Below are 142,704 nucleotides of genomic sequence, written 5' to 3'. Positions count from 1 at the left end.
CCAGAATGCAGTGGATGTCCTTGGCATCTTCAATTTGTGACCAGATTCTAAGCACTCTACAGCACCTACTACAGCTGCCTTCATGGCCATTGGAACAAATCGCTCTCATCCTCCCATTCTGCCAGGGGAAAGTCTTCACACGCTCAGAGTAGACATCTCCCTAACTACTCACTCAGGTTTGAGGCCTGTTGATTACCCTCAACCTGGTTTAGCCTGTCCGCTGAGACAATTTACCATGGTATAGCCACTGCACATGCTTCAGCTGAATTACGATTTTTCTGGCCACCCTCTAAGACTGTATGTCACAGAGGAGCTGCCAATCTGCAGAGAAGGAGTTTTCCACAACAAGAATTCTGCTCCCCCAGAGCGGGGTGCCCCAAAAATATTGTTGTTTGGGAAATTAGAAGGAAAAGGTTAGTGAAGGTTGTTTGCAGAAAGATTTGAAGACCTGCCAGTTACAGAGAGGAAAACAGCTGACTAACAAAACTCCAGAGGAGTAGCTCTAGGCTATTCTGAGCGAGAAGCAAAGTGGATGGGAAAAGGATCATGCTATACAAAGAACACTGTAGCTAGAGTCACAGGACTGGGGTTTGAATCTTGACTCTTACCTAACTATCTGTGAGGTAAGCCAAATCATTTAACCTCTCTCAACTCTGATATCCTCATCTGTAAAATTGGAAGTGGGGGTGGAGCTGACTAAGTGCCCTCCCAGATCCATGCCACTCTAAACTTATGCTGTTGGTCTGTAACCAATGCCTTCTAGGCTGGCCATAATACTAAGTATCTGGTTAAAGATAAAGTTGACTTTGTTGTTGTTCACTCATTTCAGTTGTGCCTGACTCTTTGTGGCGCTATTTGGGATTTTCTTGGCAAAAATAGCGGAGTGATTTGCCATTTCCTTCTCCAGCTCATTTTGCAGATGAGGAAACTGAGGCAAACAGGGTTAAATGACTTGCCCAGAGTCACTCAACTAGTAAGTGGCTGAGGTCAGATTTGAACTCAGGAAGCCTCAACTTCCTGACTGCAGGCCTGACACTCTATCCACTGTGCTACCTAGCTGCCTCAAAGTGAATATAACCAGGTAATTTTGATATCTTGTCACATTTGTTCATTCTATTTGTTCTAAATGTGCTTTATACCATTAGGCTACTTTAAGGAATCACACTATCTGTTTATAATCTGCCCAAGGCTGGTTTTCTCTGCTGATATATTTTTCCCCTGACAACAGTGGCTTGATTAGTATGTTTTGCAGGGCTCTGTCCTTCCCAGCCATTCACAGCGGTTTAACTAAAATGACAATATAACTAAAATGAATTGCACAGGATACAGGAAATAGGTCTGATGCTACAAATCAGTGCAACATATTCAGTGGAAAATTCATGCAATGACAGAGTCTTAAGAATATGAGTTTAATAATTTCCAAAGAGATTAGCATATTATCAGTATCATCACTAAATCTTCAATTATCCTAATTATCTGTTGCCTTCTTTGACAAGTACCCCTGAATAATGCTGTTGGACAAGTTACGTAGATGATATCTTCTAGTTATTTACAGATCCATTTCTCCTTTGATCTTCTTGAGGGCTGTCTTAACTTTCCTTCTGATCTGTTCCAGTCTCTCTTTGTGGTTGAATTGATGGCAGGTTTATGCATTCTTAGTTTTCTCCTCAAACTTTAAGCAATTCAATCCAATTCAACACACTTTTCATAAGCTCCAGTTGTGACACTGTGCTAGGCACTAGTAATAATACAAAGATGAAAAGCGACACAAAATTATGCCCATAAAATGCCTGCCATCTAATGGGGGTAGTGGTGTCAATTTGGGGTTGGGGCAAGAGACATGCACACCCATAAGTGTGATACGAGATAAAATATGATAAGGGCCAAAAATAAAAAAGACTTAGACAAAATTCTATACTAAGTATGAGAGAAATAACATTTCATTGTTGGAAATTCTGAGATACTACTCCTCAATTCTGAAAGTCCCAAATATTCAGTATAAGTTTTATATCTATTACCAAGAGTAGAAGCCATTATAGTAATCCAGCATCACAGGGGTTTAGAAGTAGGGAGACCTTGTGATCTGGAAAAATCTGTATAAAATTTTTTGGCCCTTCCTTCATAACGGAAAAGTCTCAATTGTTTTTCTTTTGTGGTATATTTACAGTACTTTATTGTAAAATTTGGGTTAAGTATTTGGTCAGAGGCTCTGCTAGCCTTTGCATATAGTCTGCAGATTCCACAAATCTCCCCAAAAATTTCCATTTAATTTCTTATGCCAACCCACAATATAGTGAAACCACGGTGGGGAAAGCTGTGATTTGGAAGGGATAACTGTATGGCGTAGTAGAAAGTAGAGTGAGCTTGGAGCCAAGGAATCTGGATTCTAGTATCGACTCTACTACTAAGTTTGGAGAGGGGAGAGACTGAAGCAGGGTAGTCAGTTAGAAGATTATTATACTAGTGTAGGCAAGAAGTGATGAGATCCTGAACTAGGGTAGAGAAAAAGAGAGATTCAAGAAATATTATGAAAATAAAATCAACAGGATTTTATTGGATATGGGAGGTGAGAAAAAGCCAAAAGTCAAGGATTACCCTGAGGTTGTGAATCTGGATGACTGGGAGGATGGTGGTGCCCTAAATAGGAAGAAGGAAGTTGGGAGGAGAATGCTTTGGGGTGGAGGCAGGGAATTATGAGTTCAATTTTTTAAATGTTGAATTTGAGGTACTGGTAGGACATGCAGTTTGGAATGTCCAGCAGGCATTGGAGATGTGTGACTGGAGTTGAGGAGAAAGGATAGATACACAATATTAGAAAACATTTGTGGAGAGACGATGGTCAAACCTATCTAATGAGAGTATAGAAAGAGAGAAGAAGGCCCTGTGCAGAAGCTTAGGGGATACACATGCATTTACGGGGCAAGGGATAAATGATGATTAGGGAGAAAGAGACTAAGAAGAAATTATCAAGCAGGTAAGAGGAGAAATAGTAGTGCAATGTCAGGAAAGCCAAGGGATAAGAGTATCCAGGAGGAATAGTGGTTAACTGTATCTAACGCCACAGAAAAGTCCAGACAGATGAAGACTTGGAAAAAGCCATTGGATTTGGCAGGTAAGAGATCACTGGCTCTACACAGGGCCAGACAGAGAAGTGTTAGTGGTGGAATGGAGGAGGAAGAGCCAAAATGGCAAAGAAAAGGCAGGAACTCGCCTAAACCCTCCCAAATTCCCATCCAAACTTTAAAATAATGCCTCAAAATGAATTCTGGAGTGGCAGAACCCACAAAAGGATGGAGTGAAACAATTTTCCAAACCAACACAGCTTAGGTCATTAGGAAAGGTCTGTCACACCAGGGCGAGAGTGGAATGCAGTCCAGTGCAGGTATGATAAGGTAAGACAGCAGCAGGCCTCGAGGGCAACTTAATCAGTAATAGCAGCTTCGAGAGCCCTCAGCCCACAGATAGTAAGGGGGTCAGACAACTGTGCTGAAGGAGATCACAGGGGTCCTTTTGCTGGTACTGGGTGAAGAATTCTGGTGCATTGCTCACGTATAGATCCAGGTCACAGCCTCAGGGAGAGGAGGAACACTAACACATCAGAGCTCATGTCGTAGGAGAGCAGGGACCCTGGTCACAGTTCCAGGGTAGAAAAGAGCAGTAACCACACCTTTCCTTAGATCGTACCACCTTGAAGGAACTGAAAACTTATAGACCTCCAGAACTACCTCTGAAAATAACGGTGTGCATATGCACACACGCACACACATTGCCTCTTGGGATAATCTCCCCTCTACCCCAGGAGCAAAGCCCAACTTTAACATAAAGTTAAAGGTCAAGAAATAGGCTGAAGAACTTGACCATAGAAAGTTACTATTATATCAGGGAAGATCAAAATACAAACTCAGAAGAATACAACAAAGTTAAAACGGCTACATCCGAAGCCTCAAAGAAAAATGTGAATTGGTCTCAGGCCCAAAAAGAATTCCTGGAAGAGTTCAGAAAGGATTTTTAAAATCAAATAAGAGATGTAGGGGAAAAGTTGAAAAAAAGAAATGAGAGCGACATATTGGTAAAGGAAACAAAAAATGAATAAAATAACGCCTTAAAAAAACAGAATAGGTCAAATGGGGAAAGAGGCACAAAAATCCACTAAAAAGAAGAACTCCTTAAAAAGCAGAATTGGCCAAATAGAAAAAGAAGTACAAAAGCTTGCTGATAAAAATAATTCCTTAAAAATTAGAATGGGACAAGTGGAAGCTACTGATTCCATGAAATATCAAGAAACAATAAAACAAAATCAAAAGAATGGAACAAATAGAAGAAAAAGTGAAATATCTCATTGGAAAAAACAACTGACCTAGAAAATAGATCCAGGAGAGATAATTTAAGAATTATTGGACTACCCGAAAGCCATGATCAAAAAAAGAGCCTAGACATTATCTTTTAAGAAATTATCAATAAAAACTTCCCTGATATACTAGAACCAGAGGGTAAATTAGAAGTAGGAAGAATCCACCAATCACCTCCTGGAAGGGATCCCAAAAAGAAAACTCCCAGGAATGTTACAGCCACATTCCAGAGCAACCAAGTCAAGGAGAAGATATTTCAAACAGAAAGAAACAATTCAAATGTCATGGAGCCAAAGTCAGAATAACACAAGATTTGGCAGCTTCCACATTAAGGAATTGGAGGGCTTGAAATATTATATTCCAGAGTGCAAAGAACTAGGATTAAAACCAAGAATCAACTACCCAGAAAAACTTAATATAATCCTTCAAGAAGATGTTTCCAGGGACCAGACAACTACATGAGACATCTGGGACTCAGGATAAAATGAACATTGGGAGTGAGTTGCCAGGTTATAAGGAGAATTGATATTTTTTAATATTGATAATCATTCTTGTATTACTTTAGTCTTTTGTATCGTGGTATTTATGTTTACCGAGTTTTCTTGGTGACCTTATTGATATGTAAATCTCCCCTGTAAAATTAGTATGTGGTGAGCCCTCTAAAAGGCTTGATCTGTAACCTGCCTTGGTTTACATATAAAGCCTATTTAAAAAGGTTTGCCTTTGCAGGGGTACATGAGATTGTGACTCTGTATATCTAAGTTTATTCAACTTCATGACATTGATGGAAACATGGGATTGTGGTCTGTGGAATTAATGGCATAGTACACATTTCCGGTTGTAAGTTTTAAGTCCCCCAGCTTATAGCCACCAGCACTTCCTCAAATTGATTTGGCACAAGCAGCAGAAATTAGGATGATGCAGTTGACGATAGAAGAGCAATATAGGATTGAATGTGGTGCTGAACCATATACCTTTTGTTTTGGTGTTTGTGTAGTCATTTCCACATGTAAGTTAGCACCGGATGGGGGAATTATTGAAAGTTATGCTGACTCAGGGACCCAATGTTCCTAGACTTGTTTGTCAATCAGTGTTTCAGAAGGCGTTATCCAGTCTGCAGCTTTTGTATTACCCAATAACAATCACGTACCAAGTTACTCCCCTACCTATTTGTGCCTGTTAAAAATCACATACAGGCAACTGGGGAGGACCTAAGATGCAATGTGCCCATCCCCTTTTGCTGACCTGGACCTTTCTGACTTGTCTTTATCTTATTATGAAAGTTATAAAAAAAGCCAGATCCATCTTTAATCCCTTGCTGATTTTCAGTGATCAGTCCATTAATGTGTGGCTACCAGACATATTTTTCACAAACTATTTTTAAATCTCTTTGTCTTGAGTTTTGCCTTGGTAATCAGGGTGACAGCCTGAACAAAGAATTTTCTTTTAATAGTTTCTTAACTGTCTAGGAGATCTGGGCATATTTGTAGGCAGTAGGGCAGGAGTCAGCAGATAGGAAGAGGCTAAGGCTGAGATAGAGAAATAAGTGATCAATGGAGCAACCTGACAGAAGAAACAGGAGGAGATGGGCTCAAGGGAATAACTGAAGTGTTGGTATTGACAAGAATAAGGGTGACCCATTCCCCAAAGACCAGAAGAAAAGAAAAGAGCATAGAACAGGGGTCAACCAATACCATGGACCTTGCTTAGTCACAGTCTTCATAGACTCCTATTCAATTCAATTAAACAAACTTTTATCAAAGGCAGATATGTCAAACTGCAGGAAAAACTCCACGTGCTGCAGCAAACAGATTAAAATGTAATTGAAAAATGTCTAACAAAAAATAAAATGCAACGTAATGTTAATTTGTGGGGTTTTAAAAAGTCAATATACTGCCCTATCCCTTTTTATTTTAGTTTGATACCACTGATTAAAGACATGTAAAGCTAGGTTCTGGGGTTTCAGAAACAAAAATGAAATGGTCTCTACCCTCAAGGAACATACATTCTGTACATAGATAGAATCAGTTGGAACAGAGATAATTTTAAACCCATAAAAAAGTGGAATAATGGTAGAAGGGCAAAATAAGTATAAAATAATGATAGCTCACATATCCAACAATTTTAGATTTTCAAATAACTTCTCCTTACAACATTCTTACAATATTAGCAACCCCATTTTATAGTTGAGAAAAATGAGATTCAGGGAGATTAAGTAATTAACATAGCTGACATTTATATACTACTTTAAGGTTTGAAAAGTACTTCACATACATTATCTCATCCGATCCTCACAACAACTCACAACTACCTCACAATATATAGGTTCTCTTATTAGTCTCATTTTACAGACAAAGAAAGTGAGTCTGAGAGCAGTCAAATGATTCACCCAAGATCATACCAGCTAGTAAATGTCTGAGGCAGGATTCAAATCCAAGCCTTCTTGACTAGCCAGCATAAAAACACTACATCCATGTTAATATTAATTTCTTTCTCATCATTTTGAAAATGAGGTTCAGATAGAAATAATTCTAGGATAAGTGACTATTCTGCAATTATTCTTTCACATTTAATGTTCTCTAGACTATTGCACAGATGGACAAAATGATTGCTTTTTGTGTTTGGATCAAAGCATTGGGCTATAAATTCATTTTGCATAGCCCCACTGAAAACTCCAGTATAACTCAGAATAACTCCAATAGCAGACAGGATTCTGGGGCAATCTGTATTTCATCTTGGTCCAGTGAGGTTTTGACTTCTTCCCCTAACTCTCTAGATTTTGGAAGCTTCCCATTCCATGTATCTGGGAGATTATGAGTGTCTGGCATGGCGAACTCTATATAAAATGCTGCTCTTAAACTTTTGTGGCTAATTGTTCTGTCAGGTTTGGGGTAATAGTTTTTTTGTTAACAGTCTGTGAATGCCATATTGTTTTCCATTACATTGCCCTGTCCTTATATGCAAGCAATAGCACACGATAGATGATAAATCACCAAATGAATGGTATTTGAATAAGATTTATGAGAAGGAAAGGTATGGGCTGGAGCAGCCTAGAGAAGAAAGAAGAAAAAGAGACCTGCAGTGGATCTTTAAAAATCCGTATCCTTGGTGGATACGTATTTAGTTAAGTAGAGAAAGGGGGATGATATTCCATGTAGAGGGAATATTCTGGGAACAAAGACACAGAAAGAAGTAGAAAAGAGCACAGCTTATGTGGATGACAATGAGCAAAATGGTCTGACTGGAGCACAGGATTCATTGTGATGAGCTAGGCTCGTTTTAAAGCAATCTGCTATTAAATGGACTCTATGGCTGTGTACTATGTTGGTAGATTACAATTATGATAAGAATCAAAGTAATAGATTTGGATTTCACTTCCTAAGTCACTGGCAATAATGTAGATATTGTCTTAATTAACCAAATAACTACAAATTCACCCCAGTTGCCTGAGCAAGTTAATGAACCTCTTTAAGCAAGATTTCTTATTCCAACAAATCAGTAACCACTGATAGCTTTCCCCTTACAAAATTCCTGCATTGTAATTTGATCCATTAGGATACAGATGAGCATTTGGTCAAAATCCAGGTAGACTGTAATATATTCTGACACACTTTCCTTTAGATTCTCTCTATCATTGGAATTTAATAAATTTCCCTTTTGTGTTTCCCAGACAGCAGCTTCTAAGTAAATGTTCAGTGTGTCCTTTCTATTTCCCAACTTGATGGTTTTTGATGGGGAGTAGAGATGCAGAAGGCACACAGTTAAATACAGCTGTGTTAAAGACTTTCTCCTCGGTAGCTGAAAGGGCAAAGAACTAATGCGGTTTCTGGTTGACACACACAGTTTGAAATCACTGGGGGGGGTCATTCCAAACACTGACATTTGTAAACAAAACTGGAAGAGAAATGTGGCACAATCTAAACCAGAATACATCTGCCAGAAGGCAAAGATTTTCTTGGTTTGCTTTTGCCTCATTCATTTGAATACTCACTCCACACAGGGTATTGTGTTATCCTCCGCGGGGGGCACAAAAATGAAAAGATTCCATCCCTATTCCCAAGGATTTTTGGAACCTATTAACAGAGATAAGTAGAGAAATAATTAGAATGCAAGGCAGCATGTGATATGTGCCATGAAAGGGTACAAGATGTTATTGGGGGATCAGAGGAGGAAAAGCATATGCGCCTTGCTTTGCTACAGGGTGATCAGGTCAATCTACTGAAAGTTAGGTTTGAGTCCAGCAACAAGTAGAGGCTTATTAAGGGACTTTAGTTAATCTGAGCCACATGAGAAGATTCATGGGTCTCTGGTGAATTAAAACAACCGATTGCAAGGGGCACCCTGGATGCTTCTGTGGTTTTCTACTGACAATGAGAAATGCAAGCAGAACATTTCAAAAAATCAAATAAAAATACATGCATGTACACAAAGGCAACACACCAACCCTGTGAAATCAATAAAGTAAAAAGGGAGATTGGCAAATACTGTTCTGTTGCTAGTTATGCAAGGCTTTATTATTTTAGAGTTAGAATAGAAACTTAGAATATTAGAGACAAAAGGGGTCTTCAGTGTTAACTAATCCAACTCCCTCAGTCTACAGACAAAGAAAAACATTTTGGCTAAGAGTCCTGAAAGCTGGACCCAGACTCTGGTATCCTACACTATGGACTATACTGCTTTCCAAACAGCGAAGCATTTTTGTCACTACATCATATTATTACTACAGCTTACAGTTCCCTTATAGTTGAAAAATTATGCTATATAGAACCACCAAAGACACAGAAATTCTCTCTCTGATTCCTCTTCCCCTTAAAAAAGGAGAAGGAGAAAAAGGAGGAAGAGAAAAAGGAGGAAGAGAAGAAGGAGGAGGAGGAGGAAGAGAAGGAGAAGGAGAAGAAGAAGAAGAAGAAGAAGAAGAAGAAGAAGAAGGAGAAGAAGAAGAAGAAGAAGAAGAAGAAGAAGAAGAAGAAGAAGAAGAAGAAGAGAGGACCATGGAATCAGAAGTGAAGCAAAATTAGAGGAGGAGGAGAAGGAGGAGGGGAAGAAGCAGGAGGAGGAGAAGGAGGAGAAGGAGAAGGAGGAGGAGAAGGAGAAGAAGGAGGAGGAGGAGGAGGAGGAGGAGGAGGAGAGGAGGAGAGAAGAAGAAGAAGAAGAAGAAGAAGAAGAAGAAGAAGAAGAAGAAGAAGAAGAAGAAGAAGAAGAAGAAGAAGAAGAAGAAGAAGAGAGGACCATGGAATCAGAAGTGAAGCAAAATTATAGAGCTGGAAGGGTCTTCCATATCCCCAGAGGCCAACTGTCTTGTTTTATAGGATCGGAGAGGAGGAAAGAAGGAGAAGGAGAAGAGAGGGAGGAGGAGAAGGAGAAGAAAAAAGAGAGAAGAGAGAAGAAGAAGAGGAGGAGGAGGAGGAGAGGAGAAGAAGAAGAAGAAGAAAGAAGAAGAAGAAGAAGAAAGAAGAAGAAGAAGAAGAAGAAGAAGAAGAAGAAGAAGAAGAAGAAGAAGAAGAAGAAGAAGAAGAGAGGACCATGGAATCAGAAGTGAAGCAAAATTATAGAGCTGGAAGGGTCTTCCATATCCCCAGAGGCCAACTGTCTTGTTTTATAGGATTGTAGATTTCGAGTTGGAAAACACCTCCAGCATCCCACCCCCTTATTTGGAAATTAAGGAAATGGAGCCTCAGAAAAGGGAGTTAGGTATAATGGTGGATAGAGTGCTAGGCATGTAGTTAGGAAGACTCATCTTCTTGAGTTCAAATCTGGCCTCAGACACTTACTGTGTGATATGGGCAGTCACTTAAGCCTGTTTGCCTCAGTTTCCTCATCTGTAAAATGATCAAGAGAAGGAAGTGGCAAACCACTCTAGTATTTTTGTCAAGAAGACCCCAAATGGAGTCATGAAGAGTCAGCCCCAACCAAAGACTGAAACAAGCCTCAGAAAGGTTTGAGTGACTCATCCAGAATCACATAGCTAGTCAAGTGCAAAAGGAAAGATCTGAACTTTTGGGGGGACTTTCTAAGTCCCAATTCATCTTAGACTCATCAACTACATTTGGGGGTTTATTTTTAGTCATGTACAACTCTTCAGTGACCCCATTTGGAGTTTTCTTGACAAAGATACTTGAGTGCTTTGCCATTTCCTTCTCCAGCTCCTTTTACAGATGATGAAACTGAGATAAACAGGGTTAAGTGACTTGCCCCAGTTAATTAATGTCTAAGGTCAGATTTTAACTCAGGAAGATGAGTCATCCCTACTCTAGGCCCAGCACAATATCCAGGGTGCCACCCAGCTGCTCTTCAACTACAACCCCGAGTAGATAAAGAAAACTAAGGATTCTTTCGTTTGATTTATTTTCATGGTCTTAAACTAGTTAAAACATTTTTAGGTATTGAAAATAATATGAAACATCATTAATAAAATAAATCATTGAAACCTTCAATTATAATGTAAAATAAAGAGATTCATCAATCATGCCATAAACAATACATGCTGAACAAAGTAATTGCTTTCTGCAGAGCACCCTAGTAAATGCCCTGGAGGTGATGCATAAGAAGCAGGAGAAAGTGGGAGAAGAAAATGGGGGTGAAGAAGCTGGTTAGGCAGAAAAGCCCTCCTCAAAGACCATAAAATTTGGAGTCACAGGACCATGGGTTACAACTAGAAGCCACCTTAGAGATCCTTCTAGCCCATTTTACAGATAAAGACACTGAGTCCCAGAGAAGTGAAAAGACTTTCGCCCGAAGGTCAAGCAGGGAGCACTGCATCATGCTGTCGCTGACCCTGGGCCCTCGCCTCTTATTGACCTGGGTGACCATGGCAGGGTCAGTTCACCTCCTTGGAGGCAGTTGAATAGACAATATCGAGCTCTAAGCATCCTGCCTAAAAGAGGAAGAACAGGCGGAGTAATGGGATGAAGAGTAAGCAATGATAGGAGTGGGGAAGGACAGGAGGGCGGAACCAAGTGACGACGGAACCTGTCTTTGGGAGGTCGGGGATCTGGGGAGGGGGATCTCAGAGCTAGGACGGACCCGGAACCGGGGCGCCCCGGGCGGTCTGAGAGGAGGGAGGGGAGCAGGTGAGAGTGTCCCCCAGCTGCTCAATAACTGACCACGACTGGCTGGGGCGGGGGTGGGGGCACCCGGGCTGGAGAGGGGCCCCTAAAAGGACTGCGGAAGTTTACTAAGAAGCAGGGAAGACCCCAGGGGCCCCCGCCCAAGGGTCGGAGCCCAAGGCACAACTGGAAGCTGTGGGTGTGACGTGTGGTGACGTCATCATGGGCCCCATGTTGGAGGACCCCTCGCCCACCCCAGCAGTAATCCCTTTAAAATAGTGATGATGGGTTTATTTATGTAGCACCTCAGGTCTGCGGAGCAATTTGTCTGTTTTCTCTCGTTTGATTAGCATGTTGACCGCTGCTAATAGTAATAATGATAATAATTAGGATTTATATAGTGCCCATTGCTCTCCAGGTACTTTGCTAAGCGTTTTACAACTGTTATTAAATTTAATTCTCTCTGCAACCCTGCTAATAGTAATTAATAATAATAATTAGCATTTATACTAATTTATACTAGTGCTTGCCAGGCACTTTGCAGAGCATTTTACAAATATTTGATCCTCACAACTCTGCAAAGTGTGTGCTGTGATTATCCCCATTTTACAGATGAGGAAATGGGGCAAATAGAGGTTAAGCAACTCGTCTAGGGTCGCTTAACACATGGCTTGTATGTGTCTGAGGCAGGCTTTGAACTAAGGTCTTCCTGATTCCAGGCCCCACAGCTCACCCTACAGCTCTCCATAGTTTCCCCCAATACTGCTGCTATCTCTATTTTGCAAGTGAAAAAACAGATGCTGAAGTGATTTACCCAGAGTCACAGAGCTAGTAAGAATCTAAGGCTTAGGTTCAGACTCAGGTCTTCCTGATTCCAAGTCTTGTCAGTCAATAAACATTTATCAAGCTCCTACTATATGCCAGTTGCTGTCCTAAGTACTGGGGATACATACAGAGAAAGGCAAAAGATAGTCCCTGATCTCAAAGAGCTCACAATCTTATAAGGTAAAGTCCCGCTCTCTATCTACTGAGCCACCTAACTGCCTTAAAAAACATTATTAATGTTATTTGTTTTTTTTACACTGCCCACTCTGATCACTTTCCATGCCAAAAATACTATCCCTTCCAGAACACTCTCTCATGTATCCTGTTCTCTCCTCTGAAACTGCCACCACCCTAGTATAGGCCATGTAGTGTAAGGTATAAGAAGACTGAAAAAGTAGGGAGGCCAGTTTATGGAAGGCTTTGAATAGGAAACTTAATTTTAATAATTGGGGGGGGTGCTAGGCAATGGGGTTAAGTGACTTGCCCTGGTCACACAGCTAGTGTCAAGTATCTGAGGCCACATTTGACCTCAGATCCTCCTGACTCCAGTGCTCTCTAACCACTGTACCACCTAGCCACCTGAAACAATTTTATATTTGATCTCTGAGGCATAGAAAGGCACTGGAGTTTACTGAGTATGTATCTGTGCACAGCGGGAGGAATTTGGAGGGGGTGACTTGGTCAGACCTATACTTTAGGAATCTCACTTTGGTGGCCAAGTGGAGGATGGTTTGGAGTGGGAAAAGATTTCTAACAGGCAGACCTACCAGCAGGCTATTGCAATGGTCTAGGTATCAGATGACTAGGGCCTTCACAGGGTGGTGGCAGTGTCAGAGGACAAAAGGAGGCCTATTTGGGAGATGGCACAAGGAGGGGTGAAACTGACAGGCCTTGGCAACAGATTGGATATGAGGGGTGAGAGAGAATGAGGAGTCTAGGATGACACCTAGTTTTCATGCGTGGTTGATTGAGAGGATAGTAGTATCCTTGACAGTAGTAGAGAACTTAGGAAGAAGGGAGGATTTGTTTGGGGGGGAAAGATAATGAATTCAGTTTGGGTTATGTTGAGTTTAAATGTGAATAGGACATCTAGTTTAAGGTGTCTAATGGGCATTTAGATATGTAAAACTGCAGATCAGTAGAGAGGTGAGAGCTGGCTAAGTGGATTGGAATAAAAACAAAATGATTGTAGTAAAGTAGGTCCTTCATAGTGGAGTACAGATAGTGCCACTCACTAAATTTTTTTTAAGCTGAAGAGAAATGAATGATTTGGGATAAATTTGGGCGAAAAAAAAGAACATGCCATCCTTTAAGAGAAATTGAAACATTTTATAACACAAAGCCAAATTAGAACGTCTTAATTATTTTTTAACACTCATTTACTGGTTTATCTCAACCATTTTTATTAAGGAAACTGTCAAAAGCTAATATCTCCCACAAGGTAACGTAACACTAGGTAGTGTCACCTGTCAATTTTCCAAAGAGTCTTGCTTTGCAGAGGATTTGAAATACATTTCTCTGGGTGTTCTGTCACACTTGTTGAATTAATCATGGAATATTTTCACCCACTAGTGCTTTTCTACATATTTTTTTACAAACTCTTCAGAGCTCTTATAGAATTTTTTATGGTCCTTAGAGTTTTCTTCAGCTTGGTCAAACCAAAGTGGGTGGTCATGCTAAGGGACAGGAGGAGTTCATTCATCGGTGCTTTGAGGGGATGACTAGTTAGTTTGAAGTGATGACTAGTTTTCAGCGCTAATTACTGGCAGATACAACTGCCCTTTTTCATCAGTGTTGGAGTGTTAGATTTTTGTTTTAAATGTGATGCTAAATGGTTTGAATGAATTCTCTCCTGGGAAAATGGCTTCTATTCTGAAGGCTTCCTTATGTAGAGGGTTGTCAGGAACAATAAGCCTTTGCTAATAAATTAGCATCATCAACTTAGATGTTAAGGAAGTTTTTCATTACATATTGTTGGATATCTTAACATCAGCCTCCTACTCTCTTCAGTCTTGGTTTTGGTGGTGTTGCTGTCCCCAGGATGAAATAGTTTTGATGATAACAGTCTTATAGGTTGAAATTTATACCTTTCTCCTGCAGTTCTACTTTTATTTTTTTTGAAAAAAATTTTTTTAATTCTTGAATTTTTATTTCCTTAAATTTCGGTGTTATTTTTCCTAGTTCTATGAAGTAACTCCTTAGTTACTTAGAGCACTTTTAATTAATTTAGATTATACCATGAGACCTTTGCTGATTCATTTCATATTGTTTTTTGTTAATGATATACTTAAATGCTAATAATTTTGGTGGATTTATATTGTACCCTACCACTTGCTGAGGCTATTAATCATCTATACTGATGACGTCACCGATTCTTTAGACATTTTTATTGGGGAGGGGTAGAGTGGGGGGGGTCATCTCAGGCAGTAAGTGCAATAGTAGCTGCCCACTCTACCTGATCCCTGGTGCTGATCAAGTCAACAAGGGCTTGTTAATTAACTCCTATGTGCCAGTCACTGTGCTAAGTGCTGGGGATACAAAGAAAGGCAACAGCAGCCTCTATCCTCATAGAGCTTACAGTTGAATGGGGAGATAACATGCAAAGAGCTCTGTGCAAACAAGATAGATGCAGAATAAATTGGAGATGATCTCCAGAGAAGGCGCTAGCATTAAGGGAGACTTGGAAAGGTTGGATTTTAGCTGAGACTTGAAAGAAGCAAAGCAGCAAAGACCAGGAAGAAGATCATGTTTATGGTCTTCAGTTTGCTCAGGGGTGAAGGTGGCATCTGGCTGGCATGCTGCCAAATGGAGATTCGGAAGTAACTGCCTGTGTAGCAATAGCCCCTGGGAGATCAGGCTAATGTATAGACCACCCCTGCAGGCAGCAGTGATCACTTTGTTGTAATTTTTCCCCCTTTCTTATTGTCATTCTTTATATGGCTCATTTTTTACTGTTTTGAAGTGGTGGTAAGGGGCTGTAGTTAGACAAAACATCTCACTGTCATCTGGCCAAGTCTCTCCACTAGAAGTCTTCAAGCAAAGTGTGTTTTCTATTCGTCAGGCGTGTTATAGTAGGGGAATCTTGATCAGATACTGGTATAAGTAGACGTTTATCTAGTCTAAGGTCCCTTCAACACAGACTTCTTACAAAGACAGAAGAAAAGAATTTATGAAAGGAAATTAAAATTATCTTGTTTAAACATATATAATTACCATTTCTTCCATGTCTTGAACTTTTCTTCTGTTCTGTGAGTTCATAAAGTAAAAAGAAATATTGACACTAAGTGCTTCTCTCATCTCCTGTGTCCCCCATCCCTACACAATCCCACACAATTTTATAGCCTTAACCTGTTGGAGATATTGGGAAACTGGGTGTATGTTTCCTAGCATGAGGCTCTCTGAGTTAGCAGAGGAAAGGTAGATAAAAAGAGGTAAACTTCCACAAAAGGTGAATAGTTTCTTTCTTCCATCCTCCTTTCCTTCTTTTCTTCCTTCTTTCTTTCCTGCCTTTTTCTCCTTTCTTTCTTTCTTGCTTATTTCACAGTAAAGTTCTTAAAATCTAGTTCATTAATGGCATTAATAAAATGAGTCAAACACGAAAAGGGACCGTTTTAATAAAGAACTAGAAACAAAATCATGACCAGTGATTGGGGAATGGTTGAACAAGTTGTAGAACTGTGGTATGTTAATATTATAAAATGTTACTGCCCAGTAAGAAATGTCAAATACTAAAATTCAGAGAAACTTAGGAAGACAGTAGGTACTGGTTCAGAATTAATTAAGCAGATCAGGAGAACAATTTACATTATGTCCACAATAAAGTAAAAGAATGCAATATTGAAAGACTTCAGAACTCTTATCAGAACAATGATCAATCATGGAGGACTTTCAATGAAGTGCCTCCCTCTTCTCAGTAAGAAGATCTTGAACTGTAGTTGTTGAATGAGGCACAATCCTTGTTTTGATTTTCTTTTTTTTTTTTTGGCTTAACTGTACATCTTTGTCACCAGGGAGGGTTCTGTGTGTGTGTGTGTGTGTGTGTGTGTGTGTGTGTGTCTGTGTGTGTGTGTGTGGAGGGGTTGGGAGATGGGACAGCAAAGTTTTATTTTGTTTTGTTTAAGAGCATCGATAAAATATTTATTTTAAAAAAGAAAAAAGGTAATATTAAAGTATCGAGTTTCTTTTCTTGTATAGTTTTTTTAAACAAGGATGGTAGCAAAATGTTCCAAATATTTCTTTTTAGTCATTTTCCTGTAAATTAAAATATAACTGGGATATTGCTGTCTTTCATATTTCAAGAATAATCCCACTTGATTAATAATTTCTGTTTCGCTCTCTAAATTGAATAAGAAGGATCTTCCATATCAAATAAAAACTAATCTGTGAAGGCTCTTCTCTGATTACTCATCAGGACATGGAATTGACCCTAGGTTCTGCAAGGCTGTGTTAATGGATTGCAGGCTGTAGTCCTGGAAGCAGACTATGCCTGATTTCTGAGGACCAGTCTAAGTGTAGAGATTCTTGTCATCTGTGTGTTTCCCACTTGGAGATGAGTTCTCTGGCTATGACAACCTGTGAATTCAGAGAAAACCATGTATTATTCCCTTGTACTGTGCATCCCCTTTCCACTTGTGGAGTAATGGTGGCAAAGGAGTAGAAAAGGGGGTATAGTATACAAAGAATTTTGTGGTCTTTAAACCCTCTGTAAAAGCTGACCTCATTACTGCTGCTCTATGTGTGAGGTCATTATCTAGGCGACAAGTAGGTACTGGAGGACAATTCTGGAGATGTTCCACTGGAGGTTTGACTCAGATCAATCCTGCTATTTACACTATGAATGAAACCAGGAAACAATAGGAAATTGCAGCTAAATAGCAGGATGGCTCATAAATTCTCCTTGGAGAAAAAAAATAGTTTTTGACAAAGTTTATTTTATTGTGCTCCCACCATTGTGGCTCTAGGGCTGGGAGGCATGGTCGGTCATTAAACACTGATTAAGTGCCTACTATGGGCCAGGTAGCTAGGTGGCACAGTAGATAGTGCCACGCCTGGAGTCAGGAAGGCTTATTTTCCTGAGTTAAGATCTGGCCTCAGACACTTACCAGCTATGTGATTCTGGGCAAGTCACTTAACCCTGTCTGCCACATGAGTAAACATGAGTATCCTCATCTATAAACTGAACTGGAGAAGGAAATGGCAAACCACTCTAGTGTCTTTGCCAAGAAAACCCCAAATGGGATCACAAAGGGTCAGACACAGCTGAAAATGACTGACCAACAACATGTGCCAGACAGTGCTAAGTGTTGGGGAAACAAAAAGAGGCAAAAGACAGTTCCTGTCCTGAAGGAGCTTACAGTCTAAAAGAGTGGACAACAGGCAAACAAATGTGTACAAATATGTATAGGATAAATACGAAATAATGTTAGAAGGGAAGATACTACAATTAAGGGTTGTAGTAGATAGGATTTTGACTGAGACTTATGGAAGTCAGGGAGGTCAGTAATCAGAGTGGAGAAGGGAGAGTATTCCAGGCATGGGGGAAATGCTGGGAGCCAAGAGATGAGGTGTCTTATGAAAGCCAGGAGGCCAGTGTCTCTAGAAGAGTATGAAAGATAGGAGGTGGCTACATCATGAAGAGCATTGAACACTAGTCAGAATTTTGTATTTGTTCCTGGAAATTATAGGGAGTCACAAGATTTTTTTGAATAGACTGGCATGGTCTAGCCAGAGGGAGAACAAGGTGACCCACAGGAGGTGGGGACTCATTAGTGGCTGGGACTTTTGTATGATCATGCTGATTTACCATTTGATAATGGCAAACCAAAGTACAAGCCACCAGTTCCTCACATCTGTTTCAACACTAGAGCTCTTAGCACTGGAGGTTAAAGACCTTTTGTTGGCCATTCATGGTTTGATACCTTTGCCCTCTGTTCAGAGAAAAGAAAGCCTTAGCATAAAATCCTCTATGTTCTCAGGCATAGGAAATAAGAAAAAATTAAAGGAATGACTAAAAATTTCTCTCAATGTCTGATTTTTAAGACAGTAACCATATTGGCTTCAATACTTTACTGAAGAATTCACTGGGATTCTGGAACAGGGGACTCCATTGCTCTAGTATCACTCCAGTATCACTAAGGTAGGACAAAAATTGAACTGCTAGACTGTGCTGGATACTCCCAAGTTCTTTGACTCCAACACACACAAACAAGTATTTAAGCTTTGCTTTTCCTGAGAAAGACATCTTTCCCTCATAAATTCCAGCCCTGAATGCAAAAGGCTTAGAAATTTGAGCAACACTAACAGAAAACAGTGATGAAGGGATTAATCTTGTTCCTGAACCAGCTGGTGAGTCTAACATTGATAATGCTTCCAGGTCTTCAGACAAAAAGAAAAAGACCACCAAGATGACAAATGAAGAAATGATGGAGAAATTAAGAACTATGGCCAGCGTAGGTGACTCCAGGAAAAAATAGATAAAGTGATATAAATAACCATCTAACGTAGATTGCCTGACCTGCACATGACATGGATAGATAGATGCCTGACCTAGAATCTGACACTGTCTCCAGGGTAATTGTGATTTCTGCCTTTGTGGGGAGCAACAGGACAGCCATGGCCGAATGCTCCCTGGTGGTGAACCATTTTTGACAGTGCCAGTGAGTTGACAGGAAGGACTTTCTTTTCTGGTTCTTAGCTGTGGTTGCAGCACCCACAGAAGCAGTTGCCAGGCTGTATTTTCACAGAGGTTGCTTCCCAGGATAATGATTGTAAGATCTGCAGGATGAGTGGTCTGTGGGATGCTGCCATTTCCAGGATCCTTGGGCTTATCCAAGCCTGTTCAGGTGGCAGTCGATCAGCATTTGGTGGTAGTGGTAAGGAAGAATGGGCTATTTCTCCACTGTGATTTCTCTCCTTATTGATGGCTGTAGGGGTTGGGCAGAAAACAGCACCAGTGGTCTAGAGGACACTGCAATTCTCAAAGGACCCCAAGAGAAAGTCAGGAGACAGCTTGTGCCAGGGGAATCAAACCACCATCACCTTCCCTAAGACCTGGATAGAGACCCCAAGGATCCTGAACCTAAGAGCCTTGAAAACTGCCATCCCCATTGGTCCTGCTTGTAATTCAGTCACCATCCTGGGAAACAACTCCTTTAGAGAAGGGCCAACTGTCTCCATCAACTGTACACCAATTGCCACCTATAAGGCAAGGAAGCCATAGTAGCTGAAGCAGCAAGGCTATTTTTGGTGGTTGTTATAGAGATGCTGAAAGAATGAATGAACAAATAAATAAATAAATTACTAAGTAAATGAGTGAATGAATGGAAAGTGAAGAGCAATTTAAATCATAAAGAAAATCTATAGCCGTATGGAAAAATGCTCTCACTGTTGATTGGAGAAATGCAAATTAAAACAATTCTGAGGTACTACCTCATACCTATTAGATTGGCTAATAGCACAGAAAAGGTAAATGACAAATGTTGGAGAGGATGTGGGGAAAATGAGACTTAAATGCACTGTTGGTGGACTTGTGAACTGATTCAACCATTCTGTAGAGCAATTTGGAACTATGCCCAAAGGACTATAAAACCATGCATACCCTTTGACCTAGCAATACCCATACTGGGTCTGTATCCCAAAGGTGATAAAAAAAAACAAAAATGAAAAGGAGATATATATATGCAAAAAAATTTTGTTATTTATAATTATAAATATTTATTAATAATTTATAATTATAAATATTTTTAACATTTTTAAAAAGGAAAAGAACCTGTGTATATGTGTGTGTGTGTGTGTGTGTGTATGTGTGTACATATATATAGATATATATACATACAGCTCCTTTTCCTTTTGGGTTTTTTTTGTGAGATAGATATATAGATATAGATATACACACACACACACACACACACACATATATATATATATATTCATAGCACTTCTTTTCTGAGGGTAAAGAATTAGAAGTTGAGGTGAAGCCCATCAGTTGGGGAATGACTGAACAAGTCATGGTATGATGGAATTATGATGGAATACCATCATACTATAAGAAATGATGAGCAAGATACTCTCAGAAAAACCTGGAAAGACTTGCAAAGTGAAAGACTGATGCAAAGTGAAATGTACTATGTACAAAGTAACAACAATATTATAAGATGATCAGTTGTGAATGACTTAGCTGTTCTCAGCAATACAATCATCCAAGACAGTTCTGAAGGACTTATGATGAAAAATGCTATCCATCCCCAGAGAAAGAACTGATGGTGTCTAAATGTAGATTGAAGCATACTTTTTTTTAATTTATTTTTCTTGAGGGTTTTTTTTTTGGTCTATATTTTCTTTCACAACATGACTATTATGGATATATTTTGCATGACTACATATGTATAACCTATAACAAATTGCTTGCCTTCTCAATGAAGGGGGGTAGGGAGGGAGGAAGGAGAGAATTTGGAACTCAAAGTTTTAAAAATGAATGTTAAAAATTGTTGTTACATGTAACTGGGTAAAAATAAAATGCTAAATAAAAGCTAAAAAATAAAATCACAAAGAAGAAAACAGTTCAGGGGAGGACACAAAGTAATTTTGTTACTTGTTAAATATAACAATTTTTTAATGTTATGTACAAGAACATTTTCATGTGCAGAAATATTTGTGTTGATTATTAAGTTAATAATAAAAAAGGGAAAAAGTCTTTTAAAATCTAAAGAATAAAAGCAAACCTAATAATGCAGTATAATTGTAAGCTATCATGATCAGGTCTTCCTTCATCACCTCTTTTTCTTTCTCCTCCACCCCAAGGGCCTTCTGAGGCTCCTAACGTAACAGCTAATTTCATTAACTACTGTGTTCTAGTGATGTGCTAATAGGAGAGTGGGATTTCTTTTCTGTAGTTTTTTACTCTTTTACATTAAATATTATTCTCTTTTCTAGAAATATGAGTGAAACTGGTGAAGCAGCTGTGAAAAAAACAAGCATGGTGAATCTTGACAAACTTATAAATGACTTCTCACAAATAGAAAAGGTATGTAGAAGTACCAAGCAGTGGTGTTTAGATTAAAGGATAAAAAGGGAACTGTGGAATGGATGGAGAAGGGAATGTGAAAAGGAAAAGGAGAAATACAAGCCTGAAATGTGCTTGAACTTGGGCATTGGTCGAGTAAGAAATGCTTTAAGATCAACCATTTGGCCTTCTATCTGACTCTTACACTTTCTTATTTTTTCCATTTTTTTAAATTTACTTGGAAGTCTAGGTAATATAATAGAAAGAACACAGACTAAGAGAATAGAGATATGAATACCTGCCCAAGCTCTGGCACATGTGACCTAGGAAATGTCTTTTAATTTCGCCAAGCCTCATTTTTCTCTTCTATTAGAATGAAGGATTAGAGTGAGGGAGCAAGTTAGACTAGGTAACCTCTCAAGATCCTTCTAGGTCATAACCTTGTGGTCCTTTTCATTTGCCACTCTCTTTTTCCTTTTCATCTTCCCTTTCTCTTTCCCAGTTATCACACTTTCTTCTCATTCCCTGATCTTCTCTTTTCCTTCTATTATTGTTGAAATTCAAGACTGCTCATTTTTATATAGATTTTTCTAGAAATTTGTGTCTTGAGTGTGTTTTGCTGAAGATAGCTTGTATTATCTTAAGTGTTACGGATAAAAGTTTTAAGAATGTAGCTTTGGTAAAAATGGGTTGTATAAATATTGACAATCTAGTCAGCTGTAGAACATATAGCCTTTACATAGTCCTTTCACTATTTAGTGTTTAGTATCAAGTCCTCATTTCTGAAAACCCCAAGAAGCATCTTGCTTAAGGTAAAAGAATTAAAATATAATTTTGACTTGTCATTAAACTAAATATATTATGTTTTCCACAGAGAATGTCAGAAATCAGTTCAAAGAATAATAAATTAGATATTCAGTTGGAAAAGACTAACTCTTTGCTAAAATTGATGCAAACCAAAGAAAACTTCATTAAAGAAGGTAAGAAGTTGTTTCCATAAGCAAATTCTTTCTGACATACTTATTAAATTTGCTGATAATCAAATAAAAGTTGAGTGGAGAATAAGCATGACTAGTTGTAGAGGTCAAGTGTGAGATAAGTCATTTAGGAAGATAAGAGAATTATGATGGACCACAAGCTAAATAGGAGCCAGTAGCAGGGCACTGCAAGATTTATAAATAGAAGGATGTAACACATAGGATATGTGAAATGGAGTTTCTTTGAAATCACTCATATATACAGTTTATGGCAAGGAGTGAATGTCAAATAACAGTACTGATGTTTTGCAAACATGCTGGTACTTGTACATCTCTATGAGTGTGGTCCCCTTTAGGTTATTCATTTTTGGAAAGTTAATACATTACTCCAATGATGCCATCATTGCTCAAAATATTTTTGGAATTGTCTTTAGAGCCCATAATACATTCTCTTGAATATCCTAATCGGTAGTCAATATTCATACTTTGAAAATAGACACAATTTTTGGAAACAGCCTAAAGTAATGCATAATTAGATCGACAAGGAAATTCTGTGATGAAACTATTTGGGACAAAAAAAAATATGATGTGAGATGCATTAATCTGGTTCTACATCTCAGGGAACAGAAAGTCATACCCAACTCTAGTTAAACTAGAGGATTTATTAATGGCGTATAAAGCACTGATAAACCACTCAGTTCCATAAAAAGTTGCAAAAAGACATATATTTTTACCTCACCACCACCTTTGGGCTCCAGTCTTGGTCTGGTTCTGGAAAACAAAGTCATACATCTAATTGCAACCCAGGAAATTGATTCTGTGCAGACTAAACTGATTTGGAATGTCCTGAAGAGTGTGGGGGTTGTGTGGTTTTGTACAGAGGTAGCCAAAAGAAGCTACAACCTTTTAAAATCCATCTATCTAGGGTAAGGTGACTCCCAGGTTCCTTTGATCCGCCAATCATGAGTATATCAAATAAGGATAAACATTGGAATCAGTGGATTTCCTTTTGTGTCAGGGGCTGCACTTTAAGACTTATCTACTCTTCTAGCTATTTTGGTCCACCTGTTGGCCCTTCTTTTTCTAAGGGAAGGGATGCATTCTAACCAGTCTGCATCAAGATCAGTTTTCCACTTATTCTGTTTCTTTTTTCCTTTCATTGGCCCCTTCCAAAAGAGAATGCAGCATACAATCCTTTTGATATTTCTAAAAAGATATTTACTGTTAATAAGGAGGAAACTAACAGGAAGTCAAACAAACAAAACCCACTTCCTACATGTTCTACTTCCTTTTTTCCCTTAAATTTTATAGAGAAAGACAAAGTTAATAATAATAGTCAGTAAACTTTATTTAGTACCTACTATGTGCCAGACACTGTGCTAAGCACTGGGGATACAAATATGAAAAAAGAAAGACAGTTCTTGGGGGAGTGAGGTGGTACAGTGGGTAGAGCTTCAACCTTGGAGTCAGGAGGACCTGAGTTCAAATCTGGCCTCAGACACATAACACTTACTAGCTGTATGACCCTGGCCAAGTCACTTAACCCCGATTGCCTCACCAAAAAGCAAAAACAAAAAAAAAGAAAAGAAAGACAGCTCTTACCCTCAAAGAAGTCAGTATCTAACAGGGGAGACAATAAGCAAGCAAATATGTACAAAGAAGCTATATTCAAGATAAATAGGAAGTAGTTAAAAGACGCAAGGCTCTAGAATTCAAAGATGTTGAGAAGGGCTTCCTTTAGAAGATGAGATTTTATTTAGAACTGAAAGGAAGCCAGTAAGTAGAGCTGGTGAGGGACAGCATTCCAACCATGAAATTCCAGAGAAAATGCTGAGCCAGAATAATAGAGTGTCACGTTCACAGAGCTGCCAGGAGGCTGATGTTCCTGCATTGAAGAGTGCATGGTGGAGAGTGAGGTATAAGAAGACTAAAAAGGTGGAGAGGAGCTAGGTTATGAAGGGTTTTCAACACGATGCAGGATTTTGTAGCTGATCTTGGAAGCAATCAAGGAGCCACTTAAATTTACTGAGGGCAGAGTGGGGTAGGGTTTGGGTGGTGAGGGTGGGGAAGAATGTGGTTGGACCTGTGATTTAAGAAAAATGCTGTAAGTATTGAAGTTATGGGTTTCATAAATGTATTTTTCAATGTTTGTTAATGTCTACATTAAACTCCCAATACTAATGTATATTAAATTAGGCACAAAAATATTTTGGAATTTTGCCACACTAGTCAAATCCATTCATTATCAGCTCACTTATTTCTGCTCAGTAACCCCAGGTAAAAGTTTCCTTTCCATTTGTTTTTTGGAACCAAGATACCTGTAGGAGTTTCTAATTTACTGCTGTAAAACTTGAGTTAAAATATTGGGAAAATAACTTTTTGGGATTTCCGAACATTGTGGTAATATAAATAAGATTGGGAAAAGCAAACACTGCTTTTTAATTTCTTATTAGTATGAATTTGACCAACATCAACAGCCATAAACATTTCATTATATAAAGAAGAATGGAAAAAGAAGATTGTATATGACATTATGAAACTCCATGACTTAGAAATTGTTTTTTCAAATGTATGTTAAATTTAACATAGTAGTTCCAATACTATTTGTCTCTGTCACCTTCTACACTTCCCTCTGCTCTGTTCTGTGTATTTTAAATGTTTCATTGATACTCTTTTCTCTCTTCCTTCCTTTTTATAGTATCACTTTTGAAATCTTCCTAAACCCATCCCTAAATTTTCAACCACCCCCCATTTTAAAAAAGCTCTCCCTTAAAATAAATAAACAGAGTTAAACAAAACAAATCTGTGCATTGGCTGAGTCTGCAAATCTTTTACTGCCTTACATCCCTGCCAAGGAGTAGGAAACATGTTTCACTGTCAGTCTTCCAAAGTTGTGATTGAGCAATCAATCACACAAGTGTTCATTAAGTACTTACTATGTGCTAGAGATACAAGGTCAAGGAGTAAAATTAGCTCTGTTCACAAGGAGCTTACATTTTAATAGGGAAGACCTGTCATATATGTTACATGCATATGACATGACCTTTTATATTTAGGTCATTTATCTATTTGGAGTTTATTGTAGAATATATAATGAGACTCTGATGTAACCCAGATTTTTGCCAGACTGCTTTCCATTTTTCCTAAAAGTTTTTGTCAAGTAATGAGATAGAGTCCTTATCCCAAGAGCTACAGTCCTTGGTTTTATTGAACATTCTCCTATTCTGATCAATTATTTTTGGGCCTTGAGGACCTCCCTAATTTGTTCCACTGATCAACTTTTCTATTTTTGAACCAGTACTGAATAGTTTTGATGATTACTACTTTCTAGTATTGTTTGAGATCTGCCAGGCTCTCTTCTTTCCCAGTTTTAAAAATTATTGAGATTCTTGACATTTTGTTCAGATGAATTTTGTCCTTTTTTTCTAGTTTTATAAAATATGCCTTTGGTAGTTTGATCAATATGGCCCTGAATATGTCAGTGAATTTAGGTGGTACTATCATTTTTATTATATTAGCACAACATACCCATGACAATTAACATCTCTTTAATTATTTAATTATATCTTTATTTTTGTAAAGACTCATTTGTAGTTGTACCTGTATAACTACTATGTGTTTTGATAATTTAATTCCCAGATATTTTATACATTCTGCCGTTATTTTGAAAAGAATTGCTTTTTAAAAATCTCTTCCTCCTGGGTTTTGTTGGCAATATACAAAAAGACTGATGATTTATTTCATATGTAGATGTTTGTTAGATTCTCAGATCTATTTATCCAGCCTTACCCTCTCTCCTGATCTCCAGGCTCACATCTGCTGATGCCTGTTGACATCTCAAACTGGATGTCTTGTAGATATCTCAAACTTAATAACAATAGCAATAATAGCTAATGTTTGTATAATGCTCAGTATGTGCCAGGCACCGTGTCAACACTTTACAATCGTTATCTCACTTGATCCTGAAAAGAGCCCTGGGAAGTAGATGCTATTATTATTGCCATTCTACAGATGAGGAAACTGAGGCAAACAGATTAAGTGACTTGCCCAGGATCACCCAGCTAGTATCTAATGCCAGATTTGAACTCAGGTCTTCCTGACTCTGGCCCAGTACTCTATCTACTGTGCTACCTAATTCCCCTAAAACTGAACTCATCATCTTTTCCCCAAACTGTCCCCTCTTCCTAACTTCCTCATTATTGTTGTAGGCAGCATCATACACCTATTTACCAGGCTTCCAACCTGGTGTCATCCTTGATTCCTCACTCACACTTACTCCCTATATCCAATCAGTAGCCAAGTCCTGTCATTTCTACCTTTGTAACATCCATAATATATGGCTCCTTCTTTCATCTGACATTGCCACCACCATGATAGTGACCCTCATTACCTCACTTCTGGACTGTTATGGTGACCTGCTGGTTGGTCTTCTTGCTTCATTTCTTTTCCCACTCCAGTTCTTTTTCTTGTATTATTGCTGTAGCTAGGATTGTCAGAACTATATAAAATAATAGTGGTAACAGAAGATGTCTTTAATTCACTCCCAAGCTTATTAAAAAGGCCTCTAGCTTTTCTCCATGACAAAAAAATTACTGGCTTTTGGTTTTAAATACTTATCATTTTGACATTAAGGGTCCTTTTGTTGGTATACTTTTTAAAAACTCTTTTACATAAAAGGATGTGTTTTCTCAAAACCCTTTTCAGCATTTGTTTACACAATTGTGATTTTTCTTGTTTTTATTAGTAATAATATGGTCTTTTCTATTTATAGTACTCCTAATTTTGAATTAACCCTGAATTCCTAGTATGATTTCAGCTTGATCATAGTATATATTTAGTATGTTGTTGTATCCTCTGTTAATATTTTATTCAGCATTTTGTATCAATATTCATTGGAGATATTGGTTTATAGTTTTCTTTACTTTTTCTTTATTCTCTGCTTTATCTTTCATTGGTTTAAATATCACGACCATATTCGCTTCATTTAAAGGAGATTGGGTTTTTTTTTGTTCAGCCATGATTTTCAGGGAGTCGAGTGATTCTTAAATTGTCTCTTCTTGGTGTATTTTCCAGGTCAGTTGTTTTTGATGGTAGATACTGTGCATTTTCAATCTTTTGATTTTGTTCTAATATTTCTTATTATTTCATGAAGGCATTGAGTTCTGAATTCTTCATTTTAGCTTTCAGGGTGTACATAAGTTGGGTTTTTCTAGTTTTTTGTTCTAAGGTATTTAGTCTTATCCATTTTTTCCCACTAAAATTACTTAAATTCTAATTTTTTTATCATTTGCTTCACTTCTTCTCATCGTCATTCTTATAATCCTTGTGACCAAGCAATTTTTTCCTCTACATGCTTACACACGTGTTGTCTTTTTCACCTCAGATTACCTTTTGCATTTCTCTGAATCTACAGCATGTCTTTATCATTTTTGATGTCTTCTGTTTATTAATATTTTCCTTCTTTATGTTTGCTGTCTTCTGTTTACTCATACTTTTCTTGGCATGGCTCCTTATTCAGCATTTACAAGCATCTTATAATTTCTTAGGTTTAGACTGGTTTTCCTTGTGCCAACTATCTCTCATTCTGCTGGATTCCTATCTTTTAAAGTAGTTCTTAACTGAAAGAGGAAATTTAATTCTGTTATCTTTTGATACTCTTTTGTTGAGATACATATAGGAAACCTGGCCTACTCTACAACCTTTAGGTCATGATCTCAACAAATAGCAAATATGAGATAAGGGAGTAGGAAGCTGGTCAGAAAGTCCCTCGTTGCCTGGAGAGGTGGGAGGGAGATAAAAAAGGAAAGAGGGAGAAAGGGAAACCTGGTTAATCCAACCATGTCACTTCCAGTACCAGAGGCAGATAGTACTTGTTTAAGCAATACTGCTTTTATATCTTTCATAAGCATAAAGGTAAAATTTCCAATGGATAGAGTCATACCATGGGAGTGAGGGGTGTGTGTGAATGCTTCAGAAAGATTCTCACTGGTAATCTAAGTGCCTGGCACATTGTAGGTAGTTAACAAAAGCTTGTTGCATTAAATTGAATTGAATTTGTTTTATACTCACACTGAAAGGAATCAGAAGGAGGAAACTGATATGACCCTTGAACCCCAAAGCTGGAGCAAGAAGAATCTCAATTTTATATTCATACTCATAGAAGTCTAGGTGCAGAAAAGAAGCTCCATCAGATGCTAAGGGTCACTGAGTTAGATGTAATTATGTTGGGATATGGATACACTGACCAAATCCATTAGTTACCAAGTAATTTATTCTGCCCACTGACACCTGATGAGGAATTCTCTTGACAACCATCATCTGGAGCTGAGGCCTTTACAGAAATGTTTCTCCTAGGAAAAGCATAATCCCAGTCAACAAAGTAACAGTCCATTTATTTCTGCTGTTAGGACTGCTGTGATTTGTTGAATTCATGTATGATACAAAAGAGAAGAAATCTGTCTTTTCATTATGCTTGGAAACTTTTAATCAAAAGTTTTTGCACTTCCAAAGGTAATTTTGTTTCAGTAGATTTTATTTTTAGTTTGAAATTAAATACCTAATTCTATTCTATGTATTATTAAAATATTCATTTTGACATTACTGTGACTGACCCTTTCCCCTCCAATTAATCAAGAAAAAGAAAGGGGAAAAAATACTTTTATAATAAATAAACATATTCAGGCAAAATAAATCTACATAGTAATTATGTCCAAAAGTCAAAAAACGTATGTCTTTGCACTTTGCATCTCTCACATCTGTCGGGAGGTGGGTAACGTGCTTTATCGTAAGTCCTCTAGCAATATGATTAGTCATTACTTTGGTCAGAATTCTTCAGTTTTTCCAAGTTGCTTTTCTTTACCACATGATTATCTTTATATAAATTGTTCTCCTGGTTTTGTTCATTTTAATCTACACCAATTCATACTACCTAGGATTCTGTGAATTCATCTCTTTTGTCATTTCTAATGGCATAATATATTCATGTTATCACATTTTATGAATGTATTGCATTCATATACCAGTTTGTTCGGACATTCCTCAATTGTCTGAAAGGCAATCCTTAGATTCTAGTTCATTTATTTCCTTTCTATCCCTATAATTCCCTCTTCGGCATCAGAAAATTTGTTTTACTTGTTACTGTTCCTTCCTCAGTGTTGTCCTCCATCTTAATCTTCAGTTCCTAATCCTGTTTTCCTATTTCTAGACCAGTCTCTCTCTCTCTCTCTCTCTCTCTCTCTCTCTCTCTCTCTCTCTCTCTCTCTCTCTCTCTCTCTCTCTTTCTCTCTCTCTCTCTGACCGTCTGTGTGTGTGTGTGTGTGTGTGTGTGTGTGTGTGTGTGTGTGTAATCCTCCTTTGTACATTGGGGATAAGAATAAGGTTCATCAGTTGCCTACTCCTCCAATCTCTTTCTCTATGTTTGTGTATTCTCATGTACCCCACTTATGAGAAATATCAAGTGCTTTCCCCCCTTTTTCCTTTGTCTTCTGGTGTACTCTGTCTTTTACTTTCCCTTTTCCCTTCTACAAACCCTCAGAATAGAACCTCAATTCATACAGTGATCTCCACTGCCTCCCAGGGTTAGGCTCCCCTAGATTTTCCAGGTTTAGGGCACTATATCTTCAGGACCCTCTCTAGCATCTCAAGACAGACTGTTAGAACACCGTGAAAGGATTTTATACTCTTTGAATTATACCCTGGCTAGGGCAATGAGGTGGCACAGTGGATAGAGTTCTGGGCTTGTAGTTAGGAAGATTCATCTTCCTGAGTTTAAATCTGGCCCCAGACACTTACTAGCTATGTGACCCTGGACAAGTCACTTAAACTTGTTTGTCTCAGTTCCTCATTTGCAAAATGAGTTGGAGAAGGAAATGGCAAACCATTCCAGTATCTCTGCCAAGAAGACCCCAAATGGGGTCACAAAGAGTCAGATAGGACTGAAAAACTACTGAAAACATAAAGTCCCAATATTTAAAATGCAAGACACTGGTTAGGAACTTAGTATAACAATCTCTTAGTTTGGAATTTGTTTGTTTTCTTATTCCATAATAATTACTGGGTTGCTAACCCATTCAATCAGGGCAACACATATCTTTCTAGTTTTATATTCATAGTTTAGTTTGGTAGGGTGTTGGCCCAAGAATAGTACTTTGACCCTAAATACTATAGAGACTAAGATTTACAAGGAAAAAAATCAAAGCTATAATTCTTATATCCTGAATTATGTTGTACTTTAATTTGTGTTCTTTTTGTAGTGTATCTTTTTTAAGAAACCTGTAGAAATGTATGAGTTTACATTATAGCGTAGTGTATTACAGGAGGTCCATCTTGTGTTCATGTACTAAAATTACACATTTTGAAACACTAAAATACTATGCTTTTCTAGTGTTTTGCCTCTACATTTAATTATTCTTGAGTCCAGAACTGACTCATTCTCCCCATAACCCCAGCAGTTTCCATATGTGCTAGAACCTCACCTTGAAAAAGTATATAAGCCATTGAATTAGGGGAATAAATTGACAAAGAAGGAAGGAAAGGAGGGAGGGAGGGAGAAAGAAAAGACTTTTTAAAGTCTTAAAAATACCAAAAGTTATTTTCTGTTTTGAAGTTTTAGTATTATAAACTGAGGCAGTGTCATTATAAACTAAACTTGTGTTAGGTTATGCCTCAGAAATCTTATGATTTTATATATTAAAATATTTTAGCGGCTTTTTTTTGTTGTAGCAAAGAACTTAAACTGAGGAGATGCTCATCAGTTGACGAATGGCTGAGCAAGTTATGGTATATATTGTGATAGAATGCTATTGTGCTATGAAATGAAGAAGGGAATGGTTTCAGAAAAACCTATTTAGATGAATAGATGCAAAGTGAATTGAGCAAAACCAGAATAATTTCTACAGTAACAACAATATTTTAAAGATAATGAACTTTGAAATGTTTAGTAACTTATCAACACAATGACAACCACAATTCCAAAGGACTCATGATCAAATATGCTATCCACCTCCAAGAAGAGAACTGATAGATTCAGAGTGTGGATTAAAGCAAATTTTCTTCTTTCTTTCTCTTGCTTTTGTGTGTGTGCACATGTGGGGAGGGGGGACAGGGAATATGGCTAATATGGAAAATTTTTTGCGTGTCTATACATATTTGTAATGGTTTTTATTTTTCTTGCCTTCTCAATGGGTGGGGTGGAGGAGGGAAGAAAGAGCAAATTTGGAACTGAAAATAAAATAAAATTGAATTTTTTTTCAAAAAGAAATCCTCTGACTTAATACTAGAACATACATGGCTAAAAGCCATGTCTTTTATTCATTTATATGTAATTTTCTTTGCGATATTTAGATTATTAAGTAGCAAATATTTTCACTTAAGATATTCTTTCTTAAACATTTCAACAAAATACTTGCAAAAAATAAGTTTAAAAGTTTATAAATGAATTTTCTCACTTTTATTTTTTAGAATGTACCACTTTTCAGAAAGTGATAAATGGACTCCAGGAAACCATTGAAAATCAATATGATTTGAAAGGTAAATTTTTAAAAGTTAGACTTTAGTTCATTTTATCCAAGACATAGATCTGATTTACTTTAGAACCTCTTAAAAATGTAAGTCTTAACCCCGTTAATAGTAAGGCCCCTTAATTTGACTTTATTTAGCTCTATTCTTCAAAACTACAAATATTTGATATTTATAAACCTTTTTAAATTATTAATAAAATATTTAAGAGGCTCAATGTTGTTTTAAGAGGCTCCATGTTGGGTTAGAGCAATAGTCCATCCTTCCTAGAATTCTCTCTTTTGAAAGTGGCATCAGGGAGCACTTTCAGGTTAATCATAGCAGCTACTTTAATCAGTTTCAAAAAGTTAAAGGTATTTCTATTCTGAACATTCTTAGCTCCCTTTAATAAGTCTGTGTGTTCCTAAAGTAAAATGTTGGTACTTAGAGATTATGTATCAGTAGTGATTGATATTTTCTCTATACTATGGGTGTGGAGGGGTTTTGGTTATGGGCTAAGATCATATCTTATAAATGTAATTTAAAAAACATATGGGCCATACAGTTGTTCATGGCACAACTGCATGCACCTTGTCCTAGAAACTCTAAAATTTGTCCTTCTCCTGTCATATTTTTGTGATTGTTCCAATCAAATGGACAGACCAGTGACACTTTCCCTTTTCTGAGTCAGCTACAAATATATGTCTGACACCATGTCACTTGTCCATTTCAACTTAAATCAAACAATTTTTCATACTTAAACCGTTATTCTTACAGGCACCTCATGCACTTGTGTCATTGAAAATTTCTTTTCTTTTTTTTTTGGGGGGGGGCTAGGCAGTGGGGTTAAGTGACTTGCCCAGGGTCACACAGCTAGTAAGTGTTATGTGTCTGAGGCCAGATTTGAACTCAGGTTCTCCTGAATCCAGGGCCGGTGCTCTATCCACTGCACCACCAACCTGCCCCCTCATTGAAAATTTCTTAAGGAAACATTTGAACAAGAAATTTATATGACCACAAGATTTATCCTCCTTAATTAGAAATATTTTTAATTATCTTCTCTTGCCCTTTTCTTTTCCCTAAAGTTCCCTTATTAAACATGGATGGAGCCCAAAAAACACATAACAATTTGAGAGTTCCTTGTCCAGAATTTAAAGACTTTTATTCAATTGGGGTAAAATATATTCTCCCATGAATTAATGGAATTTTGAACGCCACATTCCATGACTGGATTAAGTCTTTCTTTCTTTGGCCTATTATTTTAGAGTTTGAGTGAATCTAAATGTTAAAGCTATCTCAAGGTTTCTTTAAAAGCAGCAAAGTGGTACAGGTTCAAAGTAAAACTCTTTAATGCTGTGAAGGTAAAGTTCTGAATCTATGTTAAGCATCGTTTTTGTTTAAAGGAATATTTAAAAGGATCATCACCTTTGCTTAAAAGAATGTGAGATCATGTAATTGGGAAAAAAATAAAATATTATTTTAAAAAAGAAAAAAAAAGAATGTGAGCCATCTCACAGATCTGTAAATAAGTTCATGTATAACCATTAATTCAAAATGTGTAATAGTACCTGTCAATAAAATATATTAATTGGTAATATAATTTTTACTACACTTCTGCAGTGTGCTAAGGAAGGGATCTGGCCACATGGTATGGTAGAAAGTCTCAATTACAGTCAGTAGAGAACTGGTTTCGAATCCCACTTCCACTACTTACAAGCTGACTGACATTGGACAAGTAAATCACTTACCTTTCTGAGCTTTAGTTTTTTCATCTGTAAAATGGGAATAGTAATAACTCAAGCACCTTCCTGACAAGCTTATTATAAGGATCAAATGCAATAATATATATAAAACACTTATAAACTTTAATATGAGATCTCAAGGATTGATTCACCTAACTTTTAGGTATGCCTTTCCATGCTAACTGCTCTATATGAATGCTTTATCAGTGAGGACAGTTGTACCAGTATAGGAGTACCTTTTTCCAAGTCAAAAAAAAGTCCGTGCTGGACTTTGAAAATTCTTTAGAAAATAGCCCTACTCTTGCCATTTTAATTTCTCATCCTCTCAGCAGAGGTTGATGGATTCTCTGGAGGACCACATCTGTGACTGCTTCACAAGCTTTGGGGTCTTCTTTATTTATACTGGATATTCTCTTCCCCTACATTCTGGCAGTGACATACAGAAAAGTGGTTGGGGTCCCTTGCCAAGGTACAGAATTGTATTTTGGCAGTGCCTCTGCAGTTTCACAGTATGAATGAAAAATCCTGAATGATTCCATGATGAAATTAATCAGATTTTCAAAAGAAAAAAAAAGTATCACTGCCAGAAACAATGAAAGGTCATGCTTTTGTTACTACTTGTCTAATCTTAGGATCGTGTAGAACAATATGTATGAACTATGTCTTAATATGTTGGCTCTGTATTATTACTGGAGCAAGAGAGCTTCAAAAAAGTTGATCAAAAAATTGAGAACCTTTTCTAATTTAGCAATAGTCACTTGTCTGCTTCCTGCTGCCTTTTCATATCATCCTTCCTTCTTTGGGCTTCTTTGGGCTTCAGACACTAAAGACTCCCAAGATTGTAAGGGTCCTGATGCCTGAGGTCATACATTTTCCACAAAACAACCAAATTCACATGATGTTCCTACGAAGCATCCCACAGATATACGCGCTTATCTTTTCACCTTCTCTCATCTCCTCACCTACTCTAGTTGTAGATTCAGAGATATGTAGGTAGGTAAATAAACTAGATAGATGGATAGATAGATAGATAGATAGATAGATAGATAGATAGATAGATAGATAGATAGATAGATAGATAGATAGATAGATAATCAGGCATAGTGGCACACCCTTGTAATCCCAGAAAGGCCAAGGCTGGTGGATCATTAACTAGCCAGTCAGGTGTTCACACTGTGACGAGCCCTTGGGAGTGGAGGGTCACTAAGCTGCCTAAGGAGGGGTGAACTAGCCTCAATCAGAAAAGTAAAGTAGGTTAAAACTTCTAGGGGCAGCTAGGTGGCGCAGTGGGATAGAGTACCGGCACTGAAGTCAGGAGGACCTGAGTTCAAATCCAGCCTCAGACCAACCACTTGACACTTACTAGCTGTGTGACCCTGGGCAAGTCATTTCACCCCAATTGCCTAAAATAAATAAATAAACAAACAAATAAATAAATGAAGTTCTACATAGAACAGCATTGGGATCAGCCTCTGGGTGACCATGGCACTACCAGTTCAGGTGAGATAGGGAGATCCAATCTTCTTCCTCCCTAGATAGATAGAACATTTGAGGGCTTATTATGTGCCAGGCACTGTGTTAAGTGTTGAGGATACAAATACAAGCAAGATAATCCCTGCCCTAAAGGAGTTTACATTCTAATGGGGGAAGACACCACATAATGGGGAGCAGAAAAGGGGTAGGACATGCATGTAGCAGTAGCATTTGGAAATGGTGGGTGAGAAATGACACAGAAACCTGGTTCCAGGTAAGTTAAGGCAAAAAAATATCACTGTCAGAACCTAGGAAATAGCATAAGAAAGAGTATTAGGGCCACACTAGTATATAACTGAGACTTTCCATGTGATCTAAAGAGCTGATCTCACACTGCATTTAGTTGCCTTCTTGTTCAGGGGTCTCCAAATTTAATTAATACCCTTCTAGTCAACATTAAATCTAAATAACTTGTCTTGTTTTTATCAGTTGGAAGTTAACTGGTCCTTTGGCAGTTGCCATTTTACTAACCTGTTGCCATTCCCTATTCTGTGTAACCCTGTGGAGTGTTTCCAGAGCATCAAAAGTTATTATGGGGGCAGCCAGATGGCGCAGTAAATAGAGCATTGGCCCTGGATTCAGGAAGACCTGAATTCAAATCTAGCATCAGACACTTGACACTTATTAGCTGTGTGACCCTGAACAAGTTACTTTACTCCATTGCCTCACCAAAAAACAGAACAAAACATAAGTTATTATGTCCAAAGACCCAAAACCCAGCCCTACCACTTGCTGTTAATGTGATCTTCGGTAAGTTGTTTAACCTGTCTTTGTCTCGGGTCTCTCATCTGTAATATGAGGGGGGTTGGATTCATTGACTTCTAAGATTCCTTCTTGATCCTATGATCTATGGCCTTAGAAGGTCATTTACTCTAACCCCCTCATTTTACAGAGGAGAAAACTGAGAAAACCCAAAGGGTTAAGTGAGTTGTCCAGGGTCCCAGAGATAATAAAGTGACAGAGCCAGGATTCAACCCTAGATCTATTTATTCCAAATCTTTTCCAATGAATAAATGCTCTTAAAAAAGAGATCCTCATGGATGAAAATGATATGGGCCCTTTTAATAAAAGGAACTTAAATTCAGCTGAAAACAAAAAGGCACTTACTGTAACATGCAGTATCAATATATTGTAACTTACTATATGTAACCACTGCCCAATTAGGAACCATATTGGATGTAAAGATGCTCTGGTAAGATACTTTACAATAATTTTTATTTATTTATAAGTCAGTATTTGAAGGATTATCTCAATTCATCATATTTTCTTTAAGAAAATCAAGAATTTTAATTCTAAATTCATTGGATTGTGTTTGTGAACGCCTTTGTAATTTTACCTTAACTGTGGAACTATTTTTCCCTCACTGACCTGGAAAATAGATCCAGGAGAGATAATTTAAAAATTATTGGACTATCTGAAAACTATGATCAAAAAAAGAGCCTCAACATCATCTTTCAAGAAATTATCAAGGAAAACTGCCCTGATCTTCTTGAACCAAAGGGTAAAAGAGAAATGGAAAGAATCTACCAATCACCTCCGGAAAGAGATCCCCAAAGGAAAACTCCTTAGAATATTGTAGCCAAATTCCAGAGTTACCAGGTCAAGGAGAAAATACTGCAAGCAACCAGAAAGAAACAATTCAAGTGCTGTGGAAACACAATCGGGATAACACAAGATTTAGCAGCTTCTACATTAAGGGACCAGAGGGCTTGGAATTTAATATTCCAGAGGGCAAAGGAGATAGGATTACAATCAAGAATCATCTACCCAGCAAAACTGAATGTAATCCTTCAGGGGGAAAAATGGTCATTCAGGGAAATAGAGGACTTTCAAGCATTCCTGATGAAAAGACCACAGCTGAATAGAAATTTTGACTTTCAAATACAGGACTCAAGAGAAGCATGAAGAGGTAAACAGAATAGAGAAATCATTAGGGACTTAGTAAGGTTGAACTGTTTACATTCCTACGTGGAAAGATGATATTTGTAACTCATGAGACCTTTGTCAGTATTAGAGAAAGTTGGAGGGGGAAAAATTACATGGATATTTAGATAGATAGATAGATAGATAGATAGATAGATAGATAGATAGATAGATAGATAGATAGAGGGTGAGTTGAAGATGAAGGGGTGATATCTGGAGAATAAAATTAAGGGGTAAGAGGATTATATTGGGAGAAAGGGAAAGGGAGTGGTAGAATGGGGTAAATTATCTCACATATAACAGACAAGAAAAGGCTTTTACAGTGGAGGGGAAGTAGGGAAAGGTGAGAGGTAATGAGTAAATCTTATTCTTATTAGATTTGGCTTACAGAGGGAATATCATACACACTCAATTGGGTATGGAAATCTATCTTACCCTACAAGAAAATAGGGGGGAAGAGGATAAGAGAGCAGAGGGATGATAAAGGGGAGAGCAGATTGGGGGAGGGGGTAATCAGAAGCAAACACTTCTGAGGAAAGATAGGGTCAAAAGAGATAATAGAATAAACGGGAAGTGGGATAGGATGAAGGCAAATATAGTTAGTTTTCCACAACATGACTACTGTGGAAGTCTTTTGCATGACTACACATGTTGCTTGCCTTCTCAGTGAGGGTGGGTGGGGAGGGAGGAAGGGAGAAAATTTGGAACCCAAATTAAAAACAGATATTAAAAATTGTTTTCACATGCAACTGGGAAATAAGATATACAGGCAATGGTGTATAAAAATCTATCCTGCCCTACAGAAAAATAGAAGGAGAAGGGGATAAGAGAAGGGGAAGAATAGAAAGGAGGGCAGATTAGGGGAAGGGGTATTCAGAATGCATGCCATTTTAGGATGGGGGGAGGGACAAGATGGGGAGAAAATTTGGAATTCAAAATCTTGTGGAAGTGAACGTTGAAAACTAAAAATAAATTTTTAAAAAAGAAAGAAAAGAAAACAGAAAAAAGAAAAGTAAATAAAAGAACAACAGAACAACCATCAAGATCAATAGAAATAAGTTTAATTTGGAGAAAAGTATGATCACATTCTTCCCTATATGGGATTCATTCTTGATTTAAGAACCTGTTTGCTTCTTTGCCATTCTCTGATGATTAATATTTTTACTCAGTCATTTCTTTAAACTTCCCAGTTTTACTCAAGTATCTGTTATGAGCAATGAAAAAAACAGTAAAAAAATTGTGTGTCATACATCATTGTTTGCATTCAGTGATTAGTTCTAGATCAACAAGAGGTTAATTTTTCGGTCCCGTGATCAGGGAATTTCCTTTAGTCATCTACATTAGCTGAGTTTGCACTTCATTTGCAACTGACACATTAAAAAAGAAAAGAAAAGAAAAATGGGTAATTTTTTTTCCCATAAAAGAGGCACACAAGGAAGAGCTTTTAAAGTGGATGGGAAATGGGGAGTGGGAGTGGTAGACAGTGCTTGGACCTCACTCTCATTAGAAGTGATTCAAAGAGGGAAGGATATATATATGCACACTCAATTTGTATAGAAATGTAACTTACTCACTGGGGAAATAGGAAGGGAAAGGGATAAGACAAAGTAGGGGAGGGGGGCTGATAAAAGAGAGGACAGATTAAGGGAGGCTGTAGTTAGAAGCAAAATAGACTTTTGAGGAAAGACAGGATAAAAAAAAGGGAGAAAATGGGGTGGAGAGAAATACACAGTGATCATAACTGTGAATGTGAATGGGATGACCTCACTCATAAAACAGAAGCAGATAGCAGAATAGATTAGAAACAAGAATCTAACAATATATTGTTTGCAAGAGACTCCTTTGAAGCAGAAAGACATAGATACAGTTAAAATAAAGGGCAGGAGCAGAATCTAATTAATGTGCTTCGGCTGTACTGAAAAAAGGCAGTAGCAGGGGCATCTAGGTGGTGCAGTAGATAGAGCACTGGCCCTGAAGTCAGGAGAACCTGAGTTCAAATCTGGCCTCAGAGCAAACACTTGACCCTTACTAGTTGTGTGACCCTGGACTAGTCACTTAACCCCAATTGCCTTGAAAAAAAAAAAGGCAGTAGCAAACATGATCTCAGACAAAACAAAAGTAAAAATAGACATTTTGCTAAAAGATGCCATAGGAAATAAAGCAACAAAAAAAAATTTTACAGCAAGTTTCCCTGATAAAAGCCTCATTTCTGGGGCAGCTAGATGGCACAGTGGATAGAGCACTGGCCCTGGAGTCAGGAGGACCTAAGTTCAAATCTGGCCTCAGGCACTTAGCTGTGTGACCCTGGGCAAGTCACTTAACCCTGATTGCCTTTAAAAAAAAACTGAGTATAGAACTGAATCAAATTTATAAAAATAAGAGCCATTCCCCAATTGAAAAATGGTCAAAAGATATAAACAGTCAATTGACATCAAAGCTATCTATAGTTATTTGAAAAAATGGTCTAAATCACCATTGATTAGAGAAAGATAAATTTAAACAACTCTGAGGTACCACCTCATACCTTTGTCAGAAATGTCACACATTGGTCAGAAATGACAAATGCTGGAGGGGATGAGGGAAAAATAAGTACACTGGTGAACTGTTGGTGGAATAATAAACTGATCTGACCACTCTGGAGAAAAATTTGGAACTAGACCCAAAGGGCTATAAAACTGCATAGCATTTGACCCAGCAATACCACTACTAGACATTTATCAAAGAGATTAAAAAAAAAAAAAGGAAAAGGGCCTATATATACAAAAATATGTATAGTAGCTCTTTTTTTGTGGTGGCAAAGAATTGTAAAGTGAGGGGATGCTCATCAGTTGGAGAATGGATGAAGAAGTTGTGGCATGTGGTGGTAATGAAGTACTATTGTGTTATAGGAAATGATGAAGTGGGTGGTTTCAGAAAAAAATGGCGAGACATATATGAACTGATGCAAAATGGAATGAGAAGAACTAGGAGATCATTATGTGCAGTAATAAGAGCAATGTTATCATGATGATTAACTGTGAAATATTTGGCTACTCTGATTAATACAGTGACCCAAGACAATTCCAAAGGACTCCTGATGAAAAAATGCTACCCACCTTTAGTGAGAGTGATGAACTCGAAGTGCAAATTGAAGTATAGTTTGCTCACTTTCATTATTTTTCTTGCTTTTTTTGGCAACATGGCTAATATGGAAATATGTTTTGCATGAATTCATATACAAATTTTTTTAATGTTAAAAATAGATAAATAATAAATTTGAGAAGCCTTTTATTTTTTAAAGGGTAGTAGAAGGGCCTGCAGGGAAGAATAGAAACCACAATTATTTAGCAACATCTTACAGCAAAAGAATCTCAAAGGAAATAATAAAGGAAAAAACTATAGTCATCACACACACACACAAAAAGACTAAGTTCTTGAAGCCCAAAATTCTTAATATGGCTTTTGGCAAGATGAACAGAGAAAGAGGTTACTTGTCTAGTCAGACAGAATCAGTGACTAAAAATGCCATTTGAATTTTAAGTCCTCTCACCATTCAGAACAGCAAGAGCCTGAGGTCTTGAAAGAATCACCAGAGTGAAAGTAAATGTGTTTAACATTCCAGCAAAGTACTCTGGCTAGATGATGAAAGAAGCTCGTGCCAACTGGGGTCATAAGCTGATTGCCCTACAGGAGAGAAAACTTTCTCAAATTTAAACTATTTTGGATTTTCTTCCAGTGTTAGGCTTTTGTTCCCAGATAAGGTTATGAGCCTCAGTTCAGATCAATTATGGGGGGGAGGGGGATTGAGCCAGATGATGTATAAGCAGTATCCATTTTAATGGGTTATTCAATTTTCTGGCAGAATCTTTCTACTGATAGTTTCCTGTCATTCCAAAATTTGTCCGGTGTGTTGCACAGAAATAGAAATGACAGTATTGTGAACACTTCCTAGCATAGTGCTTTGCATATAGCAGGAGCTTAATTAATGTTTGTTTTATTGAATTGAAGCCATTGAATAGATAAAAGTCACTTTGTGGACAGCCCCCTACATCTAAGTATTGTGATAAAGTAACTTGGCCTTGATAATACTGCAAATCGGAATGATAAAAGAAAGGCAGACTCATTTGTTATCATTTAATACCCTCTAAGAGCATTCCATTCTAAAGTTCTTGTTTTCATATTTCTAGGAGATATATGTAGATATCTAAAGATAAATAGATAATTACCAAAAAGATGCATTTTAGATAATGACTTACTACCTTAATTTTTAATAGTGATAAATATTATAACACCTTTAGGTCACATGTTCATAATTGCCACTCCTCCCTCCCAAAATCACTCTGACCAAAGCTCTAGGTGAAAAAGGAGAAGCAGACATCATATTCAAAGCCTCTCCTTTTCAAATGGAATTTTAAATATGTGTGGCAAAAGAATATCCCACTGAATACCTATTTAAAGTGCTTTAGACCTTTCAGAGCACTTTGCATACATTGTCTCATTTGGTCCTTCAGAATACCTCTGTAAAGTAAATACTGTAGGTATTGGTATCCCCATTTTGCAGTACAGGAAATTGAGGCTTAATGAAACCAAAGGCTTGTTTGTATTCATTGTCCCAGGTTGTCCATATTGGAGGCTGGACCTGAACCCAAGTCTTTCTGGCTAAGGCTTGCACATGATCTTCTGCACCACACTGCTGCTTACATCCATTGCCATTCTTTTTTTTTTTTTAGGCAATTGGGGTTAAGTGACTTGCCCAGGGTCACACAGCTATTAAGTGTCAAGTGTTTGGTCTGAGGCCAGATGTGAACTCAGGTCCTCCTGACTTCAGGGCCAGTGCTCTATCCACTGCGCCACCTAGCTGCCCCAAATATTGCCATTCTTGAAGGAGGAATCTAACAGATAATAAATAAACCTTGTCCCATGAGGTTTATGAAAAAAAGTACATCTATGGTGAAAAGCACCATAAAAACTAAGTACTGTGTTTTAAAATGTGACACTAAAGTGCTTTAGCACTTTCCTAGGTAGATATAAGCTTAGTTTTAGAAGGGACACTATAGCAGCCAACAGATTCTATATTTTGACTATAATTTTATTACCTAATATAATAGGTATTTATTTTGGTCAGAAAAAAATATCATTTGACATGCAGAGTTAAGCATCAGAATACTTCAGACTGTTGAGTACAGGATTCTTTGTAGCCCACTTTTTGTAAAACTGACAAAATTTATATTTTACGAAGTTTACGGGATGTTCAAGAAAATTCTTGGAATGATAAAATTTGGCAAATAATTTTTAAATAAAATCTATGGCTTCACACTTTAAAATTTTAAATGGTTTAAGATGCAGAGGATATATGTGTATACAAATGAATAGACAGATATTCATATGTTTTGAATTTAATCCATTTGGTTTTGATTTTTCATAACCTTGCAATTCCACAAATGCACATTTTTTAACATGTTTTATTATCAGCAGCCACACTACCAGCATTTACAGGCAACATGAATTAACAGAGTGCTTCAAAGGAAGCCATTTTGATTCACCAAAACTTGGATTCAAGGCCAAAGTTGCAGTAAACATAAGTCATAAAACTAAACATAAACACTTGTAGCTCTCATGCTGCATACATGATTGATTACAGTATCATATAAAAAGCAGAAACTTAAAAGTGTTGTCTCCCCTTAGTAGAGTGTGAACTTCTTGAAAGACCGAACTGTCTTGATTTTTTATTTGTAAACTCAGCACAGTGTTTTGCACAAAGTAAGAGTTTAATGAATGCTTTTTCATTCATTCATCTTCATAGAAGTTATTTTACAGTCCTTCTCGAAAAGCCTGGAGCTGTGGTTCAGCACAGAGTTCTTTTCTTTTAACACATTTTGTTGTAAATGATACCAATATTCTCCATGTGATGCCATGTGACTAAATCATAGAACAGCATCACAGGTGAACTAAAGAGCAATGAAGAGCTATATGGATATGTAACCTGCCACAGAATGTATGCAATAAGATTGCATGTAAGAAGCAGTGTAAAAGACATAATTGAAGACGAGAATGATTGGAAAATGTGAATCATTCATATGGCAAAAACAGCAGACATTCTGTATGATATATTCTTACCCCTAATGTACTAAAAGAATAAGATCAAGGTTTCATGTGTATTGGATAAATCTTTAATGAGGAATTAAGGGAAAACTTGGATACAGAATGAGAAATCATGGAGAGGTTTCTGTCTGTATTCGTGGAGGAAGTAACCACATAGATGAAACCATACAATCTATCAAAATATCTCTGGTACCAATTCCCATTTTGAATAATGGTTAAAACTGGACATTTGAAGAGACAAGAAAACCAAGCTACTGGGCATAACCCACCAAAGGTACTTACTATTCATTGGAAAAAAACCTTCATCAAAACTCTAAGTTGATTTTGTGGGACAATTTCAGAAGAATAACAATTTAGAGTTAGAAGAGCTTGTAGACTTGATCTAGTCCAACCCCTTCATTTTGCAGATGGGAAAACCAAGGCCCATAAATGTTAGATGACAAGGTCATGTGGGTAATAAGTAAGCATAGCCAAGATTTCAACCCAAATTTTTTTGTTTGTTATAGATTCCTTAAAATGGCTCAAAGTGCTTGCTTGTTCTTCCATATCAATCCTTGCCTATAGTAATCAGCTCTTTCTCTACCTCAGGGCTTTTTTGTGTCATGGACCCGTTTAACAGTATAATGAAGCCTATACACCAGATAATGTTTTTAAATGCATAAAATAAGATTCATAGGATTTCAAAGGAAATCAACGATTAGAAAAAATAAAGATATAATTTTTTTCTCAGGAAAGCTCACAGATTAAGTTCACAGGTTAAGAACTCTTGCTGTACTTACTTGCTATACATGGATTGCTTAATACCATAATTTATAAAATTGAATTTTTATTTACTCCACTTGAGTTTAGGAATTGATGGAAGCCTTATCCAAGCTGCCATTACCACTTTATCACTCTCAGGTATCCAGACTGAAAGGAAAGAACACATTATTAAGAATTGCATGAAGTGAACTGTTGGAAGATGTTGGCCCACAATTGGCCCATCCAGATATATTGGAGGACCTGAAAGCCAAATAAGAACATGTCCTGGAGGCCACTCTGGTCACACTAACTTTAATCATTATTTACTAGGAAATATGGAACTGAGCCAAAGTGGTTTCCTGGTACCATATTTATAGGTCAAGAGGCTAATAAAGTTCTTGGTGCATAGGGGTTCAGTGTATTATCACTTTTTTATGAACTGCAAAAGCAGGACTCAAAGGATAACAGGATAGCAGAATCATTAGAACCCTCTCAAGCTAACTGGCCTTGACCTTTGGGCTAAAATTCCTGAGAACCACAGGCATGAAATGAAGAAAGCAAAAATTATATGGACAGGATAGCTACTGAAACGGATTCATTTAGTATGTCTATATTCATTAGTATACCACAGAGATAACCTTGCGAAAGGAGACCTCCTTACTGGTTAAAAAATTTTGTCAGGTGAAAGGTATCTGATAGACACACATACATGCACACACGTACACATAAAGACGTATATATGTGTATGTGCCAGAAGAAGCTTTTATGCAATATTTTTCATTTTTAGAGTTGTATTTGAAAGTTGCACTAGGGGCAGCTAGGTGGCGCAGTGGATAGAGCACCGGCCCTGGATTCAGGAGGACCTGCGTTCAAATCCAGCCTCAGACACATAACACTTGCTAGCTGTGTGACTCTGGGCAAGTCACTTAACCCCATTGCCTATCCTAAAAAAAAAAAAAGGAAAAGAAAAGAAAGTTGCAGTATAACTCTGAAACAAGATTTTTTCAGAATAACTTCTACAGTAATTACGTTGTCATATTGAAATATTGTTTATTATTTGCCTCTTGCTGATACCAATACAACACTCAAATGCACAAAGTGTTAAACAATATGTGGCTCTTTTCTTTCACTATTTCACTACTTTCTCTTTTCTCTATGTCTTGGGCTACTGGTTCCCCTTTCTGGTTTCTAACTTTCCTCAGTTCTTTTCAATGATCCTGGGCTCCCTGCTACCTCAGCTTTACCTACCAAAGAGGAGGAAGGACTTTCTCTTTCCACAGGAAAGATCCAATCTCAAATAATCAGGAATCTCTTCTGCAACATACCTGAAACTTCTTCTGCCTCCATGTGAGGACCTTCAGTCATGGGGATCCCAAGGTAGCCCATTCCATTTTTGGATAGCTTTGATCATGCCTGGAAGCACATTCCAACTGGCAGGACAAGTCTGCCATGGAATGGCTTTCCCAACTTCAAGTCTCTACCCCTAAAATTATAGATCAGGAGCCTCCATTGATGTGTACATCTTTAACAGGGAAGACATTAAAGCAAATATATTTAATAAAATGGCATAAGAAAAGTAGCAGCAAAACTTGTCCGTAAACTGGAGACATTCCCATACAGTATTATTAAGATGAATGTATATGTATGTGTGTGTGTATGTATGTATATATACATCTATATATACATACATACACACACACACACATATATATATATATATATGGAATGCACTTGATGAGGTATGCATGTAGAAAACAGATATGACCAGTGAATTAACATATGAAACGTTGGCCAGCCCACAGTCATGAAGGGGCACATACGTAGTTAATCCATGTCACCACTGCACGTATGGGGAGTGTCAGTTCATGCATCAGGTACTGCAGGGCTGCTGCTATCTTTTGGCAGTGTCATTGCAGCACCCCCACCTGCCTCTGGTCTCATAGCTGGACTTCAGTCTCCAGTGCTAAACGCTTCTCTCCTGGACTTGTCATCTCCATTGTCAGAGTCTGTTCTTCTGGACTCATAGTTATTTCTTGGCTGGAGCCTCTGCCAGATGACGGTGCTTAAGTGTAAGCATAGCCTCTGCTATATGTTCCACTGCCTTATTTCTGGTCCAGCTGAAATCTTTGGCTGAGAGCAGGCATTCTTATTTTCTGTCAGCTTAAAGCCCATACATTATATCTAATTTTTTAATGGAAGAGGCAGAAAACCCTGCCTGGGAACGAGCAAAAAACTTCCTGTCTTGTTCCTTCAGAATCTAGGCTCCTGAAGCCTCTCATGTCCCTCAATAGGAGATCCTCAGCTGCAAGATGCTAAGCTATTTTTTAAATATCATTTTATTGGTATCTTTTGTTTCTGTATCACTTCCAGTTCCCATTGCATCCCCTCTCTTTTAGCTAGAGAGTCATCCTTTATAACAAAGAAAATTTTAAAAGCAGTTCAGCAAAAATAATAAACATCAGTCCAATCCATGTATGTAATGTTCAGCATCCATAGTCCCCCACTTTGGTAAAGAGAGAAAGGGGGTGCATTTTCATCTTTTCAGAACCCAGCTTGGTTATTATAGGTAACATAGTATTCACTCCATTTTGACTTTGTGGTTCTTTCCATTTGCATTGTTGTAATCATCGTATATATTGTTTTCCTGGTCCTGCTTATTTTACTTTGTATCAATCCATATGTCTTTCCATTCCTTCCTATATTCTTTATATCCATCATGTCTTTTGGTACAGTAGTATTTCCATTCCCTTTTATCTTCTGTGATCATCAGTGTTCCTTAGTTGGTTAAGAAATCACACCATAGCCATAACTGTGAAAGATATCTGATCTGATTATCTTCTGACTTTTTTATGATATAACTTTTAAAGTCTTTAGAACAAGAAGCAGAATGTTCCCAGCTAGCTAATGCCTTTAGGCTTAATCTTTTCTTTGGACCACTCTTACTTATCCAGGGCCTCTAGTCTCTCAGAAACCTCACACTAGATTTGGTGATTGTTTAACATGCTTCCCCACTTTCAGTGTGGGAAGACTAGGCTGTAAACCATTATCCATTTATTTCCCTAATAACTACCAAACTGCTTCGAGGTTGGCATTCCCCAGTTCTTTGTTTTTTTTAACTCCATGCTTCTTCTGTTATCCTCATTAGATGACTAGGTGGGGAAAAGCATAAAGAGGCAATTCCAAACCCAGGAAGCAAGGTAGAGATGTGAGGGACTGATAAGTGAAGGCACAGTCCTGAGAGTATGCACAGTGGGCTCTGCCTGCACTCAACCCACGTGGAGGCCTAGTGAGCCTGCTTTCAGGCATTTTTCGCAAAAGGGCCTTTCCCCAATGTAGAGAAGTTGTAGGTATTCTCTATTTCCTATTGGCTTGCTTACATGGTGACAAGAAGTCTTGTAAACTGGCTACTGTTTCAGAACTGAATGGGCATACAAAAGGCCTGGACAGACAAAAGCTCTTTCTCCCCAGGCAGCTTTTGAATGAGGATGAAGAATTGCTGTAAAAGTCTCTGAGTAGCAATTGCTGTGGCTACCCCTCCTCCTCACTTGGGTCATCATGTGCCCATGAATGTGTCCCTACCTCTCTTTCTTCTGTCCTTGCTGTGTTCATTCTTTCCGGATCATTGTTGGGTGAGTATGGAGAACAGAACAGACCAGATTACAAATGTGAGCTTCAGAAAGTAAGAAGAGTCTCCAGAGGTCTGACAAACGGAGTCTATAGCAGTCTGCTGTAGCTGTGATGGCTGGGCCAGGTGAGGATCCAGCCCAGTAGTGAATTAATTCAGCAGCAATATACCCTGCAAGCAAGGGAGCAACTTCCATTGGCCTGACCACCCCAGAAGTGAATTTGGTGAGAGGAACATTTGTAACCTTGCGATTTAGTTTGTGCCCACTCTCTCCAGAAACCAAGGTAATAGAAGAGAGTGTGCTCCAAATTTTGTCCTTTGGCATCAAGAATAAATAAGTCTTATCTCTTTTCTACATTGGGATCATAGAATCATAGATTTAGTGCTGGAAGACACCTTAAAGACCATCAAGTACAAAGCTCCCTGCCCTCCCCATTTTGCAAATGAGGAGTAACAGCCCTTGAAGTACTCAGAGACAGCTACCATGAGTTCCCATGTCTTTTCTTCCTCAGGCTAAACACCCCTAATTCCCTCCATCTGTATTTGCATGACATGGTCTTCAATTTTCTTGATATCTTGGTTCCCCTTTTCTAGATTCACTCGAGTTTATCAGTGGCCTTCCTAAAATGTCAAGGATTCTATATCCTTATTAAATTTAATCAAACACAAACATGGAAAGATATGGAGAAAGATAACTTTGAGCTTTTCTCTTCTGCCATGTAAGATCTCATCTGACTCTCTTGTTCTCCCTCCTGTCAGCACTGTCGGGTCTGTAAAATAAGAGCCAAGTTCTGCTGTTATAAGATGACTGCAGTCAGCCTCAGAGGGCAGCGAGGTGATACAGTGGTTAGAGCGCTGGCCTGAGTTCAATCGTGGCCTCTGACACTTACTAGCCATGTGACGTTAGGCAAGTCACTTAGCCCTGTTGCCTCAGTTTCCTCCTCTGTAAAATGAGGTAGAGAAGGAAGTGGCAAATTCAGTATCTTTGCCAAGAAAACTCTATATGGGGTTACAAAGAGTTAGACCTGACTGAAACAACTCAACAGGCAGCCTCAGAAGGAGGCCCTCATCAGAATTATTGGCAATAAGTAGAATGCTTTCCAAAAAATTATTAACTATTAATTTTTATTTGGCCAACTAAAGCCTGACCTAATCCCCTAATGATTTGTTTACTAACACTTTATCTTGTGAAGTCAGACCCCACAAATGTATTTCTCTGCCTTTCTGGATGTGCTCTCTACCTAGATCATGCTGCTTTGCTGTTTCTCATCAGTATCACTTACTCCTACCTTTCTAAGCAATTAAGTGTGATGACATATCAGTTAATCTGGTTCTGTATTCTTCATGTTCTTTTGTGAATTAACAGTATGCACTCAAAACATATTTTCTATATTAAGAGGCAGCTTGGTGCAATAGAAAGAGCACTGGAGTCTGGAGACACCTGGGTTTGGATTCCAGCTCTGATACTTACAAGCTGGGTCAAGCTCAACAAGCCACTTATCCTCTCCGAGTCTTGTTTGTCCCCTTAAAATTCCCATAGGGCTTTTGTTTTGTTTTGTTCTGTCTTGTAGGCAATCAGAGTTAAGTGACTTGCCCAGGGTCAGACAGCTAGTAAGTGTCTAAGGCTGAATTTGAACTCTGGTCCACCTGACTTTAGGGCCAGTGCTTTATCCACCGTGCCACATAACTGCACCCCCGTAGGGTTTTAAACCTGACCTGGTAAATCTAAAAGTGCATATAAATGTGAGTTATTATCAATCCCATTTATCATTTTTGGAGTAAGATATCCCATGTAAATTAATCTTCCAGACAGTTGAAGCATAACTTTTTTAAGGAGCAAAAAAAATTTTTGAACCATTTTTGATGCAATTTTTCCCAAAATATGTTATGCTTTTTTCCTTAAACAAAAGATGATTAATATAATTTAACTTTTTCTTGATTTTTCTATTACTATTATTATGAACATCAGTTATTATACTTTATAGTAAATACGGAAGTGATCCTGTGGACTTTTGAAGCACAAAATATTTCTGCATTAAATGGCCCTATACTATTCTGCTTTTTTAGTTATTTTTTTTAAGTTTTCCTTACTCTTCATTTATTGTCATGTGGTGAGAAGCTGTTCCCCCTATGTGTAATGTGAAGGTACTATTGTGTGACTCATAGGCAAGCATCTCTTCCCCAGCCCTTCTCCAAGGGAGACTTTATTTCCTGCAAGGAAGGGAAACCAAAGGTAAAAATAAAAAACAAAACAAAACTCATGTTCACCAACTTAGTATTCTTTTACCATATGTTATGAAATATATTAGAAATGTGTTTTATATTATTTCTTGTCTCACAAGATAAGAAAACCAGAATGAAACTTTGCTATGTTTTGATTTTGGAAGATTTTTTTTTAATCTATCTGAAATTTAAAGGGTACGCAACACTTTTCTATTGAATTTTTGTGCAACTTGATATATACTCAGGTGAATATATTTCCAGCACTGTTAAAAAGTGAAACACACAGAAAAAAAGTGAAACACATCAAAAGAGCAGAAAAAAAAAATCAGATGACCCATTTCTAGTCTTTTACTCCTCCTGAACCCTGATCCCTTTTATGTTTTGAGCTCTAGCTTTGATCCCTTTCTTGACTCCATTCCCTACCTCCTACCTGCCTCCATACCTACTCTCAGACCCAGTCAAAAGCCCAGACACCTGCTCTGGCCCAACTCTTAACTTGGTTCAAGTCTTGGTCCTAGAACCATTTTATATAGCTGGACATGTTCCCTTTCCACCCTAGCACTCGTGCCCAAGTTTAAAAATATGGAGGCCAAATGAACAGCAATTTGAAAAGATTATGCAACAAAGACCAAACACTAGCCACTCCCATTTTAGTCTTCACATCTTTGAAAGTATTTTCTTTGACTAGATAGGCCTTATTATATTTTAGTTATGATGGTAGTTTACATGTTTAAACTTTGATTTCAACTGTCATAAGTAATGGTGATACTTGATGGTTTACAAAGCACTGAATGCATATTTATTTACATATATGTATCTATACATATATGTGTACATATACATATATGCTCATTTGATACAATTCTGTGGGTTAGATTGTGTAACTATTATTACACACATTGGATGGATAAGGGAAGGGGAGGTTAGAGAGGTTATGACTTGTCATTAGTGGCTAAGTAGCAGAGTCAGAAAATTCAGTATTTTGATTGTTTTTTTGCATATTATTTAGGAAAAACATGAAGTAATTGTGACTTAAGGCTCAATGACACCATGAGAAAACATTTAGTTAGGGAATTAGGGCAATGTATAAATATGTATTTTGATGTTTTTATACAGATGAAAATGAGCAGCTAAAGAAAAACAATGATATCCTGAAGGAGAAGTTAAAATCTCATGAGCAGGTGAGGCTTAATGTAACATATAAAGTCAATCCTGTCAATTTAAGTCAATCCTTAAACTGAAAAAAAAAATAAGAAAGAAAGAAAGAAAAAAAGATTGGTTATATATACAAAATACTTTTTCTTTTTTGCTTCAGTACTTCAATATATCCATTATTTCATCAGTGGGAGCACTCCATTGATGCAGATGGCAACCCCATGCCTTAGATGACCTTTATTGCTATGGCTAAAAAATATATCACCTAGTGACCAACCTTTAAATGATATGCCTTTTCAAACTTAGCTGGGCTGGTCTCCAAGCCCACATTCAAAACCTTCCCAATTTGTATTCTACTAGACATAGCCTTTAAAAACCCATTATGGCATGTTGAGTAATTGAAGTGATGCTTTAATGAAGGCTCTACTTGTAAAATACAATGAAAAGAAGTTATTGAAATCCTTTTTTCTAAAGAGAATTTAACTTAAAAATAATCAGTTGTGGAGCCCAAACAGAATATAGAGAGTACCAATCAGTATTATGCCAGTGAATTTCTTTTGCTCTGTTATTAAGCAGTAAAGGCACAGGTTGTATTTTCTCTAATACCTTCTTCTTTAATCTTTTTATTGGTGTTCTTGGTTGTCCATAACTCTACTAAATGAGTCTTAATGTTTTCAAAGCAAAAAGATATCTCTCTCTCTCTCTCTCTCTCTCTCTCTCTCTCTCTCTCTCTCTCTCTCTCTCTCTCTCTCATTTTCTCTCAGATCTGTGATTTTACTGGTAGAGGTAACTTTCAATGAGAAAACTCCTGAGTGATAAAGTGTCTTGACTAGGGCCACATAACCAGTGTGTGTCTGTGATAGGCAAGATTTCAATCCATGTCTTCCTGATTGTGAGGGTAGCTTTCTCTCTACTACATCATGCTGCCTCTCCAAATGTGTTTATTGCATGTATGTGGCAATTCGTTTCTCATCTTGGGTTAACCATTGCACTTTCAGTTTATGTCATTTACATAAATGAAGAAGATGCTTTAAGTGGAATACAAGAGAACTGTTTCCAAAAGGCCTCTTAAGTCTTCTGCCATGTTTTCCTTCTGCTAAAAGGTCAAAGCCTCAGATCCAAATCCAGGCATGACCCATGCCTGCAGGGCCTATGCCTGAACAACAGTAGAAAATAATGCTAACCTAGCACTCAGGCAGTTGATATTAGAGGTACAGCAGAAGAAATGGCCAACACAAGCCCCGGGAAGCAAAGTGGCTAGGAACCGTGCTCCCAACACAATCAGTCCCACCTGGTAGAGGCCTTTCAGGCTCACAGCAACTGACAGATCAGCCCTGGGTTCAGAGCTCTGAAAGCAGAGGTCAGAGAAGCAGCCAAACCAAAATCTAAGTCAGTGTCACCAAGAGTTAAACTAAGCCCAAACCCAGGAATTCCTGCAGAAAGCAATGACTAATCTCAACCCCCACAGTTTGCCCACACCATCCAAGAGTAAGAGAAAGATCAGAGTCTCACCCAAGCACAAAACCCTAATCCACAAACTGAGGCTGGAGATAAGAGTAAACAGAAGAAAAGTCCAATCACAGTGAAGAAATATTGTGGACTAAAAGAAGCCCAAGAAGTAAACCCAGAAAAGAAGAATAACTCCATCTGCCCAAGTAGAACCTCAGAGAATGTCCTATCCACAAGGACTGCCAGAATACCTAAAAGAAATTTTAAAAGAAATACAAAACATAATGTTAGAAGAAATGATGGCTGGTGAGGAAAGATTGGCAAAGAACATTAATAGCTTTACAAAGAGGATAATAAGCTTTACCCCAAAATTGAATTTCCCCAAAATTTTAAATTGGCCAATAAGAAAGCAATGACTCCAAAACACAACAGGCAATGTTCAAACAAAACCAAAAGATTGGAGAAGGAAGGAACAGAAGAAAATGTTAGTTTTACACTATCAGAAACAACTGACCTAAAAAAGAGGAATGGATAGATCATCTCAGAATAATTGTCAGAATATTAGGACACACACCCCCACCCAAAAAAAATGTTTAGATACCATATTTCAAAAAATTATAAATGAAAACTACTCAGAACTCTTAGGATCAGAGGGCAATGTGAAAATATAAAACTGTAAAATGAAATTTCCTCATAACACTGTAGGCAAGCTTCAGAGCTTCCAGATCAAAGAAAAATACTATAAGCAAAAAGAAAGATTTAAAGTGCCAAAAATCCACCATCGCTATCACACATGACTTGGCAGTTGCCACTATGAAAAAGAGCTCAGCTTGGAATATAGTAATTTAAAAGGCAAAAGACAAAGTCTTGCAACCAAGAATGACCTATCTGGCAAAACTAAGTATAATTCTAGAATGGAAAATGGACCTTTAATTAAATAAGGGATTTACCTAGCGTTTCTGATAAAAAGACCAAAGCAGATTAGATATTTTGGAATGCAGCTACAGGATTTAAGGGAAACTTAGAAAGGTTTGATTAGCTGGAAGAGACTATTCAGTGATGATTTTGTTGTTTTACATTCAATAGGGGAAGAAAAAAGAAGTTTCTTCTCAGAACCCCAATATCTTCAAGAGTCATACAGAAAGTTAAATAAGACAGGCACAGAACCAGGACATAGTTTTGTTCTTTTTTGATGGGTTTTTTGATGGAAGGGAAAGGGAATGTTCTGGGGAAGAAAAGAGAGAGGGAAGGGAACTTACTAACCGATAATAGGGATATAAGAGATGAAGAGTAAACAAACATGGAGGAACAAAGTTAAGGGAATGGGTATCTCCTGAACCTCAATTTCACCTGAACTAGGGAAAAGAAAGTTGAGCACACACAGTTTTGTGGAGAGATACATTAAACTCAACAGGGAAAGAGGAGGGGACAAAGAAAGTAGAGGACTATTTCAGAGAGAGGGCAAAGGGCAAGATAGATGGGGAGCAAAGAGAAACAAAACAAACTCCAGTCAGAGAGAAGGGGGAAGTGAAAGAAAGAGTGAAAGCTTATGATTAGGGACAGGAGAAAAAGAACAGAAGATGGAGCAATGAAGCAAAAACAGATTGGTTCAATTATAGATCATTAGAGTTAAGCAAACTTCTCTTTTACCACCTTCCTTTTTGGTAAATAAGGAGACAGTGGCAAAGAGAAGAAAAAGGAAGGAAGGAGACACTCAATCAACAATTATAACTATGAATGTGAATGGAAGAAATTCTCCAATAGAATAGAAGCAGGTAGCAGATATAATTAAAAAGCAGAATCCAACAGTATGTTGTTTACAAAAAAAAAAACACATTTGAAACATAAATAATCACATAGAGTTAAAATGAAGGTCTGGAACAAATCTATTGTGATTCAGGTGAACTCAAGGGAGCAGTCATGATTTCAAGAAAAGATGACAATAAAATTAGGTGTAATAAAAAAGATAAGCATGGAAACTACATGATTAAAGACACCATCTATAATTAGCCAGTAGCAGTAATTAATAAATATATATGCAGTAATGGCATAGCATCTAAACACAATTAAAAAGTTCTTTGAATTGTAGGAAGAAATAAGCAGTAAAACCAAAGTAATAGAGAACCTCAGTGTATACCTTTCAAATCTAGACAAATCTGACAAAAAGATAAACAATACAGAAGTTAAGAACCTCAATAGAACATTTTAAAAAACTAGATATGATAAATTTCTGGTGACTACTACATAGGAATAGAAAGAACTTTATATATTTCTCATTGAAGCATGGCACCTTTACAAAAATGTACAGTTTGGGGGCATAAAAACTTCACAAATAGACGCAGGAAAAGAAGAAATATTAAGTGCATACTTTATTGACCATAATGAAATAAAATTTATATTGAATAATGAGCCTTTGAAGAAAGCATTATAAATTAAAATTAATTAACAAAAAAGATTGTTAATTGAAAAAAATTCAAGTAATTTTAAAAAAATAATTTAAGACTAAACGATTTAATCCTAGAGAATTGATGGATAAAAAGACGCATAATAGAAGCAAAAGAAAGCTTCATCAAACAAAATAGCAATGAAACAACATACTAAACTTTTGTAATGCAGCTAAAGCAATCCTTAGTGGATATTCATATCTCTAAATGTATTAATCAGAAGAAGGGAGAAAGTACAAATCAACAAATCGGGCATGCAAATTTAAAAAAAAAAACTACAAAAGCAACCAGTTAAAAAATTCCAACTAAATATCAAAATAGAAAGTCTGGAAATCAGAGATTTTGAAAATTAAAAGCAAAAAATAAATTGACAAATAATACTGAGGTTTAAGAAAAAATTAGTGCAATAGATAAACAAATCTCTAGTCTGATTTTAAAGAGAGGAAATCAAATGTTTGTATCCAGAATTAAAAAGGAGAATTTACAAAAAATGAAATAAATGAAACTATCGGGAACTATTTTGCCCAGTTAGGTACCAACAAAACTGGTAATTGGGGTGGATGAAGATATTTGATAATATAAAATATTGAATTAACAGAACAAGAATTACAATAAATAACTCAATATCAGAAAAAAATAAATTGAACAGGCTACTAATGAACCCCCAAAGAGACTTGAGAACCAGATGGATTTACAAATGAATTCTATCAAACTTTCAAAGAATAATTAATTCCAATATTATATAAACCATTTGGAAAAATAGAAAAAGAAAGGATTCTTCCAAACTCTGATACAAATATGTTCTTGATGCCTACATCAGAGGGAGACAAAGCCAAGAAAAAAAAAAAACTTTAGACCAATGTGCCTAATGAACATCACGTAAATACAAAAAGTATTTTTTGAAAATTTAAATAGCAAAAAAGCTTCAGCATATAAAAATATTAGATACTATGATCAGGTTGGGTTTATATGAGAAATATAGAGTCAGTTCAACAAATATTACAGGAAGAATGGGCCTTGGCACATGCTCCAACAAGGGCCTTCATTGGATGTTCCCCCTCCCCTGCTCATTGTATAAGAAAAACTATCATGATAGACCACATTAGTAACAAAAATAAAACAACCAACTTGGTTATTTCAGTAGGTGCTAGGAAAGCTTTGGATAAAATCCATCACCTATTCCTGTTGAAAACATTAGAAAACATAACAATAAATGGTCCCCTCCTTGATATGCTAAGTACTATCTATCTAAAACCAAGAGTCAATATTATATGTAATGGAGAAAGGAGATCCATTATCATCAGTATTATTTAATGTAGTGGTGGTGGTGGTGGTGGTGTTAATAGGAGGAGAAGGAGGAGGAGGAGGAGGAAAAAGCCAATATTTATATAGTGCTTTAACATTTGCAAAGCACTTTACATATATTATATCATTTGATTTAGTCTCTAGTGATACAACAAAAAGAAATTGAGGAAATAAGCATAAGGAAAAAAAGAGGAAACAAAACTGTTATTTGTTGTAGATGATATGATGATCTATCTAGAGAACTCGAAAAGAATCGACCAAAAAGTAATTGAAACATTTATTAACTTTAACAAAATTGCAGAATATAAATCTATATAAATCATCAGCATTTCTGTACATTATCAACAGATACCAGAAGGAAGAGATAGAAAGGGACAACCTATTCCAAATGGCTAAAGAACATTTAAAATATTTGGGAGCCCACCTACCAAGATACACTCAAGGACTATATGAGTATTAAAAAAACATGCATTATACAAATAAAGACAGACCTAAATAATTTCATGATTTGCTGGTTGGCATTGGCAATATAATAAAAATGACAATGTTATCTAAATTAATTTACTTTTAATTAATTTTATTTTTTAATTTTCAATATCATGACAACCAAACTAACAAATAATTACTTTATAGAGTCAGAAAAAATAGTAATAATGAAATTAATCTAGAGGAATAAATGGTTTAATACTTTCAAAAGAAATAGTGGGAAAAAATTGGAAGGAAGAGAACCTAGCAGCACCAGATCTCAAACTGTGCTACAAGCAGTAATCATCAAAATGATTTGATACTGGTTAAGAAATAAAGTTTTATCAGTGGAACAAATTAGATGTACAAAATACATAAGCAAATGAGCACATTAGATTTGTGTTTGATATATTCAAATACCCCAGATTTTGGAATAAGAACTAATTCTCTGACTAAAAAAAAATCAATGGGAAAATTGCAAAGCAGTCTGGCAGGAAATAGATACAGACCAACATCTTCTACTGCATAATAAAATAAGCTCTAAATGAATATATGATTTAGACATAAGGGGTGACATCATAAACAAATTAGAGGAGGAAGGAATTATCTTTCAGATTTATGCATAAGGGAAAGAGTTCATCACCAAACAAGGAATAGAGAGGAACACAGAAGATAAAAGGTACAATTTTGATTACATAAAATAAAAAAATTTTGCACAAGCAAAACCAGTGCAGCTAAAATTAGAAGGGAAACAGATAACTGGGGGGGGGGAGAACTTTGCTGTAAGTTTATCTGATAAGATTCGCATTTCCAAGATATCTAAGGAGTTGATTCAAAGAACAAGAGCCATTCCCAAGTTGGCAAAGGAACAAGGAAGAAATCTAAATTAACAATAGCCATATGAAAATAAAATGTTCCAAATCCACTACAAATCAGAAAAATGCAAATTAAAATTATCATTTCTTGCAGATATAAAATTCTAGCAGAGAACCCAAAAGACTCAACTAAAAAAATAATAATAATAATTTCAGCAAAGTTGTAGTATGTAAAATAAGTCCACATTAAGTCATTAGATTTATGTATATTACCAGTAAAACACAGCAGGACAGGATGGAAAGAGAGATTCCATACAGAATGAATAAAACATTTGGGAATCTACCTACAAAAACATGTACGGGAACCATATGAATATAATGACAAAACAGTCTTTACAGAAATAGAGACCTCGATAAATCTAGAAATATTATTTGTTATAGGTAGGATGTGGCCATGTAGTAAAAATGACAATATTACCTAAATTAATTTACTTATTCAGAGTCATGCCAATCAGTCTCCCAAAGGATTATTTTGTAGATCTAGAAAAAATAATGAAATTTGAATGGAGGGAAAAAAGGTCAAGAATCTCAAAAGAAATAATGGGGGAGAGGGGAGGGAAATGGGAATAAGGGAAACCTAGCAGTACTGGTTCTCAAACTACACTACAAAGTTGTAACCATCAAAGCTATTTGCTACTGGTTAAAAAATAAGTTGTTCAGTGAAACAGATTAGGTACTCAGCATAAAGAAGCAAATGAGCACAGCGGCTAATGTTTGATGACTCCAAAGACCCCAACTCCTAGAGTAAAGACTCACTATTTGACAAAAACTGCTGAGGAAATCAGCAAGCAGTCTGGAAAAGGCTAGGTATAGACAAACATTCACACCATATGCCTAAAATTAAGCTTCAAATTGATACATTACTTAGGTAATTAAAGGTCACATTTGGTAATGGCTAAAAATAGAAAAGTAAACGATTGGTACAGACTAGATAATGTAGAATTTGGAGCAACTGAACTCGATTCAGTATTTAATAAACCTGAGAACATGAGTTACCTGGGAAAGAGCTCTCTGTTTGACAAGAATTACTAAGAAAACCAGAAAGCAGTTTGGTAGAAATTAGGTTTAGGCCAACATCTTAAACCACATAACACAATAAACACAACACAGATATAAGATCTTAAACGTTATCCAGTAAGAAAAATTGGAAGAGAATCAATCAGGTACTTTTCACAATTTGGATTTTAGTGGACAATAAACTCTGTATGAGCCAGTTGTATGGCATGTCCACCTGAGCTATGTTATCAGTGGGAGTGCAGTGTCTAGAATCAGGAATATCATCATACTCTGCTCTGGTCAAACTTCAACTAGAGTATGGTTTTCAGTGTCAGAGGCTGCAATTTAAATGGGACGTTAGCAGTATGGGATCCGTCCGAGGAGGATAACTAGGATGGTGCAGAGGTCAGCATGGAAACCCTTCCAGATGAGGAGTAATTAAACAAACTGGGAGTATTACCCTGAAGAAGAAACTAAGGGACAAGTGGTAAGAAGGGTTGTCTTCAAAGAGGACCTCCAGGAAAGGAGAATTAGTCTTTTTTCGAGTCACTACAGAGAGCATGGCTAGGATTAATGAAGAGAAGTTGAAGGGAGGCACATTTTTAACACAATATATAAGGAAGACCTTTCTACTAATTAAAGCTGACCATGCCTTATTGAGAATAAGTTCCCTGTTACTGAAAGTATGCTCACAGAGGCTGATTAACCACCAATAAGCAATGTTGTTGAAGGGATTCTGAATGTGGTAAGAGGTTACTTTTAAGTACCGTAGAACTCAAGTTTCTGTGGTTCTGAATAAGAACCTCTGCTCTTAGCCAGATTTCGGCACTTGCTAACATTAGAAAGAGCCTGATGATAGTGTGTTGGTGCTCTCTGGTGGCCAGAAGACATGACTACAACTCTTAATGTTTAGATTTAAATTTAAATTTTTGCATTGCAAGAGCTGTTCTCAATCGAACGATATTTACATCGTGACAATCAATATTTGATAACTAGCTCTTCCTAGAAAAACAATTCCAACTTTTGAAACTTTATATTTTTAGTGTAAGGAAGGAGGAATTGGGTTTTATTCCCTCAGCTGATATAGTCAACAGAATTGATATAATCAGAGCAGATAAGAGAGGTAAGAAATGTTGATTAACAAGGTGCTAATATTTGGTGATCCCTTTTTGAAATGTAAACATATTTTTCTGCAAATGAGGGAAAGCCTTTTCAGGGCTTTAAATAACTAAACTCTGGACAAGTTTGGGCAGTTCAAGGGAGCAATTTGTGGAAGAGACCCTTGCAGGAGGTCATCATGCATCTAGCAATGACTTGCCCAGAGAGAAACACTCCATCTAGCTGTTCAAGAGACTGTTCATTGGAGTAGACACATAATCCAGCAAACTCTGGAAACCCACCTGAGTAACTTACCCAGCAGAGTTGCAGCAACCAAGAGAAAATGCATGAAGAGCCTGGGAAGAGAGAAAACTTCAAGGCCGTGAAGTATTAGGAGTTATGAGTTGCCTGTGCTGTATCCTACACATGTTCCCCACAACCGTTTTACTCTAAATCTGAGCTCATTCTTCACATGAATGCTTTGTGCATTTGAGGAAGAGTGTGCCCCGAGTTTTGGGGAGGAACGTCCTGTAACTACTTTTCTTACTATGCCATCTCAGTAATCAGTTGCTTTGAGCTAATTTTATCTACTGGCTGGTTTTTAATAGGAAGCACATTGATGGGAGCTCATAAACATAGCTTTAGGATTAGCCACCCACTTCATGCCCACATGTGTTAGTGCAGGTTAGAAGGAGCGCTCCAGGGGAGCGTTACATCAGCAAGTATGAAGCACATTCAGTGTATGCATACAAAACCAAGTTTTCTTTTACAGGAATATAAGCGTCAGATTGACAAACTTGTGAAGGAAATTCAAACTAAAGAGGAAGAACACAAGATGGAAATAAGAAAAGTTAATCTGGATATGCAAAAAAAATGTAGGTGCCTTAAAATTTTCTGTTTGTATGATTTTTAAATATTCATTATACCACATTAAATAAGTTTCCCACTCCCCAAAATCTAATTTTTGTAACTTTACTGCCTTAGTAATTTCACCTTTATATCTAGATGAAACAATACCACGTTTTAAAATGCTATACATTTCAATTTTTTTAAAAACCAATCTTAGGAATTTGTGTTTGATATTTCACCCCAAAACCAATTAATTTGTAGTATGAAACAATATATCTTTTAAAAGTTTGTTCTTTAAATTGAAATAGAAATAACATATTTGGGTATTTTATATGTTTGCCATTTATGATTTAATAAATCATATTCTCTTTCCAGTAAAGAATCCCTTTTGAGTCATGTTCTATCCAATTTGAAGATTGATAGTGTTGTTATTCAGTGGTTTCAGTCATGTGCAACTCTTCATGCCCTAAGGACCTCTTTCCATAGGATTTTTCTTGGCAGAGATGCTGGAGTGGTTTGCCATTTCCTTCCCCAGTGGCAAACAGATGTTAAATGACTTACACAACGTCCTAGTGGATGTTTCTGAGGCTGGATTTGAACTCAGGTCTTCCTGACTCGAAGCCCATTGCTCTATCCACTGCATCATCTAGCTATCTCTAGGTTCATGTAAAATATTTATTAAATGTAAGCCGAATGCATCAAATTAGTGCATCAAAGGACATAAGAGATATAGCACGTACTCCTTGAGACCTTAAACTATAAAGGTAAAGCTATTCCTATATGTATGTATGTATATATATGTATGTATACATACTTTAGTTGTAATTTATATGCAATTTAAAGAAAATCCTTTCTAGATATTTTTAGAAAGTTTATAGTTGCTTATATGCCAACTGGAAATAATAGCCTACATTTTTATAGTGCTTTATCATTACAAAGGATTTATACACATTATCTTATTTTATCTTCACAACAACCTTATGAGGGAAATGTGTTATTAAACAATTACCTGTTATTAAAATCCAAAGACTTATTTGCACAAGATCACACAGATAATGAATGAACCAAAAGCATTCATAAGTGCGAACTCTGCACAAAGCCCTGTGCTAAGTGCTGATAATACAAGCAGTAAAACAAGATCATAAATATTGCTCCCAAGCAGCTCACATTCTAATAAGGAAGACGAGGCATGGCCTATAATAAGCCACAGGACTGGTGTTTAAACCTGGATTTCCTATTCCAAATTTAGTGCACTTTGTGTTATGCCATTTTCTGCAAGAAGAGTCACCGTAAGTGAAAAATGTTTAGAATTAAATCAGCATGAGATTGCAATGATTGCACCCTTGAGGTTCAGCCATATTGTCAGTGAACTTCAAGGCATTTTACTAAATGTCATGAGTTTTAACATTTAGAGAAGATAGTCTTAACGATTTGCTTAAGATGGATGGACCCAAATAGACTTGCAATCCATTTTATGAAATGCTACATAAGAGAATCAACTGCCTAAGAGATTGAAAATGTGAAAAACAAAAATTTATACATCCGTTGTTTTTATCTCCTTCATCTGGAGGAAATATGTTTTGGGTCTTTGGGAATCATATTTCAAGAATTTATAACTAACGTTCCTTAAGTTTTAGATGATGGCACCTGAGATCCCAGCTCGGAAGCCCATTGAGAGACAGAGAAAGGGACGAGCCGGCAGGGGGCGCGCTGGGCAGGCAGTCCTCCCGGAGCGGCTCCCCCGCCCTCCGTCCAGCCTCCAGCTGATGAATGAGCCTCTGCCGCCCCCCCCCCTTCCCGATCGCCTTCTCTGGGGAGGCAGAGTCTTTAAAAACGCGCGCCCCAAATGGGGCTGAACTAACCCCGAGAAACGCACTGCCCCCCTTTAAAGAGAGAGCTTCCTTTGTATTCAATCAGTGGATTAATAGAATCCCGGCTCTTCTGCACAATCCAGGGTCATTGGTTTTGATTTAGGGAGAGGGATTCCTTGTGTTTAATCTTTCAAATCAATATTGTAATTGTGTCCCTGTCCCCCTGCAGCTCCTGCGGCCCCGAGAGGGGACCGGGGCGTCCTCCAGCCAGGGCGGCAGCTGTCGGCTCCTCTCGTCCTTCCAAGACACGGGGGGGGGGGGGGGGGGGGGGACACTTCTCCAAAGAGCTAGCCTTGGTGTCATTTCATCACTAAGTCGTTGTCACTCCTTCTCTGCACCAAGCAGCCAGGTGGTGCAGTAGCTACTGTACGGACCTGGAGTCAGGAAGACCTGAGTTCAAGTCCAGCCTCAAACGTTTCTTAGCTGTGTGACCCCAAGTAAGTCGCTTAACTGTTGCATGCCTCAGTTTCTTCATCTGTAAACTTGGAATAATAGTAGCACCTTTTGGGGGGGGGCACTAGGCAATGGGGTTAAGTGACTTACCCAAGGTAACACAGCTAGTAAGTGTTATGTGTCTAAGGTCGGGTTTGAACCCTGACTCCAGGGTGCCACCTAGCTGCCCTCAATAGTAGCACCCTTCTTGCAGGGCTGTTGTGAGGATCAAATGAGTTAATATTTGTAAAGTATTTTGCAAACTTTAAAGCTAAAGAGTTGTGGAAATAAATGAGTTAATATTTATAAAGTGTTTTGCAAACTATATAAATGACAGCTATTGTTATTACTGTTGATATTTTAGAGCAAGAGTAAGAGAATTGCTTGAGAAACCTGGGTTTAACATCTATTGCTTTTTGGAAGTAGATTTATTTTCTTTCAATTGTGTTTTGATCTCTTGTGTTTCCTAGGCTATAGGTTCTAGTATTTTTAAATTGTATTATTAAAATATTTTTTGATATTTGTGTTTTTATTAGTTGAACTAAATGAAGAAAAACACAAAGAACTGATGGAGAAAAAGGAAATGGAGATTTCAGAGTTGACCACAAAGTTAAGAACTCAAGATATGGAAAAGCAGAATGAGATAATCAAACTACAGATAGAGGTAGTTCTCAGGAAGTCAGATTGAGTTAAAAGCTCTAATATTATGTGTATACCAGCCTTACAGATTACCAGAAGTAAACAAGTCCAGAGCCTAAAAGGAATTTAGCCATTGTAAATGAGATTGAAAACACTGCTCAGAACACTGTGTTTCAGGTATCAGACACTTCCTGTCGACAATTACAGTTATCCCTTTGACATGAAAATTGTGAAAGGGATTAACAAAAATGTTGAATGAAAAAGATCTCTGCCGGGCTGCTGAAACAATAGGACAAGTTCATCTAGGCCTTCTCCTCATTTCTTAACACTGTATAACTCTCTAGAACTGGAAACAACCTTAGAGCTCACCAAATACAACCCCCTTTTATAGATGAGGAAACTGAGGCCAGGAGAGGTTAAATGTCCTGCCCCAAGTTACCTAACTAATCAATATCTGAGGTGGCATTTGAACCCAGTCCCTTCTGACTCCACCACCAGGGTTCTATCCACTATAGCACAAAGTCTCTTGGCCATGTGTCTCTGAAGCGTCCTACAGTAAAACACCATTGGGAACGGCAGATGGGTTAGCCTGTGGTGTGTTGGCCCTGAGTTGGGATCCAGAACAGGCAGGAGCTGGTAATGTGGTGGTGACTAGGCCAGGCCAGGCCGGGCCAGTGGGAGGAAGGCTGATCACATGATATACAGGCAGGATGACAATTGGTACAAACATAAGGGAGCAAGCAGGTAACAGAAACCCTCTTATTCCAAATCCCCTGCTTTTTCCAATGCACCACACTGCCCGTTAATCAATAATCTCTACACTTATTTTTCTGAGCTTGACCTTTTAATCCAGGGCTCTCCAACCTTTTGTGAGCAGTTATTTTTCTCTCCCTGCCCTCCCACCCCGTAGTTTTCACATCATGGAGAGATAGGGGTGGGGATGGAGAGGAGGGTGCTGTTGCTCAAAGTGAACACATCCAGGGCTGCAGGAGCAATAGCACCACTGCTCTCCTTACTGCTGAGAATCCTGACAAAACAAGGAGAAACAAGAATGGAAGAAATAACTAAGAAATCTACTAGCTAAGGCCGTGTGATCTGGAGGCAGGTTCTTTGTAAAAGTGAACTTTTTCTCTAGAGAGTGGCCATGTTCCTAGCACCAGTGTGGCCTGAAGCCTGCCCCTTACTTTTATTTGTCCTGCATCTCTTCCCCTGCTAGGCTGGGCTTTCTGGTGTAATCCTAGATAAAGGGGAAAAGGCAGAGGAAAGAAAGCAAGATCCTTCAGGTCCAAAAGAGATAATTAAACTGAGGGAAAATGTACACTTTACACTAATTTTTTTTTTGAATGAAGCAACCACCTTAAGAATTTTTTTCTTTATGTAATACACTTACCAAAACATAAGACATTTGTCTTATTTGAAAGTGTTTGTAACATCCCTTAACAAGCAATAAATGGTGTTTGGTCTTGTTTGAAAAATCTTCCTTTCTTAAGAATAAGAATCATTCTTAAAGAAAACCAAACTCTGAGTAATTATCATGATTACTCTTGGTCCCAGAACACAACAGACAGGTCTCCTCTCTGCTGAGTGCTGGAGAGGAATATTAGGCTTATATTGTCAGGTCCAGTCACTGTGACAATGGTTGGAATTTAACTGTTTTGCTTTGTTACAAGGAAGATAAAAACAAAAGGCATTAATAAAACATAAAATGTTTTTAAAGGAACTGTTCCTTAAAAAGAAGAGCTTATATTACAAAGAGTAGCTTAATATTATAAAAGCATGGAAGGGATTATACCTGTGGCATAGATATAAAAACACCATAATGAACCATATAATTGTAAAATTCTCAATTTTTTTGTATTTGATTCAGCTTAATGCTCAGCTGGCAAGAGCTCAGACGAAATCAGCAAAATCATATTCTGATTCCACTGTTTTGCCTCAGAATATCTACAGAAGGGTATGTGATTTTGTTTTTTCTTTCATTATGACTCCCATATTGGAGGTCGTGGCTAAGCAATGATTAACTAATAAGTGGTAAATCTGGCCCCATTTACAGTCTAGCCCCCTGCTAGGTAGATCTGAATGATATTGAGCTAGGGTTGAGTTTCACAGCACATATGGCCAAATATTTTCCAAAATACAGAGTTACAGATCTTCCACTCAATACTGAGACTTCGCCACAAACCCCTAAAAATAACTTTGTAACCAATCCACGTTAGTCAGAAGCTAGAGTATAAATCAAAAGATGAAATGAATCACTATAATTATGATATGCCAAAATGCATTTTCCACCTCACATTCCATGCGGAGTTGGTGCTTAACACATATTTGTTGAAGTATAACTATTTGCAAATCATTTTCATTTCTTCCTCCACTCCCAGGACCCCCCCAAATCACCTCAAGGGTAAAGTAACTTATATAACGATATAGGCACATGACCAGAGGCTAATCTCACCTGAGAAAGAGCAAGGGGGTCAGGAGGCAAACTCAAATACATCCCACTCCCAGTGCAAAGAGAAGCAATCACCAAACCCCAACCCATTCCCCTATTTGAGTTCTCAGTGGAAGGGGTGAAATAGAAATACTACTGGAACAGACACTGGAATTGCTAAGCAGGAGTTTTGGTTTAAGGCAGGTAAGGAAGCTCCATAAGCTTTGTGTTTCCCTTCTATTTGCCCCATTCTGTTCTCAGTAGTAATTCCGTGCTCCTTGCTCAGCAGACTTCTTAAGCCAATGATTCCTCAGGTAGCAGGCTTGGTTTTGTAAAGGGGGCCTGATCAGGGTAGTTATTCCCCTTCCTCCTCAAAACCCCTTCCTTACGGTACCTAACCCTCATCTGTTCTTTGGGGTAGTAAAAATTCAGGCATCTGAGAAACATCTGGGATATGGCGTTTAAATATGTCACCAAAATGAGAAAACTGAAGCTATTCCTTACCAATGATAATTCATAGAGCTATTGTAAAGATGTAAAAGATACTCTCGAGGGCAGCTAGGTGGTACAGTAGATAGAGCACTGGCCCTGGAGTCAGGAGGACCTGAGTTCAAGTCCGGCCTCAGACACATAACACTTACTAGCTGTGTGACCTTGGGCAAGTCACTTAACCCCATTGCCTACCCAAAAAAAAATACTCTCTACAACACCAGAAAAATAAAGATTTCTGCCAGCTTGAAAACATAATGTTCATAATTGTATAACAACCTACAACTCCTAGGGGAAAAGTGATGGTCAAATAAGTTAGTATTTGTATCTTCATTCTCTGAGACTATTTTATTATAAAGGGTGCCATTTGTAAGATCTTATGAAGTTGTACATTAAAAAATATTGCACGTGAGAATTTAAGGTGACATCACTGAAATGTGAATATATTCCTCCTGAGATCATACCATTCATACGCCATACGCTGTTACCATGTTGTGCTATGTGGTATCACAACAGCTATGTGATTGTCTTTAAAGAGTTCTAAGTTAAGAAGAAAATTGCTAAAATTTCACAATCATGACAGAGTAGAGCCAGTTTCTACTGGGTTTGGAAGATCTGAGTGCAAATCCTACTGCTTGCACCAGCTAGCTTTGTGACCCTAGCCAAGTCACTAAAGCTCTTAGTGTCCCAGGTAGCTCTGTAAAGCAGTTATCCTTCTGCATCAGTAAAGGGAGTTTCACCACAGAAGTTCTCTACAGTAATGAAATCATAACTTCCCCCCTCCCCTAAACCAAACCAACCCCTTGTACCTCATAGGCTTGCTATGGATACTGAGGAAAGTGCAAATGCAAACTGTCATTCCTGTATTGGACTAACAAAAGACTTGCTGCTTCCTTTAGAAGCTCCAGCATCTCCAAGAAGAAAAAAACAAGGAAATTGCCATTCTTCGTGATACCATTCGAGATTTAGAGCAGCGCCTCACCATTAGCAAAGACTCTCACCTCAAGCGAAAACGGCCTTGATCCCAGCTGTGAGCTCTCCTTGTCAATCAGCCTCTTTACACACAGTGGGAATAGGTCAGCATCACACAAACAGCTACCCAACAAACAGGCACATACACAAAGCTGAAACTTTGTTTTATTGAGAGTTTGTTCATCTTTTTTACAATCCCACACAGTTATCAGATTTTCAAGTTCTAGTTGACATTCTTGCTTATTAGTATTAACCATAAAAGAGTTCAGGTCCATAGAAGTAAATTTACCTACTGAACCATCATTGACTATGGGAATACTTCCTAAGCAACCTGCTAGTAAGATGTCAGTCTTTTATTCTTTCATTTCCAGACCTTTCTAAAGAAAAACTCTCAAATGTTTAATAGTATGATGCAGGGCTAAATAAAGAAAACAAGACATTGCAAAAGTTTTATTCCTATCTCTAACTCTCCAAAATCAAGTAGATGAGTTAAACGACAAAAATGCACAATAAAAAGCTGTCACGTTAAAGTAATGTGGTTTCATATACACTTTTTTAAGCAAAGTTAACATGCACCTTGAACTATGAGGTGTGATTCTTTAATTTCTCAGCTTAGAAAAAGTAGCATTAAAAAGACCTCTAAAGAGAAAAGTAATATAAAATAAGGCAAATATGTTTTTTTTGGTTTTCTTCCATTCTGAATTGCAAATGGTCCAACAGAAGCCCCTAGGTCATAGTTTCGGCTTCTGTCTTCATTGATGCAAACAGAACACAGGGAGAGAAACAAGAAAGACATATTAACCAGAGGCTGCAGTCACCTTTTGGTTGGCACTGAAATAATGTGGTTTGGTTCCAATTCCTCTGGCAGGAAGTTCTCATTTTGGAAGCCAATATAGTAGTCACTTGAATGCTTAAAGTTCTGATCTCCAAATCTTTTCACAAATTCAATTCTAATTTAGGATCACTTTTTATTAATTGGGTACTTTGTGAAATGGACAAAAATTAAAATTTTTAATAAGCAAATTTATTTCCACTACCAACTAGCTGGCAGTGGAATCATGTCCAAACTTAGAGGGTTTCTTTTTTTCATGTTTAAGCAGTTTAATTTGTAGATCATTTTCAACTTCCTGCCTTAGTTTTTCATTTTCAAGCAGCACTAGCTTCTGTGGGCTCAAGCTGCTGACCGGGATATCAGGCAGCTGGAGGTGAACGGCACTGACAGGATTCAGTGATGTTTTCCTCCGCCCGTTGCCCCTGTCAGCTGCATGAGGCAGGAAGCGTAGTGCCTTTACATTGTCAGGTGACTGACTTGCCTAACCGTTCAAATATCAAATGTCGACAATGGCAGCAACAGCTCTTAGGAGCTGACTCTGCACCTTGGGACAAATTTCAGAGTAGCTGGTTTGCACAACCAGCTACTCTCTTTCCTCAGAGTTTCTTTCTTGGAACAGAAAGCTCCAAAACCCTGATTTCTGGATTTTCTTGGCTCCCTGGGTGATCTATGTGCTTGTGCTGGTGGTGTGTAGACTCCTGGTGACGATGAAGACCTTGCATAGAGTGAGCATCGATAGCTGTCTCAGAATCTTCTGATTTCTTATTCTCTGAAGGCTTGTGCCCGTGCCTGTGATGACGCTGGTGGTGGTGGTCATGGTGATGGCGGTGATGCTGGGGGTGGGGGGGAGGCTGAGGGTCAGGGGTTGTAGTTGTTTCTTCCTCAGTTACCAAAGATGCATTCTTGCAAAAGCTTTCATCATCTAGGGTCTGAAATAGAGTAATACCACTACATAAGCCACTCATCAATAGCCCTATTAAAACGTTTCCACTTGACTTAAGAGGAAAAGAAGGAGTAAGCTGGTGATTATTCAGAGAAATGACGCATCTCTGACATACTGGTTATTATTTAGTTACCGTTTCCTTATTCTGCTCAGCACACTATAAACAACATGTTGTCATACTGCCAGATCAGTCGCACACACCGTTTAGGCAGTACCACTACTAAAGTCATTGCTAGCACTGGCAGAAAAAAAAAAACCACTGTGTTAATAAAATTTCAAAATATTTTTCACCTGCATTAATGCCACTACTTTGCATTTCCATACACAGAAGTTGAATATGACAAGTTTGGGGTAAAGGCCTCCAGACAGTTAGGTACTGCCATTAGTTGACCTACATGGCTAGGTCAGCAATATGCATGTTGTCCAGCATTGTTTCCAGGGCAAATTAACCTCTCTCTGACACTCAAAATGCTAGCCATACACTCTGCAAAACAGGTAGTTCTTCATACAATAGGACTATTTTGAAAGTTGGTTGGTTTCTTTTAACTGTCCCTAACACAATAGCTTTATTGGTAAGTCCTATGCCAACTAGAGCATTACTAAGCAAAGTTAATGATTTACTGACCTATTTCTTCAGGACTCCAAGTTTTGTCAAGGTACCCATGGGTAAGGAAGGGGAGATTAATGAGCATGGGGAATCTCAAACCCTGTTGGTACAGCAGCTCAAAATTAAGCCTAAAACACACTAAAATCAGTTTGAGAAATAAGAGCATTTCAGGGATGCATGTTCCAGTGCTAGGCCTCACATTTTAGGAGACTTGGGAAGTCACAGAAGTTCCACTGAGTGATTTGTATATAACGGTTAGGTAGCAACTTTTTAAAATCATGTCTTCATTACCACCTGTGTTAATAAAGACCCCAGAAGCATTTAACCTTTATTTATGAACAGTTTAAGCTAAGTGTTTGAAAGAGTAGAGATCTCTAACAAAAGGAACAGAATGATAAAACAAAATAATCTCTTAAGTAATTTTTCAGAAATTACCTCATTAGAAGTTGTTGCATGTCAGAGAGGTACTCTACACTCACTCATACTCCAATATATATATAGAGACATGTACATATCTATATCTATGCATAGATAGATAGATAGATAGATAGATAGATAGATAGGTAGATAGATAGATAGATATTCTCTTTAAGGAATTCCTTAGGTTTCTCCAGTACCAAAATTAGGCTTTCATTACTTTTGTAAGATATTTTGTAATCGAGATATTTCTAGAAGGCCAGATTGTAAATTTAGAGCTGGAAGGGATCTTATATTCTCTCTCATGCTCAGGTACCTAGGCACAGGTGAATCCAAAGCACTGAAGGAGGAAATCAGAAAGATGTGAAGTTAGATGATTAAGTTGGGAACCTTTTTGTGCCTTGACAGGAATCACATAAAATAGCATGGTTCCTCTCAATTCCATAAATACATTTTGAGTACCTCCTATGTGCAAGGCACCAGAGATATAGTCCCAAATCTCTAATTAGGCACTTGAAGTTGCATTTGCTCTTTAGGCCCAGTGGGCACCATAGGCCAAGTATCATGATAATCAATTCTATTATTAGGAGAAAGACTCCATGTAGGTCAACTAATAGTACGGTTTTTAGCTATCTGGTGACCCTCACACTCAATTTATATCTTAAAAAATTTTTATGGAAATACAAAACTCTTAAATGGAAAATGCTTTGAGGTCCTCCCATTAAATGTAAATTATAAACAAAACATTTTCTATCCATAATAGCAACGACAACCAGTGTCAATGGAAACACAACCTTGATATTAACATAGTCTAGATCACATCATGCATGGCTGATATTTTAGGTTAAAACTGTTTTTCAAAAATGGACCTAGCATACTGAAAAATGGGTTGAATTTTAAATAATATTGTTGTAAAGTAGTTTGATGTTGATTAGTCACAAAATGCCAACTTTCTTAAACATCTCCTAGAATTATTTTCTTTTCCCCCTAGACTTAATTAAATGAAAATACCATGTATGAGCAGTTTCCGCAGCTTTTTTCACAGTAAGCAATTTTAATGGCTTCTTCCACATATGAGAAAGTCAGAAAGGAGTAAGGCAAACCAAGATGATACACAAGACGGCCACATCTAAACAAAGACAAAATACAAAGATCATATCATAACATCATTTAAAGAAAGTTTAACCATACTGAATTCTTAAAACATTATCTTCTATTCTAGAACCTCACTCTAATACTGTGGCTCATACTGTGAAAGCACAATATGGGTGAAATCCTGTTACATTTTGAACTTTGAACAACAAATTCCCTCGGATGGAATACAAAAGGAAGACCAGCCTCAACTGAATGACATGTTATCGTGTGTTTATAATAAACAGGAATATAGCATTTTTTTAAAAGTTTACTGACATTTTTAACTGAAAATTAAGTCACCAAAGTCAAGCACAGTAGTTGCAAATAGGTCAAATAAAGCTTTGTAACATAGTTAGAATTTGCCAGAACCTGAGCTACTTTCTTCAGTACTATAATTATTCACTATAAGTGGCATTTGCCCCTTAGGCCAAATATTACAACAGATAGTAGAATGAGAAATTTCAGGATAACACAGAGATTTCCAAATTCTAGCCAACAGTTGGCTTGTTTCAAATACAGTGGATATGTTTAAAAAAATTGGAATGGTCAAATCACTGGGATTCTAAGCCTTGAAATTGGCTTTAGTAAGCCCACTAAAGCTTCCTCCTAAGCAGGTGGAATATCAGAATTACATCCTGATATTGTCATTTTGTTTCCACCCTCTAAGCAAAATTCAGAAATACCAGACCAGACCAAATCAAGACGAGCCTTGAGAGAAATCTCTTTTGGCCTTGAATAGTTCTATCTAGAGGTATCCTAAGTAGGTAGGTAACATTCAGGACAGCTGGAGAGGGGAGACTGGTTTTTTTAGGAATCCCCTATACCAGCTGGGTCAAACTCAAATGGAAATGGAAGCCACTAAACCTTACCTAAGGATCCCTGTGGGCCACACATCGACTTAAAAAAAATCACATAAGTAACGTTATCTACGTTCCATTGTATTGTTATTTATTTTGTTAAATATTTGCCAATTACAGTTAATGTAGTTCAGAAGCATGGTGGCCACTGCTGCTTGTCTGACACCTCGGCCCTATACCATTTGTCCACAAGAAGCAAAAATTCTAAGAGGATAAGCCTGGAACTAATTGCCTAGACCTGATTCCAGAAGAGTCCTCTCAACCTAGAACCACATCCATCCAATATTTAGGGGGTATTAAAATATGATATTCCCCCAGCTTGGCAGATCTGAAAAGGCCCATGGAATGTCACTCCAGCCCATCCATGCCTTCCCCAGGGAATAGTGGCTGGTCTAGAAACAAGAAGACCAAAGACTGGGAACTTCAGTGTGTCATCCCAAAATGCCTAACTTAGGATAGCTCAGGCCCTCACAGAATTTTGTTCAGTAGGCTTGACCATATTTCCTTTGAGGTTCCCAAAAAATATAACTGCCTTATTCTTTCATGAAGTATAGTTATGATCCAAAAGAGTAGATTAATGCAGATTAAATGGGGGTACTATGAATAAAGCATGCTCCAAATTCAGAAATCTAGATAATTCTTACTATAAATAAGACCGGACCTTTAGGATCCTAAAGGCCATAGGACCACAGAGTTAGAGCTGAAAAGGACCATAGAGTTCAACCTCCTGATTTTACAGAAGAGAAAACTGAGGTGCAGTGAGGTTAAGCGACTTGTCCAGGCTCACAGGGGTGCAGTACGCATCAGAGATGGACATGAACCTAGGGCTACCTGACTCCAAGTCCGGTGCCCTATCTGCTATGTCATGTTGCCTCCAGTTTTGACTTCCCTGGATGAAAGTAACTTTGATTAGAACTACATATGATATAGAAGTTGATCCTTCTTTGTAATATTCTAATATGCAAATATGAAATGGAAGTTTTTTTCACTGTTTATTAATGTCAATTATACTTATTTCCATGCATGCTAGAAAGGTGAAATATTCCAATATTAAGTGCTTTGCTTATTCAGAAGGGAAAAAATGTAAACATAAAACCAAAACACAATGATATACTTCTTTTGATATAAACATGGTTTTGTGATAAAGCAAAAACAATTTTTTATAAATGGCTAACAGTACAAATATGAAAATACAAGTCAGGTTTCTTTCATTTAACTCTGCAATTCTATATATAGGAACACACCTGTCATATATGAGAAAGTCATCCTTGTTGCCATTTAATGTAGTCCAGACATCTTTTTGATTTTCTTCTTGTTGATAAACAGTAATATTCTCTGAAACCTTATCTTTTAGATGTTTGAAATGTAATTGAGATGGGTTTCCCTGATGGTTGACAACAATGTATGAGATATTGGAAAATCCTTCACTCTCCAATTTCATTCGCAGGTCTTCCAATCTAAAATATTTGGAAAGAAAAAATTTCTCATTTTATTTAAGTAATAGATATATTCTTTTTTGTTATGAATCAGCAGCCTCCGTGTAGCCCCCTTTCTCCTCTTATCTTTCACTTCCTCTTTTTTCCCTATCCTCGTGTCTCCCTTCCTTTTTCTTCCTCTTTCTGTTTCCCCATACCACGACTCCTGGCCTAAAGTAACCCAATCTGAATTAAGGACAAGAAAGAGCATGAGAGCTAGTGTCAGGGAGCACTCAAGCCAGCTGTGGGGATGGTAAGGAATGGACCACCTGGCTTTTGGGGAACAGAAAGTGCCAGTCCAAACTCATGCTCACATTGCAGGTTTGGAGATTGCTGAGAGAGTTGTTGTAGAGAGGATAAAGAAACAGAGCTAGAGGAACCCAAAAGCTATAATGGAATGACATCAGCTATGATGGAATAGGAATGCTAAGGTTACAATTAGATCTGGGAGACACACTGAGCCCTACTGGCCTTAAGCTGCCAGCCCTGAATTGTGTGAACATGGAATCTGGGAAGGAAGGCATGGGTCAAAAATACCAATAATTTACATGTATTTAGACAATGGAGTTTGACATAACCTCACCTAGCCTCACAACATCCCTGTTAGAGTAGGCAATGCAAGTAATATTGTGCCCATTTTACAGAAGATGAAACTAGGGCTCAGAAGGGTTAAGTGATTCATTCAAGGTCACACAATTATTGAGTGACAGACCTGGTGCTCAAACACTGGTATCTCGGGGCAGCTAGGTGGGGCAGTGGATGGAGCACCAGCCTTAGAGTCAGGAGGACCCGAGTTCAAAATCCGGCCTCAGACACATAATACTTCCTAGCTATATGACTCTGGGCAAGTCACTTAACCCCAATTGCCTCACTAAAAAAAAAAAATCTATTGGTATCTGTTCCCAATCCAATGTTCTCACTGCAAGGGTTAGAGAGGGGAAACAGGTCCTCTTTAGTGATAGTTGGAAATCTGTGATTGTGAAAAGATCAGTTTTGCTTCACAGTCAGTAAGTCCAGTGGCATGTGATTGTTCACTGATAAACTGATCATTGATAAAATATAGGTATGGGGGAGTGAAGGTTATGGCAAATACTACTGATGCATAACACATTTAAACATAATTCACTTTCAGCTGAGCTAAATGTAGAATCCAAGTTGCTAGAAGTTTTTAAAGTTTAACTATTCTGCATGTTTTTAGGAAAGATGCATTTTCATCATATTCATGTCATGCCCATCTTCCCCAAAGTGCTCTATACATAGTGGATACCCAATAAATGCTTGTGGGATAAATTACAATTTCTCCTTAGCCATATTTTCTAGTTGCCTTGTGAATTCAATCACGCTAAGGAAACCAGAATCACCTTTTTTCCCTGAATTTCTCAAAACTTCATGTCTATATTTGATGAAGTTATTACTTAGTGGCAGAAATAGTTACCAGTCTTTCAAGGCTAAATGCTATCTCGTTCACCTCTTCTAGGAACTGAAGCTCGTTTTGACATTCAGTTAGTTAGGATATTCTTTGTGAAAATGCATAGAATTTAGAATTGGAAAGCACCTTAGAGATCATATCTAGTTCAACTCCCGCATTTTCCAGAAGAGGGAACTGAGGCCCAGAGAAGTTAAGAAACTTGCACAAAGTCACATGGGTCAGCTATAGCAGAGCTAGATTTGAACTCATGTTCTTTGATTCCAAATCCAATATTCTTTCCATTATACCTCAAGAATATTCCAAAACAATTATAATTTGACCAACAATCTGTGAAAAAGATACAAATTCGGGGCAGCTAGGTGGCGCAGTGGATAGAGCACCAGCCCTGGATTCAGGAGAACCTGAGTTCATATCCGGCCTCAGACACATAACACTTACTAGCTGTGTGACCCTGGGCAAGTCACTTAACCCCACTGCCTAGCCAAAAAAGAAAAAGAAAAAGATACATATTCCCTAAACTACCAAACATATAATAACCTGATTTATATTTAAAGTAGCTTTTTTATGGTGGTTTGGAGTTTGTTTTTAAATCAATGAATTTTGAGATAAAGATATCTAAATGATTGGCATCAATTCTACACAAGTGGTGTCTAGTTAAGTTTTAGCTATAATGAATACATTTTTTAAAACATAGCTTTCCCCTTTTTAGAAACAGTCAATGAATATTTATTGGACATCTACTATGTGAGAAAATCACAGATACTATTGTTATCAGTTAGAATGTAAGCTCATTAAGACAGGGTCAGTTTAAATTTTGTCTTTCTATCTCCAACACATTTAAGAAAGATGATCGAGAAGACATCAATAACTACCAATCCATATAACTATTTTCCCATCTTTACAACAATATAAGAATAATCGACTGTAAAACGTAGTAAATAAAGAAATAAGACAGATAAAAAAGGTGTTAGATGACAAAAAAAAATGATGATCTCCATTTATATCAAGAATACCCTGTATAAAAATATGAGAAGGGATGAGGTAAGCTTCTGCAAACACTTTCCTCCAGCATACAGTTGTATCAGCATGAAATTAGAACAGTACCTGGCACATAGCAGGCACTCAAATTAAATCAATACTCATTAAATAAAAGGTGCTGAGAATATGTGATCCTGCTTTAATGACTGTTGAATAAGAAATTGAAGTTGAATTCACTTCATAGATATTAAAGGAGAGATTCCACACAAGGAATTTTTCATGCATATGTTAAGATCATAAGTACTTCTCAAATGCTACTACTGGGATAACTATGTTCAATAATTAGTAGCATCAAGTGAGTGATAAAACAGGGAGACATATTCTTCCTAATGGCAATGCCCACAGCCATGGATGACATCCTATTCAAAGACTTAGTGGAAGAGCAGTCCCCTACAAATATTGAGGCCCTTCAAAGATTCTTATTTTCAGATGATATTGGGGTAATTGGATCAAGCTCTACAACACTACAGGACTAAATCAATTTGAGTTATGATTAATCAAAAGAGATGACGGCAATCCATAGAAAGAGAAAAAAAACTAAATAGATGAAAAATTACTTATCCAAACTATGAGATCCATTTGGATGGGAGCATGTATGTGTATACACATATGTATATGTGTATGTAAATACATAAATGCTAATGACTGATAACAACTGACAGATAGTGAATTGGGCCCAGAATTTTCAGAAGGAATAGAGCAAGCTGAATCAATCTGAGAAATTGCACAGTGATTTTTAAGGATCCTAAGTCATCCCTGGCACAAAAACCCAAGGTGTTAACACACATGATCTCTGGGTGATACTTTATAATTGTGAATCTCAGCATAGCATGATCTCCAAAGAACCAAAATTGACCCCAGGGTCAAGGAAAAAACTTAACGATGGGCACAAGTAAGCTGCCACATATTTCCAATGATACCCCATGCACAAAAAGTGGCATAAAGAAATATTCAAGAAATGAATTTTTAGAAAAGCAGGTAGGCTATCTTCCATGAATGTAGATCAACGGATAAAATATGGGTAGACCAGGAGCTGCACTGGTACCAACAAAATAGAAGAAGACCTAGAAGAAGGTCTCCAACTCCATAAGTAATCCTTTGTAGAGGACCATAGAAAACCCAGACAAGAGAGGCACAAGGTGAGAGGGCAGCACAAAAATAACCTTAATCAAATTGCTTACCATTTTAGTTGTGTTTTTTTTTTGGGGGGGGGTGAGGCAATTGGGGTTAAGTGACTTGCCCAGAGTCACACAGCTAGTTAAGTGTTATGTGTCTGAGGCTGGATTTGAACACAGGTCCTCCTGACTCCAGAGCCAGTGCCCTTGCTTACCATTTTAGGGAGAGAGGAGGGGAGGGAGGAAGGGAGAAAAATTTGGAACTCAAAATCTTATAAAAATGCTAAAAAATAGTCTTTACATATAATTGGAAAAAATACTTTAATAAAAGATGAGAAGGTATGCATGTGATATGATCTATAGTGCTAGGGTTAAAATACCCACCTTGATGCCATCAGAGTTCCAGTGATAAAGAAAAAGTTGCAAAGCTTTCAATATAAATTTAAAATTATATTTTATATTTACTATATATTAGTTTATATTTGATATATTGTATTTATTTTATACATTCAATAAATATAAATTCAATATAAAGCCACTCAAATAAAAGACACAGTCCCTGCCCTTATGAAACTTACAATCAAGAAGCCTAAATTCGGAAACACAGGGAACTACAATACATAATCATTTTATGACATGCATCAGAGAGGTGAAAAATACAATGTTTTGTGGAAGTGTGGGGCATAAATGAAGATGTTTAAAAGTCCTTTAAAACCTTAAAACCCTCTTACCTGGAGGCCTGCAGAATGCACAAGTATCAGCTGGCTTGGAGGAGGGCAACCACAGTCACTCTACCCAGAGAGTTCAGCATTGGCTCTTGATCTCGTATGTGCCATTTTGGAGCTTCTCTGCACCGGACGCTTTGCACCTGGCTCTCTGTTCCTCCAAAGGGGAGGAGACAGAGAGCCAGGGCAAGCGCCAGGCCTCTCCACATTGTGGAGGTTTTCCTGGAAATAAGGAAACTGCTATATAGTATCCATGATGAGAATCACTGACATTTCTATAGTATCCTAAAGTTTTCAAAGTGAAGGAATGAATGAGTTTATTAGCATTTAATAAGTGGTACTATATTTCAAGCATGGCTAAGATCTGGAGAGATATAATCTTGTTTGATCTTCAAAATGACAAGGTAAAGCAAATGTTAACAGGTATTAGTATCCCATTTTACATGTGAGGAAACTGGCCCAGAAAGATTGGAAGTCAAGGTCATACTGCTACGTGTCAGGGGTAGAGTTCAAAACCAAGATTCTTTCAATTCCAGTCCAGCACTGGAGAGAGACACTACATCAGGCTACAAATGTGTGTTCTCCCTGTAGGCCTCTAAAATACCAAATACAACTGATGAAGTCAAAGTTAGCACAAAGCTCCACTTCCAAGGATTATATTCCTGGCAAGTAACTAAAACTTAACCCTTGGAACTCAGATCCTATCTACTACAACGTCTTTGAGATTATATTTGGCTGTACCTTACACTGTAAGTCAGCTCAGCCAGATCCACTTTAACAGTTAAATTACTGTGGCCCAGAAAAAAGGAAAAACAAAAAAACAAAACACTCTGCCCAGTATAGAGCCATAACTAGAACATTTTTGGCACCCAAAGCAAGGAGCACAAAATGGGAGTGGAAGAGGCAAGGCAGGCAGAAGAGCAGACAAACCTCAGGACACCTCAATACCGAGACTCCCAAGGCCATGGGAGACTGGAAAGGGTGGGACGTTGGAGAGTTCACCTGGGATCCCACCTCCTGGGGAGGAAGCAACTAAGCTTCCTATTTTAATTAATTATCCTAACTAACTAACTGTCCTAATTATCCTAACTAGGCTCAGTTGTTTAGGATTACAAGTACTTCTAAATTTGCCCTGTAAATTTCAGGACTGTTAGGCAAATTTCAGCTGGCTCTATCCTAGTTTTAACTTTCACCTAATACCTCTATAAACTCAGATGTTTGTTTAGCATAAAGTTGATATTCTAGCCACTAAATCATGTTATTTGACAAGTTGTTTTTTTAATAAATAAAATCTTATTTGAGTCTGCATGCTCAACATAAATTGTCACTTTCACTCCTCTATAACAGGCATTTTTAACTTGGATCCCTTTGGCAGTCTGGTGAAGCCAATGTACCCCTTCACAGAATAATGTTTTAAAATTCTTACAATAAAGCAAACAAAATTATGAAGGATACTAATTATTTTGAAGACATAATTTCCCCCCATCCAAGTTCAAGGAATCACTGAAATCTATCCATGGACCCCAGATTAAGACTACCTTCTCTATGGGGACTGAAAAAGGACACAAAGGTTTAGGGGATTAATCAAAATGACTGACCTTAAAACAACCAAGACAGCCATGGAAAGTATCACCAAATGAACCAGGCTAGCTTTAGAATCATATGAGTTTCTCTATCTCCTAAAGCCTCCCCATTTTTCTTCCCCTTCCTGAAAGTCTATCCTTTGTTTGTTGAACTGTCAGGGAGCTATACTTGCTAATTGAAAGGCAGGTCTACCCCGAGATAAACACGGCCCCCTGAAAGCCCAAGTTCATTTGGTAAACCCATGGGTAATAATTATTATCATACAGCCCACTCACTCATGGTGCTTTAAGGTAATTCAAATGCTTTCATCACACCAGCATTATGAAGTAGGTAAGTGCAGGTATTATTCCCTCAACATTTTGGAAGAGGAAACAGGCTCAGAGAGAAAATGACTTATCCAAGAGCATCCAGCTATTGTCAGAGTAAACTCTCAAGCCATGGGAACATATATTTTATCTGGGATATTCTCCTTGGGGTTCAGAAGTTTAAAGTTTTAGGGGACCAACTACCTCTACTGTAACCAAGGGGTACATAAGATCAGGACTAGGATATGTGCCCTCTGAGTGGAGGGGCAACTGAAAAATGACCATAAACGTTTGAAATGCCATTTTACAGACAAATATGTAGCCAAACTACTAAAAGAGAAGTGAAGCTGGCTCAGACACAGGAGTATGTAGGTAGAGGATGAAGTCAGAATCCCAAAAGCTCTTGTGTTTTATGGCAATCCCAGGACCAATCAAAAGAACATTTTTTGGAATTGTAAAAACAATCAAAGCTTAGTTTATTCACAATGGAAATGGACATTGGAGGGAGACTAGGGGAGGCATAGTGTCATGATAATGTATTATCCAATAAATTAGTAAACAAACAAGCTTCTGATCCTGGAAAACAAGGGGATACTGCTTTAAGCTAGCCTGCATTACCGCATGTAGCTGAAGAGTTTATTTTATGGTAGCTCCTGCAAGGAATTTCTGCCAAGATTTATCTGGATCCTTGCATGTTCTTCTGTTGAGGAGAACCAAAGTGTCTGAGTATGACCCACACATTATTTAACACTTCAAAAACAGGATAAAATTATATCTATGTAGGAATTCCTAACATGATATGACCTCATATCATTGCCAGATGCATAATTCTGTAATGTAATGCTGAAGCTCCCTCTGGTGTTCAGTGTGTGAAAGACAAAAGATTTCAGGACTACTGAAAGGTTTCAGGACCTATTTCAGTCTTTCTAGGATACTCCTAATAATACTGTAACTCATAATAATATTAATAGACAAATTACTTGTAATAACTTTGGCAACTTTAATCTGACACCTTTGTTGGATTTCATTTTTAAAAGACCTTTTATTTGTAACTAGAAAGGCTTAAATATTCCTGCTTTACTGACTATTTCTCTCGGGTTTTAGCTATTTGAAAGTGACCTCAGCACTGTATACTTTTGCCACTTTAATTAATAATGAATTCCCAGCAAAAACAAATGGATAGATAAATAGAGCCAATACTATGGACTCTCTCAAAAGGAAAAGTCATAGAGCCTTATGCTCCACAGTTATGAAATAATTCTGTCTCCTGACTACTTGCCTTAAGGGCATTTTGTATGTAACATATGATGGCACAGCAGGTAGAATTCTGGGCTTGGAATCAGAAAACCTTGAAGCACTGTGTCATTAAGTTATTAAGTTATGGGCATAGCCTTTTGATACTCCCTATTATGGACAATAAATATTCTCTAAAATGATTTGTATTTGCAACCTTAAGTGACCCAAACAAATTTACAGTATAGATGATTGGGTTGATCATCTATATGTTAAATATTATTATTACAGCACATCCACTCCACACCTCCTAAGTTAACCCTCCCAAAGTGCTTTTCAGTGCTTTCCTATAACGCTTGTGTAAGAAACGCCTCCTCAGACAAGGAGAAAGATACGTAAAAGTTTCCTTCTCCTCCACTTGGCATTCTCAACTTTTCTACCCCACAACATTTCCAGAAAGTTCCCTCCTGGCGAAAACAGCACCCGGGCCGCCCACCACCACCACCACTCCCCAATCCGTGCAGCAATCGTAACCCCTGGTGGCTTAAGCTCCGGGGCTCGGCTGAGGCACCACTTGCCAGCTCCAGCCAGAGTCTCCTAGGGGCTAGTGTTCGTGCAGCGCCCGAGATGGGGAAAGCGCCTTGAGCTTGCTGATCCTGCTGCTGGCAGATGTAGCTGCTGTTGAACTTGCCATGGCTAAGTAGCCACCTGTGGACTCTCCACTCCCTCCTTGGCCCTTTCATGCCTTGCAGAGCAAACAGTAACTTTGCAGGCATGGATATTTAAACTGCATCCTGCTTTTTTTCTTGGGAACCGGTCCCTGTTGCCATCTCAAAGCTCCTTCATCTCTAGCCTTGAGATTACTTGAAAATTCTGGGAATAGGATTTTCAGAATAACCAGAAACCGTCACCTTGAGGGCTGCCCGTTATCTAAGCCCCGACCCCACCCCAAGACCAGACAGAAGCTTTATTTCCCCCGCTTCATTGCTTTATTAATGGTGTTTCTTTCCACAAACCACGTTTATGTGGTGCGTGCCTAATATATGTATGCTGAAGTGTGAAAATGCACGCACTGTGTGTATAATATATATATATGTAACTATGCATGCATTGTGTATGTGTGTGTCAAAGTTAGGCAGAAAGAAACGAAAACACGTTTGCCCAACTCAAAAGTGCTGCGGGTGTAGGAAGAGCTGGGTGCCCACTTACGCTCCCTGCTGCGCGCTCTGCCCGGCTCGGCTCGGCTCTGCCCAGGTGTGCAGCTGCTACTGACTCCTTCCCGAAACGGGACGCGTCCCCACCCGTCAGCTCTGGCCGCTATTTATACTCCGCTTGTTTATTTCCCTAGCTCAACTGTGGTCCAGAGTTCAGGGCTCCCAGACCTAAATGACCTTGCAACCAAAGCAAATCACTTGGGATCTTTTGTGACTAACGTGACTGGTGGCAGCAAGTGTTCCACGCATAGCAATGAAGATAGTGAGGGGACACGGGGGAAATAATAATATAACTTATTTTTTAAAATTTCCCCCTCCCCAGTGGATTGGATTAAATGGTACAGTCGGGGGCGGGAAGAAGGGTAAGGCGGTCCTTCAAGTCACATTCTTTCTAAAGCTATAAAGAGGAAAAATATGTGCTGAGCCAGCAAGCTGTGGTTTAGAGGGGGAATTTTTTTTTTGCTTTGTGTTTTGAGTGTTGAGCTCTGTGTGTGTGTGTGTGTGTGTGTGTGTGTGTGTGTGTGTGTGTGTGTGTGTGTGTGTGTCCCTCAGTCGGTGTGTTGGTATCCTTCACCTGTTGGTCTTTCGAGGATATGGAACTGGGACCTGACCATGTGTTTGTGTATTTGCTGTAAAAGGAGTCTGTTATTTTTTCTCTTGCATTATTTTGGTGCATTCAGGGCCCAAATCAGGAGCAACCTCCCAGGATCCCTCCTTCTATACTTTAGAATTTTGGTTCTGTTAAGATGGACAGACATTTATTCAGCACCTTCACTGTTCAGAGCCCTGGAAACAAGACAGCCCAGTGAGACAGTCTAGGGCCTACATCCTCAAGTTTGTGCTTTGACTGAATCCAAACTTCACAGGATAAATCCCCTTAATAAAAGGATTTGTTCTGTAAAACTTGGACTTAGTCAAAAGTCCAAATCCAAGCATGTAGAAGGCTACATGTGGCCTCTTGGCCACAGGTTCCAGCCCCCCCCCCCATCTAGGCCCTCATGAAGAGCACATCGAAACATACTTTATACTTTAATACTTGCATATATCCTGGATCTCATCAATGTGAGTACTTCCCCCAGAAGTGCAGATGGTAAGCCATCTATCCTCTAATTCTGGGTGATTCTTGCCCATATCCTTCCATAAATTTTCTTAAAGGAGTGCTCCAAAGTGCTATCAACCTTTCTCAGGGTCTTCTAAGATGTGGGGAGAGGAAGGAAACTGGACCAGTGCAGCATTCAAGCTATCCCTGTTGTTATTCTTAGCCTTCCACAAATAACCAGCCAATCTTCTCATCAATAATTGGTCCCCAGGATGAAAATATATGATTACTGAAGAGAAGCACAATAGTGCTGCATGAAATCTAAGGGAAGGAAGGTTGGCACTGATTTGCTTGGAAGGGGGTGAGGGATTGGTCTGGTGGAGATGCCCTATGAATTGGGCTTTGCAGGAAGGGTAAAGCCTGAAAAAGTGAAGGAGCCTTACAGGTATAGAGAACAGTCTGAGAAAAACCATGATGCCAGAATTGTGTGAGGAGACAATTCATTTTGACTGAATCATAAATTATGTGGAAGGTAAATAAAATTGGAAAGGTAGGAGTGCCAGATTGGGGCTTGGGGCCCTTGAATGCCATACCTAGGAATTTAAAATTTGCTTAATCATCACTGACATAGGGAACCATTTGAAGATTATCATGCAGGAAAGTAACATAGACAGATCTGTGCATGAGGAAGGTAAGTCTGACAGTGGTGTGACAGATGAGAAGGAAAGACAACAGAAGTGGGAAGACCTACTAGGATACTCATATAGGTGGTAATGTGGGCCCTGCTAGAGTATGAATAGAAAAAGAAGGAGCAGAGGTAAAAGATGTAGAATTGACAAGACTTGGTAACTTCAGGAATGTGAGGGGTGAAAAGGAAATTCCTGTGCCCTTCCCTATTAAATAAGGTAGAGGTGGGAGATTTTCTTCATTGGTGAAACATGGTACAATAACTTGTTTAAGCTTTTCACACTAAGGGAATAGAATTAGTCTAATTAATGCCTCCATCCTCTGCTCGATTTTCTGTGCTCCCCACTCCCATACTTTTCTAACATTCTGCCTTATATAGCCTACGTTGTAACTCATCTAAAAGAATGGAGATAATAATTCTGACCTGACCTGCCTTGTAGTTGTTTTAAAGATTAAATTAGATTGTGGATATGAAATCATTTTGCCTCCTGATCTCATCCAAAGCTTTGATGCAAATAATGCCCTGTGTGTTAGCTCCAGGCCCACATTCCCAATCAACCTGGTGGACCTCTCCACCTGGCATTCCAAAGATGTGTATCTGTTTTCTCTTTCTCCTTCACCATCTCCACTCCTCACTTATATCTGTTAATGGCACCACTATTCCCCTAGTACCCAGGCTTAAAACTTTTGAGTCCTCCCATTCCAAAAGACTCATGATGGAAAACGCTATCCACGTCCAGAGAAAGAACTGAAGTCTGAATGCAGATCAAAGCATACTGTTTTCACTTTTTTTTCTTTCTTGTGGTTTTCCCCTTTTATTCTGATTCTTCTTTCACAACATGACTAATGCGGAAATATGTTAAACATGATTATACATGTATAGCCTATATCAGATTGCTTGCCATGTTGGAGAGGCAGGGAGAGGAAAGAGGGAGAAAGAATTTGGAACTCAAAATCTTGTAAAAGTGAATGTTGAAAACTAAAAAAAAATAAATATTTAAAAAGGAATCCTCTTTGACTTAGTCTCCCTCAACCATCATCCCCTCCATATACGTGTCAGATCTTATCTGTCTGTTCTCTCTCCAATATTTGCTGTATCTATCCTGTTCTTTTCCTTTCACCCTGGCAACCCCAGTTATGATGAGTTAAGCCTCATCATCTCCCCCCTGGCCTCTTGTATAGCCTTCTGCTTAGTCTCTCTGCCTTCAGGCTCCCCACTATCCACTTCATCCTGCACCCAGCTGCCACAGTAATCTTCCTAAGGTTCACGATTCTAAGGACCAGGTTACTCACATGTTACAAAGCCATTGCCTACTAAGTGAAGTCCTAATTCTGTTGTCACTGCAGACCTTCCAGCAGAGCTGGGCTACTGTAGAGGATGCTGTAGAGATAATTCATGTTTCAGGCAGGGTTGAACTAGATGGGTTCTACTCCAAAGTCTTCCTGGTCTAAGATTAAGAATGATAATATCATATTTATATAATGTGTTAGGTTTACAAAAGATTTCCCTCACAACAACCCTATGAGATAGGCCATTAAGGACTGTTGGTATCCCTGCTGTACATACGAGAAAACTAAGGGGAAATGATATGCCTGAGCGCAAGTAACCTGTAAGTTGCAGAACTTCTCTTCCTTCAACCTGGAATTCAAGACCTTCTGCAATGTGACCTCAGCCTACCTTTCCAGTCTTAGCTTATACTTCTTGCCACTATATTCCACGCTCTAGTCAAATAGGATCCTTCCCTTGGCTGTCTTGGTGTCTCTGTTCACATCATTCTCCATGTCTGAAATGAACCTCACCTTACCTATCTGCATCTTGGCATCCCTGGTTGCTTTTGAGATTCAACTCAAAGGCTACTTTCTACATGAGGCATTCCCTATTCTGCATCCCCGCCCAAAGCTGTTAACACTTTCACTTTCTCCCTAGGTTAGTTATCCTGTGTGTGTGTGTGTGTGGTGTGTGTGTGTGTGAGAGAGAGAGAGAGAGAGAGACAGAGAGAGAGAGAGAGAGAGACAGAGAGAGAGAGAGAGAGAGAGTCCCAAAAGTCTTAGTGCAGTTGGGATTTTGGGGGGGTTTTTTTGGTTTTTTGATTTTTTTTTTTGCTGGGTGTAGGGGGAGGGAGAGGCAGTGGGGTTAAGGGGACTTGAATTCAGATCCTCCTGACTCCAAGGCAGGTGCTCTATCCACTGTGCCACCTAGCTGCCTCAATTTTAAGCTTTAAACAAGCATTATCTGTATTGGGGATAAGCTAGAAGCTTTCCAAATAAGGTCCAGGGTGAAACAAAGATGACTATTATCAACACTATTATTCAATATAGTACTAGAAATGTTAGCAATAAGAATAATAAGAGAAGAAAAAGTTTTAAGTTTTAATAGCTTTTTGATTTTTTTTTATCCCTAGTATCTAGTATAATATCTGGTACATGGTAGTGCTTAAGAAATGCTTGCTCTATATTAGATTGCTCTGTCTTGGGAAGAGAGGCAGAGAGGGAAAGGGAGAAAAATTTAAAACTAAAAAGCTTATGGATGTGAATGTTGATAAATCAAAATAAATTAATTTTAAAAAATGCTTGCTGATTGACTAATAGATTGATGGATTGACCAATAACACGATGCCTTGCAAATGGTACACTGAACTGGATTGAAATGAATCTGAAAAGTTTAAAACTGCTTTACAAACTCAAGGCAGTTTCACTATTAAAAGGAAAACATGAACGAAGAATGTTATAAAAGGGGCAAACAAGGTAGAAGTCTCTGCCTTCAAGAGAGAAAGACTTTCTCCTCCACTGCCCTTCCCCATACCTGCACAGCTTAGAGGTTAAGGGAAGAGATGACTGGCCCAGGATGGTTTCCCAGTGATCCTTAGTTTATATAATTGATACATAAGCTCCTCCTCATCAACAGATATTTATTGAATGCCCCATATGTTTGGAGTACTCCACCAATTCTGGAGAAACACAAAAGGTTAAGGCATGGCCCCTGTCCAGAAAGGGTTGACAGTTTAGTAAGGAACTTAGAAATATATTTTTTTTAAATCCAATAGAGCTTTGGGCTGGGAGTTAGGTACAAGTGGCCAGTTCCTACCTCTACAGCTGACTAGCTGTGTCATCTTGGACACATCCCATCACTTCCCTGGAGCTAATTTTCCTCATTTGTAAAATGAAGAGGGTAGAGTTTTTTTAAGGCCATTGTTGCCTCTGGCACTGTGACTCAACATCATTATTTTAACTGGGTTAAAGTTCATGACTTATACTAACCCTGCATTTAATGCTATTGTAAAGAGAACACTTTTGCAGTCTTTTGCTTAATTCTTTGATTCATAAATCTGAATTTTCCTGTATGTGGTTTCTTTAAAGTACCTCTTTCCCCCTCACAGATGGCATAACAGCTGCCACTTGCCCCAAGGGAATCCTCCTCAAGTAGGTGCAGGGCTTACTCTGAGTGAGAATGGAAGCCAAAACCCACCTGTGACATTACACTGAGCATGGTAGCCAATGGAATTGTTGATAATTCCCTATATTATAGAATAAATAGGGGCAGCTAGGTGGTGCAGTGTATAGAGCACAGGCCCTGGATTCAGGAGGACCTGAGTTCAAATCTGGCCTCAGACACACAACACTTAATTAGTTGTGTGACCCTGGGCAAGTCAGTTAACCTCATTGCCTAGACCAAAAAAAAAAAATCATAGAATAAATAGTTGCAATCCTACTTGTTATCTGATTAGTAATAATTATTTCCTTATTAAGCAATCAGGGAGAAATTAGAAGCTCTTAGGAACTAGAATTGACTGCTCAAAGAATCTGGCTTCTTGCAATATCACATCCCTGACATCTCCACAGCTAAAGTTCTGGAGTCAGTCAACAGCCACATGAAAAAACATGGCTCAGTGCTCCTTGAGGAAAATTAGTCAGACACTCCCAGCTTACAATAAGGCCACATGCGTAAAATGGAGATCCTAATACCTCTACCAGAAAGAATCATAGACAAGCAAGACAGCTTTAAAAGTTACATATTGAATTTATTTTTATAAATTTATTCTTAAAAAGAAAAGCAAGCTGTCCATAATGGAAAGTTTCATCCTTTTCATCAGTCCTATTATATTTGTAAATGCTCATTTTGTTGGTATTTGTTAATATCAAAATGAAAAAAATCTTAATTGTTAAAAATTTTGAAAAGATAATCATATCTATCTATAACACTTACCTCACAGGATTGTTGTGGGAATCCAAAGAAATAGCATGTGATTCCTGATGAGACAAAATTAAATGTCTGCCTGGGCATTGGCCAATTATTAAACTCATCAAAGGAATGGAGAACTTGGAGGGTGTTATAAAATAAGATCAAACCAAAAGGATTAGGACCCTTCATTACAGTATGAAGAATGTTTCACAAGTGACTGAGATCAAAGTTTATGAAATCATGAAGCTTACACATAGAGAAAACATACACTTAGTAAATCTACCAACGTTTAGAAACTGGTGGGGCCCTTGTACTCAGAAAGAGGTTAATTGCATATAAATAAAAGCTACTCTTGTTTTACCAGACAGTAATAAGCACAAGGCTACTGTTCCCACAAGAGGAAACAACAGTCAGAAATATAGGAAGCTTCCCAAAAGGTTGAGGTAAATTATGGAGGCTAGATTTATAAAGGGCCATTGAGGGATATAGAAAGTCTTGAGGCTGCATTCCTTATCTGCTTTGAAGCTGGCACCAGGGACAATAATATCTCTCACACAATGTGTCTCTTGGGGTCACTTTCAGAGATAGAATATGAGACAGATGGCCCATGTTCTGATCCACTGCAGCAGTTTTCATATTCTTCTATTCATTTCAATTCAATGACCATTTATTAAGGAATCAGGTATTTGAGGCATTTTAAATTCATTTTTATTTTATTTTTAATTCCAGATCCTCTCCCTTCCTCCTCACCCTCCCTACTCATTGAGAAGGAAAGGAAAAAAAAACATCACAAATATATATAGTCATGTTGTTTTCCTCAATACACTATAAACTCCCTGAGAGCAAAGACACATCCAAAATATATGCATAGTAAGTACAAAATAATTTGGGAAAATCAAGAAAATCCTCTCACTTGATAGAAGCCTCGAAAGGAGCCAAGCATGCCACAAGATGAACATCAAGAAAAAGGCCTGGGTCAGCTAGGTGGCACAGTGGATACAGCACTGGCCCTGGAGTCAGGAGGACCTGAGTTCAAATCCAGCCTCAGACATATAACACTTACTAGCTGTGTGACCCTGGGCAAGTCACTTAACCTCATTGCCTAGCCAAAAAAAAGAAAAGAAAAGAAAAAGAAATTATCATCAATCTGAAGTAAGGAAGAACTGAGTTCAAGTCTGTCCTCAGACCAAAGCACTTGACACTTACTAGCTGTGTGACCCTGGGCAAGTCACTTAACCCCAAATGCCTAAAACTTTTTCTAAAAAAATTTTTTTAAAAAGAGAAAGCCCTAGTGGAAACAACCTGATACGCACAGGGATGGGAATCAGAAAACTGGAAAGCAAGGAAGCCAGCATAACTCGAAACAGGAAACTGTAAGGGAGGGAGATGTAAAATCCCCAGTCAGGAAATCTAAGTTGGACTCAAATTGGGAAGGACTTTAAATGCCAAACAGAGGTGACCAACAGCAAAATATACCAGTGAGTGGCCCTGGGATTTCACCACATGATCACTCTTCATAGATTTAGACCTGGAAAGGATCTGATAGGCCATCTAATCCACCCCTGCGTTTTACCGATGGGAGAAATGGGGCTAGAGCAGGTAAGAGGTTTGCCCAGGTGGTAAGCAGCACAGCTAGAATTGGAAGGTGTCTCCCTACCTCCAAGTCCCAGGCCCCGTCCATTACCCCAAAGACATGGCTGATATTTTCTCATTATTTATAGCCTCCATCTTTTCAACTTACCGATTTTCACCTTGAAACTAGACCTATCAATTCCTAACCCTGGCGCAGCCTTCCTAATTATGGGGCAGCTAGGTGATACGGCAGATAGAGTGTTGGACCTGGAGTGGGGAAGACCTGAATTCAAATTAGGCCTTAGATATTTACTAGCTGTGTGACTCTGGGAGAGTCACTTAACCTCTGTCTGTCTTAGTATCTGCATCTGTAAAATGGGGATAATAGTAGTACCTACCTCTCAGGGTTATTGTGAAGATGATAAAATCACAAATGCTGTCCAAAAAGCATTTTGCCAAAAGGCAACTTCCAGCTCTACAAATGTAAACATGTACATGCTTTATACTTCATACTGTCTTAGAATCTCAGACACTGACTAGCTGTGTGACCCTGGCCAAGTCACTTAATCCTGTTTGCCTCAGTTTCCTCAACTGTAAAATAAGCTAGAGAAAAAAATGGCAAATCTTCACCAAGACAACCCCAAATGGGGTCACAAAGAGTCAGACATGACTGAATATATATATATACACATATGTGTATATATACATATACATACATACATATACATACATACATACATACATATATACCAAGTGATATACCCATATATCACAGAATTGAGAGTTGGAAAGGAGAGCTGGGAGTATAATCCAACCCAAACACCAAGGGAATCCCCTTAATAACATCTGAGAGATAGAGAGGTGATAGATTAAAAACTTTGTTGGTCTATTCTGGCGATTCCATTTTCTTATCCAACATGTGGCCTCAGTTTCTTCATCTATAAAATGAGGAGATTGAACTGGATAACTCCTGAGGTGTTCTCCTTCTCCAGATACCTGATCCTATAAAGATTTGAGATTAAGGCTATTGTCCAGATAAAGATAAATATGTGTGCCCTTGTTCTGAATCTTTGAGGTACAATGCTTTCTAGTATGAATAACCTTGATAATGGACACAGTGCTCTACCTCTCTTTGTGTGCATAAGCCAGGAATACATTATTTCCTATGGATATTGAAGTACATGCAGTTGAATGGTTATCATGTTGGAGCATCACTGTTTGCAGTCAACCAGATTGGTTTTCTAGGAGGTTGGAAGGTTGTAGCTTTGTCCAAAAATAAGGAATGCAAATGGGGGGGGGGAACCATTTTCTTTTTTTTTTCTTAGCACCTTGGTTGCCTAATTCTTTTTTATACTATTTTATTTTTTTCCCCAGTTACATATCAAGAAAATTTTTAGCATTCATTTTTATAAGACTTTGAGTTTTAGTTTTTTCTCCCTCTCTCCCTCCCCTCCCTTCTTCTGAAAATGGCAGGCAGCTTGGTATAGTTTATGCATGTGCTATCATGTAAAAATATTTCCATATTAGTCACAGTTGTGAAAGAAGAAACAGATAAAAACAAAACCACGAGAAATAATAAGGTAAGTGAAAAAAATACACAGCATTTTCCTCTGTGAGTCCTTTATACTTGTCTTGGATCATCACCAAGACATTTTCAAAGTGAATGAGATAAATGGGAACAGCAAGCGAAGGAAGACATGGGAACAGCAACTTGGATTAGATAAGAACAGTTTGAAAGGAATTTTTCTTAAAGATCTTTACAGAACTGAGAATTGTTTGATTTAGCAAACTAAAATAGCTACCCCTCACCCCTGGGTGGCAATGTGCTGGGGGCGCTGGATTTCCTGTGGTGTAGAGAACACCACAGAAGAAAATAACAAATAAGGGAAAGGAGTCAGGTCAGAACAGGAAGTTTTGGCAGATTCTGGCCAAACCCAACTATCTCTGATGGTGCAGAGTAAGCAGCAGCATGGGATAGACACTCCTTTTCCTTCTGTCAGCAGAGAAAGCTGTTTCAGGGATGGAGAACGTGCTGCCTAGAGACCACAGGTGACCTTTTAGGTGCTTGGGTTCAACCTTTTGACTGAGTCCAAGTTTTACACAACAAATCCTTTTATTAAGAGGATTTAGTCTGTGAGGTTTGGATTCAGTCAAAGGACTGCACTTGAGGATCTAAAGGGCCACAAGTGGCCTCGAGGCCACAGGTTCTCCACCCCTGGTAGACAGTGAGTGGCTTCTGCAGCAGCAGCAGCAGCAGCACCACCATCAAATAAGATATGATCCAGTCACTGTATTATTACCACATGTAGGCCTAACCACAAACAAGTCAGGCCATCTGCAAAATTTTAGACAGTAGTTGTCCAAAGAAAAGGAAAAGTTTGATTTGGGCATTATCAACAATTTAATTAATATTTTAATACCATTAGAAAAATTGATACATTCAAATTAGGTTTTTAAAAACTTTTTTTTTTATCAAAAATAATGAAATAATTGTAAATTTTCTTTTAAAAGTTAGTTTTTATTAACTTTTAAAAAATTAATCGTCTTAAAAACTCAAAAATGTTTTCCACTGTTATTTCTGAGTTTGAATGAGGATTTTGTTCCCATTTAGGCAAATCTCATTTTTGTATTTGTATTTTCTTCCTTTCTTTTTTCTTTCCTTCCTTTCTCCCTTCCTTCTATTTCTCCTTACAACAACTTTATAAGATAGGTACTGTTATCATCCCATTTTTACACAAGAGGAAACTGAGTTCAGAAGGACTAAGTGATTTGCCTACATAGTGGAAAGATGTGAACTCAGGTATTCCTGATTCTGACTGTGATGTCTTTAGAGCTGGAGAGAGTATCAGAAGAGATTCATAGTCCCTTCCCGGTTTAGTCATAACAGTGAGAATCTAGGAGCTGGCTGCTAGAGATCTATTGGATTAGTTCAAAATCCTTCCCCACAGTTAAAGACACCATTTGATTTTTTTTCTTCTTCTTGGAGTGTGCAAGTGGAGCTTTCCAAGATTTCTGGGGTTATGAAATTCGTTTGAATATTTATTCCACTCTATAAGTCTTCAAATCTCTTAGAGTAAATAAACTGCCAGCCTCTGGCCTAAAAGTATGGACATTTGCTCAGTGTATTGCTGCTTTCTGTCTCCTCCCCACACACTCAATCAATGATTGATCTGGTGCTTACTTTCTTTTCTTTTGGGGGGCAATTGAGGTTAAATGATTTGCCCAGGGTCACTGGTGCTTACTTTCTCAATGCCAATAGTGTCTTATACCGATTGTGTGTTGATTTCATAATTCTTGAAAGTTCACTCCTGCATTCATGATATTACCCCAATACGAAACCCTGTCCAGGCTCTGTCTGAGTAAGTCAATGGAAATTTCTTCTAAGCACAAGCTTTTGGTGCTGATAGTGCTACTTATAGCTTTGGCTGGAGTCACAGGGCAAGACTGGATTAATGGCACAGTTCTCAATCCCAATCACACTTTTTTGTCCTATTTAACTCTTCCCCATATTTTCAGATGAACTTCCCAAAAAGAATCTGCCCAACATGTTGAAGGCCTTCCTCTTACTCTTTAACATACCGGGGCAACTTTAGGAGTGAAAGACATGTGTGTGCTCTTGAATGTCCACAGAAGGTGTCTAATTGTGGCTCACAGGTGGAAGGTATAGGGATGATCTGAGGTCTAGATTATATCTGAGGAGGCAGAGATTGACTTCTACCTTGAGGAGAATAGGAGAAGAGCGTACTCTTTCTCCTCCCTTATTTCTAAAAAGGACATCAGCCTTAAATTCTGTCTGCTCCTTTAATTATTACCAGTCTACAGGTACAGGTCTGATTAAAAACAAAAGCCACTCCCTTCATTTCTAGCTTAACTCATTGCCAGCAAATACTTACACACACACACACACACACACACAAAATTACGAAATGCAAATACTTAGTAAACTCATTTACTCAAACAGAACTGGAGAAATTTTACAAATTAGATATACCAGAAAACAGACAAGAGGGAATAGGCTCTTTAGATGGCAGCCAGATAAAAATCTTAGCTCAACAAAAAGAAAAGTCCTGATCTAAACAAAAGGGAAAATAACAGGGAAGCAAGTTGGAAATCAGGGAATATTGAGGAGCCAGCTTCCCCTATGTCTACAGCCTTCAAAGTCTTTTTCTCTCTCCCCAGTGAAGCTTTGATACCAGTTCCAACCCTTACACAGCTTGTGCCTTATTCAGCATTCTTTTCACCAGTTAGAACCCTTCTTCCACATACACAGCATCATGAAAAATGTCCTAGGCTTGAGTGAAAACATGGCTACAGGAACTTTTTTTTTTAGTTAAACAAAGGTCTCATACCCATAAGCACTTAGCTTCAGGCTGTGTAGGTAGATAAGTTAAAATCAAGAATAATTCAGATTCATGTCCCAAAGCCACCTCCAACTATACTCATTAAGTCATCCAAAACACCAAGTCCACAAACAATAACTTCAGTTATTTGGTTATTTCATGAAATATGTTTGGGGATTCATATTAATTTTTTTTCAGAAAAATTCTTTAGTTTCCTGACAAAACTAGACAGCAATCAAAATGGGTTTTGACCAGCATTTATACTGTACGACATAATAAAGTCCAAATAAATATTACTTTTCTATGAGAAATGATGACTATGATAAATACAGAAAAGCATGGAAAGACCATATATGAACTCTTGCCACATGAAGTAAGCAAAACCAGAAAAATATACACAGTGACTACAACAATATGAATGCAAAGAACAACAAAATAATCAAACCCAAATGATATAAAATGACCAAGCTTGGGCCCTTTGCAGAGGTCAGGAATGATGAGTATAGAATAATACATATATGATCAAAATTTTTTTTTTTTGCTGTGTTAGTGTTGATGAATTGGGGTTTTCTCCCTTTTTATTTTTTGTTATAAGGAACAGCTCTCTGGAAGGAGTAGGGAAATAGTGGGAAGTATAGGTGATATAAAAAAATCAAATTAAATATATAAGTCACAATATGAAAAAGTTAAAGGATAGAAGGTTATAGCTCTTAAAAATGTGGGTAGGGGGTGCAGCTAGGTGGTACAGTGGATAGAGCACCAGCCTTGGAGTCAGGAGGACCTGGGTTCACATCTGGGCTCAGACACTTGATACTTCCTGGCTGTGTGACCTTGGGCAAGTCACTTAACCCCATTGCCTAGCCAAAAAAAAAGCAAAAACAAACAAGGAAAAAAAATGTGGGTAGGAGATAAATTTGAAACCATTTGTGACATAGCATTATTAAAGACAAAATAGTTTACTCTAACACTGCCTATGATCCTTGATGAATCACAACCTCTGTCAACTTCTATTTCCTCATCTGTAAATGGGGATAATAATGAAAGCTTCCATTCAGGATTGTTGTAAGAGCAAATCAGATAATATATATACAGAACTTTGCAGATGCTCAAGTGCTATATAAATCAGCTGTTATGATTATTATTGTGAAAACAAAAGGCTATTGCCCAAATAAAGATACAGCTAAAATAAGAAGAAAGCATGTGAACTAGTGAATAAAACCTTTGCAATAAATATCTCTAATTGGGGCAGCTAGGTGATGCAGTGGATAGATCTGTGGCCTTGGAGTTAGGAGCACCTGAGTTCAAATCCTACCTCAGACACTTGACACTTTCTAGCTGTGTGACCCTGGGCAAATCACTTAACCCTGACTGCCACACCAAAAAAAAAATTAAAAATAAATGTCTCTGATAAAATTCTAACATCCAAAATCTATAGGAATTGATGTAAATCTATAAGATTAAGAGTTATTTAGATATGTAGTTAAAGGATATGTAGAATTTTCAAAAGAATTACAAATAATCAAACCAACTGCAAATTCATTATATGAAAGACTACTTCAAATTGCTAATAAGAAAAATTCACCTTACAAGAAAAACTCATATTTGACCCAGAGAACCCATTGCTGGCAATATATTCTCAAAGTAGTCAAATACAGAAAGGTCCAATATATACCAATATATTAATAGCAGCATTTTTTGTGGTAACAAAAAAACTAAAAACAAAAGAGATACCAACTGTGTAGGAAATAGACAAACAAATGGTATGGATGCAGTAAAATATTATGGTGTCACAAAAAGTTATGAATATGAAATGCTAGCTTATTAAGCACACATCTACCCTTTTACCAAACACAAAATTACTACCATGCAAAGTTGTATTACTACTAGTCAAGATCATTCCTTTAACTTTTTTTTCCCTTACTTGTTTTGGCATTGGACCTTATGAGGGATTCATTGGAAAATATACTAGGAGTTCATATGATATATCTAAATACAATGTGTCAGTTTTTTTAAAAATCACCCATAGGCACACAACTCCTAAATGCCTTATAGTGATTGTAATGACCATGAATTCCAATTTTGCACCAAGATCTTAAGAACTTTCTTGAAGGTCAAAAAATTATTGAGTAACTTCAGCTCTGGGTGTTTGTACTTAAAACATTTGATAAAAATGTTTCAACTTATTGATCAAATTTATCTAGCTTGACACTTTCCCACCTCCCTAATAACATTTTTCTCACTTCTTTACTCCTCTTGAAGAAACAGCCTTTGAACTGGGTTTCTTCACTGGATTCCTTGGATCCATTAGAAACTTCATTGGATTTCCTTGGAAGTCTAGAAGTACAGGGACTTTTGTTTTTGTTCTTCCCCCACTTTTGATCTCAAATATAAGTATGTCGATAATTGTTTTCCTAGGCTGACAATTACATTGAATATCACCATGTACTCTGGCTTTCTAGTTAAAATAAACACGTAGGTGGTGTGGCTTGCGAGATGCAGTTTGAAGTGGATTGAAAGTTACAGGGTTCTTTGAACTTCAGTGGCTTTTCCGGTGAACCCACATGTGAGGTAGGAGTGCCTCAGGTGCTACAAATAGAATTACCATAAAATTCATTCCAATCCAGTCAATTAATTTCAACAAACAATTTAAAAGTAGCTGCTATATGCCAGACACTGTGCTAGGTGCTGGGGAATACAAAGAAGAAAAAAAGACAGAATTCTTGTCTTTAAGTAGTTTATGATCATGTGTGTATGTGTTTGGGGGTAGGGAGTACAAAGCAGGGGTGGGGAACCTGGGGCCTTGGGACCACATGTGGCCTTCTAGGTCCTGAAGTGCAGCCTTTTGACCGAAATTTTATAGAACAAATCCAAGGCCACTTGTGGCCTTAAGGCATAGAATTTGGATTTGGTCATATGAAGGGCACATATGTAAGGAACACTTGTAGCCTGGGCACATGTGAGGGATGCGAATATAAGGAATGTGTAAGGCTCCTGGTGTCTTCTGGTGATGTCATCATGCTGCTCTCATTGAGCTCGCTTCCTGCTGTTCTGGTGTTGGTAGTCTCTGCCAGATGCTATTCTGCCACCCACGGCTTGGTGCTGGGTGTGGTTACACCAGGCAAGTGACTGTGAAACTTGTCTCTACTTCCAGCTTCAGCTTTCAGCTGTAATAATCAGCTGAAATGTTATCTCTTTTTCATAAGAGGAAAAATGGGCTCTACTACTGTTCTTATTTTCTAGAAAAAAAGTATTAATACCTTATGTTTTCGTATCATCTTCATTTCTGAATATGCCCCTTCCTACTCCCCTATCCTTTGCAACAGTTTAGAGTCCAGTCTTAATTTTCAAGTATTTTACGGAAGCAGGCCCTTCACTAAAACAATGTAAGATTAGGGAAACGCTTGTACTTTTCTCCCTCCTACATACACAAATGAAATCTATCAGTTTGCAGACACTTGGTTGTATTCAGCTTTTTTCTTTCCAGAAGGAGACTCTTCAGTCCTGTGGGAATTGCTGAACAGCTAGTCATGTAAGTAGTACTAGCAGACAATTAATCTGTCTTTTTACCTTACTTCCTCATGCTATGGCAATGCATACATTTGTCTCAAGGTTAGGGTCAGAAAGTCCTTATAAATCCTGTTTAATTTCTGGTTGTCAGCCTTCACCTCTTCAGAATTCATTTAGGTTCTGCCCTTCCAATAAAGTGCCAAGAGCTATTTGGGTCTGACTCTTTCCTCCCTTCCTTCTGTTTCCTGCCTTCCACTCCCTTTCTCAACCTTGAGATTCCTGTCCGTCTGTAAAGGTTCAGTTCATGTCTCACTTTACACTCTTTGAATTATCCCTAGATCAAGAGTAAGCCCAAAGTTACCTTCTCCTCTTCTGAGTTATTATCGTCTGTGCCCTTGACTTGGCTCTTTGTCTTATATGTTGCTAAATTAGAATCACTCACTACAACAAATGAAATGAGGGCTCACACTATAAGTTCAAAGACTTTTACAATGAGGAGATTTGATCTGTTTTTCTTAGCTATTTCACTTCCTACACTTGGCAGAAAATTCCTTTTCAAACAGGGGATTATGAGGTAACCCCATATCTTCACTAGAGCGGAAAAAAAGGAGACAACTTATGCGTAAGACTTGTATGTCCAAAATAAAAGCCAGCTGGCTAAAGGTGATGTGTTCCTCCAAATCTACATTCATAAATTCACTTATAAGTGATATATATACATATATGAAATTCATTAAACCAGTGTCCTTTCACCTTCCCTACCTTGGAATATAGACATGTCCCCCCCCCCCAGCAGATTGAGAGATTAAAGCCAGATAGCGAGGGAAAAAAAAGATGAATTTTGCTCCAGGAAGAATTGCTAATAATAAGGAGTAGAAGTATAATGCTAAGTCAGTCAGTCAGAATTAATACAATTCAGTAACAAAGTCAAAGGCCATGAGAAATCTACCTGAAACTCCCTCAGTGTGTGCTTTTTGTCCATACTGGGGATTAACTTCCTTTTTTTGTAATATCAAGATCAGATTTGCCCCTTTCCACTGTCCAGAAATGATGAATGACTGTGTATAAGAGACTTTGGGCTCTTTTGAAGCAAAAGAATAATAGTCTTATTGTTCTGGATACTAGTTACCCTTGTATTTTGTGATGTAGAAGCTCTGTCCAGCACTGAAGTGACACATTTTATGGCTATAAACTTAAATATCTCAGATCTAGAAGGAAACAGTTAAATGGGAAAAAATCTTTGTATCAAAATTTTCAGATAAGGAATTAGTGTTTAAGATATATAGACAGCTAACAGAAATATATAAGACCAAAAGTCATTCCCTAATGAGCAAGTAAAGGATATTAGCAAACTATTAACATTCATATGAAAGAATGCTCCAAATCACTAATAATTATATATGCAAATCAAAACAACCCCAAGGTTTCACACATCCCCCAGCCAACAAATTGGCAAAGATGACAAAAGAAGGGAATAATCAGTGTTGGAAGGGCTGTGCAAAGATGGGAAAACTAATACATTGTTGGTGAAGCTGTGAATTGGTCCAAACATTCTGGAAAGCAATTTGGAATTATGTAAATAAAGTAACTTAAATATCCATATACTTTGATCCAGAGATTCCACTGTTGGGTAATATATGCCAAAGGGTATATATCCCTTACCCACCCCCACAAAAAAAAGTCCCTATGTACACCAAAATATTTACAGTAGCCCTTCTTATGATAAAGAAATGGAAGCAACTTAGATGCCCAGCAATTAAGGAATGACTCAACAAATTGTGGTACATAATTATAGTGGAATATTACTGTGATGTAAGAAATAACAAGCATGAGGAATACACCAAAACATGAAAAGACTTAAATGAATTGATGCAAAGTGAAGTACGCATAGCCAGGAAAATAATATACACAATGATTTCAACACTGTAAATGAAAAAAAAATCCCACAAAACAATAGAAGATGAATGTTTTTAAATTATCAAAAAACAAAATTGGTACCAAAGAAGTGATATCAGAAGACACCTGTTGCCCTGCTCCTTTGCAGACGCTGGGGGTCCATGAACATTGAACATAATATAATATTTTTTCAAGATGTTCATTAGTATAGCTAACTTTTTTCTCTTTCCTTCCTTCCTTCTTTCTTTCCTTCCCTTTTTCCTCCTCCCTTCCTTCCTTTCTTCTTTTCTTCCTTTTTTTTTTAGTGACTCTTTTGGAGGGAGAGGGAGAGAGTTATGGAGGAGATGCAGGCAGTGTAAAAACAAAAGATTTCAATAAAAATCTGATTTAAAAAAAGAAACAATGAGACAAAAGTAATTGAACCTTTTCTTTGGCTCCCTCAAGAATGAATTTGCTCACTGTATGTCTAGTTCCAGAGCAGTGAAACCACTTTAGTAAAGAGCGGGGTAAAGCACCCCAGAGCCTTGGGCCCAGCACCAATGTTAATTGTTCAATCATGCATAGGGAGAAAGATGATAACTAAGAAAAGTTATGGGAGAGGGGAAGAAGCAAAGGCCTTCTTTGCTCTTTGTGGAAGCTTGGAAAGAAACAGCTGCTCAGCTGGCTGATGGCCAGAACATAGGGATCCACCCACCAAAGCACAAGGAGTTCTCTTCAGGCTCACTTCCTCACTTGTTTTTTCCAACAACTGCTCCCAAAGTGCCCCCAGTCAGGCCTGTAGTGAAATGATCCATAGGGTGTTCAGATGAAAGCACTCGACAGGCTCCTTGGTCTGTAGGCTTCAACCTACTTTTCACTAGCTTGAGTTTTCCTTTCTTGATCTTAATCCAACCATGAGGTTTTCTGAACAGTCTGAGCACAAGTAGGTTCAATGGCTGGGGGCCTTACAGAGGGAGAAAACCACATGTTCTTTTTTGCTAGAGAGGGAAGATTCCCAGAAGAGAGCCTGGGGATGTTTTTTGCCAGGAGCCCTTTGCATTCTCTCTCTCTCCCTCCCTTCCTCTTTCTGTCTCTCTCCACACACACACATACACACACACACACACACACACACACACACACACACACACACACACACACACACACACAAGAGATAAGAACTGGACCAGGGCTTTCACTGGTGTGAGGAACTCTCCTTAGGTAAGAAAACTTCCTCCATAAATGCAGGTTAACCTTTCCCTGCAGCTTTGAGAGAGGTGACAAAAGAGGGTAGATGACCTGCTCAGTGTCCACCAGCCAGTTTGTATTAGAGTCAGCACTTGAACTCAATCTTCCTAATTTTTAGAGCCAGTTCTGTATCTGCTATACCCTGCTTCCTCTCCTTCAAACAGCACAATACAAAGCAGGTAGAATTTATCTTTAAAAGGGACATGCGTTAGAATCAGGATGGAGTCCATGCTCTTGTATTTCACGGGTCCTGTAGCTCATGAGCCGTGAGAGGTATGCCCTAAGGGGTGACACACACCAGGCAGTGTCATCATCCTCTGGAAAATACTGCTTGTGCTGTAGGAGGAGCTCCCCACAGCTCAATGCTAGCTGATGCTGGTCTACATGGTCACTTAAAGCCACCTCACATAAGCAGGTTAGCATAGGAGTAACTCTTGGTGATGCAGATGTCCTGATGACATAGATGACATAGTCCTCCCTGAGCCCAGGCTGGCTTCTAGCCCTAAAGAGTCCTAGGAAGGTGGGAAGTTCTATCCTCCAGCAACCGGATCCTACTCGACCTTTGCCTTCCTCCTGCTCCCTGGCTTCTCTTTACCTCAAAAAGGTTCAAAAGAGTTCTGCCATCTGATAGGCAGAGGCCACCAGAGTCATGTAAGCCTGATCTCTTGAAATAGAGCTGGATATGCCCAGAGGTGTCTTCCAGGTATCAATTTTTCCACTGCAGTAACAGCTGATATTTAAATCACACTTTAAGATTTGCAAATGACTTTACATGCATTGTCTCAATGGTTTAATCCTCACAGCAACACTGAGGTGGTATGATTAACTCCATTTTACAGATGAGAAAACAGACTCAGAGAGGTGCAGCAGCTCATAATATGGTGACATAGATTGTTAGCATAACAAGCAGGATTGTAACTCAGGTCTCCTTGACTCTAAATCTAAAGTCATTTCTCCTGTAACATGCTACTGTCTCCTTAATAAGTAGCAGATCGAGTGGGAAAAACACTGATTTTGGACCTAAAGGTTCTGTCTTCAAAGCCCACAACAAGCAAAGTGCAAGGTTAAGCACTGTACTAAGTACTGGGGATACAAGTACAAAGTATAACATGAACCCTACTCAAAATGAGCTTATGCAATAATCAATCATAATCATAGCATTCGTGTAGTGCTTTGAGGTCTGCAAAGCATTTTACAAATGTTTCCTCATTTGATTCTGACAATAATCCTTTGAAGTAGGTCCTTTTACTGATCTCTTTTGACAGTTGAGGAAATGGGGTCTGAGTGAAGTTAAGCGACCTCCAAGGCAACAGCAAGATTTGAACTAACTTGGTTAGTTAGTCCTCTTAACTCCAGGTGAACACTTTATCCACTGCAATGCCTAGCTGCTGCTAATGGAGAACACGAGCACATATAAACATATGTATGGCATTAATGTCAAGCTTATAAGTATATATGTGCACATATATGTATATATATATACACATGTATGAAATTAATTCTATAAAAGGTAGTTTGGGAAGGAGGGCTCTAAAAGTTGGGGGATCAAGAAAGGCTTTATGCAAAAGATGGCGCTTGAGCTAACCCTTTTTTATTTTCCTTATTTTATTTTTAATTTATGAAATACAACAGGCATTTTCATAACATAGTAGAATTTTTAAAAGGTGATTTTCTTAAAGAAAGAGAAAGACTCTGAGCCAGAGGTAAGGAAAGTCTCCATGCTAGGGATGGAGGATGGCTGGTACAAAGACACCGAGATAGAGTATTGAGATGAAGAGAATGGCGAGAAGGGGAATTCACACTGAATGGCCTTCATTTTTTCAGTCAAATAATAATCAAGGTCCTCAGCTGAGAGAAAACCAGGATAAGGGGGTGGGGGAATTTCAGAAGAAAGGAGAAGGTGGGGAAAATCTCCCTTGGGGAATGAAGTAGGAAAGCCATTAGGAAAGAAGAGGACCGCTTTGCTGCAGGGAGGTCCTGACTAAGTCTGGATAACACGAATATGTAGGATACCCGGTCAGGGCAGTTGTGGGACTTCTTCAGCTTAATTCAGGAGTTGGTGAGTAGTAGAGTGGTGAATAGGGTGTGTGTTTGTGTGTGTGTGCATGTGTGTGTGTGTGTGTGTGTGTGTGTGTGTGTGAGGTTTGACAGAAGAGCAGCAAAAGGATGCAAAGACACGGGGTTCAAAAGTCGGGGACAGTGTGGCGCTGAAATGACTGCCTGTTGCCTTAAGCTTAGAGAGGGAGGAGAGCGAACTCAGAACAGAGTAATGACCTGAAAAGGGCAAAGGGTTAGGGAGAATGAAGGACCCATTGAGGGCAAAGAGCAGGTACAGGATGGGCGAGATATGGGGAGTCATAGAGTAATAGGGGAATATGGTCAGATAGGGGAATATCTGCTTACTGGGTGACCTTGGACAGGTCACTTCATTTACCTCGGTTTCTTCCTATTTGCAAAATGAAGGGATCAGACTAAATGGCTTCTGAAGTCCTCCAGCTTGACATCAATGATCCCGTGAGACAGCATATGTAAAGCACTTTGCAGGACTTTAAGTATTATATAATTATCAGTTAATATTATTATCCTATAATCCTATGAATTTTAAATCGAGTGCCTTTTTCTAGCACGAAACCATGTCCCAGGAGCTTCTGGTGCTTCTTAACAGGGGTAAAATGATGGAGGTGGAACGGAGGTTGAAGTAGATGACTGTGAGTCCTAGGGAGCCCACTGGCTCAATGAGACATCGTTTCTCAAAAGGCATACTGTACTTTGACGGCCTGGAAATTCCCTGTGGAAAAGGAGATCACTAGTTACAGCTGTGCAAAAAATCTTTATTATAGTCTCTAATCTGACATGAAAGTATATTAGGCATACCCTGGATAGTAAATAATTGATAGTCAATCAACAAGCATTTAATAAGTGCTTACTGTGAGCCACATAGCATGCTAGGTAAGGTATTTCTTTTGTTTTCCTTCTTTTTTTAAGGTAATTGGGGTTAAATGAATTGCCCAGGGTCTCACAACTAGTGTCTGAATCCAGATTTGAACTCAGGCCCTCCTGACTCTAGGGATAGTACTTTATCCACTATACTAGCTAGCTGCCCCTCCTTTATACTTTGGGGGGGGGTGAGAGAGACCGACACAGACAGAGAGACAGAGGCAGTCCTTTATTCTAAAAAAAATTATTATTTAAACATTCTTTTAAAAAAAGTTTGAGAGGGCAGCTAGATGGTGCAGTGGTTAGAGCTCCGGCCTTGGAGTCAGGAGGACCTGAGTTCAAATCCGGCCTCAGACACTTGACACTTACTAGCTGTGTGACCCTGGGCAAGTCACTTAACTCCAATTGCCTCACCAAAAAACAAAAAACAAAACAAAAATAAATAAATAAAATTTGAGCTCCAAATTCCCTCTATCCCTCCTCTTCCCCATCCACTGAGAAGGCAAGTAATATGATATCAACTAGACATTTGAAATCATATAAAACATTTCCATATTAGCTATGTTGCAAAAAAAGAGGCAAGAATAATAAAGAAAGTGAAAAAATTATACTTCAATTTGTACTCAGCATTCATCAGTTCTTCTCTCTCTGGAGGTAGATAGCATTTTTCACCATGGGTCTTTTGGAATTGTCCTAGATCATTGTATTGATCAGAGCAAGTCTTGCACAGTTGATCATTGTTAAATATTGCTGAAACTATACATAACAATCTCTAATCCTGCTCACTTTACTCTGCATTAATTCATATAGGTCTTCCCAGGTTTTTCTGAAACCATGCTGCTCATCATTTCTTATAGCACAATAATATTACATCACAATCCTATACCACAACTTGTTTAGCCATTCTCCAATGAATGGGCACCCCCTCAATTTCCAATTCTTAGCCACCACAAAAAAAGCTGCTATAAATATTTTCATGCATATAGGTTCTTTTCCTTTTCCTTGATCTTTTTGTGATACAGACCTAGTAGTGGTACTGCTGAGTCAAAGGGTATGCCATTTTATAACCCTTTGGGTTTAAAATGATTGGACCAATTCACAACTCCACCAATAGTGCACTAGTGTCCCTGCTTTTCAAAACCCACTACAGAAATTGTCGTTTTCCTTTTCTGTCATATTAGCCAATCTGATAGGTGTGGGGTGGTATCTCAGAGTTGTTTCAATTTGCATTTCTCTAATCAACAGTGATTTAGAAATTTCTTCATGTAACTATGGACAGCATTGATTTTCTTCTTCTGAAAACTTTCTGTTTATATCCTTGGACCATTTCTCAATTGCAGAATGGTTCTTATTTTATAAATTCAACTTAGTTCCCTATTTATTTGAGAAATGAAGCCTTTATCAGAGAAACTTGCTCTAAAAATTCTTTCTCAGTTTCCTAGTTTCCTTCTAATTTTGGCTGCTCTGGTTTTGTTTGTGCAAAACTTTTTTAATTTCATGAAATCAAAATTATCCATTTTACTTCCCATGATCCTTTTATCTCTTGGTTGGTCACAAACTCTTCCCTTATTCATAGATCTAACAGGTAAAATTTTCCATTCTCCCCTAATTTACTTATGATATCACCCTTTATGTCTAAAAATATTTTTAGTAGCCATTTTAAACTTTATCTTGGCATACAGTGTGAGATGTTTGTCTATGCCTAGTTTCTATCAAACTGCTTTCCAGTTTTCCCAGCAATTTTTGACACATAGTGAGTTTTTGCCCCCAAAGCTTGGATTACTAGACCACCTTCCTTCACATTTTTTCTCCTTGATTCACTTGTTATTCTTGATCTTTTGTTCTTCCAGCAAGAATTATTTTTTCTGGATATACAAAATAATTATTTGGTAGTCTGATTGGCAGGGTACTGAATAAGTAAATTAATTTAGATAGAATTGTCATTTTTATTATATTGGCTCTGCTACCCATGAGCAATTACTATTTCTCCAATTGTTTAGATCTGACTTTATTAGTGTGAAAAGTGTTTTATAATTGAGTTCATATAGTTCCTAGGTTTATCTTGGCAAGTAGATTTCCAAGTATTCTATATTATTTGCAGTCATTTTAAATGGAATTTCTCTATCTCTTCCAGTTTGGTTTTGTTGGTAATATGTAGAAATGCTGGTGATTTATATGGGTTTATTTTATATCCTGCAGCTTTGTTAAAGTTTATTGTTTCAACTAGATTTTTGCTTGATTTTCTAGGGTTCTCTAAGTATACTATCATATCATCTGCAAAGAGTAATAGCTTTGTTTCCTCATTGCTATTCTTATTCCTTTGGTTTATTTTTCTTGTCTTATTGCTACAGGTAGCATTTCTAGTACAATATTGAATAATAGTAGCGATGATGGATATCTTTGCTTCATGCTTGATCTTATTGGGAAGGTTTCTAGTTTATCCCTACTACAGGTAATGCCTGATCTTGGTTTTAGATAGATATTATTGATCATTTGAAGAAAGGCTCCAATTATTTCTATGCTTTCTAGTGTTTTTAATATGAATGTCATATTTTGCCAAAAGTTTTTTTCTGCATATATTGCTGGAATCATGATTTTTGCTATTTTTGTTATGATATGGCCAAATTATGTTGATAGTTTTCCTAATATTGAACCACTCCTTGCATGCCTGGTATAAATCACACCTGGTCATAGTATATGATCCTTGTGATACATTGCTATAATCTCCTTCCTAGTATTTTATTTAATTTTTTTTGCATCAATATTCATTAGGAAAATTGGCCTATAGTTTTCTTTCTCAGTTTTTGCTCTCCTTGGTTTAAGTATCAAAACTATATTTGTGTTATACAAGGAATTTGGTAGGACTCTTTTTGTTACCTATTTTTCAAATAGTTTATATAGTATTGGAATTAATCTTGTTTAAATGATTACAGTTATGATTACTGTGTATTTCCCTCCACCCTATTTTCTTCTATTTCCTTTGAGCACTCTCTCTCTCTCTCTTTCTCTCTCTCCCTCTCTCCCTCGTCTCCTCAAAAGTCTGTTTTGCTTCTGACCACCACCTTCCTTAATTTGTCCTCCCTTTTTTTATCACCACCCACCCTTTCTCTTATCCCCTTCCCCTCCTATTTCTCTGTTGGGTAAGAGATTCTTATATCCAACTGAGTGTGTGTGTATGTGTTGTCAACCTTTCAGAGTTTGTTCTAGAAAAGACAAATAAAATTAGGTTGTATGTGCATGTTCATTTCTCTCAAAGTAGGCAACATGCATGTATAACATGCAGGGAGCTCAATTAAAATGATCTCAAAGAAAGGCTAGTTGAAGGAGATGATAAACCCTTAGAGCAAGGAAGTGTTTCTTCCTCCCCCCAACTCAGGAGGCCTGTGTCCTTTGTCAGCCAAAATTATAGTTTCCATAAAACAAGAGAGTGCCCCCAGGGTGTCTGGATTCTATCAACCACAAACAAGAGAATGTCCTAACAAGAAGAGAGTGTCATCATAGATAGTGTCCATAAAGCAATGAGATAAGAGAAATGTTATTAATCAAGATAGAGTCTGATTCAAGGCACCTGGTCTTTATCAGTCATAAACAGAAGAATGTTCCCCATCAGCTTAATTGTGGGGTTCACTCAGAGAGCATTTCAATGGGGCTTAAGTGAGTTCAAGTAGATTCTTTCAATTTCTATTTTACCCTCTGGTTCTAAAATATCATCAGGGCAGTTTTCTTTTATAATTTCTTGAAATATGATGTCTAAGCTCTTTTTCTGAACATGGCTTTCAGGTAGCCCAACAACTCTTAAATTATCTCTCCTCAATTATTTTCCAGGTCACTTGTTTTTCCAAGGAGAAACTTCATATTTTTTTCTATTTTTTTCATTCTTTCCACTTTGTTTTGTTGTTTCTTAATGTCTCGTGCAGCTTCTATTTGCCCAGTTCTGCTTTGTAAGGCACTGCTTTATTCAGTTAGGTTTTGTTTCTCTTTTTCCATTTGGCCAATTCTGTTTTTTAAGCTGTTATTTTCTTCAGCATTTGTGTGCCTCTTTTCCTAACATGTTAATTCTCTTTTTGGAATTTTATCACTCTCATTTCTTTTCCCAGTTTTCCCCTTACCATTCTTTTCTCTTTTGCTGTTGTTGTTGCTGTTGTTGCTATTCCGAGAATTCTTGTTGAGCTTGTGTCCGATTTGCATTTCTTTTTTTTTTTTGAGGCTTTGCTTGTAGCTATTTTCACATTGTTGTTTTCTAAGTTTGTATTTTTATCTTTTTTGTCCTAATTATAGCTTTTTATGGTCAAGTACTTTTTTGTTGTTGTTGTTGCTGCTGTTTCCTCATTTTTCCAAACAATTTATTGACTTTGAGCTTTATGATGAAAACAGACTCTGTTCACCTGGGGGTGAAAAGTCACTGTTCCAAGACTCAGTCTTTTTCAACTGCTATTTTCAGAGCTATTTTGGGGGGGAGGGGTTTCCAAGGTTGATGAGGTAAGGTGTGATCCCTGCTGTCCGGGTCTTCTCTCTTGTCTTTACCCAGGAAGGATCCCTGGTCCCCTGCAGCCACAAGCAACAGCACTTCTTAGGGCCCTAGAAGTAGGACCAGGGCCCCTGGTCCCTTCTGAGCAGCCACAAGTACTCTTCTACACTGTGGAACTGTGACCAGCTCCCCTGCTTCCCTGCAGCCATAAGCACTAGCACTCCTCTCAGTCCTAGAACTGTGACCAGTATTGGTGCTGACTGATTGATCCCACACATTCCTCTCTATCCTGGAACTGTAATCCAGAACTGAATGTGAACAATGAAGTTGCCAAACAGCACCAGATCCTGTACCCAGTGCCAACAAAAGGTTCCCTGGAATCTCTGTCAGCCCCTTTTACCATCTTTGGGCTAAAAGCCCCTGAGGCTGCTGCTACCCTTCTGGGCCTCACCCTGGTGTCACAGACCTCTCTTGTTGACTTCCTAAATTTTATTGGACTGGAAAAAGTCTCACCCTGACCTTTTGTTGGCTATATCACCCCAGAATTCAATTTGATGTGATATTTTAAAGTTTTTTAAATGGGAGTACTGAGAAAGTTCAGCTGGGTTGCTGCTTCTGCTCCACCATCTTGACCCTACCTCTTTTTGTATACTTTGGAACTAACAAAGTGGTTGTAGGAATTTGGGGTCTATAACATAGGCATCCCTTTCCCTTATCCCCTAAATAATACTCAAAGTAAGATCAGGATTACCAAGCATATCACAGGGTCACAAACTCTCAGAATTAGAAGGGATTTCACTGGCCATTTTTTACAACCTACACTCAAACAAGAATCCCTTTAACAATAACCCCAACAGATGGTTATATAGTTTCTGCTTGAACTTTTCTGTGATGAGGAACTCACCTACCAAGGCAACTCATTCTACTTTGGGAAAGCTCTCACTGGAAGGAAGATATTCCTTCCATTGAGCATAAATCTGCTTCCCTACAAATTCAATCTATTGGTTTCCATTTTCCTGTTTGGCTGAGCAGACTAATAACTCTTCCACATATCTTTCAAAACCAAAAGCTATTGGACATCTCAGTTCCCGAATAGATTCAAGACTTTTAGCCCATCTGAAAAACAGAATTGTAAAATAATAGTTTAAATTCTCTTTCACAATAGCAGGCCAACTGCAGGTACTGACAAACTCTCAGGGTTTGGGATGCAGAATACGCAAAGCCAAGAATCAGATCAATCATGACAAAACAAAAAGGAGAAACATTAACAAATATCAAATCACAGTGGTGTTAATATATGAAAGCAGTGGGAGCTAGACCTTGAACCTTGCCAAGGTCCTTGTTGAGCAAACAGTTATAACTTACCACTTTTATTCATTGTCCTGAGGGCAAGAGAGAGTGGGTGGAGAGTTGGTTTCACAAGGTCACAGTGCCAAGCGGTTTCCAGAAATATGGAGTAGAGTGTGCAGCCAAAAGAACATGGGAACTAAAGTAAGAATAAAGCCAGGAAGGAGCAGAGTATTCATTTGTTCACTCAGCAAATAATTACTGAGCATCTTCTATTTGCAAAGCATAGTTTTTAGTCTTGGAATTATTGATTTATAGCTGAAACATATTTTTACAGATCCAGTCATCCAACCAATCCTCTCATTTTGAGGATGAGGATTGGTGCTTAGAGAGATGAAGTGACTTACCCAACGATACACTGAAGAGAAGAACAATGCAAACAAATACCATGTGAGCCAATAAGGAGTTTAAAAGATGGAGAGACCATTGTGGAATGCTGCATTTAGGGGAGGCGAGACCAAGCTGGGCCTTGAAGGATGGGTAAGATTTCAACAGAAAAAGATATAGGGTGCTGGAATGACAGGCATTGTTCCATAAGATTTTTAAAGGCTGAGGTCCTTCTTTCCTGGATCTCTTTGAAAGACATCTAGCTATATAGTTCTATAGTTAGATTTTGGTAGTCATTGCCAAAATATGCTAATTGGATGGTTAACTGCTTACTGAGTTGGGTACCAATGTGGAATAAACTGTCAATTTAATAATAATAATGGAGGAGGGAAGGAAGGCTACTCTCTTCAGCGATTTAGCTCTGCATCTTACCTTTAACCTAAGTCTTAAAGGGTTGCCTTGGGAGACTGAAGAGTTGAATGACTTGCCCATGATCATATATGGCTAGTATGTGTCAAAGGCAGGATTGCTCTTTTGATCTCCACACACTTACCACACAGTTTCTCTCTCTCCTCTCTCTCTCTCTCTCTCTCTCTCTCTCTCTCTCTCTCTCTCTCTCTCTCTCTCTCTCTCATAATAATTCTGAAATCTTTCCACTGCCCTTGCTTAACAATAGTTTTTGATCCACCCATCCTATTTACTATACTTTCCAATAAAAAATACACATTTATTTCTGATATTCTTAATATATATGCTATACATGAGTAAATCAGAAATGTGCTTTTTTTAATGTTGTTTTCCTGTGCGGGGAGGAGGGGAAGTGTACCTTGGTATATTTTTATATTACCCTTCCTCAAAGTCCTTACATTAAAAGAAATGCATGTCCTTGTAGGATACCTTTTTATTCTGTGTCCTCCCAGGGTTTGGGAGAGCTTCCAATAACATAGTTGTGATGGAGAGCTAGTTTCAACTTGACAGTCTGCCAGGCTATAAAGGAAGAACAAAGCTGGGTTTCCACTGATCACATATCACAAACTCTTTGCCAGCGTTCTTGTATGTACATGTGGAAAGGAAAATAAAATGTAAGAGTGAAATGAAGGGTTGTAGAGTCCATAAAAGGCAGATGATGCAAGCTAGTATTTGTTTTCTTGTGTACTAAGGAACTATTCTGAGTGTTAGGGGAAGAATTTGTCTTCTGCAGAAACAGAATAACATTATGATTGTATACTATCTGCTGAAGTTGTGTGCCTCCAGAGCTATGGCCAAGACCTGTGGTCCTCCCCTAAAAGACTTCCTCCATCTTGTTTCTTGTTACCATTCCTTTTTCATTCCTTGAGCTTCAGGCTTTGATCTCTGTTACGCAGAGATCAAACACCCAAGCAAGCAAACACCCTTAGAAAGGGTAACACTGTGTTATTAGTGGGAATGAATTTCAGATTCTTTCACATAAACAGGAAAAGACCAGCTGGCCCAAACATCTGAGAAGGGCGAAAGCACATAATGCTATCTGAAGGTTTAGGGGAGGAGGCAGTGGTTAAGAAAGAGGAGGCTGAAAGCCAAAGACAATTGGCTTTTTTTTACAGATTTGCCTCTAACTTTGGTGGACCAATATCAGGTATGCAGCGAGCTGAGCTAGAACTAAGACTAGGCAAGGTAGGCAGGAAACTGAATGTAGGAAGAATGGGTACAGTAAAGGCTTTTAAATATTACTTTTTTATAAATGTAACTTTTATTCTAGAAATTTTTTCTCTATATTTCTACAATTTTTAAAATAAGTTCATTGTGCTATAGTGAAGGCTCAACATTTCTGAAGGAGAGCAACATGTGGGGGCTGCGATTATTAAACTCTGCCCAGGACATACAAGAAATGGGTGATGTCCCACATGCATAGCTTGTGGAGAACACTGACGAGGATCCCAGTATCATTCTTCTACATGATGATGGGGTAAGACAGGAAGGGAACAAGCATTTCTTAAGCACCTATCATGTGCCCAACATTGTGCCAAGATTTACAGAGATAATCTTATTTGATCCTTACAAGAACCTTGGGAGGTAGGCGTCATTACTATCCCAATTCTACAGACGTGATGTTATTTCCCACATATATTACTAATAACAATAACATGTTTAAAGTTACAAAGCACTTCTCTTATGATAATACTATGAGGAAGATAGCCATGTCAAGTCAACAAGTCTACTCTGTGCCAGCCATTATACTAAGCACTAAGAATAGAAAGAAAGGCAAAAATAGTCTCTGCCCTCAAGGTGCTTACAACCCAATGGAGGAGACAAAGTGCAAACAACTGCATAGAAATAAGTTCTATCCTGGACAAACTATAATCTCAGAGGAAAAGCACTAGTGTTAAGGGCAACTAGGAACTGGTATTAAAAGGAACTAAGGCTCCATAGAGAAGGTGAGATTTTAGTTGAGACTTGAAGGAAGCCAGGGAAGACAAGTGAAGATAAGGAGAGAAAGCATTCCAGGGATGAGGAATAGCCTGGGAAGAGGCACTGAGTCAGAGATGGAGTTTCTTGTGTGAAGAACAGCAAGCAGTCAGGTATAAGACTTCTATAAAGGTAGGAAGGGATCAGGAAAAGGAGAGTTTTAAAAGCCAGAGTACTTTAGGTTTGATCCTAAAGGTAACAGGGAGTTTATTGAATAGGATGGTGACATGATCAAACCTCTTCTGTAGGAAGGTCACTTTGTTTATTGAATGAAGGATAGACTGGAGTAGAAAGGAGTTTGAGGCAGAGAAACCAACCAGAAAGCTATTCCAATAATCTTATGCATGAGGTAAGGGGGGGGGGTTATGCAAAAGATGTCAACAGGACTTGACAACAAATTAGATACAAGGGGTGAAAAAGAGTGAGTTATCCAAGAGGACTCAAATTTTGAACCTGGTGACTAGGAGTACCTTTAGCAGCAAAAGAGAAGTTAGGAAGAGGAGAAGGTTTGAGGGGAAAGATGATGAGCTCAGTTTTGGACACGCTGGATTTAAGTGGCTACGAGGCATCTAATTTGAGATGTCCAATAGGCAGCTGGAGATGTGAGACAGTAGGTCTGGAGACAGGTCATAATCTCTAGGTTAAGCTAGACAAATAGATCTGAGAATCATCTGCATGGAGATGATAATTGAATACATGAGAGCTGATAAGTTCCCACCAAATGAAACAGTACAGAGTTACAAGAGAATATAGCATCTATCAGAGCCTTGGGGACACCCAGGGCTAATGGTTAACCTGAGTGCAGATCCAGTAAAGGAAATTGAGAATGAATGGTCAGACAGATAAGAGGAGAACAAAAAGTGAACAGTCTCAAAAACCTAGAGAGAAGAGGGCATCAAGAAGAAAAGGGTAATAGTATCAAAGTTTGCAGAGAGTGGGGAAAAAAAAAGGATGAAGATTGAAAAAAGGCCATGGCATTTTGCACTTAAGAGAAGTAACTTTGAAGAAAGCAGTTTCAGATGAATGATGAGGTCAGAAATCACAGTATTTTTTACTCTGTACATTTTTACAGAGAATTGAGAAAAGAGTGAGAGGAAAGGAAGCAGATGGTTGTACACAGCCTTCTAGAGGAATTTAACCACGAAAAGGGAGGAGAGATTGTAGGGCAACAAATGGCAGAGATGGTTGAGTCACATGAAAGATCTTTCAAGATGGGGGGACATGGACAAGTACACACAGGCAGCAGAGAAGCAGCCAATAGACAGGAAGAAATGGGATAAAAGTGAGAGAGCAGGAAAGAGAGAGGGGCCCTCTCCTGGAGAAGACAGAATGAAATGGGATCACCTGTGCATGGCGAGGGTTCGCCTTGGCAATGCAGTCACCCAGCCAATTGGATCGTTTGGCTGGGCTGCCTGATTCTTTTGCTGAATTCACTTAATCAACTTTCTTTGCCCCAGAATATGAAGCAAGTTAATAGAGAATTAAGACAGATCTTTTAGTTATTCATCCACTCAACATTTCAACCTATATAACAAAGTCATCAAGTAGATACAGAGGCAGAGAGACTCCCAAGGGATTTTAGGAAATCAGTCAGCTATATACATGTCTAGTGTAGCCAGTGTGACAATCAGATCATTCTACTTCAATCTAACAATCAAACTTTAATGCTAATTAAATATATCCTGGTTTCAACCAGCTGAGTAGTTTCTCTCTATTCCATAGTTAGTCCAGTTCCTAGTATTTATCTAGTAATAAATATTTGGTGTAATATATCATCCTGTCCTATCCTATCATCACCACATAGTCAGCTAGGTAGTACAATAGATAGAGTGCTGGGCCTGAAGTTAGGAAGACCTGAGTTCAAATCTAGTGTCAGACACTTACTAGCTGTATGACCTGGAGAAGTCACTTAACTACTGTCTACCTCACTTTCCTTATCTGTAAAACAAGGATCATAACAGCACCTAACTCCCAGGGCTGTTATGAGGGTAAAATGAGATAATACTTATAAAAATACTTTATAAACCTTAAAGCACTACATAAATGCTAGCCATTATTATTATCATATCATATAACTATTATGTTCAGGGCACTGTACTATATCAAATATTTCTGTCATTCATAATTCATATTGGTAGAGTACCTCAAGGTTTATAATGTAGATAATCAGTTAACAAACATTAACAACAAACATCTAAATTCTTACTAGGTTCCAGGCACTGGATACAAAAAAAAAAAAAGAAAAACATCCCTCAAGTGGTTTATACTCTAAGCACTTTTATAAGATGATGAATCTTAAATGTGAAATAAGCTCTTTTTGGAATAATTGGAAAAGAAAGGAAGGAAGGAAGGAAGGAAGGAAGGAAGGAAGGAAGGAAGGAAGGAAGGAAGGAAGGAAGGAAGGAAGGAAGGAAGGAAGGAAGGAAGGAAGGGAGAGAGGGAGGGAGGGAAAGGAATATTGTAAGCTCCTTGAGGGCAGGGACTGTCCTTTTATTAATTATATCCCCAGTATTTACCACGGTGCCTGACACATAGTAAGTACTTAATAAAAGTTTGTTGAAGGGTCAGTTAGATGGCATAGTAGATAGACCACCAGCCCTGGAGTCAGGAAGACCTAAGTTCAAATCTGACCTAAGACACTTGACACTTACTAGCTGTGTGACCCTGGGCAAGTCACTTAACCCCATTGCCTCAGAGGAAAAAAAAAACCTTATTGGAATGATCTTTAGGGCAATTCCAAAATCCTATGATTCTAAGGTGGTTTCTTCCTTTCTTTTCTGAAACATTCAGACTCTGCCTGTGGCAGCTATCTTTTGAAATCGATCTCAGCTGTAATTGAACGCTTCTGTCATTTCTGTTACTAGACATTTTTCTAGAAACATTAGTGGTTAAATATTAAAGTCCTCACAATCCTATGGGCTTCTAGTTATTAATTCATGAAAATTACACAGTCTTTGCAAACACACTGAGCTGTCTTGTTTATTGTGGTCAGAGTTATCACATGTTTCCAAAGAACAGGAAGTTAAAGTATGTACTTTTAAGTCTCTCAGAGAACGAATCAACACTCCATGTTACTTGGGTGTTTGAGTCAAAAGAACTTTGGCCTTCTCTGATTCTTCTACTTTAAAACAAAACAAAAAGAAAAGTGGGGACTAGGAACTACTTAAAGACTAGTTTCCTGGATCAGCAATGATTAAATAATTATCAATGGATAATATTAACAAATATTGTTTCTATTCCTTAAAAGAGACTCTCCTCCAAATTCCTCTAGTCTGCTAAGGCATTATCAGCATCCCAGATTACCAGATTTGCAACCTCAGGGTTACCTTTGAGCACTCCTTCTCCCTCACCCCTCATATCTAATCAGTTGCCTTCTCATCAGTTTTCTGTCTACAGACATCTGTCCAGGATCCCCTTCACTCACACAGACCTACACGACTTCAGGCCCTCATCACTTTTTTCCCCACCCCAGTTAACAGTGCTCTCTCCTTCTCAAATTGCCTTCAATTTATTCATCTGTGCATGAGTTGGATCCCCATAATAGAACAGAAGCTCCTTGAGAGTGGGAACGTTTTATTTTTATTCTTTGTGGCCCCAATACAGAGAACAATAACTCATGGGCAACTAGGTGATGCAGTGAATACAGTGTTAAGCCTGGAGTCAAAAAGATTCATCTTCCTGAGTTCAAATCTGACCTCAGATACTTATTAGCTGTGTGACCCTGGGCAAGTCACTTAACCCTGTTTGCCTAAGTTTCTTTATCTGTAAATGAACTGGAGAAGAAAATGGCAAACAACTCCAGTATCTTTGCCAAGAAAATCCCAATAAGGTCACAAAGATTCAGACATGACTGAAATGGCTGAACAACAGCAATAAAAAATTAATAATTCATCTTTATATAGCTCATTATGGCTTTCCCCCCAGTTATGTTAGGTGAGTAGTATAGCAAGACTCAGAGAAGTTAAATGACTGGAACAAGGTCACACGATGAGTGTCAGAACTGGCACCAAACACAGGATTTCTAATTCATTTCCTCTTTCCAAGACACCATGTTATCTTCCACTATAATGTTATGGTTGTTGTTAATAATTATTATTAAAATAACTATTTTTTGTACAATGCTTTTTGGCTTAAAAAGTGCCAGAATTTGATCATTATGATCCTATGAAGTCAGTGATACATGTGTCATTATTTCCATTTAACAGTTGCCCAAGGTCATACACCTATTAAGTGACTCTGTAACCAAGTTTGTTGATCCAAAATTCTATATAAGTGACTACTTGTCCAGTTATCTATCCCAGAACCAGGCCCTCCTCTTCTTCTTGCTTTGGGTATAGTAATAAAATCAGTACTACCATTGCTTTTCCAGGAAGACTATAGCAATTAACCATCCTATATATCACCTCACTATCCCTATGATTCCTCAAACAAAAATGCCTCTCCATGACAATCACCACTCTATATGTGTTGTCTCCCCAGTTAGAATGTAAGCTCATTGAGGTCAAGAATCCTTTTACTTTTGCATATACTTTATAGCACTTAGAACAGTGCCTGGCTCATAGTAAGTGCTTAATAAATGATTGTGGTTTTTTTTTTCCATTCATTTATATATCATACAGCCTCTCTCTCAAGGGGAAGTAGGCTACATTCACTCCTGTGACTGGTAGACAAACTACTTCTGGCATCAGTAATCACATAGGCTTTCTTCATTCATTCATTCACTCATTCATTTACAGAGGCTCTTGACCTAGAATCTGTGAATTTTTTTTTGATCTTTTGATAGCTATTTCAATATAATTTGTTTCCTTTGTAATCTTATGACTTTTATATATTTTAAAATATTCTAATAAAGGGATCTGTAGGTTTTACCAGACTGCCAAAGGACACTACGAACCACTGATCTAATAGATACTTACTGAACACATAGTAAGTGCATCACACTGCTAGGCAATGTAGTGTTGGGTAAACCTTGAAGCTGCTCTGAGCCTCAGTTTCTTCATCTGCAAAATGACAGAATTGGTGTAGATGATCTGTGGGCCCTTTTGGAGATAACATCCTGGGCTCATATGAGTCAATAAGTAAAAGACAGTCCCCTACCTGCAAAGTACCTGTAATATAATTGGGACAAGATATAGTCACAGAAAATATTTAAATTATGATGTGGACAGCACATGATTAGGTGGCCATGTGAGTAGCATAGACTAAACAGTGTAAGAATTTAGAGGAAAGAAAGATGAATGTGGGCTGGAATGGTAATTAAATGGAATGGTAAGGAAACATTTAATAGAAGGGAGGACTTGATCCAGTCCTGGAACACTGAACAGATTATAAATGTAAAATGAGAGGGGGAGGGAAGGGAACTTCCATGGTGGAACCAGCAGGGGCAAAGGCACAGACATAAGAATTATCATGGCTTGAGAGTAGAGGGAAATAATGTAGAATTAGAAAAGAGAGGGACATATTATGGAGAGCCTTAAGAGCTGTGAAAAGAGAAGAGTTACACACCACAAGAGTAGCATCCTGGTTCACCATGATTCCCAGCTCCTTTTGCCCATTGGTATAGCTGGCAGAGGGACTTTGCCTGGTGTGTTTTATTATCAGCTGTAAATGCACTGTCTTCGCATGATGACTTCATCTTCACTTGTTTACGATGGGAACAAGGAAGAATGTGAAGAAGAAAGAGTGGTTTGGACTAAACGTTTGATTTTGTTGATGTAAGGAACTCCCTCTAACAAAGCAAATCGATACCAGCCCTGGAGCTTCTAGTCTGAGAGAGTTGCAGAGTACTGGGAGATGGAATGATTTTCCTTGGGTCATATAACCAACATGTGTTAGAATCTTGACTTAAACCCAGGACTGTACTTTGTAATACACAATAAACTACCTGTGATGATTACTAGAAATTTCACCTTTCAATGCCAACAAATATTTATTAAGCCCCAAATATGTGTAAGGCATCGTGCTAGTCTCTGGGAATAGAAAAGTAGCGAGTACCTCGGCCCATTTTTCATCTCCCTCTCAGGGTTGGGAAGGGGGAATAACTCTGTCTTTGCTCTAACACTATAAGCTCAGGTACATTGACTATATTACTCCCATTGTTAGGTGCTAGTCATTATGGGCCCAGTTCCATTTAATTTCAATATCAATTAGCTCTTACAAAAGGATAATTATTTCAAGAATATAACAAGAACACTATCCACACTTAACACCTCAGTGTCATACTTTCTCTTATAACACAATGGGCCTCACAGAGTAGACTCAAAATTTAGGTCAGCTCCTACCTAGCTTTGGGCCCACCAAGTTCATGCTCAGCTTCCACTGTCCTGGGTCCAGAAGGTCACTCCCAAAGGCTTCTTATTGCTCCTTGGGACATAAATACTGGCTGCCAGTTTGAACAGCTATTAGATTTCCGAGGCTCACTCTTCTGACCTTTTGAAACTCACAATGTCAGAGATTCATGTAGGCTGTGTTCAGGGAAGATTAGTACCTCTGGTGTGAGGGTTGCTGAGCCCTTTTCAGGACTGCTTTCCATCTTTGGTGTCTATCTGATCTACCAAACTCACCTGTGGCTCCAGGAAGCTATAGCATATGCAGCAGCCACATCTCAGTAAACCATTTCAGCAGACAGGATAAACCAGGTTGAGGGTAACCAAGGGGTCTCAAACCCATCGGTGAGTCGGGGCTGTCTACCCCAAACATGTGAAAACTTCCCCTGGTGGAATGGGCTAATAGGAATAATTTGTTCCAACATCCATAAAGGTAGCTGAAGCAGGCTCTGTGGAGCACTTAGAGCTTGATTAGACATTGAAGACACTGCAGCTCGATCCATCACCAGTCATCTTGACTCTGTCCTGCCACTGGACTGTGATGACTCTGGAAGAGAGTGAGGCTAATGACTCTGTGCAACTCTGCCTCCCTTAAATCCAATACGCTAATCACAAGACATCATCCATACCATTTTACCATTTTTATCGATCTCAAAGTTCTGTGGAGACAGGCAAGTGAAGAAGCAGCAGGGACAGATACACTGGGAGCTGCAGTCACAACCTTGCACGCAGGTAGGCCAGGCCACAGGGTTGTCTTCTCACTGGAAGCAAAAGTAGGATTCAGCAGCCCCCTTGGTGTCAGAGCAGCCAGTTAAGGATCACACTGCTCACCTCCTGGCATAAAGAAGGGGCTAGAAAAGATGCCCTAAAGCAGCAAATTGGGAAAGAATTTTTACAACCAATATCTCTGATAAGGGCCTCATTTCTAAAATATATAGAGAACTAAGTCAAATTTATAAGAATACAAGTCATTCCCCAATTGATAAATGGTCAAAGGATATGAATAAGCAGTTCTCAGATGATGAAATCAAAGCCATCTACGGTCACATGAAAAAATGCTCTAAATCACTATTGATTAGAGAAATGCAAATCAAAATGATTCTGAGGTACCACATCACACCAATCAGATTGGCCAACATGACAAAACAGGAAAATGATAAATGTTGGAGAAGATGTGGGAAAATTGGAACATTGATGCACTGTTTGTGGAGTTGTGAAATGATCCAACCATTTTGGAGAGCAATTTGGAACTATGCCCAAAGGGCTATAAAACTGTGCATACCCTTTAATCCAGCAATAGCACTTCTAGGACTATATCCCAAAGAGATCACACAAATGGGAAAAGGACCCACATGTATAAAAATATTCATAGCAGCTCTTTTTGTGGTGGCAAAGAATTGGAAATTGAGAGGATGCCCATCAGTTGGGGAATGGCTGAGCAAGTATATGAATGTAATGGAATACTATTGTGCTATAAGGAATGATGAATAGGCTGACTTCAGAAAAACCTGGAAAGACTTGTATGGTCTGATGCTGAGTGAAGTGAACAGAACCAAGAGAACTTTGTACACAATAACAGCCACATTGTTTGATGACTAATATTGATAAACTTAACCCGTCTCAGCATTACAAGGATCTAAGACATCTCCAGAGGCCTTGTGATGGAAAATGCTGTCCACATCCAAAGAAAGAACTATGGAAATTGAATAGCTATCATTTTTTTTTCTCTTCTGTTGAGTTTTGTTTCCTCTTTCTGATGGTTTCTCCTATTGGTTTTAATTTTTACTTATAACTTCACTAATGTGAAAATATGTGTAATAGGAATGTAAATGTATAGCCTATATCAGATTGTGCACCTTCTTGGGGAGGGTGGTGGGGAGGAAGGGGGAGAAAAATTTTCAACTCAAAAGCATATGGAAGTGATTGTTGATAAATCAAAATAAATTAATAAAATTTAAAAAAAAAACGTGCGATACCTTTGCACCGTTTGACCCAGCAATACCACTTCTCAGGCTGTATCCCAAAGAAATCATACAAATGGGAAAAGGACCCATGTATACAAAAATATTTATAGCAGCTCTTTTTGTGGTGGCAAAGAATTGGAAAATGAGAGGATGCCCATCAATTGAGGAATGGCTGAACAAGTTGTGGTATATAAATGTAATGGAATACTATCATGCTACTAAGAAATAATGAGCAAGCAGACTTCAGAAAAACCTAGAAAAACTTGTATGGACTGATGCTGAGTGAAGTGAGCAGAATCAGGAGAACATTGTACACAGTAACAGCCATGTTGTGTGATGACTAACATTGATAGACTTAGCCCTTCTCAGCAATGCAAGGATCTAAGACATCTCCAAAAGTCTCATGATGGAAAATGTTATCCACATCCAAAGAAAGAATTATGGAGTTTGAATGCAGGTCAAAGCATACTATTTGCTCTTTTTTTCTTCTGTTCTGTTTTGTTTCCTCTTTCTTGTGGTTCTTTCTATTGGTTCTAATTCTTCCTTACAACATGACTAATGTGAAAATATGCTTAATAGGAATGTATATGTATATACCTTATATCAACTTGCGTGCCATTTAGGGGAGGGAAGTGGGGAGGGAGGGGGAAAAAAATTTTAAACTCAAAAGCTTATAGAAGTGATTGTTGATAAATCAAAATAAATTAATAAAAAAAAAGCTTATGGAAGTGTTTGTCAAAAACTAAAAATAAATTAATAAAAAAATTTAAAAAAAGAAAAGATGCCCTAAAAGTTGTCTGCTTACCCACCCTTAACCTGATTACTACAGCAGGCAGGGATCCCATTCTGTAGTTGAAATATAAAAACATGTACAAAAACTTCTATGAAGACAATTCCACTCACCTTTGGTTCATGAAACATGTGCACACTTACAGACAACACAAAATTCAGTAGACCTGAAAGATGAACAGCTCTCATTTCAAAAGAACTCAGCAAGTATCACATCCAAATAGCAGCCCTGAGTGAAACAAGGCTGGCAGATGAAGGCCAGCTTACTGAAGTTGGAGATGGATACACATTTTTCTGGAATGGCTACAGTGAAGGGGAGTGCTGGGAAGCTGGTGTAGGTTTTGCAATCAAAACCGATCTAATCAACAAGCTTGTATGCCTACCAAAAGGAATGAATAACAGGCTCATGGCAATGCAATTACCACTTTCAGGAAAATGCCATGCCACCATCAGTGCCTCTGCTCCCACCATGACAAACCCTGATGAGGTCAAAGAAAAATTTTATGAAGACCTGGAGACTCTTATCAACAATGTGCCAAAAGAGGACAAGCTTGCAATTCTCAGTGATGTTAATGCTAAAGTAGGCTCAGACTCCTAGACATGACAGGGAGTCCTAAGGAAGAATAGAGTTGGAAACAGCAACACCAGTGGTCACTTACTACTGAATACTTGTGCATCTCATGACCTTCTCATCACCAACACTGTCTTCCATTTACCTAAACACAATAAAATTTCATGCGTGCACCCTCGCAGCAAAAATTGGCATTTAATAGACTATGTGGTTGGAAGGAGAACAGACAGACAGAATGTGAGAGTGACAAAGGCAATGTGTGACACAGAGTGTTAGGCTGATCATAGATTTATCCTCTCCAAGATAAATATTCAAACTCAACAAAAGCTATAATTTCAAGGCAAAATGTCTACCAGAAGAATTGATGTCAAGAAATTAGAGGGCTTCTCTGAGTGGGAACAGCTTGTTGCTAACTCGGAGGGAGAGTAGAACCAAGACACAACTGGTAACAGTGGAACAGCAAAGGAGTGGGCAACTTTCAGAGATTTGGCACACAGCACTGCATTTGCTCATCTAGATCAGAACACTTGCAAACATCATTGAAACACTGACAAAAATGATGGGTAAATTCAGAAGCTGCTAAATGAAAAAATGAGAACTCTACACAGTTTACCAGCAGGGTAGTTCATCCATCTCCAAGAAGGCAGCATTTAATTCCATCAAAAGTAAAGTAAAAATGAAGCTTAGAGAGATGCAGGATTCTTGGCTCAGTAAGAAGGCAGATAAAATTCAGTTTTATGCTGATATCAACAATACAAAACATTTTTATGATATCCTGAAGACTATTTATGGATCAAAGACCTATAGTGCATCTCAACTACTCAGTGCTACTGGAGCCACATTGATTAGTGATAAGGACATGATCCTAGAAAGATGGGCTGAACACTTTGACAGTGTTCTCAACAGACTGTCATCAATCAATGTGAAGCCATTAACTGTTTACCTCAAATTGAAGCCAATGCCTCTCTAGCTAAAATTCTAACTGAAGAAGAGGTTTTGAATGCCATTAGGCTCCTTTCATGTGGCAAAGCACTTGTTGCTGATTCTATTCTAGCTGAGATTTACAAGGTGGGGAGTTCATTGCTCATACAAAAGCTGACTGAAATTTTCTGGGTTATCTGGCAAAAGAAGGTTATACTCCAGGAGTTCAAGGACACCTCCATTGTCCATCTCTATAAAGAAGAAGGAAATAGATTGTCTTGTGACAATCATGGGGCGGGGGGGCGGAGTCTCTCTTTCAGTCATTGCTGGCAAGGTTCTTGTCAGAGTCCTCCTTAATAGGCTGATCCTTCACCTTAAAGATGGTCATCTACCTAAGAGCCAGTGTGGCTTTAGAAAGGGCCAAGGAACCATCAATATGGTGTTTGCTATCTCGACAACTACAGGAGAAATGCCAGGAGTAGAACAAAGGTCTGCACACAACATTTATAGATTTGATCAAGGCCTTTGATATTGTCAGTCATGAAGACTTATGGAAATTATGTCAAAATTTGGTTGCCTGTAGAAGTTCACCAATATTATTCATAAATTTCATGAAGGCATGCTTGCCTGGGTTCTGGATAATGGATGATGCTATTGGGCTTCACCAATGGAGTGAAACAAGGCTGTGTGCTTGCTCCCATGCTTTTTTAGCATGATGTTTTCAGCCACGTTGTCAAATGCCTTTAATGAGGATGACCACAGCATCAAGGTCAACTACTGCGCTGATGATAAAGTCTTCAATCTGAAAAGGCTACAAGCCAAGACCAAAGTGGAGGGAGCATTGATGCATGATAATTTTTTTTTTTTTGCAGCTGATTGTGCACTCAATGCAGCCTCTGAAGGTGAGATGCAACAACGTATAGATCAGTTCTTTGCTGCTTGTGCTAATTTTGGCCTAACAATTAACACCAAGAAAATACAGGTGCTCCATCAGGTAGCATCACACCTTCCATACATGGAACCATGGGTTACAGCAAATGGAGAAGTTTTGAATAATATTGATAAGTTCACTTACCTTGGCAGTGTATTTTCTAGGGATGTACATATTGATAATGAAGTTAATACATGCATTACCAGAGCTTACTCAGTGTTTGGGAGGCTCTGAAGGAAAGTGTGGGAGAGAAGAGATATTAGACTGACTACCAAACTGAAGGTCTACAGAGTTGTTGTACTAAACCTGGACAGTATATCAGCGCCATGCAAGGAAACTGAATCACTTCCATTTAAATTGTCTTGGGAAGATTCTGAAGATCACCTGGCAGGATAAGATACCAGACACTGAGGTCCTTTCTCGAACTAAACTGCCAAACATTCAAACTATACAGCAGAGAGTGCAACTCTGATATACTGGCCACACTGTTCAAATGCCAAACATGCTCTTGCCAAAAAGACCATTTTATGGAGAACTCACACAACATGGTGGTCAGAAGAAGCAATACAAGGACACTCTCAAGGTGTCTCTCAAGAACTTTGGAATTGATTAGGTGACAGGGTAAACACTGGCACCAGACCCCCCAGCACAGCGTGCCCTCATCAGAGAAGGTGCTGTGCTCTATGAGCAAAGCAGAATTGAAGCAGCTCAAAAAAAAATGCAAGATACACAAACTTAGAGAATCCACCCCAAATGTTCACATAGATTATTTGAGCCCGACCTGTGGTAGAGCATTCTGAGCTCATATTGGTATGATCAGCCACAGGTTGGACACACTGAAACTTGACTACATAGTGATGTCATTTTGGTCCTCTTTGAGAATGAAGGACAATAACCAACCAACTACCTAAAACAAAAGGGGACAAATACAGAGGCTAAGGTCTGAGGCTCATTTCTCAGAGCCAAAATGACTTCAGTGGGGAGAAGTCCCCAAGACTTATTCCCCTTACAGCACTGTCTCTCTCCAGAAATAGGCAAAAGGGACTGAAGCAAGAGACACCTGATAAAAGCCCATTAGAGCCTTTGGATGCCTTAGTTAATCGAATTTGGATGCCACATCAAAGACCTGCCATTCACCACATGGCTAGCAGATCAGAACTAATTACCAAATGTATGTTTGTACACCAAATATGTATGCTTCATAGTCCCTATAAAGAGCTCTATAACATGTCAACAATTCTCAGGGAAGTGAGCTTCTCAGCTTCTCCAAGTTGGGAAGTTGCATCAGCCAATTGAGCTGCTACACTCTGTGAGTACACCAACACCCACTTCACAAAGATGAAAACGAAAATAGTCCCTGTCCATAAGGGACTTATATTCTACTGGAGGAAATGCCATGTACACGGAGAAGTGAATAGAAAATATACACAAAAATCAATACAAAATCATTTTTATTTTTTGGTGAGGAAGGCATATTAACAGTTGGGAGGATTAGGAAGATCTTCACATAGAACAAATGTTCTCAACCTTTTTTTTGGCCCCCATGAACCTTCCCATACCCTCATTCAATATGGAAGGAAATACACTTAAATAAATAAAAATACTAGAGCTTCTACAAATGTATGCATATAGAATTAAAAGAAATAATTTGATTAAATTCAATAGGATAATTTTGTTATCAAACATTTCCCATGCTCCTTTGTCAAGTTTCTCACATTCTGGGTTAGGAATTCCTAAACTGGCACCTGAACTGAGCTTTTAGTCTCCAATCACATGGCACTCCACTAAATTGTTAAAAAGCAAAACCTGCAAATCTTCATTTCTTAGACGAATTATTTATACCACAAAATTAGCCATAGAAGACAATTTTTTAGTGAACCCATTATTTCATTGTTGAGCCATCTCTCAATTACTTCAGATTTCTAATCCTCCATGCCTTCTCATGCTTTGTGGTTCCTGTCTATGTTTTCCAATAAGTCTCGCTTATAGGACACAGAGCCTTAGATATCATACAGTACAACTCCTACATATTTTAGAGGAGATTAAGGCCCAGAGATGTTCAATGACTTGACCAAAGTCACATCATTCATAGAGAACATAACCAACCCACTGAAAATCTTTTAGTAACTTGGAGGTCACAGTGTAGGACTGAGGCTTATTTATACCTCTCTTGTTCGCCATCTATATATTGCAAATATCTATGAAAGATAACCAGTGAGTCATTTTTTTCCCCATTTGTGGAAGGACAGATTCTGATTTTATAGATACTTTTTCAGTGTCATCAAAAAAGGATTTATACTTTGGACATATGAATCAAGGGGCAGCTAGGTGGCGTAGTGGATAGAGCTCTGGCCTTGGAGTCAGGAGGACCTGAGTTCAAATTCAACCTCAGACACTTACCTAGCTGTGTGACCTTGGGCAAGTCATTTAACCCCGATTGCCTAGCCAAAAAAAAATGCCCAATGGACATATGAATCAGACTGCTCCTGCAGTTAGCAGAGACTATCCTATATGGCTGACTGGCTCATGAGAAGTGACCTAAAAGCCTCTTGGTGCAATAGCTCCTCAAAGTCCTTTCCAAGTGCCTGTGAATATATTATTATCCTATTCATAGGCAGCATGGACTGAATTAATAAATGAGTACACAACTTCTATAGCAGCACTTATTGTAACAGCAAAGAGTTATAAACAAAGTAGATGCTGATCAGTTAGGGAAATCTTAAAGAAGTTATAGTAAATGAATGTAAATGAATGTTACTATGCTATAAGAAGTGATGTATATGATGAACATAGAGAAGCATAGGAAGACACATATGAACTGATGAAAAGTGAAGTAAACAGAACCTAGTTAAAATATGCACAACTACAACAATGCAAGTGGAAAGAATAACAATTACACAAAATCAACAGTATTTCTATGTAATAATAATAAAACCCAAAGGGCAGTAATAGAAAGAGAAATCCCAGGACAGCTAGGTGGTGCAGTGGATAGAGCACCTGCCCTGGAGTCAGGAGGACCTGAGTTCAAATCCAGCCTCAGACACATAACATTCACTAGCTGTGTGACTCTGGACAAGTAATTTAACCCCAATTGCCTCACCAAGAAAGAAAGAGAAATCCCATTTAAAATAACTACAAAATGCATAAAATATTTGGAGACTCAATCTACCAAAGAGTTAATTAGAAAGAACTAAAGAACACTTAAATAGCTGGAGTAACATTGAATATTCATGTCTGGGTTATGCCAATATTTTTTTTAAAAAAGGACAATACTTTTAAAATTAATTTACAATTTTAATTCCATACAAACTGTCAAAAGTATACTTTACAGAATTTTATTAAATAATAACAAAATTCATCTGTTGAAACAACAGTTTTAGAATATCAAGAAAAATAGTAAAAAGTGAAGAAGCACCCCCATATCCCAAATTATATTATAAAGCCACCAAAACCACTGGTATTAGTTTAAAAATAGATAAGTAGATTACATTAGATTAGAATTAGCACAGATTAGAAAGGAAAAATACAAAATAATGGAACTCAATAAATCCAGTGTTTGATAAACCTGAAAATGTAAATTACATAGAACTACAGATTTGATAAGAACTGCTAGAGCAACTAGAATGCAGCATGGATGAAATTAGGTTTAGGCCAACAGCTTATAGCATATTCTACAATAAATTCAAAATAAGGACATGATATGACTACTAAAGATCATATTACAAAGAATTAGAAGAGAAGAAGGCAATATACATTTACATACAATATACATAGGTACATTCTTAACTAAATAAGGGATAGAAAAAATACCAAAGATAAAATAGACGGCTTTGATTATATGAAATTGAAAACCTTCTATACAAACAAAACTAATGCAGCTAGGATAAAAAGGGAAGAATTCGAATGGCAGAAAAAAGCTTTTTGTCAGATTTCTCAACTAAGGGTTTCGTATCCAAGAAAGATAGACAAAATAGACACAGCTAACAGGTATGTTACCCCAAAAGCCATATTTTAATAGATAAGTGATCAAAGGATATGAATAAATAGTTTTCAGAAGAATTACAAATGATTAATAAAAAATACGAAAGAATATTTAAAATATCTGATAATAGAAGAAATGTAAATCAAAATAACACTAAAGAATAACTTTACATCTAGCAAATTTGCAAAGATGACAAAAGATGGGAATAGTCAACAATGGAGGGATTGTAGGAAGGTAGTTCATGAGAGCATTGTGGGTGGAACTATGAATTAGTACAACCACTTTAGAAAGCAATTTGGAATTATGTAAATTAAATACCTCAAATATCCTTACCCTTTGACTCAGAGATTTCACTATTAAATATATACTTCAAAGAGGGGCAGCTAGGTGGCGCAGTGGATAGAGCACTGGCCTAAAGTCAGGAGAACCTGAGTTCAAATCTGACCTCAGACCAAACACTTGACCCTGGGCAAGTCACTTAACCCCAATTGCCTAAAAAAGCAAAAAATAAAAAATAAAAAAAATACATACTTCAAAGAGCTCCTAAGTAAGAAGAAAGTCTCTATTTATACCCCAATATTTGTAGCAGCACTTTTGTAGTAGAAAAGAACTAGAAACAAAGTAGATGCCCATTGATTAAGGAATGACTAAATAAATTGAGATACATGAATGTAATAGAATATTGATGTGCTATAAACAAAGGGCAAATATGATTAATACAGAGAAGTATGGGAAGACACAACCTGAAAACAGAGTGAAATAAATAGAGATCAAAAATGAATGCATAGTCACTATAATAATGAAAACAGAAACAACCACCACAAAACAATTGAATGTGAATGGTGTAAAATTATAAAGAATAAACATAATCCCAAAGGAGATATGGGAAGATGCCTCCCTACTCCTCTACTTCTTTGCAAAAGTTGAAGGTGCAAAAGTATACTTATATATATTTTTGTTACATATAGTTTTCAGAGTTTTTTTAATGCATAGATAATTTAGATCTTTTTTCCCCCTCTTCCTCTTTTTCTTTGTTCTTTCATTTAAAAACATTCTTTGTGACTCGTGATGAAAAATACTATCTACATCCAGAGAAAGAACTATGGCGTCTGGATGCAGATTGAAGCATACTATTTTCTTTCTTTTTTTTTTCCTTTCTCGTGGTTTTTCCTTTTTGTTCTGATTCTTCTTTCATGAAATGACTAATGTGGAAATATGTTTAATATGATTATACATGTATAGCCTATATTAGATTGCTTGCTGTCTTGGGGAGGGAGGAGGAGAAGAAGGGACAGAAAAAAATTTGGAACTCAATATCTTATAAAAGTGAATGTTGAAAACTAAAATAATAAAGAAGGAAAAAGAAAAAAGAAAGCAAAAAAAGATAAAAAATATTCTTTGTCATATGGACCGGCTCTCTGGGAGGAGAAGGAAGGGATATAGGGGAAAATTTAGATAATGTAAAAACTAAAGATCAATAAAATTTTATTTTTAAAATTATTTTTAAAAGAATCATTGGGCTACTAATGTGAAGATATGTTTAATAGGAATGTATATGTAAAGCATATATCAGATTGTGTACCATCTTGGGGAGGGGGAGGATGAGGAGGAAAAAAATTTTAAACTCAAAAGTTTATGGAAGTGATTGTTGATAAAGCAAAATAAATTAGTAAAAAAATTTTTTTTAAAGAATCATTGGTCTAGTGAAGACTTTAAGAGGTCACAAAGCATTTATTTGCCACAAAGAAGGCCCGAACGTGGACTATTCCTAATGGCACATACAAAAAGAACTGTCATACACAATAATAAATGATGAGTGCATATGAAAAGAACAAAACGCTACGTGATACCTAAAGAGGGAAAAGATCTTTACTAATGGAAGAAATCAGTGAAGGCTTCCTGGAGGAGGTAGCATTGAGTTGAGATATAAAGGATTAATAGAAAATCTACAGGTAAAGGCCTAAAGCCTAGGCATGGAAATTGTCATGAGCAAAAGCAAAGAGGCAGGAAAGCGTGAATGGGTGGGATTAATTAGTACAGTTGGGCTGGAGTAGAGAGTACAAGTAGGGAATAGTGTGAGTGATGCTGTGAAAGGAGAGTGGCACTAGATCATAGAGTACTGAATGCTACACTAAGAATAAAACTGTATTCAGTAATAATTCACTCGTGTTTGTTTTTCTTTAGCTGTGTTACACTCTTCATGACTTCATTTGCAGTTTTCTTAGCAAATATATTGGAGTGGTTTGCCATTTCCTTCTCCAGCTCATTTTACAGATGAGGAAACTGAGGCAAACAGGGTTAAGTGAGTTACCCAGGGTCACATAGTTAGTAAATGTCTCTGAGGCCAGTTTTGAACTCATGAAGATGAGTCTTCCTGACTCCAGGCCTGGCACTCTACCCACCCTATCCAGCATCCTGGCTGCCCTTCAGGAAATAAGAGCTCACACTTATATGAACTTTAAGGTTTACAAAGCAAACAACACTAGAAGCTAGCTAGTATAAATGTTGCTATTTCCATCTTACCAATAAGGAAACTAAGTCTCAGGGATGTGAAGGGATGTAGGCTCAGGGATGCCTGCGATCCTACAGCTAGAATTTGTCAGATGTGGTTCTGTGTCCAGGGCTCTTTTCACCATATCACCTGTAGAGTCTATGAAGAATTGAGCAAAAGGGTGACGTGACAAGACCTATATAGAGAGAGGAGTTAAATCTAGAAGCGAGGGGAAAGATGGCTTAGAGTGAGAAAAGAGAGGAGGTTGGCGCCATAGTGCATAGAGTGCCAGGCGTGGAGTCAGGAAGACTCATCTTCCTGAGTTCAAATCTGGCCTCACACACTTCCTAGCTGTGTGACTCTGGGCAAGTCACTTAACCCTGTTCGCCTCAGTTTCCTCATCTGTAAAATGAGCTGGAGAAGGGAATGGCAAATCACTCCAGTATCTTGCCAAGAAAACCCCAAATGGGGTCATGAAGAGTCAAACTCAGCTGAAACAACTGAACAACAACAAACAAAAAGAGTGGAGATAGGAAAACTTATGAGGAGGTTTTTATAGTAATAGTCCAGATGATGAAAGTGAGGGCCTCTATGGCTGCAGTGGAAATGGAGAGATGGAGACATATTGCAGAAGCTGCAAGGACTTTGTGATTAATTACACAAGGAAAGGATCATAAGGAAAGGGAAAGATCAAAGCTAATGCTACGGTTTCAAAAATGGAATACTTGAGGCCACTGGTAGAAATAACCAAGTCAGAAGGAGGAGCAGGTTTTAGGGGACAGGTCATAAGCTCTGTGTGGGCATAGTGAGTTTGACATGGGAACAAGATCATCAGCAGGAGATCACAAGAGCATCGTTTTAGAGCTGCAAAGGGCTTCAGAGATTACATAGTCCAGCCACTTCACTTTACAGATGAGGTGCCTGAGACAAAGAGTTGAAGAAAACTTGCCCAAACATTAAGCGGCAAAGCCTGCACGCGAACTGCATTTCTTCACTGATCCGTTGTGACAGTGGCAGTGGTTTGATTGTGTATCAGTCTAACAGATCTCCAGAGCAGACAATTAGTACCACCCAGCTTCGGCAAGCTGAATGATCCTCATTGTTTCAGCTAAGGAGTTACTCCCCAGAATCACATGGCCTGACCAGAGCCCTGCCTGGGAGGCACAGAATCGTATGCATTCAGATTGCCTCATGTGTATTCTGCCAACTCCAAAACCTGGACTCCTTCAGGTTCGCATTTTTGAGTCTGCCTTCCTTCCCCACATTTAGACTCTGGGCACATCTCCCAGTCTGCCAGTCATGTTGAAAAGGTCTTCAACAGAAAGCTGATAGAATCCATTTGTTGTTGCTGTTCAGTTATTTTAGTTGTGTCTGACTCTTCATGACCCCATTTAGGATTTTCTTGGTAAAGATACTGGAGAGGTTTGTCATTTCTTTCTCCAGCTCATTTTACAGATGAAGAAAGTGAGGCAAACAGGGTTCAGAGACTTGCCCAGGGTTGTACAGCTAAGCATCTGATGCCAGATTTGAACTCAGGAAGGTAAGTCTTCCTTACTCCACGCCTGGCACTCTATCCACTGTGCCACCTAGCTGCCCCATAGGATCAATACAAAAATCACTGAATAATGACAGTCACTACATAAGGAAAATATGAACAATGAGATTGGGACTGGGCCTATGATTTCACTGTGTAAAGAACTCTCCAGGCAAGGAAACTCCCCACCTTCCAAAGCAGGTCTGCATCTTCTCTGTAACATAGTCCTGGAGAGTAACCTAAAACACTGGGAGGTTAAAGGACTTGCCCAGGGCCACACACCTAATATGTGTCAAAGGTGAGATTTCACATCTTGGCTCTCTGACACGCTCCCTATCCACTATTCTAGGGGTTCCCAGTCTTTTTTCAATCCTTCAACTTTAAAACAACTTTCAGCAAACCAGCCAGTATCCATTACTTAGTATGATAGGGGGAAAAAATCCTAGAGTTTACTGTGCATATGCACAAAAGAAACACTATAGCTTTGAAGGACATACCCTGGTTAGAATTCCCTACGCTGCCATCATGCTGCTTCTCACTCACTGTGAGATAAATTATGACAAAGGAAGTATGATCATCAGAATGGGGATTTAAAGAACGGAAATTTTTCATACTTAGTTGGCCCAACTATGGTGTTTATTAACAGCCCACAAATAGCTTTAGTCACATAAGAAAGATTCAAGATATAATACTCTACTATCTCCCTGGATCTCTACTTTGACCCGGTTTGGAGAACTGAAGTTGAGTATATATATATAATTGCAACCTAGGCAACAGACTCATTGAGAGTTTGGCCTTCTTACAAATACATCATTCTAATGTAAACAGAAACTTTTAATACACTAATGGCGAATAGTTCAGAGAAAACTAAACCAAGCTGCAGGTAGAATGCCTTTGGAGTCAGGGGCTTCACTCATGGATTTTGATCAATCACTTCATCTTTCTCTAGCTACATTGACTTCCTTCTTCTTGTGAATGAAAGAACCTTGTCTAACCAGCCTGCACAGAAGGGAAGCTAACAGCATTTATTAAATACCTACTATATGCTGGGTACTGTGCTAAGTGTGTTACAAATATCTTAATTGATACTCAGGACAGGGTTGATAAGTGCTATTATTATCCCGATTTTACAGTTAAGAAAACTGAGGCAGACAGAAGTTAAGTGTCTTGTCCAGGTCACACACCTAGTGTCTAAGGTTGGGTTTGAAATTGGGTCTTCCTGACTCCAGGCATAGTGCTTTATCTATTGTTCCATATAGCTGCCTCTGTACTTAAGAACCCATTAGGAATAGACGGTACTTCAATGGCCACTACTATATGACCTTCACAGAATGCCTTACTCATAATAGGCACCTAAAATTTTTTAAATTTAAATTTATATGTTGAGTGACAGGCAATCTTTTTATGGAAGCAGGGGGATTTATGTAATATCCACATGTGTCTGTGTATTATTATTTTAAATATTTTTTTAAATATTATTTTCTCATCAATGTTTTCAGTTCCTTAGCTAAGGGTAAGGATACAAAGGACTTTGTCACCAGTCACTATTTAGTGTCCTCATCCCACTAAAGTTCATCCTCCATGCAATTATCAAAGTGATCTTCCTAAATCAAAGATCTGACCATATTACATCCTGTCCCCCATCAATAAATTACAGTGACTGTCCATTGCCTTTGAAATCAAATATAAAACCCTCTATTTGACATTTAATACCTTTAGTAACCTGAGTCCTTCCTATCTTTTGAGGTTTCATACATCTTATTCCCTTTCTATGTACATTGAGATCCAGTGGCCTCCTTGTTGTTCCTTGAACACTTCATCTCCCAACTCCATGAATTTTTTCTTGTTGTCTCCCATGCCTGGAATCCTCTCCCTCCTAGTCTCTGTCTCTTGGCTTTCCTTGGCTTCCTTCAAGTTACAATAAAAATCCCACCTTCTGCAAGAAGCCTTTCTCAGTCTTCATTAATGTTACCGCTTTCTCTCTGTGATTATCTCTAGTTTATCCTGTATATATCTTGTTTGTATACAGTTATTTGCATGTTGTTCCTCCCATTAAACTGAGTCCCTTGATAGCGGAAACTTTATTTTGCCTTTCTTTGTATCCCCAGTGCCAATGTTAAACACAATACCTGTAGTAGCCACTTAACAAATGTTTATCAGCTAACTGACTTCACTTTATTAAACTGAGTAATAATGATAATGACTAGCATTTATATCACATTTTGAAGTTTGAAAAGCACTTTACTTATAGCATCTGATTTAGGGCGGATCCCTGAGTCACTCCATTAGAAAGCTCCTTCCATACTGATGTTAACTTATTACTACTCCTGATTCTTGTTTTTTCAACAAGTTAGTTCCAAATCCATCTAACTATGCCATCAGCTAACCCACATCCCTCCCTCTATCTGATAGATACTGATCTGATCTGATAGATGTCTTGCTGAAATCCAGGTATACACAATCTGTGACATTCCCCTGATCTACTCAGCAGGAAACCCTGTCAAAATGGAACAAAATATTAGTCTGGCATGATCTCTTCTTCATGAAGCCATGCTGGATTTAATAACCTCTATCCTATGACTATGACAGGATCACAGATTTCAAAGTTGAAGGGGTATTAGATGTTGCCTTGTCCAATCCCCTCATTTTACATATGAGGAAACTGAGATCTGGAGAAGTTAAGTGACTTACTCAAAGTCACACAGGAAATGACAGAACTCCTGGGACCTGAGCCCAAAACTTCTAACTTCATTTCCAGCACTTTTTCCTCTACATCAAGTATGTAAATTGGTTTTATTCTATTATAGCTATTGGAAACTTTCCACAAACAAACCATTAAATGGATCAGGAGATTGACAATATTTCCTCAGTAATAAAGAGTATTTGGTACCAGCACAATTCCTTTTTACAGGGAGATACTCTGAACATTCCTCTATATTTTACTTCCTAAAATGCCAGAAGATGAGAAGAGTGATTATCACTAAATATCACGGACAGGCATTTGTCAGCAAATACAAGTAGAAATTTGGGATAATCCCTGGTCACAGGGGTTCACACTCCTGAGATGAACCAATGCCAGCTTCCTTTACTCTCATTTCAGCTGTGGCCCAGTCTTGGCACTTTATATATACCCTGGTTCCAAAAGCCTAGTCTTTGGAAGCAATGGAAAGCAAACAGTAATAGCAGAGTCCCTATTGAAGTAGAACAGCTTCAGAAATTGTTCAGAAAGCTAAGCTCTGTAATTTAGGGTTTTTTCTTTTGGATACTCTTTAAAAAGGAGCTTATGAATGAGGTTAGTGTTTCAAGAGCAACTTTCAAAGGTTGCTAAATGAGAGTAATTAAAAGCCTTCTATTTCTCAGGAACCAAGCTATCTATGGTAATGTTGCCATACAAACCTTGGCTCCTCTTTAGATAATGTGCCTGTCTTTAAAAACTGATTTTTTAGAGGTATTTCTTTAGAATTACAGGGAATTTCCATTTCAGAAACTAAGAAAAAATTTCAATTTTGAATTCAAGTGCCCGTAGGCAGGGGAAGGGGGGAGAGGGAGATGCATGGTGTAGAACAGACAGAGGTGGGACTTGGAGTCCTGAAAATCTGGGTCCAAATCTTGCCTCATTTGCTTAATAGCTGGATAACCCTAGTCAACTTTCTCACTCTCTCTGAGCCCATTCCTTCACATGTGTGTATAGACATACAGATGATGGAGATAATCCTGTCAGCTATCTCACAGGACTCTTGTGAGAGTCAAATGAAAAACTATATAAAAATGCTCTGTCATAAAGTATTATACAAATGTTGGCTATTATTACTACTTTTTGCTCACACTTATTAACTAGATAATCCACCCTAACCAAAAATCCTTTTGTAAGAGTTGTCCCCGAACCAACTCATTATCCCCATTCATCAGGAATAATCACAGGACAGGGGTATTAATGTGTTAACAGAACGTTAATACTCTGTATCCCTGTATGAAGTGTGAATACCTTTCTCTGATTTCAACCAATCAATCAGTAAACATTTAAGTTTATACTAGGTGCCAGGCACTGTACTAAGTGCTGGGGACTCAAAAAGAGGCAAATGACAGTTCCTGTCCTCAAGAAACTTACAATCTAATAGGGGGTAGGGGTGCAAACAAATATATACAGAGCAAGTTATACACAGGAAAAATAAGAAATAATTAATCGAGAGAAATCACTGGAATTAAGAGGAGTTGGGGAAGGTTTCCTGTAAGAAAGTAAGATTTTAGTTGAGATTTAAAGGAAGCTTGGAAGGTCAGTAGTCCAAGCCTAGAAGGGAGAGTGTTCCAGGCATAGGGGACAGCCAGAGAAAATGCTAAAAAGCTGTTTGTAGAACAGCTGTCTGTAGAACAGAGGCCAGTGTCAATGAAGAGAAAGAGAGAGAGAGAGAGAGAGTGTATGTGTGTGTGTGTGTTAGGGAATAAGGTATAAGAAGACTGGAAAGGTGGAGGGGGCTAGGTTATAAAAGGTTTTAAATGCCAAACAGAGCATTTTGTATTTGTTCCTGGAGGCAATAGGAAGCCACTGGAGTGTATTGAGTAGGGGGGTAACATATTTAGATTGAAAGGGGCAATGCCACCGCCAGGAAATAATTGGCCATGCCCCTTGAGGACTCTTACCAGATTGAGTTCACCAGCTCTGCAGTCCAGCTCAGACAAGAGCCTATAGTAAAGAAAGAACCTGGACCCTGAAAGGGAAGCATCCTTGAACAGGAGGAGGGAGTATTTCTCCCACCCCTTCCTCCACCCCCCAACCCCCCACCATTAGCTGTGGCAAAGCTAATTGACCAGTAACAGATTCTGCATCTGTCAGGGAGCAGACACACACTCTCCAAACACATACAAAGAGAGTCAGGGCCCACCTTCAGGGAACAGAACTTCCAGCAGCAAAGAAGAAACCAGCTGTACACTCAAGAAAAAGCTATTTCTTTTTGTACGAGGCAAATGGAGTTAAGTGACTTGCCCAGGGTCACACAGCTACTGAGTATCATGTATCTGAGGTCACATTTCAACTCAGGTCCTCCTGACCCCAGGGTCAGTGCTCTATCCATTGTACCACCTAGCTGCCCCTAAAAGGCTATTTCTATCAATCAAGAGTTGAGCTGTGGAGAGGAACAGACCTTAGGAGCCCAGATAATCAACCTAGCAGAGATGCCCTTCTTGGAGGGAAGAAGAGAGAGGACTCCATTAGCAGAGAAAGGACATGAAGCCCTGGATTATTGGAGACTTCACTTGCCTGCGCTACATGTGTCCCCTCCATAAGTATCTCATCATCGTTATATTCTCAGTTTGTATCGATTCTTCCCATGAACACTTTATGTATTTGTTAGTGAATGTACTTGTAGTTTTTATGGAGGTAATATTTCATGTTTTGTACCTAATGCCATCTTAGTAAATAAATGCCTTTGCTTTGAGCTAATTGTGTCTACTCACTAACTGTTAAAGGGAAGCTCACGATCTGGGGCTTATGAGCTGTAGTTTTACAGAGAAAACACAAAGGTTACTCTAGAACCTGAAGTACCAACCAGCCATTTGGAGGATCCATGTACCTGTCTGAATGCAAGGACAATGCAAGGACAGAGTGAGTGCTACACTCTCCTCCTCATTTTGATTTTATATAATGAAATAGGTTTCCTAGTTCTTTTGTGTTCTCCTATTGGGATTTTAATTAGAAAATCAAATAAGAGAATTTATGTATAGTGTTTTGCAAACTTTAAAGACTACATAAAGTCAGATATTATTATTATTGATTTAGAACACAGGGCATCTGGTTACTGTCCACACTAACTGGCTGTCCCTAAAGAGAGCCAAGAAACAGAGAGGTAAACAAGCCTGCAGGTTGAGTGGGGCCCTTATTATGAAAAAATAAAGTAAAATAACATCTACTGTAAACGGTAAATCAAGTAGCCCAAGACACCTGCAGTCACTTGGTTTTTCCCAACTTTATTTTTAATATATATTTAGAATTTTGACTCCCACCTGCTTCCAGAAGGGATTTGAGGCAAAGATGTACTGAAAATATGATTAACAACCTATCCTATGAAAAAAAAATTTACACGAGACATATTTTCAAGTTTAATCTGTATTATTGTCTTCTACCTCACTTTCTTAAGTCTAAACAATCAACAAACACAAGCCCTGATTTATTTCTCTCGCTGAAAATTTAACCAGGTATCAGCTCTGGAGAGCCAGTGGGAACGGCCTCCAGCACATCCTGATTTGAGGTGACAAAAACAAAAAGGGTTTGCACCAAAAAGAATGGCCCCCAGGCTTCCCAAACCTCTGGCATGGTTTTTAGCAGCAAACAAGAACGGGGCCAGGTGAAGTACTGACTCCCAAAGCTGTTATCAGTGAACATAGAACATGGGATGTAACTGATAGAAGTGTTGACTGCTGATGAGCTATTTTCTGCCTTCTCCTTTGAACTTGGTCACGCAATGAATTCAACCCTACAATGAGGATGTAGATACAAAAGAGGATCTTCGAGGTTACAGAGTTCAGTTCATGAAAAATGCCTACTTCCTGTTTTGTAAACTGCTAATCCAGAATAAAAATCACCAAGGACAGGGAGGTTTGGCCTCAAAGGTCCAGCACACATTCTGAAAGGAAAAGATTTATTATGAAATGAGGCCAAGATGTTTCTCAGAGTCTGTGCCTCTACTATCAGACTAAAATGGAAGTTTGACAAACACATTTTTAATTTAATTTCCCATTATTCCTTTTAGAAGACTGCCCTACTCTGATGCCAGTTTTTCAGGAGAAATAATTCAAAGCATGTGAAGCAGGTCACCATTCAAAATTATGAAGATCTGATGACTAGTACAATTTACCAGGAAGAGTGCTGTAGTTAAGACAGAGAAAACTGAGTTAGAGCTTGATCCTCTTCGAGCCTCAGTTTTCTCATGTGTCAAATGTATATAGATACCCCAAGGTGGGTGGGCCTTACCCTCTCAGATTAAGCTCCCAAAGGGCCACTACCCCCAGCTTCAAGGCACTTTGTTCTAGGCTCTCTACTCCTAGCTAGAGCCGTACCTCATGAGCCTTTCATTCATATACTTAACTTTAATAGTGAGTCAACTAAATTAGCTCAAAGGAGAGGAACTTGCTGAAGTGGCACTGAAAGAACAGTGCCTACAAAACATTCCCCCATAAAACTGAGGTGCATTCTCCATCAATTACAGACCATTGGTGGGATGAGTAAACTCATCCATACAGCATACTAGCAGAAAGGTGAACACATAGGAAACATCATGGCCCAGGATACTCATACCTCTGACTTTGATGCCCTTTCCCTTCTCCTAATGTCTTGTTGCTGCTCCCACTTGGTGTGAAGTCTCCACTGGGCAAGTCACTCAGCTCAACTCCCAATGACCAGAGCTAACTCCTCAGTGTTGTCCCCTGCCTCTGCTACTAACTCAATACTGTGTCTTGTTTTTTCAAAGGGCCACTAGAAACATGGGGCAGCTAGGTGGCACAGTGGATAGAGTGTCAGGCTTGGAGTCAGGAAGACTCTTCTTGAGTTCCAATCTGGTCTCAGATATTTACTAGCTGTGTGACCCTGGGCAAGTCACTTAACCCTCTTTGCCTCAGTTCCTCATCTGGAGCTTGAGAAGGAAATGGCAAATCACTCCAGTATCTTTACCAAGAAAACCCTAAATGGGGTCACAAAGACTCAGAAATGACTAAAAAAACCTGAACAATAGAAACATGACATTTCATTAAGCCAGCCAATGGGTAGCCACACTTTTCCCTCAAGCTCAACTAAGGAGCTTCTTAACACCCAAGAAAAGAGAGTAATAAAGTGTAGATAGAGCTTTACTCTTTTTTTTTTTTAGGCAATTGGGGTTAAGTGACTTGCCCGGGGTCACACAGCTAGTAAGTGTTGCCACCTAGCTGCCCCCTAGATATATCTTCCCTCTAGAGTTAAGACCTAATACCTCACTAGCTCTGTTGCCTGCCCCTTTACATCCTATGATTTCACTCACTATAAAAGGAAGGGGATTAAGTGATTAGGAGTCTGCTATTTGACTCTACCCCACTCCCACTTCATGGGAATAATAATATATATGCTATAATATCTGCAATGTTGACACTTCTTACCCCCAAGTATTAATATGCCATATTAATACCTGCATTTCTTACCCCAAAATGTTAGTGTGAGTCTCAAATGAGACAAGGTATGTAAAGCGATTTTCAAATCTTAAAGTGATCTGTGACTGTCAGTTATTAATATCAAAGGACCTAGAGCTGAAAGGTACCTTAGAGATCATCTAGTCCATCCACTTAATCAAATTAGTAAACTGAGGGGCAGAAAAGTTAAGTGACTTGCTTGGGATCCCGTTAGTAGTTAAGTGGCCCAACTGGGATTCAAATAAAATCCTCTCACTGAAGATCAATGTTGTTCTTTGTGTACCCCAAAAGTGATGTCTGCAAAGTGATGGGATATTGTCATTCTGTAAGAAATGAAGAGCTAGATTTCAAATACTTGGAAAGACATACATGAGCTGATGCACAGGGAAGCAAACAGAACCAGAAGAATGATCTGTACTATAACAACAACACTATAAAAAACAAATATCAATATTGGGAAAATGAATAATTTTTGAGGACTTTTATGAACTAATGAAGAGCAGAATGAGCAAAACTAGGAGAGCAGTTTATACCCTGACAACAATATTATAAAAACAAACAACTTTGGCAGCTGTAAGAAATCTGATTAATACAATGACCATTCATGATTCCAGAGGGCTGGTGATGAACACGCTAGCCACGATAGAGAGTTGACGGATTCAGGGAGTAGAATGAGACACACGTGCTCATGCACACATGTGTGTGTGCACACACACATACACATATACATATATTTGTAAGTAGCCTTTGAAGGAATTTGTTTAGCTTAACTATGCATACGTTATTACCAGGAATTTTTTTTCTTTTCTTTTTTCCTCAGTGGTCTGGGGACAGGGGCAAAGGAAAGTAAACAGGTTTCTGTCCATTTTTTTCTTTAAATAGAGAGACGGGGGGGGGATGCTGATTCAAATGTGAAATGTTACATGTGCTTTCAGATGAGGCCACTGTAAAAAATAAGTTTTTCTTAGATATTCTATTTTGTTACAGGAAACCTCTCATGAAGTAGGAGTAATCTGTAAATGTTTAGAATGTAAAAACCAAACACATCAATAAAAAAAATTTTTTTAATGACCATACAACATAGGACCCCAGAGGATCCTGAGATCATTTATCCAGTGACCTGAAAGCATACTGCTCAGTCACCCTTAGTCCCTCCCTTACATTCTAATCTAAAAAAATCACATACTCTAAAAAATCTTAGAATCTCCCACACTGGGGATTTCACTGAACCAATGAGCTGAAGTAGTCCAAATGTACTTTATGCTCAACTAGAACAGTGTATTACCTGAGAAGTTAATTCAGAAAACCTCAGACCCTTGCCTTACAAAGAACAACAAGAAATCAGAGTCCCAGTTCTTTACCCCCAATCTGCATCAGAGTGGTATCCTCTCTCACAGTAAGTAAGGGAATTGGACTGGGAATTACATACTTCAAAGTCCTACCTTAGCATCAATTTTCCCTCTATTTTATTTTTTAAAGTTATGAGCGAATAACTAAACATGTTACCTGAACAAGTATATTGTGAGCTTGAGTAATTTACTTGTCTTTACTGGGCCTCAGTTTCTGTACTTACAAAGTAAAGGAGTTGGACTAGATGCCTTTGGAGTCCCTCCCATCCTTAAATTCAGTGACTCTGTGTTTCTATGTGAACATAAGTAGTGTCCCAGGAGGGGATCAGCTCCTAAAATCTCACCCTAACTCTCAAAAATGTATAACTCCTCATCTGAAAGGGTATAAAAAGGATAGGGCCTACATCAGAATTGTCTTTCTTTGTTGCTGTTGTTCAGTCATTTCTGTTATGTCTGATTCTTCATAACCCCATTTGGGGTTTTCTTAGCAAAGATATTGGAATGGTTTGCCATTTCCTTTTCCAGCCCATTTTACAGATGAGGAAACTGAGGCAAACAGGGTTAAGTGATTTGCTTAGGGTCAAACAGCTAGTGAGTTTCTGAGGCCAGATTTGGACTCAGGAAGATGAGGCTTCCTGACTCCAAGCCTGCCACTATGCCAATTAGTTGCTCTATTGTCTTTCTTTGGTTGGGTCTAAGTTGAGGATGTATATGACCACTCAAATACCAGATACTCAAATGTATCTATGGTCTTATTCTCCATGTCAGTATTCCCTCCAATGATGTGGAGTGTAATCTATCCATGCCTGCCCAAGTTTGTCAAAGGATTCCACCTAACTGCCTGTGACTTTCTTTAATTTTTTTTATATAAATTTATTTATTTTTAGTTTTCAACATTCATTTCCACAAGTTTTTGAGTTCGAAATTTTCAACCCGTCTCACCCTCCCCCCACTCCAAGATGACATTCATTCTGAATTTCCCTTCCCCTAGCCTGTCCTCTTTTCTTTCTCTCCCTCCTTCTCTCATCCCCTTTCCCTTCTATTTTCCTGTAGGGCAGGATAGACTTCTGTACCCCATTTCCTGTATTTCCTATTTCCCGATAGCATGTGAAAACTTTTTTTTGAACATATGTTTTTAAAACTTTAGGTTTCAAATTTTCTCTCTTCCTCCTTCCCCACCCACCCTCATTGAAAAGGCAAGCAACTCAATATAGGTTGTACATGTGCAGTTATGCAAAACACTTCCATAGCAGATATGTTGTGAAAAACTAACTGTATTTCCCTTAATCCTATTTTGCCCTTCCATTTATTCTATTCTTTCTTTTGACCCTGTTCCTCCTCAGAACTATTTACTTCTGATTACACCCTTTTCCAATCTGCCCCCCTCTCTATCATCCCCCTGCTCTCTTATCCCCTTCTCCCCCTATTTTCGTGTAGGGTAAGACAAACTTCCATACCCAATTGCATGTGTATGTTATTCCCTGCTTAAGCCAAATCCTATAAGAATAAGATTTACCCATTCCCTCTCACCTTCCCCTGCTTCCCTTCCACTGTAAGAGACTTTTCTTTTCTGTTTTTTCTTTGTGAGATAATTTACCCCATTCTACATCTCCCTTTCTTCTTCTCCGAGTATAATCCTCCCTCATCCCTTAATTTTATTCTCCAGATATGACCCCTTAATCTTCAACTCACCCTGTGCCATCTATCTATCTATCTATCTATCTATCTATCTATCTATCTATCTATCTATCTATCTATCTATCAATCTATCTATCTATCTATCTATCTAT

General features: G+C 38.2%; 2 protein-coding genes across 2 annotated transcripts; one reads left to right on the top strand and one right to left on the bottom strand.

The window, feature by feature from the left end:
• Positions 1 to 21,155: 21,155 nt before the first annotated feature.
• CCDC152 (coiled-coil domain containing 152) lies at positions 21,156 to 67,544 on the top strand. Its single transcript, XM_020996446.2, has 8 exons — positions 21,156 to 21,242; positions 22,096 to 22,201; positions 31,658 to 31,726; positions 50,678 to 50,742; positions 60,121 to 60,223; positions 63,037 to 63,164; positions 65,007 to 65,093; positions 66,956 to 67,544. The coding sequence occupies exons 1-8, from the start codon at positions 21,156 to 21,158 to the stop codon at positions 67,076 to 67,078; spliced, it is 768 nt and encodes a 255-aa protein (XP_020852105.1). The 3' UTR covers positions 67,079 to 67,544.
• On the bottom strand, positions 67,176 to 82,039 carry SELENOP (selenoprotein P). Its single transcript, XM_020996432.2, has 5 exons — positions 81,932 to 82,039; positions 77,607 to 77,822; positions 73,063 to 73,275; positions 70,839 to 70,956; positions 67,176 to 68,789 (listed from the first exon to the last, which is right to left on the bottom strand). The coding sequence occupies exons 2-5, from the start codon at positions 77,807 to 77,809 to the stop codon at positions 68,418 to 68,420; spliced, it is 906 nt and encodes a 301-aa protein (XP_020852091.2). The 5' UTR covers positions 77,810 to 77,822; positions 81,932 to 82,039; the 3' UTR covers positions 67,176 to 68,417.
• Between the last annotated feature and the right edge of the window lie 60,665 nt (positions 82,040 to 142,704).

The sequence above is a fragment of the Phascolarctos cinereus genome, unplaced genomic scaffold, assembly GCF_003287225.1.
Source record: "Phascolarctos cinereus isolate Bilbo 61053 unplaced genomic scaffold, phaCin_HiC Scaffold_4;HRSCAF=312, whole genome shotgun sequence".
NCBI lineage: Eukaryota > Metazoa > Chordata > Mammalia > Diprotodontia > Phascolarctidae > Phascolarctos > Phascolarctos cinereus.
Note: the sequence above shows the minus strand (reverse complement) of the source record. Positions and strands in the feature narration are given on the sequence as shown.

Coding starts and splice junctions, on each gene's coding strand:
- CCDC152 (XM_020996446.2), top strand. CDS start 21,156: ATGAGTGAAACTGGTGAAGCAGCTGTGAAAAAAACAAGCATGGTGAAT. Junction 50,743..60,120: donor AGTTAAAATCTCATGAGCAG/GTGAGGCTTAAT, acceptor TTTCTTTTACAG/GAATATAAGCGTCAGATTGA. Junction 60,224..63,036: donor TCTGGATATGCAAAAAAAAT/GTAGGTGCCTTA, acceptor TGTTTTTATTAG/TTGAACTAAATGAAGAAAAA.